The 144,179-nt window shown below is 44.4% G+C and overlaps 1 protein-coding gene across 1 annotated transcript; it reads left to right on the top strand.

Moving 5' to 3' along the window:
- The first annotated feature begins 56,089 nt into the window (after positions 1 to 56,089).
- Positions 56,090 to 118,944, top strand: lepr (leptin receptor). The gene is made up of 20 exons (XM_029648230.2): positions 56,090 to 56,364; positions 68,183 to 68,239; positions 68,937 to 68,989; positions 70,158 to 70,388; positions 71,457 to 71,586; positions 72,173 to 72,357; positions 79,346 to 79,503; positions 79,801 to 79,945; positions 86,548 to 86,826; positions 87,402 to 87,501; positions 93,102 to 93,322; positions 93,504 to 93,655; positions 96,130 to 96,283; positions 96,772 to 96,854; positions 97,145 to 97,358; positions 106,363 to 106,569; positions 109,929 to 110,012; positions 112,522 to 112,624; positions 113,630 to 113,705; positions 113,918 to 118,944. The coding sequence occupies exons 2-20, from the start codon at positions 68,229 to 68,231 to the stop codon at positions 114,755 to 114,757; spliced, it is 3,426 nt and encodes a 1,141-aa protein (XP_029504090.2). The 5' UTR covers positions 56,090 to 56,364; positions 68,183 to 68,228; the 3' UTR covers positions 114,758 to 118,944.
- Positions 118,945 to 144,179: the final 25,235 nt, after the last annotated feature.

The following is a 144,179-nucleotide window of genomic DNA, read 5'->3' as shown; positions in this document are numbered from 1 at the left end:
TAAGCTGGCACGTTTGCCATTCTGACCAACTGTAGGGGGGTTGTGTGTGTGTGTGTGAGCTGGCTTTCAGTCACCATTAAATCCCCCCCCCCATCCCCTCCTGGCATGCCAGTGTCAGTGCAGATGATTGGTGTGTATTCCTGTCCCTCTCTCCCAGAATAACTGTACGTTTTGCCCAGCGACCTGCGAGGAAGCAGGGATATGTTCAAAAACAGAACTAGACACATGTTGTATTACACACCTTTTAGGCCGTAAACAAAAACTTCCCAAACATCTCCTGCTCTGGGACATATCTTCCTTCACTCTCAGCTGGCTGTCCTGAATATCAATACTACTCAACATCTACCTTACTCTCCAGACTCGTCAAGCCTGTCTATTTGTCCACTGGCCGGACTGTGTGAAGACCCTGGCTCTGTGAAGACAGTGGCTCTGTGAAGATCCTGACTAAGCAGTTGGTGAGTAGCAAACCGAGGCCTCAGAATGTGCTATGTCATACGATTGTTTTTATTTTATTTGACATGGTTCTTTCTGAGACAAAATAGCACCTGCTTTAGTAACTAAGCTAGTACCTGCTGATTGGTTGATCCAGGGACAATATATACTGGACAAAAATATAAATGCAATATGCAACAATTTCAACAATTTTACTGAATTATAGTTCATTTAAGCAAATCAGTCAATTGAAAGAAATTCATTGGATCCTAATCTATGGATTTGACATAACTGGGCAGGGGCACAGCCAGGGGTGGGCCTGGAAGCCAGGCCCAGCCAATCAGAATGAGTTTTCCCCCACAAAAAGGTCTTTATTACAGACAGAAATACTCCTCAGTTTCATCAGCTGTCTGGGTGGCTGGTCTCAGATGATCCCTCAGGTGAAGAAGTCGTATGTGGAGGTCCTGGGTTGTCATGGTTACACGTGGTCTGCAGTTTGAATGACTTCTGGTAGAGAAATTAACAATAAATTCTCTGGCAACAGGTCTGGTGGACATTCCTTCAGTCAGCATGCCAATTGCACACTCCCTCAAAACTTGAGACATATGTGGCATTGTTTTCTGTGACAAAACTGCACATTTTAGACTTGTGAATATTTCATTAGAACAGTAGAAACAGGGAGGGAAAACCTCTCCACTGATACAGAAACAGAACAGCCGGGGTAAAGGTTGACAGTAAACAGGGGATAGAACACAGATTCATTAGGATGGCGGAACCATGAGACGGGCCAAATCAACCTGATACCTTGAAAGTGGTGGATAGGAAAAGAGAGAATACAGAGAGGAGAGAGAGAAGAAGTGGAGGAGAGGAAGAGAGAATACGGAGAGGAGAGAGAGAAGAAGTGGAGGAGAGGAAGAGAGAGAATACAGAGAGGAGAGAGAGAAGAAGTGGAGGAGAGGAAGAGAGAATACGGAGAGGAGAGAGAGAAGAAGTGGAGGAGAGGAAGAGAGAGAATACAGAGAGGAGAGAGAGAAGAAGTGGAGGAGAGGAAGAGAGAATACGGAGAGGAGAGAGAGAAGAAGTGGTGGATAGGAAAAGAGAGAATACGGAGAGAGAGAGAGAAGAAGTGGAGGAGAGGAAGAGAGAATACGAGAGGAGAGAGAGAAGAAGTGGAGGAGAGGAAGAGAGAGAATACGGAGAGGAGAGAGAGAAGAAGTGGAGGAGAGGAAGAGAGAGAATACAGAGAGGAGAGAGAGAAGAAGTGGAGGAGAGGAAGAGAGAATACGGAGAGGAGAGAGAGAAGAAGTGGAGGAGAGGAAGAGAGAATACGGAGAGGAGAGAGAGAAGAAGTGGAGGAGAGGAAGAGAGAATACGGAGATGAGAGAGAGAAGTGGAGGAGAGGAAGAGAGAATACGGAGAGGAGAGAGAGAAGAAGTGGAGGAGAGGAAGAGAGAATACGGAGAGGAGAGAGAGAAGAAGTGAAGAGGAAGAGAGAAAGAGAGAATGGAGGAGAGGAAGACGAGAGAGAGAGAGAGAAGAAGTGGAGGAGAGGAAGAGAGAATAGGAGAGGAGAGAGAGAGAGAGAAGAAGTGGAGGAGAGGAAGAGAGAATACAGAGAGGAGAGAGAGAAGAAGTGGAGGAGAGGAAGAGAGAGAATACAGAGAGAGAGAGAGAAGAAGTGGAGGAGAGGAAGAGAGAATACGGAGAGGAGAGAGAGAAGAAGTGGAGGAGAGGAAAGAGAGAATACGGAGAGGAGAGAGAGAAGAAGTGGAGGAGAGGAAGAGAGAATACGGAGAGAGAGAGAGAAGAAGTGGAGAGAGGAAGAGAGAATACGGAGAGAGAGAGAGAGAAGAAGTGGAGGAGAGGAAGAGAGAATACAGAGAGGAGAGAGAAGAAGTGGAGGAGAGGAAAGAGAGAATACGGAGAGGGAGAGAGAGAAGAAGTGGAGGAGAGGAAGAGAGAATACGGAGAGGAGAGAGAGAAGAAGTGGAGGAGAGGAAGAGAGAATATGGAGAGGAGAGAGAGAAGAAGTGGAGGAGAGGAAGAGAGAATACGGAGAGAGAGAGAGAAGTGGAGGAGAGGAAGAGAGAATACAGAGAGAGAGAGAGAAGAAGTGGAGGAGAGGAAGAGAGAATATGGAGAGGAGAGAGAGAAGAAGTGGAGGAGAGGAAGAGAGAATACGGAGAGAGAGAGAGAGAAGAAGTGGAGGAGAGGAAGAGAGAGAATACAGAGAGGGAGAGAGAGAAGAAGTGGAGGAGAGGAAGAGAGAATACAGAGAGGAGAGAGAGAAGAAGTGGAGGAGAGGAAGAGAGAATACAGAGAGAGAGAGAGAAGAAGTGGAGGAGAGGAAGAGAGAATACGGAGAGGGAGAGAGAGAAGAAGTGGAGGAGAGGAAGAGAGAGAGAATACAGAGAGAGAGAGAGAGAAGAAGTGGAGGAGAGGAAGAGAGAGAATACAGAGAGGAGAGAGAGAAGAAGTGGAGGAGAGGAAGAGAGAGAATACAGAGAGGAGAGAGAGAAGAAGTGGAGGAGAGGAAGAGAGAATACGGAGAGGAGAGAGAGAAGAAGTGGTGGATAGGAAAAGAGAGAATACGGAGAGGAGAGAGAGAAGAAGTGGAGGAGAGGAAGAGAGAATACGGAGAGGAGAGAGAGAAGAAGTGGAGGAGAGGAAGAGAGAATACAGAGAGGAGAGAGAGAAGAAGTGGAGGAGAGGAAGAGAGAGAATACAGAGAGGAGAGAGAGAAGAAGTGGAGGAGAGGAAAGAGAGAAGAAGAGAGGAGAGAGAGAAGAAGTGGAGGAGAGGAAAGAGAGAATACGGAGAGGAGAGAGAGAAGAAGTGGAGGAGAGGAAGAGAGAATACGGAGAGGAGAGAGAGAAGAAGTGGAGGAGAGGAAGAGAGAATACGGAGAGGAGAGAGAGAAGAAGTGGTGGATAGGAAAAGAGAGAATACGGAGAGGAGAGAGAAGAAGTGGAGGAGAGGAAGAGAGAATACGGAGAGGAGAGAGAGAAGAAGTGGAGGAGAGGAAGAGAGAATACGGAGAGGAGAGAGAGAAGAAGTGGAGGAGAGGAAGAGAGAGAATACAGAGAGGAGAGAGAGAAGAAGTGGAGGAGAGGAAGAGAGAGAATACAGAGAGGAGAGAGAGAAGAAGTGGAGGAGAGGAAGAGAGAATACGGAGAGGAGAGAGAGAAGAAGTGGAGGAGAGGAAAGAGAGAAGAGGAGAGAGAGAGAGAGAAGAAGTGGAGGAGAGGAAGAGAGAATACGGAGAGGGAGAGAGAAGAAGTGGAGGAGAGGAAGAGAGAATACGGAGAGGAGAGAGAGAAGAAGTGGAGGAGAGGAAGAGAGAGAATACGGAGAGGAGAGAGAGAAGAAGTGGAGGAGAGGAAGAGAGAATACGGAGAGGAGAGAGAGAAGAAGTGGAGGAGAGGAAGAGAGAATACAGAGAGGAGAGAGAGAAGAAGTGGAGGAGAGGAAGAGAGAATACGGAGAGGAGAGAGAGAAGAAGTGGAGGAGAGGAAGAGAGAATACGGAGAGGAGAGAGAGAAGAAGTGGAGGAGAGGAAGAGAGAGAATACAGAGCGGAGAGAGAGAAGAAGTGGAGGAGAGGAAGAGAGAATACGGAGAGGAGAGAGAGAAGAAGTGGAGGAGAGGAAGAGAGAATACGGAGAGGAGAGAGAGAAGAAGTGGAGGAGAGGAAGAGAGAATACAGAGAGGAGAGAGAGAAGAAGTGGAGGAGAGGAAAGAGAGAATACAGAGAGAGAGAGAGAGAAGAAGTGGAGGAGAGGAAGAGAGAATAGGGAGAGGAGAGAGAGAAGAAGTGGAGGAGAGGAAGAGAGAATACGGAGAGGAGAGAGAAGAAGTGGAGGAGAGGAAGAGAGAATACGGAGAGGAGAGAGAGAAGAAGTGGAGGAGAGGAAGAGAGAATACGGAGGAGAGAGAGAAGAAGTGGAGGAGAGGAAGAGAGAATACGGAGAGGAGAGAGAGAAGAAGTGGAGGAGAGGAAGAGAGAGAATACAGAGAGAGAGAGAGAAGAAGTGGAGGAGAGGAAGAGAGAGAATACAGAGAGGAGAGAGAAGAAGTGGAGGAAAGGAAGAGAGAGAGAATACGGGAGAGGAGAGAGAGAAGAAGTGGAGGAGAGGAAGAGAGAGAATACAGAGAGAAAGAGAGAGAGAAGAAGTGGAGGAGAGGAAGAGAGAATACGGAGAGGAGAGAGAAGAGGAAGAAGAATGGAGGAGAGGAAGAGAGAATACAGAGAGGAGAGAGAGAAGAAGTGGAGGAGAGGAAGAGAGAATGAGAGAGAGAGAGAAGAAGTGGAGAGAGGAAGAGAGAAGGAGAGAGAGAGAGAAGAAGTGGAGGAGAGGAAGAGAGAATACGGAGAGGAGAGAGAGAAGAAGTGGAGGAGAGGAAGAGAGAATACGGAGAGGAGAGAGAGAAGAAGTGGAGGAGAGGAAGAGAGAATACGGAGAGGAGAGAGAGAAGAAGTGGAGGAGAGGAAGAGAGAGAATACAGAGAGAGAGAGAGAAGAAGTGGAGGAGAGGAAGAGAGAATACAGAGAGAGAGAGAGAGAAGAAGTGGAGGAGAGGAAGAGAGAATACAGAGAGAGAGAGAGAAGAAGTGGAGGAGAGGAAGAAGAATGAGAGGAGAGAGAGAAGAAGTGGAGGAAGAGAGAGAATACGGAGAGGAGAGAGAGAAGAAGTGGAGGAGAGGAAGAGAGAATACGGAGAGGGAGAGAGAGAAGAAGTGGAGGAGAGGAAAGAGAGAATACGGAGAGAGGAGAGAGAAGAAGTGGAGGAGAGGAAGAGAGAATACGGAGAGGAGAGAGAGAAGAAGTGGAGGAGAGGAAGAGAGAATACAGAGAGAGAGAGAGAAGAAGTGGAGGAGAGGAAGAGAGAATACGGAGAGGAGAGAGAGAAGAAGTGGAGGAGAGGAAGAGAGAATAGTGGAGAGGAGAGAGAGAAGAAGTGGAGGAGAGGAAGAGAGAATAAGGAGAGAGAGAGAGAAAGGAGAGGAGGAGAGGAACTGGAAGAGAGAAGAGAAGAAGAGGGAGAGAGAATACAGAGAGGAGAGAGAGAAGAAGTGGAGGAGAGGAAGAGAGAATACGGAGAGAGAGAGAGAGAAGAAGTGGAGAGAGAGAGAGGAGAGAGAAGAAGTGGAGGGAGGAAGAGAGAATACGGAGAGGAGAGAGAAGAAGTACGGGAGAGAGAGAGAAGAGAGAATACAGAGAGGAGAGAGAGAAGAAGTGGAGGAGAGGAAGAGAGAAAGAGAGGAAGAAGAGAGAGGAGAATACAGAGAGGAGAGAGAGAAGTGGAGAAGGAAGAGAGAGGAGAGAGAGAAGAAGTGGAGGAGAGGAAGAGAGAATACAGAGAGGAGAGAGAGAAGTGGAAGTGGAGGAGAGGAAGAGAGAGAATAGTGGAGAGAGGAAGAGAGAGAGAAGAGAGAGTGAGAGGAAGAGAGAATACGGAGAGGAGAGAGAGAAGAAGTGGAGGAGAGGAAGAGAGAGAATACAGGAGAGAGAGAGAGAGAGAGAGAAGTGGAGGAGAGGAAGAGAGAGAATACAGAGAGAGAGAGAGAGAAGAAGTGGAGGAGAGGAAGAGAGAATACGGAGAGGAGAGAGAGAAGAAGTGGAGGAGAGGAAGAGAGAGAATAGAGGAGAGGAGAGAGAGAAGAAGTGGAGGAGAGGAAGAGAGATATACAGAGAGAGAGAGAGAAGAAGTGGAGGAGAGGAAGAGAGAGAATACAGAGAAGAGAGAAGAAGTGGAGGAGAGGAAGAGAGAATACGGAGAGGAGAGAGAGAGAAGGAGGAGAGGAAGAGAGAATACAGAGAGGAGAGAGAGAAGAAGTGGAGGAGAGGAAGAGAGAGAATACAGAGAGGAGAGAGAGAAGAAGTGGAGGAGAGGAAGAGAGAATACGGAGAGGAGAGAGAGAAGAAGTGGAGGAGAGGAAAGAGAGAATACAGAGAGAGAAGAAAGAGAGAGAGAGAGAGAGAGAGAGAGAGAGGAGAGGAAGAGAGAAGGAGAGAGAGGGAGAGAGAGAATAAGAGAGGAGAGAGAGGAGAGGAAGAGAGAGAGAATAGAGAGGAGAGAGAGAAGAAGTGGAGGGAGAAGAGAGAATACAGAGAGGAGAGAGAGAAGAAGTGGAGGAGAGGAAGAGAGAATACAGAGAGGAGAGAGAGAAGAAGTGGAGGAGAGAGAAGAGAGAGAATAGGAGAGAGAGAGAGAAGAAGTGGAGGAGAGGAAGAGAGAATACAGAGAGAGAAGAAGAGAGAGGAAGAGAGTGGAGGAGAGGAGAGAGAGAATAAGAGAGGAGAGAGAGAAGAAGTGGAGGAGAGGAGAGAGAGAATACGGAGAGGAGAGAGAGAAGAAGGAGAGGGAGAGAATACGGAGAGGAGAGAGAGAAGAAGTGGAGGAGAGAGAGAGAGAATACAGAGAGAGAGAGAGAAGAAGTGGAGGAGAGGAAGAGAGAATACAGAGAGGAGAGAGAGAAGAAGTGGAGGAGAGGAAGAGAGAGAATAGAGAGAGAAGAAGTGGAGGAGAGGAAGAGAGAATACGGAGAGGAGAGAGAGAAGAGTGGAGGGGAGAAGAGAGAGGAGAGGAAGAGAGAGAGAATACAGAGAGAGAGAAGAAAGTGGAGGAGAGGAAGAGAGAGAATACAGAGAGGAGAGAGAGAAGAAGTGGAGGAGAGGGAAGAGAGAGAATACGGAGAGAGAGAGAAGAAGTGGAGGAGAGGAAAGAGAGAATACGGAGAGGAGAGAGAGAAGAAGTGGAGGAGAGGAAGAGAGAGAGAGAGAGAAGAAGTGGAGGAGAGGAATAATGGAGAGGAAAGAGAGAGAGAGAAGTGGGGGAGAGAGAGAGAGAAGAAGTGGAGGAGAGGAAGAGAGAATACGGAGAGGAGAGAGAGAAGAAGTGGAGGAGAGGAAGAGAGAGAATACAGAGAGGAGAGAGAGAAGAAGTGGAGGAGAGGAAGAGAGAGAATACAGAGAGGAGAGAGAGAAGAAGTGGAGGAGAGGAAGAGAGAATACGGAGAGGAGAGAGAAGAAGTGGAGGAGAGGAAGAGAGAATACGGAGAGGAGAGAGAGAAGAAGTGGAGGAGAGGAAGAGAGAATACGGAGAGAGAGAGAGAGAAGTGGGAGGAGAGGGAAGAGAGAATACGGAGAGGAGAGAGAGAAGTGGAGGAGAGGAGAAAGAGAGAGAATACAGAGAGAGAGAGAGAAGAAGTGGAGGAGAGGAAGAGAGAGAATACAGAGAGGAGAGAGAGAAGAAGTGGAGGAGAGGAAGAGAGAATACGGAGAGGAGAGAGAGAAGAAGTGGAGGAGAGGAAGAGAGAGAATAGGAGAGAGGAGAGAAGGAGAGAGAGAAGAGAGAGAAGTGGAGGAGAGGAAGAGAGAGAATACAGAGAGAGGAGAGAGAGAGAAGAAGTGGAGGAGAGGAAGAGAGAATACAGAGAGGAGAGAGAGAAGAAGTGGAGGAGAGGAAGAGAGAATACAGAGAGGAGAGAGAGAAGAAGTGGAGGAGAGGAAGAGAGAATACGGAGAGGAGAGAGAGAAGAAGTGGAGGAGAGGAAGAGAGAGAATACATGAGAGAGGAGAGAGAGAAGAAGTGGAGGAGAGGAAGAGAGAATACGGAGAGGAGAGAGAAGAAGTGGAGGAGAGGAAGAGAGAGAGAGAGAGAGAGAAGAAGTGGAGGAGAGGAAGAGAGAATACGGAGAGAGAGAGAGAAGAAGTGGAGGAGAGGAAGAGAGAATACTGGAGGAGAGGAGAGAGAGAAGAAGTGGAGGAGAGGAAGAGAGAATACAGAGAGGAGAGAGAGAAGAAGTGGAGGAGAGGAAGAGAGAATACGGAGAGGAGAGAGAGAAGAAGTGGAGGAGAGGAAGAGAGAATACGGAGAGGGAGAGAGAGAAGAAGTGGAGGAGAGGAAGAGAGAGAATACAGAGAGAGGAGAGAGAAGAAGTGGAGAGAGGGAGAGAGAATACGGAGAGGAGAGAGAGAAGTGGAGGAGAGGAAGAGAGAGAATACAGAGAGGAGAGAGAGAAGAAGGAGGAGAGGAAGAGAGAATACGGAGAGAGAGAGAGAGAAGAAGTGGAGGAGAGGAAGAGAATACGGAGAGGAGAGAGAGAAGAAGTGGAGGAGAGGAAGAGAGAATACAGAGAGGAGAGAGAGAAGAAGTGGAGGAAAGGAAGAGAGAATACGGAGAGGAGAGAGAGAAGAAGTGGAGAGAGAAGAAGAATACGGAGAGGAGAGAGAAGAAGGAGAGAAAGAGAGAATACAGAGAGAGAGAGAGAAGAAGTGGAGGAGAGGAAGAGAGAATACGGAGAGGAGAGAGAGAAGTGGAGGAGAGGAAGAGAGAATACGGAGAGGAGAGAGAGAAGAAGTGGAGGAGAGGAAGAGAGAATACGGAGAGGAGAGAGAGAAGAAGTGGAGGAGAGGAAGAGAGAATACGGAGAGAGAGAGAGAAGAAGTGGAGGAGAGAAGAGAGAGAATACGGAGAGGAGAGAGAGAAGAAGTGGAGGAGAGGAAGAGAGAATACGGAGAGGAAAGAGAGAAGAAGTGGAGGAGAGGAAGAGAGAGAATACAGAGAGAGAGAGAGAGAAGAAGTGGAGGAGAGAGAAGAGAGAAGAAGAGGAGAGGAGAGAGAGAAGTGGAGGAGAGGAAGAGAGAGAATACAGAGAGGAGAGAGAAGAAGTGGAGGAGAGGAAGAGAGAATACGGGAGAGGGAGAGAGAGAAGAAGTGGAGGAGAGGAAGAGAGAATATGAGAGAGGAGAGAGAAGAAGTGGAGGAGAGGAAGAGAGAATACGGAGAGGAGAGAGAGAAGAAGTGGAGGAGAGGAAGAGAGAATACAGAGAGGAGAGAGAGAAGAAGTGGAGGAGAGGAAGAGAGAATACGGAGAGGAGAGAGAGAAGAAGTGGAGGAGAGGAAGAGAGAATACGGAGAGGAGAGAGAGAAGAAGTGGAGGAGAGGAAGAGAGAATACGGAGAGGAGAGAGAGAGAAGAAGTGGAGGAGAGGAAGAGAGAATACAGAGAGGAGAGAGAGAAGAAGTGGAGGAGAGGAAGAGAGAATACGGAGAGGAGAGAGAGAAGAAGTGGAGGAGAGGAAGAGAGAATACGGAGAGGAGAGAGAGAAGAAGTGGAGGAGAGGAAGAGAGAATACAGAGGAGAGGAGAGAGAGAAGAAGTGGAGGAGAGGAAGAGAGAGAATACAGAGAGAGAGAGAGAGAAGAAGTGGAGGAGAGGAAGAGAGAGAATACAGAGAGAGAGAGAGAGAAGAAGTGGAGGAGAGGAAGAGAGAGAATACGGAGAGAGGAGAGAGAGAAGAAGTGAGGAGAGGAAGAGAGAATACGGAGAGGAGAGAGAAGAGAGAGAGGAAGAGAGGTGAGAGAGAGAGAGGAAGTGGAGAGAGAATAGAATACAGGAGGAGAGAGAGAGAAGAAGTGGAGGAGAGGAAGTGGAGAATACGGAGAGGAGAGAGAGAAGAAGTGGAGGGGGGAGAGAGAGAATAGAGGAGAGAGAGAGAGAAGAAGAGAGGAGGAGAGAGAAGAGAGAATACGGAGAGGAGAGAGAGAAGAAGTGGAGGAGAGGAAGAGAGAGAATACGGAGAGAGAGAGAGAGAAGAAGTGGAGGAGAGGAAGAGAGAGAATACAGAGAGGGAGAGAGAGAAGAAGTGGAGGGAGGAGAGAGAATAGAGGAGGAGAGAGAGAAGAGTGGAGGAGAGAAAGAGAGAATACGGAGAGGAGAGAGAAGAAGTGGAGGGAGAAGAGAGAATAGAGAGAAGAGAGAGAGAAGAAGTGGAGGGAGGAGAGGAGAAAGAGAGAATAGTGGAGAGGAGAGAGAAGAAGTGAGGGAGAGGAGAGAGAATACGGAGAGGAGAGAGAGAAGAAGTGGAGGAGAGGAAGAGAGAATACAGAGAGGAGAGAGAGAAGAAGTGGAGGAGAGGAAGAGAGAATACAGAGGAGAGAGAGAAGAAGTGGAGGAGAGAAAGAGAGAGAATACAGAGAGAGAGAAGAAGTGGAGGAGAGGAAGAAGAATACGGAGAGGAAGAGAGAAGTGAGGAGAGGGAGAGAATAGAGAGGAGAAGAAGGTGGAGAAGAGAGAGAATACGGAGAGGAGAGAGAGAAGAAGTGGAGAGAAGAGAGAATACAGAGAGAAGAAGTGGAGGGGGAAGAGAGAATACAGAGAGGAAAGAGAGAAGAAGTGAGAGGAAGAGAGAATACGGGAGAGGAGAGAGATAGGAAGAAGTGGAGGAGAGGGAAGAGAGAATAGTGGAGAGGAGAGAGAGAAGAAGTGGAGGAGAGGAAAGAGAATACGAGAGGAGAGAGAAGAAGTGGAGGAGAGGAAGAGAGAATACAGAGAGGAGAGAGAAGAAGTGGAGGAGAGGAAGAGAGAATACGGAGAGGAAAGAGAGAAGAAGTGGAGGAGAGGAAGAGAGAGAATACGGAGAGGAGAGAGAGAAGAAGTGGAGGAGAGGAAGAGAGAATACGGAGAGGAGAGAGAGAAGAAGTGGAGGAGAGGAAGAGAGAGAATACAGAGAGGAGAGAGAGAAGAAGTGGAGGAGAGGAAGAGAGAATACGGAGAGGAGAGAGAGAAGAAGTGGAGGAGAGGAAGAGAGAGAATAGAGAGAGGAGAGAGAGAAGAAGTGGAGGAGAGGAAGAGAGAATACGGAGAGGAGAGAGAGAAGAAGTGGAGGAGAGGAAGAGAGAATACGGAGAGGAGAGAGAGAAGAAGTGGAGGAGAGGAAGAGAGAATACGGAGAGAGAGAAGAAGTGGAGGAGAGGAAGAGAGAATACAGAGAGGAGAGAGAGAAGAAGTGGAGGAGAGGAGAGAGAATAGAGAGAATAGAGAAGAGAGAGAGAGAGAGAATAGAGAGAGAGAGAGAGGAAGAGAGAAGAATACGGAGAGGAGAGAGAAGAAGTGGAGGAGAGGGAGAGAGAATACAGAGAGGAGAGAGAGAAGAAGTGGAGGAGAGGAAGAGAGAATACGAGAGAGGAGAGAGAGAAGAAGTGAGAGGAGAGAGAGAGAATACAGAGAGGAAAGAGAGAGAAGAAGTGGAGGAGGGAGAGAGAAAGTGAGAGGAGAGAGAGAAGAAGTGGAGGAGAGAGAAGAGAGAATACGGAGAGGAGAGAGAGAGGAGTGAGGAGAGAGAGAGAGAAGAAGAAGGATGAGAGGAGAGAGAGAAGAAGAAGAAGTGGGGGGAGAGAGAGGAGAGAGAGAGGATGTGGAGGAAGAGAATACGGGAGAGGAAAGAGAGAGAAGAGAGAGAGAGAGAGGAAGGAGAGAATACGGAGAGGAGGAGAGAGAAGAAGTGGAGGAGAGGAAGAGAGAATACAGAGAAGAGAGAAGAAGTGGAGGAGAGAGAAGAGAGAATAAGAGAAGGAGGAGAGAAGAAGAGAGGAAGAGAGAATACGGAGAGGAGAGAGAGAAGAAGTGGAGGGGGAGAGAGAGAATACGGAGAGGAGAGAGAAGAAGAGTGGAGGAGAGGAAGAGAGAATACGGAGAGGAGAGAAGAGAAGAATGGTGGAGGAGAGGAAGAGAGACGGAAGACAGAGGAGAGAGAGAAGAAGTGGAGGAGAGGAAGAGAGAATACGGAGAGAGAGAGAGAAAAGTGGAGGAGAGGAGAGAGAATACGGAGAGAGAATACAGAGGAAGAGAGAATACAGAAGAAGAGAGGAAGTGGAGGAGAGAAGAATACGGAGAGGGAGAGAGAGAAGAAGTGGAGGGAGAAGAGAGAATACGGAGAGGGAGAGAGAGAAGAAGTGGAGGAGAGGAAGAAGAGAGAATACGGAGAGGAGGAGAGAGAGAAGAAGTGGAGGAGAGGAGAGAGAGAATACAGAGAGGAAGAGAGAAGAAGTGGAGGAGAGGAAAGAGAGAATACGGAGAGGAGAGAGAAGAAGTGGAGAGAGGAAGAGAGAGGAGAGAGAAGTGGTGGAATAGGAAAAGAGAGAAAGGAGAGAGTGAAGAGAGGAGAGAGAATACAGAGAGGAGAGAAATAAGTGGAGGAGGAAGAGAGAATACGGAGGAGGAGAGAGAGAGGAGAGAGAGAAGAATAGGGAGAGAAGAGAGAATACAGAGAGGAGAGAGAGAAGAAGTGGAGAGGAGAGAGAGGGAGAGAGGAGAATACAGAGAAGTGGAGGAGAGAAGAGAGAAGTGAGAGAGGAGAGAGAGAAGTGGAGGAAGAGAGAATACAGAGAGGAGAAGAAGTGGAGGAGAGGAAGAGAGAATACGGAGAGAGAGAGAGAAGTGGAGGAGAGGAAGAGAGAGAGAATACAGAGAGGAAGAGAGAAGAAGTGGAGGAGAGGAAGAGAGAATACGAGAGAGGAGAGAGAGAAGAAGTGGAGGAGAGGAAGAGAGAATACAGAGAGGAGAGAGAGAAGAAGTGGAGGAGAGGAAGAGAAGAGAATACAGAGAGGAGAGAGAGAAGAAGTGGAGGAGAGGAAGAGAGAATACGGAGAGAGAGAGAGAGAAGAAGTGGAGGAGGAAGAGAAGAGAGAGAATACAGAAGTGGGAGAGAGAGAAAGAAGAGGAAGAGAGAAGAGAGGAGAATAAGAGAATACGGAGAGGAGAGAGAGAAGAAGTGGAGGAGAGGAAAGAGAGAATACGGAGAGGAGAGAGAGAAGAAGTGGAGGAGAGGAAGAGAGAATACAGAGGAGAGAGAGAGAAGAAGTGGAGGAGGAAGAGAGAATACAGAGAGGAGAGAAGAAGAAGTGGAGAGAGGAAGAGAGAATAACTGGAGGAGAGGAAGAGTGGAGGAGAGGAAGAGAAGAGAGAGAGAGAGAGAAGAAGTGGAGGAGAGGAGAGAGAATACGGAGGAGAGAGAGAAGAAGTGGAGGAGAGGAAGAGAGAGAATACAGAGAGGAGAAGAGGAAGAAGTGGAGGGAAGAGAGAATACGGAGAGGAGAGAGAGAAGAAGTGGAGAGGAGAGAAAGAAGAGGAGAATAGAGGAAGAGGAGAGGAAAGAGAGAAAAGTGGAGGAGAGGAAGAGAGAATAATGGAGAGGAGAGAGAGAGAAGAGGAGAGGAGGAGAGGAGAGAGAGAGAAGTGGGGAGAGAGAAGGAGAGAGAGAAGAGAGTGAAGAGTGGAGGAGAGAGAGAATACGAGAGGAGAGAGAGAAGAAGTGGAGGAGAGGAAGAGAGAGAATACGGAGAGAGAGAGAAGAGAAGAGTGGAGAGAGGAAGATGTGGAGAAGGAAGAGAGAATACGGAGAGAGAGAGAAGAAGTGGAGGAGAGGAGAGAGAATACAGAGAGGAAAGAGAGAAGAAGTGGGAGGAGAGGAAGAGAGAATACGGAGAGGAGAGAGAGAAGTGGAGGAGAGGAAGAGAATACGGAGAGAGAGAGAGAAGAAGTGGAGGAGAGGGAAGAGAGAATACAGAGAGGGAGAGAGAGAGAAGAAGTGGAGGAGAGGAAAGAGAGAATACGGAGTGAGAGAGAGAGAGAAGAAGAATGGAGGAGAAGAGGAAGAGAATACAGAGAGAGAGAGAGAGAAGAAGAAGGAGAGAGAGGAGAGAGAGAATGGAGAGGAGAGAGAGAAGAAGAAGAGGAGAGGAAGAGAGAATACGGAGAGGAAGAGAGAGAAGAAGTGGAGGAGAGGAAGAGAGAATACGGAGAGGAGAGAGAGAAGAAGTGGAGGAAGGAAGAGGAAGAGAGAATACAGAGAGAGGAGAGAGAAGAAGTGGAGGAGAGGAAGAGAGAGAATACGGAGAAGAGAGAGAGAAGAGGAGAGAGAAGAGAGAATACAGAGAGAGAGAGAGAAGTGGAGGAGAGGAAGAGAGAATACAGAGAGAGAGAGAGAAGAAGTGGAGGAAGAGAGAGAATACGGAGAGAGAGAGAGTGGGAGAGAGGAAGAGAGAATACGGAGGAGAGATAGAAGAAGTGGAGGAAAAGAGAGAATACGGAGAGGAGAGAGAGAAGAGAGGAGAGGAAGAGAGAATACAGAGAGGAGAGAGAAGAAGAGGAAAAGAGAGAATACAGAGAGAGAGAGAAGAAGTGGAGGAGGAGAGAGAGAATAGAGAGAGAGAGAGAAGATAGGAGGAAGAGAGAGAATACAGAGAGAGAGAGAGAAGAAGTGGAGGAGAGGAAGAGAGAATACGGAGAGAAGAGAGAGAAGAAGTGGAGGAGAGGAAGAGAGAATACAGAGAGAGAGAGAGAAGAAGTGGAGGAGAGGAAGAGAGAATACGGAGAGAGAGAGAGAGAAGTGGAGGAGAGAGAAGAGAGAGAGAAGACGGAGAGAGAGAGAGAGAAGAAGTGGAGAAGTGGAGGAAGAGAGAGAATACAGAGAGGAGAGAGAAGAAGTGGAGGAGAGGAAGAGAGAATACGGGAGAGGAGAGAGAAGAAGTGGAGGAGAGGAAGAGAGAGAATACAGAGAGGAAAGAGAGAAGAAGTGAGGGGGGAAGAGAGAATACGGAGAGGAGAGAGAGAAGAAGTGGAGGAGAGAGAAGAGAGAATACAGAGAGGAGAGAGAGAAGAAGTGGAGGAGAGGAAGAGAGAATACAGAGAGGAGAGAGAGAAGAAGTGGAGGAGAGGAAGAGAGAATACAGAGAGGAGAGAGAGAAGAAGGAGGGAGAGAGAGAGAATGGAGAGAGGAGAGAGAGAAGAAGTGGAGGAGAGGAAGAGAGAATACGGAGAGGAGAGAGAGAAGAAGTGGAGGAGAGGAAGAGAGAATACAGAGAGGAGAGAGAGAAGAAGTGGAGGAGAGGAAAGAGAGAATACGGAGAGGAGAGAGAGAAGAAGTGGAGAGAGGAAGAGAGAATACAGAGAGAGAGAGAGAAGAAGTGGAGGAAGAGGAAGAGAGAATACTGAGAGGAGAGAGAGAAGTGGAGGAGAGGAAGAGAGAATACAGGAGAGGAGAGAGAGAAGAAGTGGAGGAGAGGAAGAGAGAATACGGAGAGAGGAGAGAGAGAAGAAGTGGAGGAGAGGAAGAGAGAGAATACAGAGAGGAGAGAGAGAAGAAGTGGAGGAGAGGAAGAGAGAATATGGAGAGAGAGAGAGAAGAAGTGGAGGAGAGGGAGAGAGAAGGAAGAGAGAAGAAGTGGAGGAGGAGAGAATAGAGAGAGAAGAAGTGGAGGAGGAAGAGAGAATACAGTGGAGGAGAGAGAGAAGAAGTGGAGGAGAGGAAGAGAGAATAAGAGAGGAGAGAGAGAAGAAGTGGAGGAGAGGAAGAGAGAATACGGAGAGGAGAGAAGAGGAGAGGAAGGGAGGAGAGGAGAGAGAAGAGTGGAGGAGGAGAGAATAGAGAGAAGAAGGAGGAGAGGAAGAAAGAGAATACAGAGAGGAGAGAGAGAAGAAGTGGAGGAGAGGGAAGAGAGAATAGAGAGAGAGAGAGAAGAAGTGGAGGAGAGGAAGAGAGAATACAGAGAGAGAGAGAAGAAGTGGAGGAGAGGAAGAGAGAATACGGAGAGAGGAGAGAGAGAAGAAGTGGAGGAGAGAAGAGAGAATACAGAGAGGAGAGAGAAGAAGTGGAGGAGAGGAAGAGAGAATACGGAGAGGAGAGAGAGAAGAAGTGGAGGAGAGGAAGAGAGAGAATACAGAGAGGGAGAGAGAGAAGAAGTGGAGGAGAGGAAGAGAGAATACGGAGAGGAGAGAGAGAAGAAGTGGAGGAGAGGAAGAGAGAATACGGAGAGGAGAGAGAGAAGAAGTGGAGGAGAGGAAGAGAGAATACGGAGAGGAGAGAGAGAAGAAGTGGAGGAGAGGAAGAGAGAGAATACAGAGAGGAGAGAGAGAAGAAGTGGAGGAGAGGAAGAGAGAATACGGAGAGGAGAGAGAGAAGAAGTGGAGGAGAGGAAGAGAGAGAATACAGAGAGGAGAGAGAAGAAGTGGAGGAGAGGAAGAGAGAATACGGAGAGGAGAGAGAGAAGAAGTGGAGGAGAGGAAGAGAGAATACAGAGAGGAGAGAGAGAAGAAGTGGAGGAGAGGAAGAGAGAATACAGAGAGGAGAGAGAAGAAGTGGAGGAGAGGAAGAGAGAATACGGAGAGGAGAGAGAGAAGAAGTGGAGAGAGGAAGAGAGAATACGGAGAGGAGAGAGAAGAAGTGGGGAGAGGAAGAGAGAATACGGAGAGAGAGAGAGAAGAAGTGGAGGAGAGGAAGAGAGAATACAGAGAGAGAGAGAGAGAAGAAGTGGAGGAGAGGAAAGAGAGAATACAGAGAGGAGAGAGAGAGAAGAAGTGGAGGAGAGGAAGAGAGAATACGGAGAGGAGAGAGAGAAGAAGTGGAGGAGAGGAAGAGAGAATACGGAGAGGAGAGAGAGAAGAAGTGGAGGAGAGGAAGAGAGAATACGGAGAGGAGAGAGAGAAGAAGTGGAGGAGAGGAAAAGAGAGAATACGGAGAGGAGAGAGAGAAGAAGTGGAGGAGAGGGAAGAGAAGGAAGAGAGAAGAAGTGGAGGAGAGGAGAGAGAAAGAGAGGAGAGAGAGAAGAAGTGGAGGAGAGGAAGAGAGAATACGGAGAGGAGAGAGAGAAGAAGTGGAGGAGAGGAAAGAGAGAATACAGAGAGGAGAGAGAGAAGAAGTGGAGGAGAGGAAGAGAGAAGAGAGAGAGAGAAGAAGTGGAGGAGAGGAAGAGAGAGAATAGAGAGAGAGAGAGAGAGAAGAAGAGGAAGAGAGAGAATACAGAGAGGAGAGAGAGAAGAAGTGGAGGAGAGGAAGAGAGAATACGGAGAGGGAGAGAGAGAAGAAGTGGAGGAGAGGAAGAGAGAATAGGAGAGGAGAGAGAGTGGAAGAAGTGGAGGAGAGGAGAGAGAGAATACAGAGAGGAGAGAGAGAAGAAGTGGAGGAGAGGAAGAGAGAATACGGAGAGGAGAGAGAGAAGAAGTGGAGGAGAGGAAAGAGAGAATACAGAGAGGAGAGAGAGAAGAAGTGGAGGAGAGGAAGAGAGAATACGGAGAGGAGAGAGAGAAGAAGTGGAGGAGAGGAAGAGAGAGAATAGAGAGAGAGAGAGAGAAGAGGAGAGGAAGAGAGAATACGGAGAGGGAGAGAGAGTGGAGAGAGAAGAAGAGAGAGAATAGGGAGAGGAGAGAGAGAGAGAAGAAGTGGAGGAGAGGAAGAGAGAATACGGAGAGGAGAGAGAGAAGAGAGGAGAGAAGAAGAATGGAGAAGAGAGGAAGGAAGAGAGAGAATACAGAGAGGAGAGAGAGAAGAAGTGGAGGAGAGGAAGAGAGAATACGGAGAGGAGAGAGAGAAGAAGTGGAGGAGAGGAAGAGAGAGAATACAGAGAGGAGAGAGAGAAGAAGTGGAGGAGAGGAAGAGAGAATGGAGAGGAGAGAGAGAAGAAGTGGAGGAGAGGAAAGAGAGAATACAGAGAGGGAGAGAGAGAAGAAGTGGAGGAGAGGAAGAGAGAATACGGAGAGGAGAGAGAGAAGAAGTGGAGGAGAGGAAGAGAGAGAATAGAGAGAGGAGAGAGAAGAAGAGAGAGAGAAGAAGTGGAGGAGAGGAAGAGGAGAATACGGAGAGGAGAGAGAGAAGAAGTGGAGGAGAGGAAAGAGAGAATACGGAGAGGAGAGAGAGAAGAAGTGGAGGAGAGGAAGAGAGAATACGGAGAGGAGGAGAGAGAAGAAGTGGAGGAGAGGAAAGAGAGAATACGGAGAGGAGAGAAGAGAAGAAGTGGAGGAGAGGAAGAGAGAATACGGAGGAGAGAGAGAAGAAGTGGAGGAGAGGAAGAGAGAATACGGAGAGGAGAGAGAGAAGAAGTGGAGGAGAGGAAGAGAGAATACGGAGAGGAGAGAGAGAAGAAGTGGAGGAGAGGAAGAGAGAATACGGAGAGGAGAGAGAGAATGAGCAGATGAAAGAGAAGGAGGTATCAGTAGTGAAGAGAGAAACTGAAGAGAGAAATACTGGCAGGTAGAGTGAAATAGAGAATGAATCTGCTCCTTTGTTTTGACTTCAATTAATCAATAAGATGTCAACAAATCGATGTTGCTGCCTATGTTTGCAGTCATGTTTGCTAAACTCAGCTGACCTCCAACACTAGGGGGTACAGTCTAGGGCCAACACTGCAAACAAGTCCCCGGTAAGAGCTGTCTCAGTGGGCAGCTCATATGGGCAGCTATGTCCCAATTATCTCTCCATCCTATTGTTCTCACTTATTCACTTCCCTGCATTGATTTGAAAGGAAATGACTGGTATGAGAAATATGGTGGAAACCCCCACTAACACTTGCCTTTTCGATTTGTGGAAAGTAGTGAACGAGCGCAAACTTCAGGAGACAGGAGCTATACACACCCATAACCACTAGCAATTAGCACTGGAGCTCAACCCTCACCACCACCAGCCCCCAGCCCAGGGACTCACACCACCAGCCCAGGGACTCACCACTCATCACCTCCAGCCCAGGGACTCAACACTCATCACCACCAGCCCAGGGACTCAAAACTCAACACCACCATCCCAGGGACTCAACACTCATCACCACCAGCCCAGGGACTCAAAACTCAACACCGCCATCCCAGGGACTCAACACTCATCACCACCAGCCCCCAGCCCAGGGACTCAAAACTCAACACCACCAGCCCCCAGCCCAGGGACTCAAAACTCAACACCACCATCCCAGGGACTCAACACTCATCACCACTAGTCCCAGCCCAGGGTCTCAAGACTCATCACCATGGCATTAGCAACTAATGACAACTAAGGACCGTTAATGAAGTCATGGTCTCGGCATGTCCGTATGGTGTTGTTGTTACTGTGGCGGTCTGCCAGACACCACTGTTGTTGTTTTTGTTGATGCTCCGCAGAACTGGCCGATCACAAATTACAGGAAGACTCATGTTCATTTATTCTAATGGTCAATTAGTTGAATACTGAATCATGCAATATCCTCTGTCTGTCTTTCCCCCTTCCCTCTCCACCACTCTCTCCCTCAACCCCCCTATCCCTCCATCCATGTCTGTCTGTCTGTCTGTCTGTCTGTCTGTCTGTCTGTCTGTCTGTCTGTCTGTCTGTCTGTCTGTCTGTCTGTCTGTCTGTCTGTCTGTCTGTCTGTCTGTCTGTCTGTCTGTCTGTCTGTCTGTCTGTCTGTCTGTCTGTCTGTCTGTCTGTCTCGCTTGCTCTCTCTCTCTCCCTCCATCACACCCCTGCTCTGTGAGAGGACTTCAGCTTCAGTGTTAAGTCAGTACAGGTTGTTGAGAGGGTTTGGTAGTCATGAGGTTGCATTAATGATGCTCTACGGAGGGTAATGGCCACATTGCTAAGTACACCATAGCCATTTCAAATCAAATGTTATTTGTCACATGCTTTGTAAACAATAGGTGTAGAATAACAGTGAAATGCTTACTTACGGGCTTTTCCCAACAATGCATAGAGAAAGAAAAGAGAAATAGTAGAAATAATAGAAAAATAATAACACAAGGAATAAATACACTTATACAGGGAGTACCAGTACCGAATCCGTGTCACCAAAAACACTCACAAACCTTTGCAGATGCACAATCGAGAGCATCCTGTCGGGCTGTCTCACCGCCTGGTACGGCAACTGCTCCGCCCACAACCGTAAGGCTCACCAGAGGGTAGTGAGGTCTGCACAACACATCACCGGGTGCAAACTACCTGCCCTCCAGGACACCTACACCACCCGATGTCACAGGAAGGCCAAAAAGATCATCAAGGACAACATCCCCGCTAGAAGGCGAGGTCAGTACAGGTGCATCAAAGCGGGGACCGAGAGACTGAAAAACAGCTTCTATCTCAAGGCCATCTGACTGTTAAACAGCCATCACGAACATTGATGAAATCGATTTATCACTAGCCACTTTATATAATTCTTACATACCCTACATTACTCATCTCATATGTATATATTGTACTCCATACCATCTACTGCATCTTGCCTATGCCGTTCGGGCATCACTCATTCATATATTTTTATGTACATATTCGTATTCATTCCTTTACACTTGTGTGTATAAGGTAGTTGTTGTGAAATTGTTAGGTTATATTACTTGTTAGATATTACTGCATGGTCGGAACTAGAAGCACAAGCATTTCGCTACACTTGCATTAACATCTGCTAACCATGTGTATGTGACAAATACATTTGATTTGATTTGATGTGCAGGGGGGTACGAGGTAATTGAGGTAGATATGTGCAAGTTAAATAAATCAAATAAAAATAAACAGTAACAGCAGCGTATGTGATGAGTCAAAAGAGATTTGTGCAAAAAGGGTCAATGCAGATATTCCGGGTAGCGAATGGTTAACTATTTAACTATTTAGCAGTCTTATAGCTTTGGGTAGAAGCTGTTCAGGGTCCTGTTGGTTCCAGACATGGTGCATCGGTATCGCTTGTCGTGCAGTAGCAGAGTGAACAGTCTATAACTTGGGTGGCTGGAGTCTTTGACAATTTTTAAGGCCTTCCTCTGACACCGCCTGGTACAGAGGTTCTGGATGCCAGAGAGCTAGACCCCAGTGATGTACTGGGCCGTATGCACTACCCTCTGTAGTGCCTTGCGGTCGGATGCCAAACAGTTGCCATACCAAGTGGTGATGCAGCCAGTCAAGATGCTCTCAATGGTGCAGCTGTAGAATTGTTTGAGGATCTGGGGCCCATGCCAAATCTTTTCAGCCTCCTGAGGGGGAAGAGGTGTTGCCGTGCCCGCTTCATGACTGTGTTGATGTGTGTGGACCATGATAGTTCTTTAGTGATTTTAGGGACTACTACAGCCAACACCTGAGCCAGAAACCTGTACACCAAGGAAGACTGGCCAAAAGTGTATTTCTCTCTCTCTCTCTCTCTCTCTATCTATCTATCTCTATCTCTCTCTCTCTCTCTCACTGGCATGACACTTGGCATAAGTGCTCAATTGCCAGTAATGTATTTGTGTTTTTGCCTAGCAGTTTCCAATCTTTATTGTGTAGATAACCGATTTTGCTCTCATTGTCTGTTGTTCCCCCTTTCCCTGTGTTGTGTTCATTGTTCAAATCAAATTGTATTGTTCGTATACACATATTTAGGAGATGTTATTGCAGGTGTAGCTAAATGCTGGTGTTCCTAGCTCCAACAGTGCAGTAGTATCTAACAATTCACAACAATACATACAAATCTAAAAGTAAAATAATGGAATTAAGAAATATATAAATATTAGGACAGACATTGTCAGAGTAGCATAGATTAGAATACAGTAGAATACAGTATATACATATGAAAATAGTAAAACAGTATGTAAACATTATTAAAGTGACCAGTGTTCCATTATTAAAGTGACCAGTGTTCCATTATTAAAGTGGCCAGTGATTCCATGTCTATGTACATAGGGCAGCAGCCTCTAAGGTGCAGGGTTTAGTAACCAGGTGGTAGCCGGCTAGTGACAGTGACTAGGTTCAGGGCATGGTACTGGGTGGAGGCCGGCTAGTGACAGTGACTAGGTTCAGGGCATGGTACTGGGTGGAGGCCGGCTAGTGACAGTGACTAGGTTCAGGGCATGGTACTGGTTGGAGGCCGGCTAGTGACAGTGACTAGGTTCAGGGCATGGTACTGGGTAGAAGCCGGCTAGTGATGGTTATTTAACAGTCTGATGGCCTTGAGATTTTTCAGTCTCTCGATCCCAGCATTGATCCACCTGTACTGACTTCACCCTGCGGTTGCGGGTGGTGCAGTTGCGGTACCAGGCGGTGATACAGCCCGACAGGATTCTCTTAATGGTGCATCTGTAAAAGTGATTTTGTTTAAAGGGCCCTCATACTCAATCTATCACCATCAGAGGGAGAGTCGTGATGTGTCAAGCCATTTCTGCTGATTCTCTCACAGCTTTACTCTTGAGAGACAGATGGAGAGGGTCATAAAACAACAATCACATGACCATCTCTCACAGATACAATCTCTATTGATGCTTACTCATACAATCTCTCTCTAGGCTGTCAATTCAATGTCATTTCAAGTTAAGGGCTTTATTGGCATTTGAAACAGGTTTAATGCTAAGGCTCATTGGCAGTTTACAGTGATAATAAAAGTACTCTGGCAGATGCTGTACCTGAAGACATCCCTTCTCTATGACCTGAATGTTCATTCAGTAAATAATGATTGACAAAATGCAAACTATTAATTATAATTATGACATGAATGTTAGGCTAGTACCAACAAGGTAATAACATGTAAACATAATAATACATTTCAATGTTCTTCTGTGGCCTGAGGTGTTTCATTCATAAACCGCCACAGTTTAAATCTGAATATTTTTACTATCACCATCAATGATTCAAGATGATGATATGACTTAATCTCCTTCATTCACAAAATCCCTAGGCACATGCAACGTGTTGGTCCTACCACTAGCAGTTAACCCACTGTTCCCCGGGCGCCAAGGACGTGGATGTCGATTCAGACAGCCCCCCGCATCTCTCTGATTCAGAGGGGTTGGGTTAAATGAGGAAGACACATTTCAGTTGAATACATTCAGTTGTACAACTGACTGGGTATCCCCTTTCCCTTTCTCTCCTCTGTGCCTTTTCTCTATATTTTCCGATATGCCCCCCCTCCCTCTCTTTCCTTATCAACCCCCCCTCTCCTTATCTCTCTCTCTTTCCTTATCACTTCCGCCAGCTTCTCTCTCTCAATTCAATATCAATTTAAGGGGCTTTATTGGAATGGGAAACATATGTTTACATTGCTAAATCAAGTGAAATAGATAATAAACAAAAGTGAAATAAACAATACCAATTTAGCAGTAAACATTACACTCACAAAAGTTCCATTATGTCATATTATGTCTATATACAGTGTTGTAATGATGTGCAAATAGTTAAAGAACAAAAGGAGAAAATAAATAAACATAAATATACGTTGTATTTACAATGGTGTTTGTTCTTCACTGGTTGCCCTTTTCTTGTGGCAACAGGTCACAAATATTGCTGATGTGATGGCTCTGCATGCATTCTGCTCTGCATGCATTATTTGGTGTTCATTATTTAGTTATCGCTCTCTTTTCACTCTCTTTCCTAATCCCGCCCACCCCTCTCTCTCTCACCATTGAGAGCATCCTGACTGTCAACAAACATACTTTTACCACTGGACTTTACTGAAACTGTATGTGGTAGCTTCTGTTTGAGTATTTCAGCTCTGAAAATGGCCGAATACTCAGAGAGGGCATGTTAGCTTTCCTGCCCAGGAGTGTAATTTCCCCTCTGGGATGGATGGAAGACAAGATACAGACTACAGCAGTCAGTGGTCCTGATAATTCTCTACAAACCAAGCTATAATCTTATCCCCTCCCCTGCCTCTGTGGGTTTCAACGTCTTTCCTTTGTCTTTCACTGAGAAAGAGAAAACAATCCAATGTCAATGACAAAGAAACAATATTAGTGATCTTATTACTGTTTCCAAATGAGAGCAGTGTCATGGACACCAGTGATATTTTCTAAGTGCCCCAGTCATTACCTAAATGTGGTTTCTGGATGGTTACTCACTTGAGACAATGACACAGAGTGACGCACCAACTGGCTCCTTCATCTATCTCTCTCTTTCATTCAATTATTTCCTATTTTTCTCTCCTGGAGATGAGGGCCTTTAGGCCCATTCAGGCCCAGGCAATTAAGTCAATCTTTTTTGAAAATCTGTTATAGTTTTCAAAAACAAAATAACACACAAAACAATGAACATGACAGAGAAAGAAAGTGGATAGCAAGGAGGAACAACAGACAATGAGAGCAAAACCGAGTGTCTACACAGTAAAGATTGGCAACGGCTAGGCAAAAAACACCAAACACATTACTGGTAAATGAGCCCTGATGCCCTAATGCCGTGTCATGCAGTGCCTGTGCCATTGCCAACTCTTTGTGGCTTTCCACGTGAGGTGTAGGGCACTGCAAGCCCTGTGTGTGAGAACAAACCACGTCTTTTTGTCGTGGGTTTGACTTTATTACCCTTCTGTGCCAACTGACTTAACCCAGCACTAAAGAGCTCCATTAAATCTATTGGTAATGGCTGTCTCTGCTATCATGACTGAGATTTAATACACATTGGGGTTGTATGTGTGTGTGTGTGTGTGTGTGTGTGTGTGTGTGTGTGTGTGTGTGTGTGTGTGTGTGTGTGTGTGTGTGTGTTGTCTGAGGCTGTCTTTCAGTGGATTTATGTAGGAGAATGGCATTGTGACTAAGTTCAGGGCATGGTACTGGTTGGAGGCCGGCTAGTGATGGTTGTTTAACAGTCTGATGGCCTTGAGATAGAATCTGTTTTTCAGTCTCTCGATCCCAGCTTTGATGCACCTGTATTGACCTCGCCCTCTGGATGATAGCGGGGTGAACAGGCCGTGGATCGGGTGGTTGACGTCCTCGATGATCTTTTTGGCCTTCCTGTGGCATCGGGTGCTGTAGCTGTCCTGGAGCGCAAGCAGTGTGCCCCCAGTGACGCGTTGGGCAGACCGTCACTCCTTCTGAAGTACCCTGCGGTTGCGGGTGGTGCAGTTGCGGTACCAGGCGGTGATACAGACCGACAGGATTCTCTCAATGGTGCATCTGTAAAAGTTATTTTATATGTTATTATGTTTAAAGGGCCCTCATACTCAATCTATATGTCACGAATTCTACCGAAGTCGTTGCCTCTCCTTGTTCGGGCGGTGCTCGGTGGTCGACGTCACCCACCTTCTAGCCATCATTGATCCATTTTTCATTTTCCATTGGTTTTGTCTTGTCTTCCCACACACTTGTTTTCAATCCCATTCATTACCTATTGTGTATTTAACCCTCTGTTTCCCCTCATGTCTTTGTCAGAGATTGTTTTATGTCAAGTGTTTTATGTTGTATAGGTGCGCGACGGGTCCTCGTACCCATGTTCGTTTATGTCTGTACGTATTTAGTGTTTGGAGCATGTTAAGTGGACTTATATTAAAAGACTCCATTTACACTCCGTTTGACTCTCCTGCGTCTGACTTCCCTGCCACCTATACACACGACTCTGACAGAATCTCTGATCAAAAATATGAAGTCAGCAGGAGAAGACACTTCGCTCATGGAGGTGGAAGGACGTGTCCGGGAACAAGCGGAGGAGATTGACTGTTTGAGCGCCGTCATGGATGGCATTGTCCAGAATATGGATCGCTGGGCGAGACTGGGAGTAACTCCAGCACCTCCACCACCACAACCGCAATCTCCCTTGAGCGCTTTTCCCCCTCCTGAACCTAATAAGATCCATTTACCCCTACCCACGGGATACAACGGAGATACTGCCGGCTGCTAGGGTTTTCCTCTTAAACTGAACTTGTATCTGGCCACGGTCTCCCCAGTACCATCGGAACGTGAGTAGAGTTGCGCCCTCGTCTCATGCCTCACCGGGAAAGGCCTGGAGTGGGCCAGCGCTGTGTGTAGAGAGGAGGATGCGGCGTTGGACCATTTTGAGGAGTTCACCCGCCATTTCAGGACAGTATTCGACCACCCAACCGAAGGCAGAGCGGCGGGTGAGCGCCTCTACCATCTTAGGCAGGAGACGAGGAGTGCACAGGAGTTTGCTCTGGAGTTTAGGACCCTGGCTGCCGGCGCTGGATGGAGCGACAGGGCCCTGATAGACCATTACCGTTGTAGTCTACGCGAGGACGTCCGTCAGGAGCTGGCCTGTAGAGACACCACCCTCACCTTTGACCTGCTGGTGGACATGTCCATCAGGCTGGACAACATGCTGGCTACTTGTGGACGTCTACATCGGGGTCTGGTTGTTCCATCCTCCCGCACCCTCTCTCCAGAACCTATGGAATTGGGAGGGATGGTGCGCAGGGAGACCGGAGGGGGTTCCCGCTGGAGCACCATCTATGGTGCAGAGAGCACACTGCTGGTCGGTGCCGGGTTGGTTCCTCTGGGAATAGAGAAGGCAGGCTGGGCACTATGGCATCACCCCAGGTGAGTAGGCACCATTCTCATCCAGAGCCCTCTGTTGCACCAATGTTTGTCTCTGTCACTTTTCCTGATTTTTCCTGCATTACCAGTATAAGGCGCTAGTAGATTCAGGCACGGCTGGGAATTTCATTGATCAAAATTTAGTTCATAGTTTTGGGATCCCTATTGTTTCTGTGGATATGCCTTTCCCTATTCATGCCTTAGATAGTTGACCATTAGGGTCAGGGTTTATCAGGGAGGTAACCTCACCTTTGTGTATGATTACACAGGAGGGTCACAAGGAGAAGATTAGTATTTTCCTTATTGATTCTCCTGCGTATTCTGTGGTGCTAGGCCTACCCTGATTAGCTTGTCATAACCCCACTGTTTCTTGGCCACAGAGGGCTCTCACGGGGTGGTCGCGAGAGTGCTCAGGTAGGTGAGCGCATTCCCCCCGAATCTGTAAAAAGAAGGCGACTCAATTACCACCCCATCGACGGGGTGCGATAGATCTCCTGGTAGACGCTGCATATCCCAGGAGTCATGTGTATCCCCTGTCACAAGTGGAGACGGTGACAATGGAGACATATGTCTCTGAATCCCTGCGTCAGGGGTACATTCAGCCATCCATTTCACCCGTCTCTAAGAGCGTCTGCTAAATGACTTAAATGTAATGTAATGTAATGTCTTCGAGTTTCTTTTTTGTGAAAAAGAAGGATGGCGGTTTACGCCCGTGCATTGATTATCGAGGTCTAAATAAAATCACAGTGAAATATAGTTACCCGCTACCTCTGATAGATACGGGCACGGGGCACGCTTCTTCACAAAATTGGATCTCAGGAGTGCGTACAATCTGGTGCGTATTTGGAAGGGTAACGAGTGGAAGACGGCATTTAGCACCACCTCCGCGCCGACAGAGATGGCCGCCTCGCTTCGCGTTCCTAGGAAACTATGCAGTTTATTGTTTTTTTACGTGTTATTTCTTACATTGGTACCCCAGGTCATCTTAGGTTTCATTACATACAGTCGAGAAGAACTACTGAACATAAGAGCAGCGTCAACTCACCATCAGTACGACCAAGAATATGACTTTCGCGAAGCGGATCCTGTGTTCTGCCTTTCACCCAGGACAACGGAATGGATCCCAGCCGGCGACCCAAAAAAACGACTTCGTAAAAGGGGGAAACGAAGCGGTCTTCTGGTCAGACTCCGGAGACGGGCACATCGTGCACCACTCCCCAGCATTCTTCTCGCCAATGTCCAGTCTCTTGACAACAAGGTTGATGAAATCCGAGCAAGGGTAGCATTCCAGAGGGACATCAGAGACTGTAACGTTCTTTGCTTCACGGAAACATGGCTCACTGGAGAGACGCTATCGGAGTCGGTGCAGCCAGCTGGTTTCTCCACGCATCGCGCCGACAGAAACAAACATCTTTCTGGTAAGAAGAGGGGCGGGGGCGTATGCTTCATGGTTAACGTGACATGGTGTTATCATAACAACATACAGGAACTCAAGTCCTTCTGTTCACCTGATTTAGAATTCCTCGCAATCAAATGTCGACCGCATTATCTACCAAGGGAATTCTCTTCGATTATAATCACAGCCGTATATATTCCCCCCCAAGCAGATGACTCTGAACGAACTTTATTTGACTCTTTGCAAACTGGAATCCAGATATCCAGAGGCTGCATTCATTGTAGCTGGGGATTTTAACAAGGCTAATCTGAAAACAAGACTCCCTAAATTTTATCAGCATATCGATTGCGCAACCAGGGCTGGAAAAACCTTGGATCATTGCTATTCCAACTTCCGCGACGCATATAAGGCCCTGCCCCGCTCTCCTTTCGGAAAAGCTGACCACGACTCCATTTTGTTGATCCCTGCCTACAGACAGAAACTAAAACAAGAAGCTCCCGCGCTGAGGTCTGTTCAACGCTGGTCCGACCAATCTGATTCCACACTCCAAGACTGCTTCCATCACGTGGACTGGGATATGTTTCGTATTGCGTCAGACAACAACATTGACGAATACGCTGATTCGGTGAGCGAGTTCATTAGAACGTGCGTTGAAGATGTCGTTCCCATAGCAACGATTACAACATTCCCAAACCAGAAACCGTGGATTGATGGCAGCATTCGCGTGAAACTGAAAGCACGAACCACTGCTTTTAATCAGGGCAAGGTGACCGGAAAATGACCGAATACAAACAGTGTAACTATTCCTCCGCAAGGCAATCAAACAAGCTAAGCGTCAGTATAGAGACAAAGTAGAATCTCAATTCAACGGCTCAGACACAAGAGGTATGTGGCAGGGTCTACAGTCAATCATGGATTACAAAAAGAAAACCAGCCCCGTCACGGACCAGGATGTCTTGCTCCCAGGCAGACTAAATTACTTTTTTGCCCGCTTTGAGGACAATACAGTGCCACTGACACGGCCCGCAACTAAAACATGCGGACTCTCCTTCACTGCAGCCGATTTAAACGTGTCAACCCTCGCAAGGCTGCAGGCCCAGACGGCATCCCCAGCCGCGCCCTCAGAGCATGCGCAGACCAGCTGGCTGGTGTGTTTACGGACATATTCAATCAATCCCTATCCCAGTCTGTTGTTCCCACATGCTTCAAGAGGGCCACCATTGTTCCTGTTCCCAAGAAAGCTAAGGTAACTGAGCTAAACGACTACCGCCCCGTAGCACTCACTTCCGTCATCATGAAGTGCTTTGAGAGACTAGTCAAGGACCATATCTCCTCCACCCTACCTGACACCCTAGACCCACTCCAATTTGCTTACCGCCCAAATAGGTCCACAGACGATGCAATCTCAACCACACTGCACACTGCCCTAACCCATCTGGACAAGAGGAATACCTATGTGAGAATGCTGTTCATCGACTACAGCTCGGCATTTAACACCATAGTGCCCTCCAAGCTCGTCATCAAGCTCGAGACCCTGGGTCTCGACCCCGCCCTGTGCAACTGGGTACTGGACTTCCTGACGGGCCGCCCCCAGGTGGTGAGGGTAGGCAACAACATCTCCACCCTGCTGATCCTCAACACTGGGGCCCCACAAGGGTGCGTTCTGAGCCCTCTCCTGTACTCCCTGTTCACCCACGACTGCGTGGCCACGCACGCCTCCAACTCAATCATCAAGTTTGCGGACGACACAACAGTGGTAGGCTTGATTACCAACAACGACGAGACGGCCTACAGGGAGGAGGTGAGGGCCCTCGGAGTGTGGTGTCAGGAAAATAACCTCACACTCAACGTCAACAAAACTAAGGAGATGATTGTGGACTTCAGGAAACAGCAGAGGGAACACCCCCCTATCCACATCGATGGAACAGTAGTGGAGAGGGTAGTAAGTTTTAAGTTCCTCGGCGTACACATCACAGACAAACTGAATTGATCCACCCACACAGATAGCATCGTGAAGAAGGCGCAGCAGCGCCTCTTCAACCTCATTGAACCCTACCCTACATTATCCATCTCATATGTATACGTATATACTGTTCTCTATATAATCTACTGCATCTTTATGTAATACATGTATCACTAGCCACTTTAACTATGCCACTTTGTTTACATACTCATCTCATATGTATATACTGCACTCAATACCATCTACTGTATCTTGCCTATGCCGCTCTGTACCATCACTCATTCATATATCTTTATGTACATATTCTTTATCCCCTTACACTTGTGTCTATAAGGTAGTAGTTTTGGAATTGTTAGCTAGATTACTTGTTGGTTATTACTGCATTGTCGGAACTAGAAGCACAAGCATTTCGCTAAACTCGCATTAACATCTGCTAACCATGTGTATGTGACAAATAACATTAGATTTGATTTGATTTGATTTATGAGTACCTTGTCATGCCATATGGGTTGATGAATGCTCCATCAGTCTTCCAATCATTTGTAGATGAGATCTTCAGGGACCTGCATGGGCAAGGTGTAGTGGTGTATATCGATGATATTCTGTTGTACTCCGCTACACGCGCCGACCATGTGTCCCTGGTGCGCAGGGTGCTTGGTCGCCTGTTGGAGCATGATCTATATGTCAAGGCTGAGAAATGCTTGTTCTTCCAACAATCTCCTTCCTAGGGCATCGGATTTCCACTTCAGGAGTGGAAATGAAGAGCGACCGCATTGCAGCCGTGCGTAATTGGCCGACTCCAACCACGGTAAAGGAGGTGCAGCGTTTTTTAGGGTTTGCCAAATTACTACCAGAGGTTTATCCAGGGTTTTGATCAGGTTGCTGCACCCATTACCTCACTGCTAAAGGGGGACCCGGTGCGCTTGCAGTGGTCGGCTGAGGCGAACAGGGCTTTTGGACACCTGAAGACTGTTTACCTCGGTGCCTGTGTTGGCTCATCCGGATCCCTCTTTGCCATTCATAATGGAGTTGGACGCATCCGAAGCTGGGATAGGAGCAGTGCTCGGATAGGAGCAGTGCTCTCTCAGCGTTTGGGTACGCCACTGAAATTTCGCCCCTGTGATTTATTTTCGAAGAAGCTCAGCCCGGCAGAGCGAAACTATGATGTGGGGGACCGGGAGCTGTTAGCTGTCGTAAAAGCCTTGAAGGCGTGGAGGCATTGGCTTGAGGGGGCTAAACACCCTTTTCTCATCTGGACTGACCACCGCAATCAGAGTACATCCGGCAGGCGAAGAGACTGAATCCTCGCCAGGCAAGGTGGGCCATGGTTTCACTCATTTTGTGTTTACTCTTTCTTACAGACCAGGCTCCCAGAACGTTAAGGCAGACGCATTGTCTCGGCTGTATGACACAGAGGAGCAGTCCATGGATCCCACTCCCATACTCCCAGTTTCATGTTTGGTGGCGCCAGTAGTGTGGGAGCTGGAAGCGGACATTGAGCGGGCATCTCGTGCAGAGCCCTCTCCTCCTGAGTGTCCAGCTGGTCGTCTGTACGTTCCGTCTGCTGTCCGCGACCGATTGATCTATTGGGCCCACACGTCACCCTCCTCTGGTCATCCTGGGATAGGTTGGACAATGTGCTGTCTTGATGGGAGGTACTGGTGGCCCACTTTAGCTAAGGACGTGAGGATTTATGTTTCCCCCTGCTCGGTGTGCGCCCAGTGCAAGGCTCCTAGACACCCGCCCAGAGGTAAGCTACAACCTTTACCCGTTCCTCAACGGCCGTGGTCGCACCTGTTGGTGGATTTTTTGACTGATCTTCCACCTTCACAGGTTTACACCACGATCCTGGTCGTTGTGGATCGGTTTTCGAAGTCCTGCCCGATCTCCCTACGGCCTTACAAACGGCAGAGGCCCTATTTACACACGTTTTCCGGCACTATGGGGTGCCTGAGGATATAGTGTCTGAACGGGGTCCCCAGTTCACATCAAGGGTCTGGAAGGCGTTCATGGAACGTCTGGGGATCTCGGTTAGTCTTACCTCAGGTTTTCACCCCGAGAGTAATGGGCAGGTGGAGAGAGTTAACCAGGATGTGGGTAGGTTTCTGCGGTCTTATTGCCAGGACCGGCCGGGGGAGTGGGCGAAGTTCGTGCCCTGGGCAGAGATGGCCCAGAACTCGCTACGTCACTCCTCCACTAACCTTACTCCTTTTCAACGTGTATTAGGGTATCAGCCGGTTCTGGCTCCTTGGCATCAGAGTCAGACCGAGGCTCCTGCGGTGGACAATTGGTTTCGGCGCGCTGAGGAAACCTGGGAGGCAGCCCACGTCCACCTTCAGCGCGCCATAAGGCGCCAGAAAATTGGCGCAGACCATCGCTGCAGTGAGGCCCCGGTGTTCGCACTAGGGGACAGGGTCTGGCTCTCGACCCGAAACCTGCCTCTCCGCCTGCTCTGCCGGAAGCTTGGTCCATGGTTTGTGGGGCCGTTTAAAGTCCTGAGGAGAGTGAACGAGGTATGTTATAGATTACAACTGCCCACTAATTACCGTATTAACCCCTCGTTCCATGTGTCTCTCCTCAGGCCGGTGGTGGCTGGCCCGCTCCAGGAGGCTGAAGTGCGTAATGTTCCTCCGCCTCCTCTAGACATCGAGGGGCTCCCGGCGTACTCTGTTCGATCCATTTTGGATTTGAGACGTCGGCGAGGGGCCTTCAGTACCTCGTGGACTGGGAGGGGTACGGGCCGGAGGAGAGATGCTGGGTTCCGGTGGAGGACGTGTTAGATCCTTCCATGTTAAAAGAATTCACCGTCTCCATCCGGATCGCCCTGCACCTTGCCCTCCAGGTCGTCCCTGAGGCCGGTGTCGAGGCGTGTCAGGGGTGTGCTGTCAAGACTTCTGCCGAAGTCGTTGCCTCTCCTTGTTCGGGCGGTGCTCGGTGGTCGACGTCACCGGCCTTCTAGCCATCATTGAGCCATTTTTCATTTTCCATTGGTTTTGTCTTGTCTTCCCACACACCTGTTTTCCATCCTATTCATTACCTATTGTGTATGTAACCCTCTGTTTCCCCTCATGTCTTTGTCAGAGATTGTTTTATGTCAAGTGTTTTATGTTGTATAGGTGCGCGACGGGTCCTCGTACCCATGTTCGTTTATGTATGTACGTATTTAGTGTTTGGAGCATGTTAAGTGGACTTATATTAAAAGACTCCATTTACACTCCGTTTGACTCTCCTGCGCCTGACTTCCCTGCCACCTATACACACGACTCTGACACTATCACCATCAGAGGGAGAGTCGTGATGTGTCAAGCCATTTCTGCTGATTCTCTCACAGCTTTACTCTTGAGAGACAGATGGAGAGGGTCATAAAACAACAATCACATGATCGTCTCTCACAGTTACAATCTCTATTGATGCTTACTCATACAATCTCTCTCTAGGCTGTCAATTCAATGTCATTTCAAGTTAAGGGCTTTATTGGCATTTGAAACAGGTTTAATGCTAAGGCTCATTGGCAGTTTACAGTGATAATAAAAATACTCTGGCAGATGCTGTACCTGAAGACATCCCTTCTCTATGACCTGAATGTTCATTCAGTAAATAATGATTCACAAAACAAACTATTAATTATAATTACGACACGAATGTTAGGAGTGTAGATGACGTAAGATCAGATCTGGCATTGTCTCGACATACACACGCTGAGGCTTTCCTCACAGGGAGGGGAGAGAGAGGAGAGTGAGGGAAGAACATAAGAGGCCAAAGAGGGAATAGAGAGAGAGAGAGAGAGAGATAGAGAGATTGAGAGACGGAGTGGGAAAGAGAGACAGAGACAATGAAACAGAGCGAGAGAGCGACAGACACAGAGACACAGAGCGGTAGAAGAAAAGTATTGGAATCAATGTTCATTTTGTTTTCCTGAAATAAAATAAGTTACAAACAGCACCCCTTTGGGCAGAGCGTGAGAACATACTATTTGTCACGCCCTGACCTTAGAGAGCCTTTTTATGTCTCTATTTGATTTGGTCAGGGTGTGATTTGGGGTGGGCATTCTATGTTTTTGTTTTCTATGATTTTGTATTTCTATGTTTGGCCGGGTATGGTTCTCAATCAGGGACAGCTGTCTATCGTTGTCTCTGATTGGGAACCATACTTAGGTAGCCCTTTCCCTCCTTTCAGTGTGGGAAGTTAACTTTGTTTGTGGCACATAGCCCTTAAGCGTCACGGTTGTTTTTGTATTGTTTATTGTTTTTGTCGGCGTAATTTCTAATAAAAGGAAAATGTACGCTCACCACGCTGTGCTTTGGTCCTCGTCATTCGACGGCCGTGAAACTATTGGCTTCCTTGACATCCTCCCTTAGGCCTCTTCACTGCCCCCGACCGCATCACTCCCTCTGTCCCTCCCCCCTTCCTCTCTCAATTCAACTTCAATGTAAGGGCTTTATTGGCATGGGAAACATGTTTACATTGTCATAGCAAGTGAAATAGATAATAAACCAAAGTAAAAAACTATTAAAAATTAACAGTAAACATAACACTCACAAGATCCAAAAGATTGTAAAAATAGTTCAAGTACAAAAGGGAAAATAAATAAACATAAATATAGGTTGTATTTACGAATGGTGTTTGTTCATCACTGGTTGCCCTTTTCTTGTGGCAACAGGTCACAAATATTGCTGCTGTGGCATTTCACCCACTAGATATGGGATTTTATCAAAATTCGATTTGTTTTCGAATTCTTTGAGGGTCTGTGTAATCTGAGGGGAATATGTGTCTCTATGGTCATACAATTGGCAGGAGGTTAGGAAGTGCAGCTCAGTTTCCACCTCATTTTCTAAGCAGTGTGCACACAGACTGTCTTCTCTAGAGAGCCAGGTCTGCCTCTCTCAATCGCAAGGCTTTTAAAATGTTCGAATTTAACTAAAACAGTGAAGAACAAACTCTTACTCACAATGACAGACTCCACCGGCCAAACCCAGACGAGGCTGGGCCAATTGTGTGCCGCCCTATGGGACTCCCAATCACATCCGGTTGTGATACAGCCTGGAATCGAACCAGGGTGTCTGTAGTGACACCTCATGCACTGAGAAGGAGTGCCTAAGAGCGCTGCGCCACTCAGGAGCCCTACTCAGGAGGTTATGCTCACTGAGTCTGTACATAGTCAAAGATTTCCTTCATTTCAGTCACAGTGGTCAGGTATTCTGCCACTGTGCACTCTCTGTTTAGGGCCAAATGGCATTCTAGTTTGCTCTGTTTTTTTGTGTCAAAGTAATTATCTTTTTGTTTTCTCATGATTTTCTCTCTCTCTCTCTTTCTCTCTCTTTCTTTTTTTTGTTCTGTTATAGCCTGAATTTAAAATTGATTAAATTGAGAATTTTTGTCATTGGCCTACACACAATACCCCATAATGTCAAAGTGGAATTATGTTTTTTTGTGTGTTTTTTAAAATAATTAAAAATGAAAAGCTCTAATGTCTTGAGTCAGTAAGTATATCATCCCTTTGTTATAGCAAGCCTAAATAAGTTCAGGAGTAAAAATGTGCTAAACAATTCACATAATATGTTGCATGGACTCACTCTACGTGCAACAATAGTGATTAACATGCTTTTTTAATGATTACCTCATCTCTGTAAAACACACTTACAAATATCTTTAAGATCCCTCAGTCGAGCAGTGAATTTCAAAGACAGACTCAACCACAATAACCAGGGAGTGTTTCCAATGCCTCGCAAAGAGGGGCACTTATTGGTAGATGGGTAAAAAATTAATAAAAACCGACATGGAATATTCCTTTCAGCATTGTAAAGTTATTAATTACACTTTGGATGGTGTATCAATGCACCCAGTCACTACAAAGATATAGGTGTCCTTCCTAACCTAAGTTGCCAGAGAGGAAGGAAACCAATTAGGGATTTCAGCATGAGGCCAATGGTGACTTTAAAACAGTTACAGAGTTTAATGGCTGTGATAGGAGAACATTGTAGTTACCCCACAATTTTTTAAATGTTTATTTTACCTTTATTTAACCAGGCAAGTCAGTTAAGAACAAATTCTTCTTTTCAATGACGGCCTAGGAACAGTGGGTAAACTGCCTGTTCAGGGCAGAACGACAGATTTGTACCTTGTCAGCTTGGGGGTTTGAACTTGCAACCTTCCAGTTACTAGTCCAATACAAACCTAAATGACAGAGTGAAAATAAAGAAGCATGCATCCTGTTTGCAATAAGGCACTAAAGAACAACTGCAATGTGGCAAAGCAATTAACTTTATGTCCTGAATACAAAGCATGATGTTTGGGGCAAATCCAACACAACACACGGTGGTGGCTGCATCATGTTATGAGCATGTTATGAGTATTCTTGTCATCGCCAAGGACCAGGGAGTTTTTTAGGATGAAAAAAAAAAATGGAATAGAGCTAAGCACAGGCAAAATCCTAGAGTATAACTTGGTTCAGTCTGCTTGCCAAAAGACACTGGGAGACAAATTCTCCTTTCAGCAGGACAATAACCTGAGACACAAGGCCAAATATACACCGGAGTTGCTTACCAAGACAACAATGAATGTTCCTGAGTGGCCTGGTTACAGTTTTGACCTAAATCGCCTTGAAAATCTATGGCAAGACTTGAAAATGGCTGTCCAGCCAGTTTGATCAACAATCAACTTGACAGAGCTTGAATAATTTTTATTATAATAATGTGCAAATACTGTACAATCCAGGTGTGCAAAGAGACTTACCCAGAAAGACTCACAGCTGTAATCACTGCCAAAGGTGATTCTAACATGTATTGACTCAGGAGTGTGAATACTTATGTAAATTAGATATTTCTGTATTTAATTATTAATTACATTGGCAAAAATGTCTACAAACATGTTTTCACGTTGTCATTATGGGGAATTATTGTATGCAGATGGGTGAGAGAAAAATAAATGTAATCCATGTTGAATTCAGGCTGTAATACAACAACATGTAGAATAACTCAAGGGGTATGAATACTTTCTGAAGGCACTGTACATCTTTTCCTGTTTTATTTCACGGATAGAGACTTCCCAGCAAACATGTTCACCCTGGCACGATGTGGGCTAAAATATTGGCGCACTTTTTCTATTTATATATGACAATTTCATTCAATGCATACATTGCATAATTGTCAAGCCTTAAAGGTATTTAGGGAATGTGATACATTATATCAGAAAGACAACTAAGATGTTACTATCATTTAAAAACTAAAAAGAAAATGTAAGTGAAAGATAGCCATTGGTCTGAAGCCGACAAAGAAAGGAAATTCACATGAGCACCACAATGCCTACTCCACCCATGCTCTACCAAGGTTTGCCAGCATACAGCTTTGAACTACTACAGTTGTTACAGTTGAAGTCGCAAGTTTACAAACCCTTAGGTTGTAGTCATTAAATCTCGTTTTTCAACCACTCAACAAATTTCTTGTTAACAAACTATAGTTTGGCAAGTAGGTTAGGACATCTACTTTGTGCATGACACACAAGTAATTTTTCCAACAATTGTTTACAGAAAGATTATTTCACTTATAACTCGCTGTATCACAATTCCAGTGGGTCAGAAGTTTACAAACACTAAGTTGACTGTGCCTTTAAACAGCTTGGAAAATTCCAGAAAATGATGTAATGGATTTAGAAGCTTCTGATAGGCTAATTGACATAATTTGAGTCAATTGGGGGTGTACCTGTGGATGTATTTCAAGGCCTACCTTCAAACTTAGTGCCAAAACACCCATCATGGGAAAATCAAAAGAAATCAGCCAAGACCTCAGAAAAAAAATGCAGACCTCCACAAGTCTGGTTCATCCTTGGGAGCAATTTCCAAACACATGAAGGTACCACGTTCATCTGTACAAACAGTAGTACGCAAGTATTAACACCATGGGACCACACGGCCGTCATGCAGGTTTAAAGGTGTAAACTTCCGACTTCAACTTTATGTTGGTCTTTTGTACTTCAAACAATGTGTATGCAGCTCGCTTAGCTTTCAAAACTATCCATTTCCTTGGTTTGAATACCGGAAGGTGATTATGCAACATTATTATACAACATTGTGATACAGCGTAACACAGCAATACAAGTCAAGTAAAACAAATGGCAACAGAAATATTGCAGTTATTAGTATTTAAAAATATATATATATATATTAACAGCTGAAAAATCAGAACCCCATTTAAAGCCAATCTGGAGTAAACTGTTATTTTTTGTTGTTGTTGTAAGATGTATTTTAACAAGACAATTTAGCTCCTGGAAAATACACACATAGTGAACATGTAGCCTACCCATGAACTATTTACATAATGCACATTATTGTCACATTATGTGGCTCTGCGCCAGCAGAGGGCCTGTGCTACTTCTCCCCCTGACATCCTAGTCATCCACCTTGGTGGAAATCAATTGGGATACACCAAGGGGACAGCACTGGGTTAGGGTTTGGCCGGGGTAGGCCGTCATTATAAATAAGAAATTGCTCTGAACTGACAAGTTAAATAAAAAATAAAAATTTAGCTGGTGTACGCATTTCAGGGAATACAATCCACCAGCCGAAGGAGTGCATCTGACGGATGAGGGCAATTAATTGAGAGTCCAGTCTCCACCGTACTCTTCTCTGTAGTAGCAAGACAGAGAAGGGATCTCCGGGGCATTCCTGCATCTGGAAGAACCCCTCTTTATACTTATATTGTTAGTTTGGTATTAGTGAAGGACACTTGGTGCTAGCTACCTTGTTAACTACACAGAAGGCGGGATAGGTACAGTACCAGTCAAACATTTGGACACACCTACATTGTAGAATAATAGTGAAGACATCAAAACAATGAAGTACCACATGGAATCATGTAGTAAACAAACGTGTTAAACAAATTAAAACATTTTATATTTGAGATTCTTCAAAGTAGCCACCCTTTGCCTTGATGTCAGCTTCAAATCAAATCAAATTGTAATTGTCACATGCACATGGTTAGCAGATGTTCATGCGAGTGTAGTGAAATGCGTGTGCTTCTGGTTCCGACAGCTTTGCACACGCTTGGCATTATCTCAACCAGCTTCATGAGGAAGTCACCTAGAATGCATTTCAATTAACAGGTGTACCTTGTTAAAGGTTAATTTGTGGAATTTATTTCCTTCTTAATGCATTTGAGCCAATCACTTGTGCTGTGACAAGGTAGGGGTTGTATACAGAAGATGTCCCTATTTGGTAAAAGACCAAGTCCATATTATGGTAAGAATAGCTCAAATAAACAAAGAGAAATGACAGTCCATCATTACATTAAGAAATTAAGGTCTTAATGTGGAAAATTACAAGAACTTTGAAAGTTTCTTCAAATGCAGTCGCAAAAACCATCAAGCGCTATGATGAAACTGGCTGTCATGAGGACTGCCACAGGAAAGGAAGGCCCAGAGTTACCTCTGCTGCAGAGGATAAGTTTATTAGAGTTACCTGGCTCTCATTAGGACCGCCACAGGAAAGGAAGGCCCAGAGTTACCTAGAGTTCATTAGAGTTAACTGCACCTCAGATTGCAGCCCAAATAAATGCTTTATAGAGTTCAAGTAACATACACATCTCAACATCAACTGTTCAGAGGTGACTGCATGAATCAGGCCTTCATGGTCGATTTGCTGCAAAGAAACCACTACTAAAGGACACCAATAATAAGAAGAGACTTGCTGGGCCAAGAAACACAATCAATGGACATTAGACCGGTGGAAATCTGTCCTTTGGTCTGATTAGTCCAAATTTGAGATTTTTGGTTCCAACCGCCATGTCTTTGTGAGACGCAGAGTAGGTGAACGGATGATTTCGGGATGTGTGGTTCCCACCGTGAAGCAAGGAGGAGGAGGTGTGATGTGTGGGGGTACTTTCCTGGTGACACTGTCTGTGATTCATTTAGAATTCAAGGCACACATAACCAGCATGGCTACCACAGTATTCGGCGTCAATACACCATCCCATCTGGTTTGCGCTTAGTGGGACTATCATTTGTTTTTCAACAGGAAAATAATCCAACACACCTCTAGGCTGTGTAAGAAATATTTGACCAAGAAGGGGAGTGATGGAGTGCTCCATCAGATGACCTTGCCTCAACAATCACCCGACCTCAACCCAATTGAGATGGTTTGGGATGAGTTTGACCGCAGAGTGAAGGAAAAGCAGCCAACAAGTGCTCAGCATATGTGGGAACTCCTTCAAGACTGTTGGAAAAGCATTCTAGGTGAAGCTGTTTGAGAGAATGTCAAGAGTGTGCAAAGCTGTCATCAAGGCAAAGGGTGGCTACTTTAAAGTATCTACATTATATTTTGATTTGCTTTTGGTTATTACATGATTCCAAATGTGTTATTTCATAGTTTTGATGTCTTCACTATCATTCTACAATCTAGAAAATAGTACAAATAAAGAAAAACCCTTGAATGAGTAGGTGTGTCCAAACTTTTGACTGGTATTATAGATAGCTTGCTAACGATAGATAGGACACCGGTAGACAGTGTTCTTCGCCCCCGCCTGTAGGGCACTGTTTTCCCGCAGTTCTGTTAACGACGGCGAGGGCAGGTGTTTGGTAGGCATTAGGGAAGGGCACTGTGTGTTAGTTAGGAAGACCCGTGCACAGCCGTTGGGAGGCGGGAGCGACACCAGTAGCTTCAGTAGCTAAGATACAGGTAGACAGTGTCCTTCGCCCCCGAAAACTCAGATAATACTTTTATTTCCAATTTATTTTGACTGGTACCATTGGAAAGAAAACACTTTGAAGTTTGCAGAAATGTTAAAATAATGTAATAATGTAGGAGAATATAACACAATAGATATGGTAGGAGAAAATCCAAAGAAAACCAACCAGAATTCTTTTTTTTTTACAGACCATCCTCTTAGAAATGCAAGAGAAAGGTCATATTGAACATTAGCTCCCTGGATGCAATTCCTATGGCTTTCACAGGGTGTCAGCAGTCTATGTTCAATGTTTCAGGCTTGTAACTTCAAAAATGAATAAGAAATATCAGTTTTAGTAGAAGGACACAGTCTTGGAAATGTGTGTTTGCGCGCGCCATGAAGACATTACGCACCTGCTGAAATCGGTTTCCTATTGAACATACTTCTTTCCGTAAGAAATATTATAGTTTAATTACATTTGAGGGTATCTGAGGAGTAAATAGAAACAAATTTTGACTTGTTGAAACAAAGTTTAGGGGTAGATTTTCAGATTCCTTTCTCTGCAAGTTGAACAAGTGGATTACTCATATCGATGGCGCCAACTAAACAGACTTTTTGGAATATTAAGAAGGATTTTATCTAACAAAACGACACTACATGTTATAGCTGGGACCCTTTGGATGACAAATCAAATGAAGATTTTCATAAAAGAAAGTGAATATTTAATCGTTACATGTGAATGTATGAAACCTGTGCGCTCAAACAATCGCATGGCATGTTTTCGCTGTAATAGCTAATGTAAATCGGACAGTGCAGTTAGATTAACCAGAATTGAGTCTTTCAGCCGATATAAGATACTTATATGTACCTAAATGTTTAAAATCCATAATGTTTATGATTATTTATCTGAATTGCGTGCCCTCCAGTTTCACCGGAAGTTGTCTCGCTAACACGCATGAAGATGCTTGAGCAAACAACAATCCCTGTCCATTGCCACTCAAAAAAATACTCTTTAAAGAGCCACCTAATAACTGAAAATAACTACACTGTGCGTGAGCGGGCCGGTGTGTGTCAGGACTGGGGGGGGGGCAATTTCTCTACTTAAAATAGGATTTTGAACCTAACCCTAACCTCAACCCTAATCTTTACCACACTGCTAAACTTATGCCTAACCCTAACCTTAAATGAAGACCAAAAAGATATAAAACGATTAATTAATTCTTACGATACAGCCAATTGTTTATTGAGATCCCATGACGATGATGTTAACGCTTACATTACGAACCTTGTCATCAACGCATAATCTTGAGACTTTATTTAAATGGACAGTCTGGTGATGACAGGAAGCTTTTGTTATCGTTCATTCACTCAGTACTGATAGAAACATTTATTTATCTTAAACATCTAAAACAGTTGAGTTGAAAACAGTCACACAGCTAATCAAGATAGCAAGCATGGTGTTTTCTTTTTACTGCGCAAAGGTCGCCCAAGCAAGCATTGCCAATGATGTTGGTGTTGTTGACCCCCTGGCTACTTTTGACTTAATGGCGTCTTCAGGTTTTCGCGAATACAATGAAAAGTAACTTTATATTGTATTAATTAGTCAGAGCAAATGTGGATTATAATGCATTATAAAAATTGCATTGACAGAGGAAGGAATGTACTGAATCTATGCATAATGTTAGCTACATTGCTAAGCAAGCCAGATTGACTAGTGTATGGAGTAACGTTAGTTAACATTAGTTGAGCAATGCCCATTGTATGTATTGTACATTTGCAGCATGGCAGTTTCCCAAAGTTTGGTGTTGACTGTTAACTTTACTAGCTTTGCTTGTTGTGCCGTGCGCGATCCGTCCATACAGCTAACATTACAATCTTGTTGTCTTGTAGCTAGCTAACGTTACTGTCTGATGTTAGTTGGCTAGCTAATTGTCAATAGTAGCCAAGGACGTTTGTGATCTTATGTGCTTATTACACGCAAGTGTGAAGGTCAACAGTTTACACAGATGATTACAGTCGCATGAAAAACCTTCCATAGTAAAAAATAGCTAACTTCCTTTGCTTGTAGCTTGCCTCTCATCCGACTGGTGTTAGCTAGATACTACCACTGTTGCTGATCAACCAAAGTGCTTTAGTCCAGTTTTAAAACTCTGAGATTCGGCTGAAAGATGTTTGAATATTCAGAATGGGTTAGCATTGTCATTCATGGGCGGAAATGTGCACGTGAGGGCTATAAATGATCAATTTAATAATTCATTTTTGCATATACTGTACAAACATATTCAGTCCAAATTGATTCAGGTCTGATTTTCACCTTATGGATGCTGTAGCCTTGTTTAAATCTGACGTCCAGAATTTGAGCTTGGTTTGGGCAAAAAAATGTCTGACAACCCTAATGCTAATGACCCTGTCATAAATGTAACATTGAGCTTCAACCAATGTACTGTATATATTATTGTGGGGGCTATCGCCGCCACAATAATACATATCTTTTTACAAGAGAAACTGTTAAGCTTCCTATATGTTAATTATTTTTAAAGACTTCATCATTGGTAGTGTACAAGCCAGTGCTGGGTCGTCACTGGGGGCGGCAGGGTAGCCTAGTGGTTAGAGCGTTGGGCTAGTAACCGAAAGGTTGCAAGTTCGAATCCCAGAGCTGACAAGGTACAAATCTGTCGTTCTGCCCCTGAACAGGCAGTTAACCCACTGTTCCTAGGCCGTCATTGAAAATAAGAATTTGTTCTTAACTGACTTGCCTAGTAAAATAAAGGTAAATAAATTAATAATAATTACTACCACAATGTCAGAAGGCCCGCCTACTTGACGTATGCCGGTTCAGAAGGCCCACCTACCCGACTGATCAGAAATGTCATGTTCAAGTTTGAGGACCAAATACCAAAATAGATTAGGGAACAAGATTTGGCAACGTTATAAAAATGTGTTACATTAACCCAGATGCCTAACACAGACCTCCCAATAATCTCCACAGTTTTAATGCGAATAAAGTCATACCGTAAAATAAAAAATCACGACAGCTGTGATGGAAACAGGAAGTTTCAGTACAATTTTACAAATACTAACAGATTATTTGTTCGTTTGACATGATGTGATCTTTTTGTGTCTGTAAAATGTATTATGCGATTATGCGAGAAAAGGCGTTGAAAGTGCCTTTATTCACAAACATTGATATAACAACCATCATATCGAAGTAAACTTGGAGACATGCAATGACATGTTGTGTGGTCCTCCCACTATGACCCAGGAAACCATACAGTTTAAAAGGCCACAGATTAAATAAATGATGATTAACTTCACAGGGTTTTGAAAGTGCACTGTGATCTTGATGTTCCATTCCAATAAATATTGAGGGTCTTATTCTGGTGACATGATGATTGTTGCTTGACTGCCGTTTGAGTGTTGCAGTCATTTCATTCGCTGTAGTAGCTGACGTGTATGGTGTTGAGTCATCTGCATACATAGACACTCTGGCTTTACTCAAAGTCAGTGGCATGTCGTTACTAAAAATTGACAGGAGAAAGGGGCCTGAAAGGGGCCTGTTTATACCTGTAGGATAAACAGATGTATTCGGTGCAATTAGGGGTACATAAATTAAATGACTTACATTGTGTTTGCCAATTATGTACATTTGCTGGAGCATTATGAAGACTCATTGTCACAATGGTAGGGATTTAACTGAGCTGGTCTTGAATCATTTACCAGTCATAGTTTCAACGGAGCCTTGAAATGCGAGGACAGAGTCCAGGAGCCAAGATGATTTGGATGGATTCCGTCATTCCTGTAGAGTATCTTCTGTTTCCAGAAGGTGTCACAGTTATCAATAAGTGACTCCAGCAGAGCTACAGTCGTCTTTTAGCCAGATGTGTAATTCTAGCAGTCTGCTGAATCTTTCACACCCGCGGCCCAACGATGGTCCTAGATCTGAAATTATTGGGTGTTTTTTGGAGTCTTTTAATGCTAAAATCTGTTATTTTAAAATGTATTTTAAAATATTCTGAGCTAGCCCTCCTGATGTTGTTTGACCCCACATGGACTATGACAGTGTCAGCTCCCGGCATCTGTGGTAGAACAGTCAGAAGCAGCCTTGTTATGTCCTGTACTCGTGCTCCTGGGTAGCACAAGGTTCTTGCCTTGGGGACCGAGATGTTTCTCACCATAGAGCTGCCTATGATTACAGCTGGTGATGTTGAATGGGCCGGTCTCTCAGGCAGCCTCATGGTCTGGTGAGGCTGGGAGCTCTGAGGATCTGAACCCGAAGTAGAAGCCACAGGAGAGGGAGACAGAACCGAGGACGAAGATACAGGTACCTCCGGATCCGATCTTGATTGGCCAGGGCGTCAAAGCTGTTTCTGGTCTGTGCCAGTTCCGGGCTCAACATCTCCATGAAGACCCCTGTTGCCAGAGGACGCCGCTTTCGACTTCCACGGGGAGTGACGTACCTCCATGGCTGGTTGTTTGGGTCGAGCTTCGTTCTCCATGGAAGGAGGAGACCCCTTTGGGGATGGAACCCTGCCGAGCACCGGCCAGTCGGCTGTAGAGAGCCGACACGATGGCGAAACTTCCACCAGATCAGAGCGGCGTCCGGCTACTGGGGTGGTAGAAAAATAAAAAGTAGGTGGGCGTGGGTTCCCCAGTAGCTTATGTAGGTTTGCTACTTGCTTGCTAAGAGTAGCTTCTTCGCTCCTGTAGTCCTCCACAAACAAACAGTTGCTACATTGAAAGTCAGCTCAGTCTTCATTGTCCCGGAACAAAGCAAAGTAAACACAGCTCCTGCAATGCTGGAAATAGCGGCCTCCATTTGAGACCCCGAGCCAGGGAAGCAAGCTGGGCTTTCGCGTCTCTCCCCCTATACGGAATCTGGCAGGATCCCGGGACAGATAGAAACGTTATTATAATAGTAATATATCGTATTCTTGAGCTTCAATATGTGCACATCCTTTGGCAGGGAAAAAACTCTGTTGGGAGAGTAAAAGTCTCAGAGTCAATGGTGTTCTGTTTCAAATTGGGTGGCACAAAGACGTATGAATGAGACCAGGGGGAAAGACAGACGAAGAGAAACATGCTTCTGAAATGAACAAGAAAGCAGTATAATCAAAGACAGATCACAACTTAAATTTCATTTAAAAATGTTAAATTAATAACTAACAATGGAATGTTCCTCATATTGAAAATGGGTCTTTAAAGGGGCGTCCTAACTCTGTGGTCACTAAAGATCCCATGGCACTTATTGCAAGAGTATGTAATGATGAGTACCATTTTACGTGTATATCAAACTGTATTCCTTTCTGTGGCGGTCGGTGCCGTTTAAGATGTGAATCGAAATATTACACTATTACCCAATTGCTAACAAAAAACACACAAATAAAACTAAATCGCACAAATCCTATGTCACACAAATACACAAATAGAATAACACACTTATAAAGAAGAGAACCTGATTATTACACTATTGCACTTCAAACAAGAAACACACAAACTAAATTACACAAATAATTGCCTTACTAATTGCATTAGTACTGTACAAAGTTAGAGGTGCCTTATTTGATAGATTTCAGTGGGGAGACCTGCGGTCAACCTACCCCCGCCCCATCTTGTACTTCTGAGTGGGAGACCTTCCCAGGCAGTAGCCTGCCTAGCTCACAAACTAGAATCAAGGTGCCCACTCTGACAAGCTTAATTGACCCACAGTCCCACAAGGTGACATGATATTGACGTGACTCGCAAATGAGTGATAGAAAACCGATCGCGCAAATGTCACCATTCAGAATATAATTATTTTTGTGTGGGCACCCCATGCAGCCCCCGGCATTATGTCGCCTATGCCTAAATCCGCCATTGCATATTCCATTCACCCAGTTCATTGTAACATCGTTAGGTTTAGGCTACTACGGAATACTGGAATTTTCCCTATCCCCATCATGAGGTTGCTATAACCTAGCCTATGAATCAAAGTTTACAATGTAGGCGCACAGGTTGAGAGAAATTGGAGTAATCAAGGTGATAGACAGTGACACATTCAATACTGCCTTGCACACTGTTGCCTGCATCTAGCTGATCCATGGAGTAGTGATTAGTCCAGCAGTTGCGAAAGAGTTTCTTTTGGACAAATTCCGGTATGTTTATCCCCGTTTCATTCCGTTTCCTTACGTTTTTCAACAGAATTGGCAGAATGAATACACCCCTGATCACACGCAAACAGAGTTCACTTTCATAGCAGCCACATACAAACAGCATAATCACTTTGTTTGTTGTATCATTTCTTCTCGCATCTACGCGATCTCCTCCTGTCACCTTTTCCCTTGTGCACAATAAGTGAAGGGTGCCCAACACATCAGCTATCTGTGACCAGGTGAAAAGCTTTACTAGCCAAACCTTCATATCATAACCGCTAACCTCTACACACAGTCTACATCATTGTCACTATATTAGCTAACGCCATAATCAAAATAGCTACTAGAACCAACACGTTAGTAAACTGGCTACAATCATGCAGTGCAGTGTACAGTCAGCAAGCAATTTAGCAGTTACTCCAAAGGTCCCCGGTGACAAATTAATAAAACCAAAAGCTCACCTTGACTTGGAAGAGTTCAAGGGTTGGATAGCCAGCTAGCTAACTTAGCATCCCTCTGGTTGAGCTGGATGTTTGAGTAGGCTAAACTAGCTAGCTGCATTCACGAGCTAAGTGAAAGTGAAAACAATAAATTGAAATATAGATAGCTCTCGCTCTCTCTCTTGCTTCTCCTTAATTTTTGAATAAATTATTTTGTTAACTTTTAAACTTGTCTTTCTCTCTGTAGGTCAACTACTCATTTTATGCACTGCATTGCTAGATAGCTGTAGGTTATGATTTCAGTACTAGATTCATTCTCTGATCCTTTGATTGGGTGGACAACATGTCAGTTCATTCTGCATGAGCTCTGGTAGGTTGGAGGATGTCCTTCGAAAGCTGTCATAATTACTGTGTAAGTCTATGGGAGTGAGAACCATGAGCCTCCTAGATTTTGTATTTAAGTCAATGTACCCAGAGGAGGACGGAAAATCAGAGTGCTGTTGAGGCTACTGTAGACCTTCATTACAAAACAGTGTGTTTTAATCAATTATTTGGTGACATGAATATATTTAGTATTGTTTTTTCTTAAATGGATCACTTTTTTAATGTTTCACAATTTACATTTTCTTTTTTAATTCACTGAGGATGGTCTTCCCCTTTCTTCCTCTAAGGAGCCTCCACTGATTCCTATCATGTACAACTGTGATTAAAGGAACATGTACTGTATGAATAATGTATCTGGAACAAAATATCTGTTAACAAAAAAAAAAGTAATTATGTACTGTAAGTGGGGTTAGGGTGGTGAAATTCTGCAAGGCTATGTTAAGTTAGGCACTTACAATAGTACTTTATTTTGCACATAAATAAATTACTATGTAATTTTCATCTTAAATCAGTAAAAAATAAGCCAATAAAAAAATTGAAACGTCTGTGAAACTGTATGTTTTACTTGTGGATAAAAAATAGATACATCTAAACTCAAGATGTGTCCATTTGTTTGTGTACATGCCCTTTTAAAAACAATGCAGATACTGGAGTAAACCTATTTTGGCTAGACAAGTCACTATGATAAGCTTACAAGCTGAGTTGTAATAAGACATCCGATTAACACTTTGCATTTATAACGGTTGGTTTTACTATATCTAATAAATAACCAAGTCATTGATGATCACTAGATAAAAGAAATACGTGTTTTTCATCTGCCCCTGCAAGCCAGTCAGCATACGAGTCATCACGCTCCTTCATCTGATTGGTTGTTTCCCACAAACCGTAAGCCGGCGTGCTCATCATCACACTCTCATCTGATTGGTTGAGTACCCCTCTGTCCTGCATGGATGGATGAAAACATGGAAGCACACACACACACACACTAGCTGTCACGTTGGTATGAATGATTCGGGAGACAGGCGCAGGAATTAGTATTTTTTAAATTTGTATTATAACCAAATTACAGCGTGCCATGTAAAGGCACGGTGATGAAGACCAAACAAACACGTATACAAAACAGGGTTGAAACCCAAACAAAAGAGCGAGGAGTACCTTGAATAAATAACACAAGCGCACAATGATTATCACACGGGACGAGACCTGTAATCATCTGCACAATACACGTGGCACGAAAGCCAAAACAACATAGCATAGGTACTCACATGACCAACAGACATTGTAACAATAATCGACAGCCCAATGGAGAAACAAAGGGCACATTTCTACAAATACAATCAGTGGGAATAGGGACCAGGTGTGAGCAATGACACAGTTCCAGAGGGATCCTTGACACACACACGTTTAATTTGGGGGAGAACTTCTATCGGTAAGCAGCATTTTACATTTCCATGGAGGTGTTACTTTATGCAAATTAGTGAATAAGTCATAAATTAATAACTAGATCTTTACTGTATGTCCCAGACTGAACTGAAGGAACAAATATCATCTGATCCCCTCTGCAAGGCCAACTCAGCTGCATTCCAATTCTCTACCCTTTTTCCAGAAGTGTGTCCTCATTCACTCTCCCTCTTGCATTTAAAACCACTGCATTGGTGTATGGCTGGTGGAAGTTTCCAACAAATTCCTTACATTGTTCCTTTTTTCTTAATTTGAATCCATGAAGGGCAGTGTACTGTATGTGTGCAATCTTCTGGAAGATGTCCTGAGTTGTCCTTACGGATGGCATGTCCACTTTGCCTGGGAAATGAAACTCTTGCAGCTATGGGACACAGGGTTAATCATAGCAGGGGCCCTGGGCAAGGGTCCAGTGGAAACACTGTAGACTGAGGAGGATGCCTAACACAGACCTTCCACAAATATGTAAATATACAGACACTATTAATACCAACCCTGTTATTTACAGGAAAAAGCTGAACAAATTATATTTCCTTTCGTTATACAGTTTTAAAGGAAAATAAGTCACAAAGCGCTAAGGTTTAACCTAACCTTTTGTTAATAGAGGTGGGAGACACTTAGCTTGGCCTTCAGCCTTCATCCTCCACTGGGCCTTAATTGCACTCTTGTACAGTGCCATGCTTCAGTGCTAATACTCTGCAAGCTTCTGCTATCCTACCTCCGTAAAATCAGTTTTATAGTGAGCACCGTCTTCGGGGGCATCAAAGGTGAAAAGGCTATCCCAGTCAGGTTTGTCACCTGCCATAACATGATCTATTCTATTGCAACAAGACCTCACAAACTCGTGTCGACTCTTGACATTTGTCCAAGTGGTGCAAATGGCAAGTTGTGACATTAAAATGTGAGATTATGCAGCATGGCTTTGTCAGACATCAGAATTTTCTTCTGTCTGATTTTGGCCTATGTCAGCAGGGGTTAATTGGTTGAGTGTCTTGTCAAGGCCAAGAGCTGTCAGAACCTTCAGAAGAGGATCACTTTATTTACAAAATAAAAACAGCCAAATCTAGGATATGACCTGTGCTCTGTGGACTTCAAGCGGCGCTGTCGAGAGGAGGCATCGCAGGTGGCCAGAAACTAATCTCACATTTAACGGTTGTATGGCACCTTTCCCTACAGCTTTGCGGTTTGACGATTGTGTCTTTTGGACAAACATTGGTGAAATATAGCAGTGAGATGTGAGATCATGTTGTTGGGAGACGATGGTAAGCGAAGCCATACTGACTGCCAGGACAGAATTCATAGTCTCATGAAAGGATGCTCGGCCAGCTTTTGTTGGCCATCATCGATCACATCAGTAGGACAATCAATTTAGCCGACCGACGAGATAGATCCATCACCAGGGAAAGAGTTACAGCCCGGTTTGTGGATTTAACGGTGGACAAACTTCAGAATGCCAGCTAGGCTTCCCTGTGACGTAGACAGTAAATCTTCTGTTGTTCCTCGCACCTTGTAAAATAATCATCTTCTCCCTCAGGAAAATTCTGCTTCACTCCGTAGCTATGGCTATTCACTACTCAAGATAAGAGACGACACAGTCACTGCTATCTAGATAAATGAATTTGACATGAGCATATTCATTTGCTAAACAATAGCCGACAGTCGATTAATTAGATGGCGTTTCAAAGCGCAATAGCCTTCGTAGCCAGAGTCATATGAATGTGGCTCGTATCACATGCAACAACGTCATTAAATATTTCTACTGGTAGCAAGGATTCCCTACCGCCTAGTTTTCGTATTATTTCATATTCATATTATTTTCCCTTGCGATCCTATTATGCCACTCTAGACTACAGGTACCTATCCACAATGTATGTGTCTCTCCGTGTATGTTCCTGTATATAGGCGGTGGCTCGGCTACTGTTCTTTCTGCTCAGCACATCAAATGATGGAATCTGTTTATTAATTATTCATCGGTGTGCAGTGCACCATGTGACCACTTTCCTGGGAGCATGACATCATCGGAGGATGTCATTCTTACAAGAAGTGGGTTGATGCCTGGTGAGAGGAGAATAATGTCACCCCCATGAATGCATGTGTAAGTCTGGTGTCCTTTCTAGTTTACTGTAATGTAGCCTAATGTACTGTCTCACACATGTTCTTTGTCAAAGCCAACCGTGATTTTACCCATTGTGATTGTGTGAAGCCCACTGAGTGAACTATATTATGAATATAACGATTCATTGTAACATGGGCTAAAAATGATCTTAATGCTTTCTGGAAGGCAATCCCCACATCAGTTAATATCTCAGTGCAGAGTTGTGGTGTGAATACAGGGTAGTATAGGATTTGCAGGCTTTGTCTGCCTTTGGTATCTTCCTGCCCTTGATGGCCTACTTACACCCACACACTGCAGGCTGTGGAGATAGCTGCAGAAATTTATCACAGCTGCAATCCAGCACACCATGTGGAGGATAGGACTAGACAGGGGTCTGACAGGGAAGACCAATCAATGCAACCCACAAAATATAGCCTACATAAAACGATAATAGGGTGCCTCTACATATGACGCATCCTATACTCACAGGGCTTTCCATCTCATCACACAAGCATGCCTGCACACACACCCCCACCCTCAAAAGCAATAAAACTGCCCTTCTTTAGACTAGTTGAGTATATGGAGCATCAGCATTTGTGGGTACGATTACAGGCTCAAAATGGCCAGAAACAAATAATTTTCTTCTGAAACTCATCAGTCTATTCTTGTTCTGAGAAATGAAGGCTATTCCATGCGAGAAATTGCCAAGAAACTGAAGGTCTCGTACAACGCTGTGTACTACTCCCTTCACAGAACAGCGTAAAATGGATCTAACCAGAATAGAAAGAGGAATAGGAGGCCCCGGTGCACAACTGAGCAAGAGTACAAGTTCAAGAGGTGACTCTGGGATGCACTAGAGCAAGAGTACAAGAGGCGACTCTGGGATGCACAAGAGCAAGAGTACAAGAGGCGACTGGGATGCACAAGAGCAAGAGTACAAGAGGCGACTCTGGGATGCACAAGAGCAAGAGTACAAGAGGCGACTCTGGGACTCTGGGATGCACAAGAGCAAGAGTACAAGAGGCGACTCTGGGATGCACAAGAGCAAGAGTACAAGAGGCGACTCTGGGATGCACAAGAGCAAGAGTACAAGAGGCGACTCTGGGATGCACAAGAGCAAGAGTACAAGAGGCGACTCTGGGATGCAAGAGTACAAGAACTCTGGGATGCAAGAGTACAAGAGGCGACTCTGGGATGTACAAGAGCAAGAGTACAAGAGGCGACTCTGGGATGCACAAGAGCAAGAGTACAAGAGGCGACTCTGGGATGCACAAGAGCAAGAGTACAAGAGGCGACTCTGGGATGCACAAGAGCAAGAGTACAAGAGGCGACTCTGGGATGCACAAGAGCAAGAGTACAAGAGGCGACTCTGGGATGCACAAGAGCAAGAGTACAAGAGGCAACTCTGGGATGCACAAGAGCAAGAGTACAAGAGGCGACTCTGGGATGCACAAGAGCAAGAGTACAAGAGGCGACTCTGGGATGCACAAGAGCAAGAGTACAAGAGGCGACTCTGGGATGCACAAGAGCAAGATACAAGAGGCGACTCTGGGCACAAGAGCAAGAGTACAAGAGGCGACTCTGGGATGCACAAGAGCAAGAGTACAAGAGGCGACTCTGGGATGCACAAGATGCAAGAGCAAGAGTACAAGAGGCGACTCTGGGATGCACAAGAGCAAGAGTACAAGAGGCGACTCTGGGATGCACAAGAGCAAGAGTACAAGAGGCGACTCTGGGATGCACAAGAGCAAGAGTACAAGAGGCGACTCTGGGATGCTGGCCGGAGTTGCTAAAGGAAGAAAATATTAAGATTGGTTAAAGAACACAGACACTGGACCGAGGAACTCTGCCTACAAGGCCAGCATCCCGGAGTCGCCTCTTCACTGTTGACGTTGAGACTGGTGTTTTGCGGGTACTATTTAATGAAGCTGCCAGTTGAGGACTTTTGAGGCATCTGTTTATTACTTTATTTTTTTTAAACTGCATTGTTGGTTAGGACTTGTAAATCAGCATTTCACTGTAAGGTCTACCTGTTGCATTTGGCGCATGTGACATACAATTTGATTTCATTTGAAATTATCTTCACAAGTCAAACTTTACAATATAAACACATCTGCTTACTATAATAGAAGGAAAAAAGGTAGGTTTTGGTGAAGAGAGGTTTTGTTTCCTTTACATGCAAAACAGTCCACAGTTAGACAAGGACACGCTCCAGGTGTCAAACTGTGTTTCACTGATGAATCAGACTGTCATCTCTGTCAGGGAACAAACAACCTAAGAACAGTTACCCACCTCTGCTTTGGCTGTGTGCCTCTCATACAGAATCTAGTTTTAAGTTTTATTAGTCGTAGGTACAGGATACACATAGTATACACTGTCCAACAAAATGGGTACTTACATGTTCCTTCTCCACAATGCAACAACAATAAGAAATAATAAAAGATAAGAATAACAACATAAAGTAAATGGCTCAGTAGAATAAACATTTTAGCACAAGTATAATACAGGAAGGCACAATTTATAGTCCAATATTTACATGTGTTTTGGTGGGGATTGGGGTGTTTAAATGGTGCAGTATTTAGCAATCACCCAGGGAATCACCCAAGGAATTAGAGAGTAATTATCCCAGACCAAGTCTGTTTTTGACACCCAAATCTCAGTCCTTCGATTACATGCCTCTGGGAGTATTGCCTAACAACCTACTCTACGAAGCCACCGACGCAATGTGAGTCACAGCGTTGAACCAGTTCCAAACTGGGCGAGCTGGGGCTTGCATCACCGGGAGGAAATCCTGGTTGATTTCTTTAGAGACGCACAGATTATTCTAGAGGGCCTTCCAATACATGATTTATGCATGCCAGAATTGCTCAAATATGGCTATAAGAGTTTGTTTTCTCTTTAAAAAAATATTTTACATGCAATCTTTAACCAAAAACAAATGCAGTGGGGGCAAAAAAGTATTTAGTCAGCCACCAATTGTGCAAGTTCTCCCACTTAAAAAGATGAGAGAGGCCTGTAATTTTCATCATAGGTACACTTCAACTATGACAGACAAAATTAGAAATAAAAATCCAGAAAATCACATTGTAGGATTTTTTATGAATTTATTTGCAAATTATGGTGGAAAATAAGTATTTGGTCAATAACAAAAGTTTCTCAATACTTTGTTATATCCCCTTTTGTTGGCAATTACAGAGGTCAAACGATTTCTGTAAGTCTTCACAAGGTTTTCACACACTGTTGCTGGTATTTTGGCCCATTTCTCCATTCAGATCTCCTCTAGAGCAGTGACGTTTTGGGGCTGTTGCTGGGCAACATGGACTTTCAACTCCCTCCAAAGATTTTCTATGGGGTTGAGATCTGGAGACTGGCTAGGCCACTCCAGGACCTTGAAATGCTTCCTACGAAGCCACTCCTTCGTTGCCCGGGCGGTGTGTTTGGGATCATTGTCATGCTGAAAGACCCAGCCACGTTTCATCTTCAATGCCCTTGCTGATGGAAGGAGGTTTTCACTCCAAATCTCACGATACATGGCCCCATTCATTCTGTCCTTTACACTGATCAGTCGTCCTGGTCCCTTTGCAGAAAAACAGCCCAAAGCATGATGTTTCCACCCCCATGCTTCACAGTAGGTATGGTGTTCTTTGGATGCAACTCAGCATTCTTTGTCCTCCAAACACGACGAGTTGAGTTTTTACCAAAATGTTATATTTTGGTTTGATCTGACCATATGACATTCTCCCAATCTTCTTCTGTATTATCCAAATGCTCTCTAGCAAACTTCCGACGGGCCTGGACATGTACTGGCTTAAGCAGGGGGACACGTCTGGCACTGCAGGATTTGAGTCCCTGGCGGCGTAGTGTGTTACTGATGGTAGGCTTTGTTACTTTGGTCCCAGCTCTCTGCAGGTCATTCACTAGGTCCCCCCATGTGATTCTGGGATTTTTGCTCACCGTTCTTGTGATCATTTTGACCCCACGGGGTGAGATCTTGCGTGGAGCCCCAGATCGAGGGAGATTATCAGTGGTCTTGTATGTCTTCCATTTCCTAATAATAGCTCCCACAGTTGATTTATTCAAACCAAGATGCTTACCTATTGCAGATTCAGTCTTCCCAGCCTGGTGCAGGTCTACAATTTTGTTTCTGGTGTCCTTTGACAGCTCTTTGGTCTTGGCCATAGTGGAGTTTGGAGTGTGACTGTTTGAGGTTGTGGACAGGTGTCTTTTATACTGATAACAAGTTCAAACAGGTGCCATTAATACAGGTAACGAGTGGAGGACAGAGGAGCCTCTTAAAGAATAAGTTACAGGTCTGTGAGAGACAGAAATCTTGCTTGTTTGTAGGTGACCCAATACTTATTTTCCACCATAATTTGCAAATAAATTCATAAAAAATCCTACAATGTGATTTTCTGGATTTTATTTCTTCTCATTTTGTCTGTCATAGTTGAAGTGTACCTATGATGAAAATTACAGGCCTCTCTCATCTTTTTAAGTGGGAGAACTTGCACAATTGGTGGCTGAATAAATACTTTTTTGCCCCACTGTATATGCATATAAGCTATACAGCCTGGATGAAAAAAATAACAAATAAGAAGGCAAAAATATATATACATTAGTTGTTTTTTCACTTAAAGAAAAACATGCAGCAAACATATCTGGCCAGGTGACACACAGACAGCTGTGTCTGTATTTATACTGTATGTCGACTATGAGTTCACTCCTTTTTTCAACTTTAATAATTTCACATTGTCCTCCAAAGCAATGTCATGATCATTTTCCCATTATGAATATGTTATTATTAATGCCTCTGGGACTAAAGACAATTAATAAATACTTTTTTATTAGACTAATGAATAATTAAAGCTGCAATATATAACTTTTTGGGTGATCAATCAAATGTACATAGAAATGTGAAATATAGATCTGGTAGATATGTACTATGTAGCTATTTCTATGCTTCCCATTTCATTTTTGTGTATTTTACTTTTTGTACACCAGCTTCAAACAAGCTGAAAATACAATATTTTGTGTTGTGGAACATATATTTGACAGTGGTTTAGATGGTACAATGATTATCTACGCTAGACTTGCTTGTTTTGTCACATAAACTGAAATTTAAGCAACATTTTTGCAACCAGGAAATGGCAGAGCGATTTATGCATAGTGCATATTTATTTGTGCATTCTCAACCATGTTATATTGTGTTGGAGACATTTTTATTATAATTGTGTTTTTAATGGATATTAGAAAAGTGTTATTATTTGGTAGGCGGTAGTTCCCGTGACGATATTGTCTCATGCATAACCTACGCCACTCCCTTCTCCAAACCTAGCCGACCGCTAGTAAAGAGCGCAGTTCAGTTAGCTACATGTGGGGGAGAAGAGACAGCGCTGGGAAACATACTGGACTTCAATGACAAGGAACTTTTTCAGCATTCTGACATTGCTATAACAGTATGGTCTACAACAGTATCTTATGATCCGCACCTGAATTTGTGAAGGAATTAGGCAAACTATTGGCTAGCATATTGAGTCCTCAAAACTTCGGTATTTGTTGCATAGTAATTCACTGACTGGTAACTATCGGCTACTGGGAAATCGGCGACTTGGAGAGGAACCAAAAGATCAAGTAAGGCACAGTTAATTAAAGTTCTCTTCTAAATGTTTGAATTGTATCTTTACTATTTAGAGCAGTACGCGCTTTCAAGATAAGTGCAACATTCTAGAATATGTGTAGCCCATGTGTAATAACTCAAGGGGCAAATTTTTGTGGTATTTTATGGGGATTCCTGGAGTCCACATAAACTGACATGACTAAACAGAACATGAATAAACAAGAACAGCTCAAGCACAAAACGAAATGCATTTTAAAACGGCACACATAGTCGACATACAGTATAAATACAGACACAGCTGTCTGTGTGTCACCTGGCCAGATATGTTTGCAGCATGTCTTTCTTTCTAAGTGAAAAAACAACTAATGTGTATATATATATTTGCCTTATTTGTTATTTTTTTCATCCAGGCTGTATAGCTTATATGCATATATTTGTTTTTAGTTAAATATTGCAAGTAAAATAAAATAAAAATTAAAAAGAGAAAAAAAACTCTTATAGCCATATTTGAGCAATTCTGGCATGCATAAATAATGTATTGGAAGGCCCTCTAGAGTAATCTGTGCAACTGCGTCTCTAAAGAAATCAACCAGGATTTCCTCCCGGTGATGCAAGCCCCAGCGCGCCCAGTTTGGAACTGGTTCAACGCTGTGACTCACATTGCGTCGGTGGCTTCGTAGAGTAGGTTGTTAGGCAATAGTCCCAGAGGCATGCAATCGAAGGACTGAGATTTGTGTGTCAAAAACAGACTTCACACCTTTTTATAGGATAACGAATCTACATTGATGTTCAGGCTATGGATGAAATTCAGCAGGTTAGCGTTTTTCCTCATGCATCTTGCTCTGAAGGCAGCTCTGCATTTCCACGTCATTTCACCAACAACAATGAAATATCATGACGTTGAATCAACGTGGGAAAATGGTTGGATTTGAAGAAGGCATCAACATAAGGGAATTTCGTAGGTTAAAAGGGGACTTTTAATCTAAATCCAATAACATGGTAAAATTTGAAGTTGATTTCGCTTTTAATTCACTTTAGTTGACAACTCAACCAAATGTAAATCAAACCTAGATGTTGAACTGACATGTGGATGGTCACTAGCTGACTGCCACAAAGTTATACAATCGGATTAGAAACCTAACCCTAACCACACTGATAACCCAAATGCCTAACCCTAACCTTAAATAAAGACCGAAAAGCACCTTTTTGTATTCGTACATTTTTACAATATAGTACATTTTTAATTTGCAGCTGGCCTATCTAAGGGGAAAGTCGCTCAGTTCTGCTCGTGACAATGTGTCAACCTGCTGAAATTCAAGCGGTACTCAAAATGAGATGAGCGATTTGATTTGGCCACTGATCTATGTGAATACCCATTAGGTGCTTTATCAAATCTGGACCACATTTGTTTATCAAATCTTGATGGTTTTCCATTTGACTAGTGATTAACATTCATTTCTTTTCTGGTCATTTGAAATTTGTGATACGCCTACCACCATATGTTGTTATTGTCATTGGCAGAGTACAACTTGTTTTGATATGTGACCTAATGAATATGAGGCATGTGTGTACCAGCACGGGCTGTGATGGAGAGGATACACTTTTTTTCCTTCTTTTTTTTTCATTGAGGGCCCGATCATGCCCAATGCTTCCTTCTCATCATTATATTGATAGCAGTTTGATAACACACACACACACACACAGAGGTTGTTACATCACATTGAATAACACCTAGTCCAGTTGTTATTGCTCAGTGGCCTAACTCATCCCTATGGATTGTCTAGGAATAGGTCTCTCAGCTGCAGGTGGCCACTTGGCTGAGTAGCTGTCCATCCATGGTACTTTATTGTAACCTGGGATGTTATTGTTTTGAACAAGAGAACCAATGAATTAATGGATGCAGTCATTGATCTGTATTTGTTTGGAGTAATGCTTGCAAAGGGTAAGTTATTGATGTTTGGTGTGGGTATCAAGTTCCCAGACTAGGTAAAAACACTTTCTCATTACTGAGTGAGTCAAATAGGGCAGCAGGTAGCCTAGCTGTTAGAGCATTGGGCCAGTAAACGAAAGGTTGCTAGTTAGAATCCCAGAGCCATGAACATATTCATGGCTCAGTCATGTCCACTGTAGCTCATTATGAACTCAGAAAAAAAAGAAATGTCCCTTTTTCAGGACCATCTTTTTTAAAGAGAATTCATAAAAATCCAAATATCTTCATTGTAAAGGGTTTAAACACAGTTTCCCATGCTTGTTCAATGAACCATAAACAATTAATCATCATGCACCTACGGAATGGTCGTTAAGACACTAACAGCTTACAGACGGTAGGCACAGTTATGAAAACTTAGGACACTAAAGAGGCCTTTCTACTGACTCTGGAAAAACACCAAAAGAAAGATGCCCAGGGTCCCTGCTCATCTGCGTGAACGTGCCTTAGGAATGCTGCAAGGAGGCATGAGGACTGCAGATGTGGCCAGGGCAATAAATTGCAATGTCTGTACTGTGAGACGCCTAAGACAGAGCTACAGAAGGACAGGACGGGCAGCTGATCGTCCTCGCAGTGGCAGACCATGTGTAACAACACCTGCACAGGATCGGTACATTAAAAAATCACACCTGTGGGACAGGTACAGGATGGCAACAACTGCCCGAGTTACACCAGGAACACACAATCCCTCCATCAGTGCTCAGACTGTCTGCAATAGGCTGCGAGAGGCTGGACTGAGGGCTTGTAGGCCTGTTGTCTGGTGAGGACCTGCCTTACATCACCAACAACAACGTCGCCTATGGGCACAAACCCACTGTCGTTGGACCAGACAGGACTGGCAAAAGTGCTCTTCACTGACGAGTCACGGTTTTGTCTCACCAGGGATGATGGTCGGATTCGCGTTTATTGTCAAAGGAATGAGCATTACACCGAGGCCTGTACTCTGGAGCGGGATTGATTTGGAGGTGGAGGGTCCGTCATGGTCTGGGGTGGTGTGTCACAGCATCATCGGACTGTGCTTGTTGTCATTGCAGGCAATCTCAACGCTGTGCGTTACAGGGAAGACATCCTCCTCCCTCATGTGGTACACTTCCTGCAGGCTCATACTGACATGACCCTCCAGCATGACAATGCCACCAGCCATACTGCTTGTCCTGTGTGTGATTTCCTGCAAGACAGGAATATCAGTGTTCTGCCCCCCCCCTAGAAATGTCTGGGAACTTGCAGGTGCCTTGTTGGAAGAGTGGGGTAACATCTCGCAGCAAGAGCTGGCAAATCTGGTGCAGTCCATGAGGAGGCGATGCACTGCAGTACTTAATGCAGCTGGTGGCCACACCAGATACTGACTTACTTTTGATTTTGACCCCCCTTTGTTCAGGGACACATTATTCAATGTCTGATAGTCACATATCTGTGGAACTTGTTTAGAGTCTGTTGTTGAATATTGTTAAGTTGATACAAATATTGACACATGTTAAGTTTACTGAAATTAAACGCAGTTGACAGTGAGAGAACATTTCTTTTTTTGCTGAGTTTAGTAACATTGCTGCCTTTATTTTAACTGCCTTTGAGGAATCATTTTAAAGTTATATTATTCGTAATCATTACACTATTTGAGAAAAGTGTTTATCTGCCTATCCCCCCCATGTTTTCCAGGGTTGTTAGGTGCACCTGCACACAGCTGACCTTTGGTTTTGTCTATGGATGGAAGGGACTTTTCGTAGCTGGTTAGGAGAATTTAATGTTGCAGGTTAGGAGAATTAGGTTAAGGTTAGGAAAAGGGTTAGGGTTAGATAAAATGATCTCCTAACCTGCTACAAAAAGTAACTTCCGTCCATAGCTGTGTAACATATAGTCACAACCAGGAATGCTTGTTATGGTGGCTTTCCCCTGCTCAGATGTTGCATGCGTCAACCAATGGTTGCGTGCCTCTTCATCGACTGTGTCATCGACTGAAACATTGCTCCCTCGTCTGCCAATCGGCAAATCAGATCATGACTCCCTACTCCTGCTTGCTGTTTACAAGCATAAACTCAAAGGGGAAGTACCCGTGACTTGCTCTGTAGAGAAATGAGAATCCGAGATTATGCCACAAGACTGCTTTGCTAGCGCTGATTGGAATATGTTTAGAGAGTCCGCTGAGTCCGAGCTAAACACCTCCGTCACCGGCTTCATTAGAAACTGCGTCAGCGATATTGTCCCCACGGTGAGAGTTCGCTCCTTCCCCAATCAAAAGCCCTGGATTAACACAGAGGTTGGTGCTAAACTAAAGGAGAGGGCTACCTCACCCAGAGCTATCGTATACAACCCTGAGACTACAGTTGCGGACAAGAATAAGTACAATAATTCCAGCAACGACCTCCGCAGAGTTATCAAGCAGAGTTAACAAGCAAAAGGACACTATAGGAATAAGGTGGAATCATGTTACACAGGCTCTGACGCCTGCCGCATGTGGCAGGGGCTACAGACCATTACCGATTATGAAGAAGGACCCAGACAGATTTTATGCCCCTTTCATGACAACAACAACATCATCATCATGACGAGTTTGACGGCCGTCACCGACCAAGAGGATGAGCGATCTCGCTCTCCGAGGCAGACGCGAGAAAGGTCTTTAATCAGGCCAAAACCCGCAAGGCCGCGGGACCCGACGGTATTCCAGGTCGCGTTCTCAGAGCATACGCAGAATAGCTGGCATATTCAGTCAATTACAACCTCCTTGTCCCAGTCTGTAATCCCCACATGTTTTAAGATTACCACCATCATTCCTGTCCCCAAGAACTCTAAGGCTTCATGCCTACTTATATGACGACTTATAAGACCACTGACTTACAGTGGGGCAAAAAAGTATATAGTCAGCCACCAATTGTGCAAGTTCTCCCACTTAAAAAGATGAGAGGCCTGTGATTTTCATCATAGGTACACTTCAACTATGACAGACAAAATGAGAAAAAAAACCCCCAGAAAATCACATTGTAGGATTTTTAATGAATTTATTTGCAAATTATGGTGGAAAATAAGTATTTGGTCACCTACAAACAAGCAAGATTTCTGGCTCTCACAGACCTGTAACTTCTTCTTTAAGAGGCTCCTCTGTCCTCCACTCGTTACCTGTATTAATGGCACCTGTTTGAATGTGTTTTCCGCATAAAAGACACCTGTCCACAACCTCAAACAGTCACACTCCAAACTCCACTATGGCCAAGACCAAAGAGCTGTCAATGGACACCAGAAACAAAATTGTAGACCTGCACCAGGCTGGGAAGACTGAATCTGCAATAGGTAAGCAGCTTGGTTTGAAGAAATCAACTGTGGGAGCAATTATTAGGAAATGGAAGACATACAAGACCACTGATAACCAGGACGACTGATCCGGGTAAAGGAAAGAATGAATGGGGCCATGTATCATGAGATTTTGAGTGAAAACCTCCTTCCATCAGCAAGGGCATTGAAGATGAAACGTGGCTGGGTCTTTCAGCATGACAATGATCCCAAACACACCGCCCGGGCAACGAAGGAGTAGCTTCGTAAGAAGCATTTCAAGGTCCTGGAGTGGCCTAGCCAGTCTCCAGATCTCAACCCCATAGAAAATCTTTGGAGGGAGTTGAAAGTCCGTGTTGCCCAGCAACAGCCCCAAAACATCACTGCTCTAGAGGAGATCTGCATGGAAGAATGGGCTAAAATACCAGCAACAGTGTGTGAAAACCTTGTGAAGACTTACAGAAAACGTTTGACCTCTGTCATTGCCAACAAAGAGTATATAAACAAAGTATTGAGAGAACTTTTGTTATTGACCAAATACTTATTTTCCACCATAATTTGCAAATAAATTCATTAAAAATCCTACAATGTGATTTTCTGGATTTGTATTTCTCATTTTGTCTGTCATAGTTGAAGTGTACCTATGATGAAAATTACAGGCCTCTCTCATCTTTTTAAGTTGGAGAACTTGCACAGTTGGTGGCTGACTAAATACTTTTTGTCCCCACTGTATGTAATCACTGCCCTCACCCAATTAGATAAGAAGAATACTTACAGTACCAGTCAAAAGTTTGGACACACCTACTCAGAATGCCAATATTGTGCAAAGCTATCATTAAGGCAAAGGGTGGCAACTTTGCGGAATCTCAAGTCTTTCATAGTTTTGATGTCTTCACTATTCTACAATGTAGAAAATAGTAAAAATATAGAAAAACCCTGGAATGAGTAGGTGTCAACCTATGACTGGTACTGTGTGTGAGAATGCTGTTCATTAACTACAGCTCAGCGTTAAACACAATTGTCCCCTCCAAGCTTGTCACTAGGCTTAGGACTCTGGGTCTGAACACCTCCCTCCGCAACAGGATTCTGGACTTCCTGAAGGGCCGACCCCAGGTGGTGAGGGTATGCAACATCACCTATGCCACGCTGACCCTCAACATAAGGGCCCCACAGGGGGGTGTGCTTAGTCCTCTCCTGTACTCCCTGATCACTCACGACTGCGTGGCCACGCACGACTCCAACACCAAGTTTTCTCCCCAATTTCGTGATATCCAATTGGTAGTTACAGTCTTGTCTCATTGCTGCATCTCCTGTACGGACTCGGGAGAGGCGAAGGTCGAGAGCCAATGCGTCCTCCGAAACTCAACCAAGCCGCACTGCTTCTTGACACAATACCCACTTAATCCGGAAGCCAGAAGCATCAATGTGTCGGAGGAAACACCGTACATCTGGTGACCGTGTCAGCATGCACTGCGCCCGGTCCGCCACAGGAGTCGCTAGTGCACGATGGAACAAGGACATCCCTGCCGGCCAAACCCTCCCCTAAACCCAGACGACGCACCATGGGCCTCCCAGTCGTGGCCGGCTGCGACAGAGCCTGGGCTCGAACCCAGAATCTCTAGTGGCACAGCTAGCACTGCGATGCAGTGCCTTAGGCCTCACGAGTGGCGCAGTGGTCTAGCACCATCATCAAGTTTGGTAACAACATGGCATGGTAGGCCTGATCACCGGTGATGATAAGTCAGCCTACCGGGAGGAGGTCCGTGACCTGGAAGTGTGGTGCCAGAGCAACAACCTCTCCCTCAATGTCAGTCAGACCAAGGAGCCGATCGTGGACTACAGGAAATGGGGGGGGGGGGGGCACATCGACGGGGCTGTAGTGGAGCATGTAGAGAGCTTTAAGTTCCTCAGTGTCCAAATCACTTAAGACTTAAAATGGTCCAAACACATGCGCACAGTTGTGAAGAAGCCTCAGGAGGTTGAAAAAGTTGGACCCTCAAATCCAGCCCAGTACATCACTGGGGTTGAGCTCCCTGCCATCCAGGAAGTCTATATCTGTCACGCCCTGATCTGTTTCACCTGTTCCTGTGATTGTCTCTACCACCTCCAGGTGTTGCTTATTTTCCCCAGTGTATTTATCCCCGTGTTTCCTGTCTCTCTGTGCCAGTTCGTCTTGTTTTCCCCAGTGTATTTATCCCTGCGTTTCCTGTCTCCCTGTGCCAGTTCGTCTTGTTTTCCCCAGTGTATTTATCCCTGCGTTTCCTGTCTCCCTGTGCCAGTTCGTCTTGTTTTCCCCAGTGTATTTATCCCTGTGTTTCCTGTCTCTCTGTGCCAGTTCGTCTTGTTTTCCCCAGTGTATTTATCCCTGCGTTTCCTGTCTCCCTGTGCCAGTTCATCTTGTTTTCCCCAGTGTATTTATCCCTGTGTTTCCTGTCTCCCTGTGCCAGTTCGTCTTGTATGTTGTTTCCCGCCTGCCTGATCATCCTGCCTGCCCTGACCTTGATTCTGCCTGCCCTTCGGTACCTTTTGAACTGGTTTTGACCCTTTTGCCTGTCCACGATCATTCTCTTGCTTTACCCTTTTGGATTAATAAATATTGTAAGACTCCAACCATCTGCCTTATGTCATGATAATATCACGCGGTGTGGAAGGAAGGCCTGGAAAATCATTAGAATCCAAGCCATATAATTTTTTCTCTGCTTCCTCACGACAAGCGGTACCGGTGCATCGTCTTACCCCAACAGGCTCTTGAACAGCTTCTATCCCGAAGCAATACGACTGATAAATAGCTAACAAAATAGCTACATGGAGGGAGTTAACCTTGTATCTTTATTGACCTTTTTTAAATTTGAGTTTTGTACTGACACACACACACACTGCTCACTCACACATAATATGCACATACATTTATACTGACTACGCATACCCACTCACATGCAAGCTACTGTTACTCTGTTTATCTAGTTATCCTGTTGCCTAGTCCCCTTACATACAGTTGAAGTCGGAAGTTTACATACACCTTAGCCAAATAACTGTAAACTCAGTTTTTCACAATTCCTGACATTTAATCCTAGTAAACATTCCCAGTTTTAGGTCAGTTAGGATCACCCCTTTATTTTAATAATGTGAAATGTCAGAATAATAGTAGAGATGATTTATTTCAGCTTTTATTTCTTTCATCACGTTGCCAGTGGGTCAGAAGTTTACATACACTCAATTAGTATTTGGTAGCATTGCCTTTAAATAGTTTAACTTGGGTCAAACGTTTCAGTTAGCCTTGCACAAGCTTCCCACAATAAATTGGGTGAATTTTGGCCCATTCCTCCTGACAGAGCTGGTGTAACTGAGTCAGGTTGGTAGGCCTCCTTGCTCAAACACGCATTTTCAGTTCTGCCCACAAATTTTCTATGCGATTGAGGTCAGGGCTTTGTGATGGCCACTCCAATACCTTGACTTTGTTGTCCTTAAGCCATTTTGCCACAACTTTGGAAGTTCGCTTGGTGTCATTGTCCATTTGGAAGACCCATTTGCGACCATGTTTTAACTGATGTCTTGAGGTGTTGCTTCAATATATCCACATAATTTTACTTTCTCATGATGCCATCTATTTTGTGAAGTGCAGTCCCTCCTGCAGCAAAGCCCTCCCACAACATGATGCTGCCACCCTTGTGCTTCACGGTTGGGATGGTGTTTTTTTGCTTGCAAGCCTCCCCCTTTTTCCTCCAAACATAATGATGGTCATTATGGCCAAACAGTTGTATTTTTGTTTCATCAGACCAGAGGACATTTCTCCAAAAAGTATGATCTTTGTCCCCATGTGCAGTTGCAAACCGTTGTCTAGCTTTTTTAATGGCGGTTTTAGAGCAGTGGCTTCTTCCTTGCTGAGCGGCCTTTCATGATATGTCGATATAGGACTCGTTTTACTGTGGATATAGATACTTTTGTACCTGTTTCCTCCAGCATCTTCACAAGGTCCTTTGCTTTTGTTCTGGGATTGATTTGCACTTTTCGCACCAATGTACCTTCATCTCTAGGAGACAGAACGTGTCTCCTTCCTGAGCGGAATGACGGCTGCGTGGTCCCATGGTGTTTATACCTGTGTACTATTGTTTGTATAGATGAACATGGTACCTTCAGGCGTTTGGAAATTGCAACCAAGGATGAACCTGACTTGTGGAGGGCTACAATTGTTTTTGAGTTCTTGGCTGATTTTCTTTTGATTTTCCCATGATGTCAAGCAAAGAGGCACTGCGTTTGAAGGTAGGCCTTGAAATACATCCACAGGTACACCTCCAATTGACTCAAATTATGTCAATTAGCCTATCAGAATCTCCTCGAGCCATGACATCATTTTCTGGAATTTTCCAAGCTGTTTAAAGGCACAGTCAACTTAGTGTATGTAAACTTCTGACCCACTGGAATTGTGATACAGTGAAATAATCTGTCTGTAAACAATTGTTGAAAAAAATACTGTCATGCACAAAGTAGATGTCCTAACCGACTTGCCAAAACTATAGTTTGTTAACAAGAAATTTGTGGAGTGGTTGAAAAACAAGTTTTAATGACTCCGACCTAAATGTATGTAAACTTCCGACTTCAACTGTATGTACCTCCATTACTCCAGTATCCCTGCACATTGTAAATATGATACTGAACTGACCTTGTATACGTTATGCTTACTTACTTATTGTGTTCTTCATATTCTTCTTTTTTCTCGTGTTTTCTAGTATTACATTGTTATCACAGGATGTTGGTGGTACCTTGAATTGGGGAGATTGGGCTCTTGGTAATGGCTGGAGCGATATCAGTCGAATGGTATCAAATACATCACACGCGGTTTCCATTTGTTTGATGCCTTTCCAGTCGCTCCGTTCCGACCGTTATTTTGAGCCATCCTCCCCTCAGCAGCCTCCACTGATTTGTTATTGGTTACTGAATTGCTGGGTTTTGAATTTACAAGGAATGTATTTCACTGTACTTGGCCATGTGACATTAATTTGAAACTTGAAACCATGATTACCCTCTTTATGCAATAAATCCTGTAGGCCTATTGAAAATAATGTCATGTGCCTACCTATAACCTCCCCCATGGCTGTGAGACACAGTACCCTTCCACACTGGCATTAACGGAAACGTTATAAACTCAAATGGAAGATTCCTTTCCCTCAGACTATTGTTGTGGTAATTAATTGAAAGCAAATGTATTATTATCTGAATGGCAGAGGCAGCAGGGACCTGTCTGTCAGTCAGCTAAGTAGACATAGACTCTAGTCTTGTCGTTCTATTTCTATGTTGTCAGACACGTCAAGGCCTTGTCTTCAATATATGCAAATGAGCTGCTACTTCAAGGAGAGATCCGTTTATTAAAGAACGGACCAATATTAAATTTTTCAAGACTTGTGATAGTCAGAAATCCTCCAGTGAAATAATTTAATCGAAGATCCAGGGACTGAAAGGGAAATTAAATGAATATGTGTATGGTGGGTTACTATATATGGGGCTCTCAGAGCAATTTTGAAGAAATGGTCCCTGCTTGAATTTAATTTACCTTGGTAGTAGTTTATTTTTATATACATTAACATTTAGTAGTGGGAGATTGGGATCTGGATGGCAAGATGACTTGGGGAGCAGTTTCAATCGTTTCTTCAGAGTAGAGATGAAACATCTCTATCTACACTCTTAGAAAAAAGGGTTCCAAAACAGTTCTTCAGCTGTCCCCATAGGAAAACCCTTTTTCATTCCAGGTAGAACCATTTTGGGTTTCATGTAGAACCCTTTGTGAAAAAAGTTCTACCTGGATCCAAAAATAGTTCTTCATAGGGTTCTCCTATGGGGACAGCCGAATAATCTTTTTAGGTTCTAGATAGCACCCCCCGCCCCCCTTTGCCCTCAATTCGTTGGAGCATGGACTCTACAAGGTGTCGAAGAATTCCACAGGGATGTTGGCCCATGTTGACTCCAATGCTTGCATCAGTTGTCTCAAATTGGCCGTATGTCCTTTGAGTGGTGGGACCATTCTTGATGCACACGGGAAACTGTTGAGAGTGAAACTCGACAGGATTGCCATTCTTGACACAAACCGGTGTGCCTGGCACCTACTACCATACCCCGTTCTAAGGCAATTCAATCTTTTGTCTTGCCCATTCACCCTCTGAATGGCACACATACACAATCCATGTAGCCCAGTGGTTAGAGCTTTGGACTAGTAACTGAAAGGTTGCAAGTTCAAATCCCCAAGCTGACAAGGTACAAATCTGTCGTTCTGGCCCTGAACAGGCAGTTAACCCACTGTTCCTAGGCTGTCATTGAAAATAAGAATTTGTTCTTAACTGACTTGCCTAGTTAAATAAAGGTAAAATTAAAATAAAAAAATGTATCAACTGTCTTAAAAATCCTTCTTTAACCTGTCTCCTCCACTTCGTCTACACTGATTTACCAAGGGACATCAATAAGGGATCATAGCTTTCACCTGGTCAGTCTTTCATGGAAAGAGCAGGTGTTCATAATGTTTTGTACACATTGTATATCGTTGTTGTCTTCCTAACTGGTCCCTAAGGTTCTCTCTATCTCTGTTCCCTCCCCAGTGAGCGTTATCTCACTCACAGAGGCCATGTGCACCAACTCTCACTCATGAAGACAATGTAAGTATGATTGATGGTGGTGATCTTGAATGTGAAATGGAATGAATGTGGGATTGAACTTTAGCACGTGTGATTTAAAACGCAGGCAGGCACCATGCTTATACAGCATGTAATGTAGCTTAGTGTTTATTCTGTGTTAATGTTATTTACTGTACTGCCTATGTTGTCAAAGGAGGGTTGGGGTTGGACTATATAGTGGTTTATGATATGAATGCTATAGTCATAATGGAAATTTAAGTGTGAATGGGGAAGGGAATTGTACTTTTTGAAAAATTACTCAGCAATTGTACATTCAGAAGCTGACAAACCTTCGTACAGCTGCAGGCTCGTTAAACAGTACAGTATCATCCATTCTAATCTTCCATGAGGAAGTTTCTGTGGTGTAGAGATCAGTCAAGCCTGTGCCTGCAGATGAGCAGACAACACCCAGGCCATTACAGCAGAATACTGTGGTCATGGTGTGGTGACTATTACTAAAGGCTCTGACAAAGTTCAGTAAAACCCTCTGTTCTCCTGTCAAATGAGTTTTCAGTGTTGGATTGAGTTAAGATTGCATAGACTGTATGTGTTTTACATATCTTTCTCTCTTTATCTATGTTTCTAGCTCTCTACGGGTTCTCTCTTCATCTACTCGTACCTCTCTCTCGCTCCCTCTTTCACTCTCTCCCTCCTTCCCTCTCTTTCTCTTTCTCTGCAGGATCCTGTCTGCAATGTTGCCATTCCTGGTGCATATTGTCATCATCTCCCACAGTGAGTTGAGTTCCTTTCCAGTTAGTTCAGATTCTTCTATCTCACTGCATCCATCCACATTTACCTCCCATGTGACTCTGCCTGTAGTCACACAACTTCACTATCCCCAGGAAACCTTTCCTTTAGACTAAAATAATGAATAGCAAACATTTCAGCAGCAATGCCACATGTAATTACATCCGGCAGCAATTTTCTGGAACCTTCACGTGCCAGAACAGTACACTCATACGCATATATACAGAAACAAAGGTCATCTTCCCATACAATCACGCCCCTACTTACAATACAGTCCATTATTGGCAAAATAAAAAGGGCCATTGAGTGTTGCATTTCATTGGTGTGACACTGAGTGATCTAAATAGAAGGATGCCGGTCTCTGTGGTTAGCTGTCTTTGTAATGTTGGACATCATCCAATGTGTTTGGCAATAATCCTTCTACCACACAAGTGAAACACAGAATAGATCGTTCAACAGGGCATAATGTCTCCTGACCACAAAAATGGCCCATATTGAACCAAATAGACACACAAATATATTTCCCCCATGAAAAGTAGAAATGAAATTGGAACCGCACACATGATTGCTGCACCACATACCTTTTAATTCGGCTAGTTAGACAACAAATTGATCCTAGAAGTGGATCTTTGTCAGGTAAAGTAGCAATCCTTTGTGTGTGCATGTGGGCAAGCGTGTTTGTGTAATTGAGAACACTCCGTCTTTGGGAATCAGTATACAACAGATATCCCTTTTGTAATATCTATCCCAAGCCAGCATGCTATGGGGAGACTGGGAGGGTGGATGGACGACTAATAGGTGGAATGAACCATAGTCTTGTCAGTCACATTGTTTTACCTGGTTGACAAAGAAGCATGTACAGTATGAATCCTTGAGCTGGTAGAAGTCCTCTGGTATAGGCTGAGGTTACCAGAGTTCATTCTAGTAAAGGTAATACTTTTACCAACTTCATGAACATCTCTTGAAATCTTCACAATTCGGTCTGAAATTAATGTACTAATTGAATTCATATCAATGTCGTCTTTGAATACCATGCTGAGAATCAAACCCGCAACTATGGTATTACCAGCATCATTATACCCCAGCCACAACTTCTGTCCAGTGTTTGATGTAATTTCCTGTCAACCATGTTTACTTCCTGTTTTTGCCTCAGGTGCTGTGTTGGTGGAGCCTGTGGAAGTATCCCCCCATGGAGACCTTCTAGACCTCCCCTGGCAGACAGGGCTCTGCTGTTCCTCAACCCCAGCCCAACTTTACCACGGAGGAGAGGAAGAAGACAGGGGGTCTGCACCATCTGATACGGGGCACCCACACACCCTTCAGTGCCTCTTCAGGAACTTCACAAGCACACTAGGACCTCACCCAGAGACTGAACCCAGCAGAGGTAAGCGTCCTGCTCTGTTTTACTGACATGACATCACAGAAGGCTGGAAACAATGTGTTGGACATATTTACCACTCCATTGATTCTGCTCCAGTCATTACCACCAGCCCGTTCTCCCTAATTAAGGTGCCACCAACCTCCTGTGCATGATATTTACTGGGTGAGAGTTCTGTCTTACTACTGCCCTGGGACCATATTCACAAAGTAAGATGCTGACTGAGGATCAAATACCTTTTAAATCATAATGAAAAAGAGCAAGGAATTGATTCTAGATCAGCACTCCTATTCTGAGACAATTTGTATATACTGGCCTTGGACAGCTGGATAAATGTGTTTTCATTTCTCTGAATGGTGTGTAATAAAACAGCCTGTGACCACTTAACTGCACTGAGGAAGAGAACATTGAGGCTCATTCAATTGAATAGGGGCCAATTAACTGGAGTGATAAGATGGCCTCTGTGCACTTGAGTGTGGTGTTCTCCTCTGTTTGGAGGTGGAGGTGGAAGTGGGAGGTGGTAACACAAACTAAAGATCTGTGTGTGTGCATCCGTGAATATGTGAGGTTTTAACAACGGGAAGCAAAGGCTCAGGGTGAAGGATTTATTCATGAGATCGATAGCTTGGTGGTAGCCTCTGACGTGTGCTAGTGCTAATCGATGGATATTAGATGACGCTACAGCCGGTGGCTCTGGCATTTAAAGAGGGGACGTTTTGAAAACGGTCTCATGAATCGTTGACAATAACTGTGCAGAGGTAAAATGGTGTGAGTGGGTGTTATGTTTTCTTCTCCAATGACATGGTGATTCAGCTCAGGTAGACCTGAGGTCCTAAGTGTGAGTAAGAGGGGGAATGGATGATAAGCAATGACGTTGGCCAGATTCTAGGGCTTCTTTTTCAGAATATGTTCCAGGGCTTGCTATGACTGTCCTAATTAGTTGTGGTTGTGTGTGTGTGCGTGTGCGTGTGTGTGCGTGGGGTTGGTGAGTTCATATATTAGGGTTTACAGTGACCGAACAGACAGAGTATGTGCCTGTGTTGATGCTAATATGCTAAATGAACTTCTCTCCAGCCACCTGTTGGGACATCCTGTGCCGTGTTGATGAGACCTGGGATAATGTAATATGTGATCTAAAGCACCCAGCCACTTCCTCAGACACCTCCATTCCTGGGTCAGTGGCACTTAGCTTGCAGCACTTAACGTGAGTATCAAGTTCAATTCAACCTGCTGCTATTGTCTAGAGTCTGTCCTCTCCTCTCCCATCGTTTGTTATTCTTGTCTGGTGTTGGCTCAAAGATGTGCCTGAGGCAGTAAGAGCTCAGGTGGGGGTCTGAGGTGTATGTGTGTCCGTGCCTGTCTGTGCATGCAATGTGACTGGCAGAGCGTATGGAGCAGGCTGAGACTGTGATAATTGGCCTTTTGGCCCATCGCATTAAATATTTTGCAAATAATTAGGCAAAATATCACACTAGTGTTTTTACTTGTTGTTTTCATTACTTTCATGTGGATTGCACCTAGCCTGGTCCTAGATGTTTGTGATCCTTTCAAACATGGCATGACAAGGAGTTGATAGCACAAACAGATCTGGGACCAGGCTAGGTTGCAACCTGACCTGTGCTTAGTCTATGATTAGCACACTACACTAGCCTCTTATATTTACTGAATGAAAGTACATTTATTTAAGCTGGGTTTTCGACTAGGACACAGGGCTAAACGTGGTACATATGGAGGGAAGCAGTCCATGTCCTCATCTGGCGAAGTGTATAAATGTCTCTTGTCTATTTCAGAACACTGCCTAACATTGAGGTTAACTCCACACATGGGACTGACTGTGTGGGAGAGGATTCCATCACCTGTTCTATTGCTCTCCATGTGGTCAGCAGTATCGTCGTGGTGACAGCCAATGTGTCCAACACCACAGCAGGTCCCCTGGTGATGCTCAGCGTCCCTCCAAGGACGTCTCAGCGTCTCTGTAAGGAGTGTGAATGTACCTGATCTCCCTCTCAACCTCTCTTCTGAAGATGTTAGAGGATGTCAATTGCTTTAATGGCTTATCTATCCTGTCTTCATATTCTGATGGATATCACTTAACATTTACCAAGTACCAGCGTGCTGCCTGGCGAGCTGGCACTGTTATTATGTAGGCTAGCGGTATCTAGGGAGCCATTTCTACCATGAGGAAACTGGGGAGTTATTTGTTTAGACTTAAAGACCACATACACACCTGTACAGTATAGTGAGTGTAATGGGCAGCTTCAGTAGGTCTGATACCAGCTGCCCTTTGGGACTTCCAGGCAGGCCAAGATTACTGTTTACTCTGGTCCCAGGAACCATGGTGATGAGCTGGAGATCTCTCCACTGATGGGAAACGCATACCTTGTTTGCTCAATCTAAGCTCTTTGCGGCCTTGTTGGTCAATGGAACATTGGTTTGATGCAAGTAGAAATTGTGCAAATATTGAGTTTTAAAAACCTTAAATTAATTGAAGTGTCATTTCATTTAGATCACATGGAACATTATTATAAGTCAGGCTTTTTTATTATGAATAAAGACTTCCTAAAGGGCCAAAACTCAGTGTTTTGACATGCTCTGTACATCCTCTGACTTCTAGGAAGATTTTAGCACACTTGGTCACCTCCCTGACCAAGGCCCTTCTCCCCCGATTGCTCAGTTTAGCCGGGTGGCCAGCACGAGGAAGAGTCTTGGTGGTCCCAAACTTCTACCATTTAATAATGGAGGCCACTGTGTTCTTGGTTATCTTAAATGCTGCAGAATTTGTATTTTTTTCCTTCCCCAGATCTGTGCTTCAACACAATTCTATCTCTGAGCTCTATAGACAATTCCTTTGACCTCATGGCTTAATTTTTGCTCTGACATGCGCACCGTCAACCGAGAAAGGTTGCCGACTCCTCATGTAGCCTATTACCGGCAACTTCAAGAGAGTAATGGCAGAATCTGCGAAAGCTAGCAGGAGCGGGAGGAAAATAATTGGGTCAGGTTTTTTTCTTCTGGTTATCTAGATCTCTGGCACCCTCTTGAGACGTTTGTCTTACTTCATCAAACCATAAGCTCAATGCATATAGTTGATTTTTATTCAAACACATAGGGTGTATCTCTATATGGAAAAATAGGTCGAAAAATGGTCGAAAGAACAGATGACTTTCGGTTGACTAAGATATTTTTTTTGTCGGGGACAGCCCTATAATTATCACACTTTTCTGTTTTATAAGATGGGTTATAAATAACGCCCCTGTCAAGTCAATCACTGGTAAACACGAACCTCAAAATGAACAAAGCAGTTTAAATACCAGGAAGATGCATCTCACTGTCAAATACAGTAATATATGTTAAAATTCCAGGAAGAAATTGCGAAAGGGTGTCTTCTACTCTGCCTTGGTACTGGGTTGCATTTTCAGTTATTTGAATTCAATTGAGGTATTGTTACGCCCGTCGTTGAATGAATGAGACCAAAGCGCAGCACGGAAAGTGTTCATGATATTTAATGCTGAAACCCCGGCAAAACAACAAAATATACAAGAACGTAAAGTTCTGCAGGGCTATACAGCTACTGTGCAAAAACAAGATCCCACAAACTCAGGTGGAAAACAGGCTGCCTGAGTATGATTCCCAATCAGAGAACGATAGACAGCTGCCTCAGGATTGGGAACCATACCTGGCCAACAAAGAAATAGAAAACTAGAATGCCCACCCAAATCACACCCTGACCTAATCAAATTGAGAAATAAACAGGCTCTCTAAGGTCAGGGCGTGACAGGTATTGATTTTCCTGACATGAGGAGCCTAGCCTTATTGATCGGTATTCAGTAAGAAGCCAATGGACCACTAAAGTCGAGATGCTGTCTTTCACATAGACGTTATTATATCATGTTCATACACCACTGAGCCTGTCATGTCATCTTATATACGTTTCTGCTCATTTCATCATTTGGCTGCTCTGTATGAAGCCTGTTTGAGTCTATAACCAATGCAGTTATTAGGGACAATCACTGTGTCACCAATGGCTGTTACAGTACTGTATGTGCCTGAGACTATTGTCTCTGCAGTGTAGAAATACAGATATCACTTGTTTGTTACTGAGAATGTTCCTGCGCTGGAAATGCAGATGAGCTTGATGAAAACCTGCACAAACACACGGTTATATACTGAACAAAAATAGAAACGTAACATGCAACCATTTTTAGATTTTCCTGAGTTACAGTTCATATATAGAAATCAGTCAATTGAAATAAAATCATTAGGCCCTAATCTATTGATTTCACATGACAGATACCTTTTAAAAAAAAGGTAGGGGCCTGTATCAGAAAACCAGTCAGTATCTGGTGTGACCACCATTTTCCTCTTGCAGTGCAGCACATCTCTTTTGTATAGAGTTGATCAGGCTGTTTGTGGCCTGTAGAATGTTGTCCCACTCCTCTTTAATGGCTGTGCGAAGTTGCTGGATCTTGGCAGGAACTGGAACATGCTGTCGTGCACGTCGATCCAGAGCATCGCAATGGGAGACAATTGGAGATTATGCAGGCCATGGTAGAACTGGGAGATGTTCATCTTCCTGGAATTGCGTGCAGATCCTTGCTAAAATGAGCGGTGCATTATCATGCTGAAACATGAGGTGATGGCGGCGGATGAATGACACAGCAAAGGGCCTCAGGATCTCGTCACGGTATCTCTGGGCATTTAAATTGCCATCGATAAAATGCACTCGTGTTCGTTGTCTGTAGCTTATGCCTGCCTGTAACCTAACCCCACCACCACTATGGGGCACTCTTTTCACAACGTTGACATCAGTAAACCGCTCGCCCACATGACACCGACATACGTGGTCTGCGGTTGTGAGGATGGTTGGACATACTCCCAAATTCTCTAAATCCAAATCAAATCAAATTTTATTTTGTCACATACACATGGTTAGCAGATGTTAATGCGAGTGTAGCGAAATGCTTGTGCTTCTAGTTCCGACAATGCAGTAATAACCAACAAGTAATCTAACTAACAATTCCTAAACTACTGTCTTATACACAGTGTAAGGGGATAAAGAATATGTACATAAGGATATATGAATGAGTGATGGTACAGAGCAGCATAGGCAAGATACAGTAGATGGTATCGAGTACAGTATATACATATGAGATGAGTATGTAAACAAAGTGGCATAGTTAAAGTGGCTAGTGATACATGTATTACATAAGGATGCAGTCGATGATATAGAGTACAGTATATACGTATGCATATGAGATGAATAATGTAGGGTAAGTAACATTATATAAGGTAGCATTGTTTAAAGTGGCTAGTGATATATTTACATCATTTCCCATCAATTCCCATTATTAAAGTGGCTGGAGTTGAGTCAGTGTCAGTGTGTTGGCAGCAGCCACTCAATGTTAGTGGTGGCTGTTTAACAGTCTGATGGCCTTGAGATAGAAGCTGTTTTTCAGTCTCTCGGTCCCAGCTTTGATGCACCTGTACTGACCTCGCCTTCTGGATGATAGCGGGGTGAACAGGCAGTGGCTCGGGTGGTTGATGTCCTTGATGATCTTTATGGCCTTCCTGTAACATCGGGTGGTGTAGGTGTCCTGGAGGGCAGGTAGTTTGCCCCCGGTGATGCATTGTGCAGACCTCACTACCCTCTGGAGAGCCTTACGGTTGAGGGCGGAGCAGTTGCCGTACCAGGCGGTGATACAGCCCGCCAGGATGCTCTCGATTGTGCATCTGTAGAAGTTTGTGAGTGCTTTTGGTGACAAGCCGAATTTCTTCAGCCTCCTGAGGTTGAAGAGGCGCTGCTGCGCCTTCTTCACGATGCTGTCTGTGTGAGTGGACCAATTCAGTTTGTCTGTGATGTGTATGCCGCGGAACTTAAAACTTGCTACCCTCTCCACTACTGTTCCATCGATGTGGATAGGGGGGTGTTCCCTCTGCTGTTTCCTGAAGTCCACAATCATCTCCTTAGTTTTGTTGACGTTGAGTGTGAGGTTATTTTCCTGACACCACACTCCGAGGGCCCTCAGGAAGGGGGGCGGCCCATCAGGAAGTCCAGTACCCAGTTGCACAGGGCGGGAACGAGACCCAGGGTCTCGAGCTTGATGACGAGCTTGGAGGGTACTATGGTGTTGAATGCCGAGCTGTAGTCGATGAACAGCATTCTCACATAGGTATTCCTCTTGTCCAGATGGGTTAGGGCAGTGTGCAGTGTGGTTGAGATTGCATCGTCTGTGGACCTATTTGGGCGGTAAGCAAATTGGAGTGGGTCTAGGGTGTCAGGTAGGGTGGAGGTGATATGGTCCTTGACTAGTCTCTCAAAGCACTTCATGATGACGGAAGTGAGTGCTACGGGGCGGTAGTCGTTTAGCTCAGTTACCTTAGCTTTCTTGGGAACAGGAACAATGGTGGCCCTCTTGAAGCATGTGGGAACAGCAGACTGGTATAGGGATTGATTGAATATGTCCGTAAACACACCGGCCAGCTGGTCTGCGCATGCTCTGAGGGCGCGGCTGGGGATGCCGTCTGGGCCTGCAGCCTTGCGAGGGTTAACACGTTTAAATGTCTTACTCACCTCGGCTGCAGTGAAGGAGAGACCGCATGTTTTCGTTGCAGGCCGTGTCAGTGGCACTGTATTGTCCTCAAAGCGGGCAAAAAAGTTATTTAGTCTGCCTGGGAGCAAGACATCCTGGTCCGTGACTGGGCTGGATTTCTTCCTGTAGTCCGTGATTGACTGTAGACCCTGCCACATGCCTCTTGTGTCTGAGCCGTTGAATTGAGATTCTACTTTGTCTCTGTACTGACGCTTAGCTTGTTTGATAGCCTTGCGGAGGGAATAGCTGCACTGTTTGTATTCGGTCATGTTACCAGACACCTTGCCCTGATTAAAAGCAGTGGTTCGCGCTTTCAGTTTCACGAGAATGCTGCCATCAATCCACGGTTTCTGGTTAGGGAATGTTTTAATCGTTGCTATGGGAATGACATCTTCAATGCACGTTCTAATGAACTCGCACACCGAATCAGCGTATTCGTCAATGTTGTTATCTGACGCAATACGAAACATATCCCAGTCCACGTGATGGAAGCAGTCTTGGAGTGTGGAGTCAGCTTGGTCGGACCAGCGTTGGACAGACCTCAGCGTGGGAGCCTCTTGTTTTAGTTTCTGTCTGTAGGCAGGGATCAACAAAATGGAGTCGTGGTCAGCTTTTCCGAAAGGGGGGCGGGGCAGGGCCTTATATGCGTCGCGGAAGTTAGAGTAACAATGATCCAAGGTTTTTCCACCCCTGGTTGCGCAATCGATATGCTGATAAAATTTAGGGAGTCTTGTTTTCAGATTAGCCTTGTTAAAATCCCCAGCTACAATGAATGCAGCCTCCGGATAAATGGTTTCCAGTTTGCAAAGAGTTAAATAAAGTTTGTTCAGAGCCATCGATGTGTCTGCTTGGGGGGGGATATATACGGCTGTGATTATAATCGAAGAGAATTCTCTTGGTAGATAATGCGGTCTACATTTGATTGTGAGGAATTCTAAATCAGGTGAACAGAAGGATTTGAGTTCCTGTATGTTTCTTTCATCACACCATGTCTCGTTAGCCATAAGGCATACGCCCCCGCCCCTCTTCTTACCAGAAAGGTGTTTGTTTCTGTTGGCGCGATGCGTGGAGAAACCCGTTGGCTGCACCGCTTCGGATAGCGTCTCTCCAGTGAGCCATGTTTCCGTGAAGCAGAGAACGTTACAGTCTGATGTCCCTCTGGAATGCTACCCTTGCTCGGATTTCATCAACCTTGTTGTCAAGAGACTGGACATTGGCAAGAAGAATGCTAGGGAGTGGTGCACGGTGTGCCCGTCTCCGGAGTCTGACCAGAAGAGCGCCTCGTTTCCCTCTTTTTCGGAGTCGTTTTTTTGGGTTGCTGCATGCGATCCATTCCGTTGTCCTGTTTGTAAGGCAGAACACAGGATCCGCGTCGCGAAAAACATATTCTTAGTCGTACTGATGGTGAGTTGACGCTGATCTTATATTCAGTAGTTCTTCTCGACTGTATGTAATGAAACCTAAGATGACCTGGGGTACTAATGTAAGAAATAACACGTAAAAAAACAAAAAACTGCATAGTTTCCTAGGAAAATGACATTGGAGGCAGCTTATGGTAGAGAAATTAACATTCACTTCTCTGGCAACAGCTCTGGTGGACATTCCTACAGGCAGCATGCCAATTGCACGTTCCCTCAACTTGAGACCTCTGGAATTATGTTGTGTGATAAACTGCACAGTTTAGGGTGGCCTTTTATTGTCCCCAGGTGCACCTGTTTAATGATCATACTGTTTAATCCCACCTGTCAATTGGATGAATTATCTTGGCAAAGGAGAAATGCTCACTAACAGGGATATAAACAAATGTGTGCATGAAATTTGAGTGAAATAAGCTTTTTGTCCATATGGAACATTTCTGTGATCTTTTATTTCAGCTCATGAAACTAGGACTAACACTTTACATGTTGCGTTTATATTTTAGTTCAGTGTATTAACAGTATTGCACTTTTCATGTAGCCTACTTTTGTCCAGCTAATAGCCTAACCACCGATCAAGCAACATTACGGACTAAACTTTCAAATCATGTTGTTACAAAATACTGGTCAAATTAAGATCCGACATTGGGTGCCATTATGACAATTATTAATAATTTATTTTGTTTACCTTTTATTTAACTAGGCAAGTCAGTTAAGAACAAATTCTAGGCTACCTGCCACCCCCTCTCTAACCACTTGCCTACCTGCCTCTAACCACTAAGCTACCTGCCACCCCCTCTCTAACCACTAAGCAACCTGCCACCCCCCCTCTAACCATTAGGCTACCTGCCTCTAACCACTAGGCAACCTGCTGCCCATAATGACGACGATAATGGTGTTTCATAAGTTTGGAAGATGGTGATGATGAAGATGATTATGATTTTCTTGTGTTGTACAGGGAAACCAAGCCCACCACTGAACCTAACACACACTCAGACCACAGAGGGAGAGTTGATTCTGAGCTGGAGTGACCCACAGCCCCATGCCAGCCCTGTCCAACTGAGCTATGAGGTCCGATACAATACCTCTCAAAGTACCTCTCACCCCAACTGGCTGGTAAGAACACACTGGCCTCTAAGCAAACACAACATCTAAGTACAGGTCTTAAAGAAAATAAAGCTAAAGCCAATAATAATTCAACAGAGAACAAGAGCAAACACCTAGAGGATGTTGAAGAGTCTTAATGCCACTCATGGTTTTAGATGTAGATATCATTTTCAGTTATGTTCTCAGTCATCACAATGCCATTTTGTATTTGTGTCAAATTGTCAATCCATGTTGACACTGCATTTTGCAGATGGAGTAACTTCTGTATGACATGTTGTGTTTCTCTCCCCTATTCCTCTGTTCCAGCACGTGGATGTGTCTGGAGCCCAGTGGTTGTCTCTGACTGGACTGAGGCCTGGTCTGCAATACACTCTCCAGATCCGGTCTCACCACCCTGCTCTGCCTCACCTGTGGAGTGACTGGAGCCAGCAATATCGTATCCGTCTGGAAAGTGAGACCTCTCTCTCTCTGTTTGCACAGAAACATACACATCATAAACACACAGTTAACTTATCATACTCCCTTGACCTCTGCCTTGCCCTACTTCCACACATTAAATATACAGTCAGATAAAGTCCCCTCACATACTGTATACCTGTACAATAAAACCTCTGGTTACACAGCAATGTACACATATGCTTTAGTTATGTGCAGTTTGCCAATGATTCGTTCTTTTTGAACAACTCTTTTTACTCATCTTTTACTCATCTTCTTACTCATGATTTGTTTTTCTGAGTAACTCGTTCATTTTAGTCGTTCGTTTGGCCTGCTGGCCGACATGAATTCTAGTGCAGGATTAATAAGTGCTCCTCCGGTGACTCCGGAGACGTGCTCCGATCAACGACTGTCTGTCATGCGCGCAGGCAAAATAGATCATGCTGCAGGCAGCATAGAGAAGAAAAATATGTTTAAATTAGAACTGATCGTTGAACAGTTCGATTGGGTAATGCTTAATGGTTGTGTTTTTGTTTTCTTATTATTGGGACCTACTGGCTTATTATAAGTTTATGGAATTTAACATCATGCTGTGTGTGACTGCTGTCTTTCCATCAGCCCTATGCAGTGGTGTAGTGGTGCCTGGAGAAGCGGGTATATTCTAATTTTGCCTAAAAGTTCCCAAACGGCCTGCCCAGCGAAGGAAAGGCACCCGGTGTGAAAAATACTGTTTTCCTATGGAAAAACACTTTAGCTGGATGTGAAACTGCATGACTAAAACCTTATCTTAGATTAGTTCAGAAGTAATTCTGGCTCTGTTCCTATGGTGGCTCATGTGGGACAAGCTTCAGTAACTGCCACATTGAACCACACCCCCAAGACTGAAATCAGTTTTTTTCACAATGAGCAACAGAGAAAGGAGAAGCTATTTTCCTAGCACACTGTCACAAATCATCTGTGGTTGATAGATTTTGCCCACACAAACACACACATATGGGGAGACTGGTCTGTACCTGCTGCATACTACACTGTTAGAGACTCGAGGATTCATAGATATGCATTGCATTTCCATGCAGTCAATACTGTATACATTGGGTAACTTAGCAAACATATTTGGGTAATTGGGTAACTTAGCAAACCTATTTGGTTTGGAACCCCTGGATGAGGAGACTGGGATGGGTCTAACTGCTGCATACTGTACTGTTAGAGACGAGATGATTCAGAAATATGCATTACATACACTTGCAGCCGATACAGTATACATTGGGTAACTTGGCCAACATATTTGTTTTGGAAATTGTGAAGTTGTCTTAGGTTGTCAGATGTAATGTCAAATATGGGGACATGATCAAGGTGGCAATTAGGGAGCTGGATGGATTAATAAAGACTATTAGATTCGGAATATGAAGGTGGGGATTGTATTATTATTATTATTATCTTCATCAAAATAATTTTAGTCTAGTTGATCTCGCTCTCTCACTCTCACGCTCACTCACATATTTAATTTTGACATATTTAATTTAAGCACTTTATTCATTTTTATTGTTGATTATCTACTTCACTTGCTTTAACATTACCAAGATAAACAATACAAATGACAGTAAACTTTACACTCACAGAATTTCCAAAAGAATAAAGACATTTCAAATGTGATATTATGTCTATATACAGTGTTGTAAAGATGTGCAAATAGTTCAAGTACAAAAGGGAAAATAAATAAATATGGGTTGTATTTACAATGGTGTTTGTTCTTCACTAGTTGCCCTTTTCTTGTGGCAACAGGTCACACATCTTGCTGCTGTGATGCCACACTGTGGAATTTCACCCAGTAGATATGAGAGTTTATTAGCTTATTCTTCCCTTTGTCTCTCTCACCCTCTCTCTCCCTCCCTGCCCCTCTTCTCATCTATCTCTCTCTCTGTCCCTCTCTCCCTCTCTCTGTGATGACTACATCATGCAGAGAGTTGGTTTTCGAAGATTGTCTGTTTATGTCCAACCGCTCCTCCTATAGCTTTACTGCAGAGCTGTAGATTAATCAGTCAGCCCTCGCTGACTCACATGATGAAGGCTCTTCATAAAGGACAAAGACACAGAATGAAAGATGGGGACCACTGAGGGATTCTGCCCCAGTGTAGAAGTGATTATTGAAAACACACACAGAATGAAAGATGGGGACCACTGAGGGATTCTGCCCCAGTGTAGAAGTGATTATTGAAAACACACACAGAATGAAAGATGGGGACCACTGAGGGATTCTGCCCCAGTGTAGAAGTGATTATTGAAAACACACACAGAATGAAAGATGGGGACCACTGAGGGATTCTGCCCCAGTGTAGAAGTGATTATTGAAAACACACACAGAATGAAAGATGGGGACCACTGAGGGATTCTGCCCCAGTGTAGAAGTGATTATTGAAAACACACACGGAAGAGCCAGGACCATGGAAATATACAGTTGAAGGCAGAAGTTTACATACACTTAGCTTGGAGACATTTAAAACTCGTTTTTCAACCACTACACACATTTCTTGTTAACAAACTATAGTTTTGGCAAGTCTGTTAGGACATCTACTTCATGCATGACACAAGTCATTTTACCAACAATTGTTTACAGACAGATTATTTGATTTATAATTCACTATCACAATTCCAGCGGGTCAGAAGTTTACAAACACTCAGTTGACTGTGCCTTTTAAACAGCTTGGAAAATTCCAGAAAATTATGTCATGGCTTTAGAAGCTTCTGATAGGCTAATTGACATCATTTGAGTGGATGCATTTTCTGTGGATGTATTTCAAGGCCTAGCTTCAAACTTTTTGCTTGACGTTATGGAAAATCAAAAGGACTCAGCCAAGACCTCAGGAAAAAATTGTAGGCCTCCACAAGTCTGGTTCATCATTGGGAGCAATTTCCAAACGCCTGAAGGTACCACGTTCATTTGTAAAAACAATAGTAGGCAAGTATAACCACCATTCGATCACGCAGCCGTCATACCGCTCAGGAAGGAGACGCGTTCTATCTCCTAGAGATGAACATACTTTGGTGCAAAAAGTGCAAATCAATCCCAGAACAAAAGAAAAGTACCTTGTGAAGATGCTGGAGGAAACAGGTACAAAAGTATCTATATCCACAGTAAAACAAGGCCTATATCGACATAACCTGAAAGGCCGCTTAGCAAGGAAGAAGCAACTGCTCCAAAACCGCCATTTAAAAAAAGCCAGACTACGGTTTGCAACTGCACATGGGGACAAAGATCGTACTTTTTGGAGAAATGTATTCTGGTCTGATGAAAACAAAATATAACTGTTTGGCCATAATGAGCATTGTTATGTTTGGAGGAAAACGGGGGAGGCTTGTAAGCCGAAGAACAGCATCCCAACCGTGAAGCACGGGGGTGGCCGCATCATGTTGTGGGGGTGCTTTGCTGCAGGAGGGACTGGTTCACTTCACAAATGATGGCATCATGTGAGAGGAAAATTACGTGGATATATTGAAGCAACATCTCAAGACATCAGTCAGGAAGTTAAAGCTTGGTCGCAAATGGGTCTTCCAAATGGACAATGACCCCAAGTATACTTCCAAAGTTGTGGCAAAATGGCTTAAAGACAAAGTCAAGGTATTGGAGTGGCCATCACAATGCCCTGACCTCAATCCGATATAAAATTTGTGGGCATAACTGAAAAAGAGAATGGGAGCAAGGAGGCCTACAAACCTGACTCAGTTACAGCAGCTCTGTCAGAAGGAATGTGCCAAAAGCTTGTGGAAGGCTACCCGAAATGTTTGACACAAGTCAAACAATTTAAAGGCAATGCTAACAAATACTAATTGAGTGCATGTAACCTTCTTACCCACTGGGAACTTGATGAAAGAAATAAAAGCTTAAATAAATCTTTCTCTCTACTATTATTCTGACATTTCACATTCTTAAAAACAAGTAGTGATCATGACTGACCTACGACAGGGAATTTTTAATAAGATTAAACGTCAGGAATTGTGAAACTGAGTTTAAATGTATTTGGCTAAGGTGTATGTAAACTTCCGACTTCAACTGTAATGATATTTATATTGGTCAAGACAAACATATACAGACACACACGTACACACACGCAGAGCCTGGAGAGGCTCCAGGATGTTTTCCCTCACACACTCGCTCCTTTCTTTCATGTCCTCTCTTTATTACACTTGAGAGGTCTCATTGCTAAGAGCAAGATCATTACATGCAACTAATCACATAGGCTGTGGCCCTTTTAGCTGTCAGTCAATAGATTTGATTTTGTGTACCTCCATAAACAAACAGAAAATAACTTTTAAACTGGAAGAGTGTACAAAGCTGTCATTAAGGCAAAGGGTGGCTATTTGAAGAATCTCATATGTTTTGATGGGTTTAACACTTTTTTGGTTACAACATGACTCCTTATGTGTTATTTCATAGTTTTGATGTCTTCACTATTATTCAATAGTTAAAATTTTACAATGTAGAAAATAGTCTAAAACACTTGAATGAGTAGTTCTGAAAGTTTTGACCACTAGTGAACATATGAGATGAGTAATGCAAAATATGTAAACATTATTAAATTGACTAGTGTTCCATTTATTAAAGTGGCCAGTGATTTCAAGTCTATGTATGTAGGCAGCAGCCTCTAATGTGCTAGTGATGGTTATTTAACAGTCTGGTGGCCTTGAGATAGATGCTTTTCAGTCTCTCTGTCCCAGCTTTGATGCACCTCTACTTCTGGATGATAGCGGGGTGAACATGCAGTGAGTTTGTCCTTGTTGATGTTTTTGGCCTTCCTGTAACATCGGGTGCTGTAGGTGTCCTGGAGGCTAGGTAGTTTGCCCCCAGTGATGCGTTGGGCAGACCGCACCACCCTCTGGAGAGCCTTGTGGTTGTGGGCGGTGCAGTTGCCATACCAGGCGGTGATACAGCCCGACAGGATGCTCTCAATTGTGCATCGGTTAGCTTTTGTGAGGGTTTTAGGTGCCAAGCTACATTTCTTCAGCCTCCTGAGGTCGAACAGGCACTGTTGTGTGCCTTCTTTACCACGATCTCTGTGTGTTTGGACCATTTCAGTTTGACAGTGATGTGTACGCTGAGAAATGTGAAGCTTTCCACCTTGTCCACTGTGGTCCCGTTGATGTGGATAGGGGGGGTGCTCCCTCTGCTGTTTCCTGAAGTCCACGATCATCTCCTTTGTTTTGTTGACGTTGAGTGAGAGGTTATTTTCCTGGCACCACACTCCCAGAGCCCTCACTTCCTCTCTGTAGGCTGTCTCGTCATTGTTGGTAATCAAGCCTACTTCTGTTGTGTCGTCTGCGAACTTGATGATTTGAGTAGGAGGCGTGCTTGACTACGCAGTCATGGGAGTACATGCGGCGTCAAGACCCAGGGCCTCAAGCTTAATGATGAGCTTGGAGGGTACTATGGCGTTGAATGCTGAGATATAGTCAATGAACAGCATTCTTACGTATGTATTCATCTTGTGCAGATGGGATAGGGCAGTGTGATGGCGATTGCATCGTCTGCGGACCTATTGGGGCGGTAAGCAAATTGAAGTGGGTCTAGGGCAACAGGTAAGGTAGAGGTGATATGATCCTTGACTAGTCTCTCAAAGCACTTCATGATGACAGAAGTGAGTGCTACGGGGTGATAGTCATTCATTTCAGATACCTTTGCTTTCTTGGGTACAGGAACATTGGTGGCCATCTTGAAGCATGTGGGGACAGCAGAGTGGGATAGGGAGAGATTGAATAGGTCTGTAAACACACCAGCCAGCTGGTCTGTGAATGCTCTGAGGACGAGGCTATGGATGCCGTCTGGGCCAGCAGATTTGCAAGGGTTTACACACTTTTAAATGTCTTACTCATGTCGGCCACAGAGAAGGAGAGCCCACAGTCCTTGGTAGCGGGCCGCGTCGGTGGTGCTGTGTTATCCTCAAAGTGGGCGAAGAAGGTGTTTAGTTTGTCTGGAAGCAAGACGTTGGTGTCCACCACGTGGCTGGTTTTCCTTTTGTAGTCCGTGATTGTCTGTAGACCCTGCCATATATGGGGAGGCAGGGTATCCTAATGGTTAGAGTGTTGTACTAGTAACCGGAAGGTTGCAAGTTCAAGTCCCCGAGCTGACAATGTACAAATCTGTTGTTCTGCCCTTGAACAGGCAATTAACCCACTGTTCCTAGGCCGTCATTGAAAATAAGAATTTGTTCTTAACCTCTCTGCGCACGGAACCCGGTAGCAGGCTGAAATTCAACAACATATGGTGATCGCTACATAAATAGTCATATTAAACATTCATGAAAATACAAGTGTCTCACATGTTTAGTTTAAGATTCTTGGTAATTGCTGCAATATAGCCTGTTCAAAACTTCTGTGAAGGTTTAAACTAGTTTGCAAGTGTTTTGTTTAATTCTGTTGAGTCATTTTCTTTGGCCAAATTAAGTTCCAACTGTAATGTTGTGTTTACTGCGATAACTTCCACCTCGGATTTTCCCTATAAACAATGGCTTGACTTACTTTTGACATTACCCTAATAAAGTTTAGAAAAGTTTGAAGGTTTTATGTGATGTGGATATTAGCCTGTTGTACAGTTTTTCTGACTGAGTTCACTTTGCTTTGTTTCAGATGTGACATATCTCCCTGAGAGAGTGGTGGCCAGCTTTGGAGACAGCGTGACCGTCTATTGCGTGTGCAATGACCTCCGGGTGAACGCCAGCACCGTGGTCTGGATTCTGAACTCCCGTGACCGCCTTCCTAAGAGTCAGTACACTGCAGTCAACGACCGTGTCAGTAAGATAACGGTTCGACCATCGGAGCAGAGACTGTCTGACACCCTGCATTGCTGCCAGCCTTTTGGGGAGACGTATAGCTGTAACTACCACTACTCAACGATCTACATTAAAGGTGTGCTGGGATGGATGGTTGTTAACATTTGGATTGGGTTAGAGTTAGACATCAGGGAAAAAAATATGTATTTATTCATTTCGTATTTTTACCCCACTTTCTCCCAAATTTCGTGGTATCCAATTGTTAGTTACTATCTTGTCTCATCGCTACAACTCCCGTACGGGCTCGGGAGAGACGAGGGTCGAAAGCCATGCATCCTCCGAAACAAAACCCAACCAAGCCGCACTGCTTCTTAACACAGCACGCATCCAACCCGGAAGCCAGCCGCACCAATGTGTCGGAGGAAACACTGTGCACCTGGCTACCTGCTTAGCGTGCACTGCACCCAGCGATGAGACAAGGATATCCCTTTTTGCCGGTAGGATATCCCTACCGGCCAAACCCTCCCTAACCTGGACGACGCTAGGCCAATTGTGCGTCGCCCCACAGACCTCCCGGTCGCGGCCGGCTGCGACAGAGCCTGGGCGCAAACCCAGAGTCTCTGGTGGCACTGCGATGCGGTGCCCTAGACCACTGCGCCACCCGGGAGGCCTGTAAATGTATTTATTTGATGTAGATTATGTGTGTTTTAGATCCGGTCATTGATATCAGCTGTGTGACCAGTGGGGATCTGGACAGTATGACCTGTAGGTGGAACAACCTACCTATAGGTGGAATCAACTTCATGTCCAGGTAAACACTACTTACAGCATTTGTACAACCTACACAAACACCTGTAAAACCTACACATACACCTGTAAAACCTACACAAACACCTGTAAAACCTACACATACACCTGTAAAACCTACACAAACACCTGTAAAACCTACACATACACCTGTACACATATAGTTAAAGTGACTATTGGTTATCTTATGATTAAGATCAGTCTATTAGAGCATTTGAAATACTGGAGGATCTTACATTTGGCTCTTTGTTAGATGTATTGTACATAAATCGCTCTGCCATTTCCTGGTTGCTACAATTTTAATGGTTTTAGCTTACTAAACAATGTGTATATATAATGAATTAGCTAAACAATTAACCATAATCCAAACCCATACAATACTACTAGCGCTACAAACGGATTGTCATAGCTAGCCACCATGCAATAGCGCACATAGAACAGATCTACTGTTTCTAACACGGAACCCAAACCGGCTGACCGTGCGCCATTGTGCATAAAAGTATTTTGTCCCCCCACACCAAATGCGATCCTGACATGTAGGTTAAAATATCTTAACAAACTCTGAACCATTTACATTAATTCGGGGACAGGTCGAAAGCATTAAACCTTTATGGCACGCGACGTGAGCGGTGTAGTCAGCCTGTTAGACTGGCTTTCAATGAGAGTGACAGATCTATAAGTCACATTTCTATGAAATTCTGTGAATTTGAGGTCGCCCAAAAAGTTTACATATGACACCTTTTCACTGTCACTGCTTGGTGTCTGATATATTCCTAAGAAATATGGGATGCGAGTTGGTTCAGGATCATAGAACAATACAGAACAGATTTAACCCCCTCAAGTGCAGCCTGGTGTCTAAGTGTAACATAGTAAATGTAAATCCGGGACACTGAAATTAGTATGATATGTGACCGACCACCTCCATTCGGTTTTATGTGCTAAATAGAGTGAGTAAGGTAGTGTAGTAAACAACCAACGATTTCAAAACTAAAAGTGGGGAAGGTAGTAGCCTATAATAAAGAATAACTACAGTTAAAAATACACTATCTAGTCCTTGGCCTATATACTATTCTGACTTTGGTGCAGGTCTCGTTGTTATTCACATTACCATCTCTGGTAAACACACCCCATATCAAATGAAATCTATGTGTGTGTCACATGCACAGGATACAGAAGGTGTAAATGGTACTGTGAAATGGTTACTTGCATATTTACATAGTAGCAATACAATTATTTTATACATATTTTCTAATTCTTAGATGATGCTTACCTAGACACGCATGTTGATGGGTCATGTTAAAGAAATGCTTTTGAGCTAGCTAAACAATTAACCATAATCCCAACTCATACAATACTACAAACACTACAAAATGATTGTCATAGCTAGCCACCATGCACGAAATACTGTTGTATGAATCTGCAGGTAGCTAAAGCTAACCAACTATGTTCAATGTTAGCTAGCTATCTAACATTAGGTATTTCTGGCCAAAAAAGACACATTTTGATAAGTATCAAATGCCTCCTGTGAAGTAGTGACGTGACCATATGCCTAGCGTCCTGAAACTGGTCACGTACAGTACCAGTCAAAAGTTTGGACACCTACTCATTCAAGGGTTTTTCTTAATTTTTTACTATTTTCTACATTGTCGAATACTAGTGAAAACATCAAAACTATGAAATAGCACATATGGAGTCATGTAGTAACCCAAAAAGTGTTAAACAAATCCAAATATATTTGAGATTCTTCAAAGTAGCCACCCTTTGCCTTGATGACAGCTTTACACACTCTTGCCATTCTCTCAAACAGCTTCACCTGGAATGCTTTTCCGACAGTCTTGGAGTTCCCACATATGCTGAGCACTTGTTGGCTGCTTTTCCTTCCCTCAGCGCTCCAACTCATCCCATACCATCTGAACTGGGTTGAGGTTGGTGATTGTGGAGGCCAGGTCATCTGATGCAGCACTCCATCACTCTCCTTCTTGGTCAAATAGCCCTTACACAGCCTGGAGGTGTGTTGGGTCATCGTCCTGTTGAAAAAAATGATAGTCCCATTAAGTGCAAACGGGATGGTATATCGCTGCAGAATGCTGTGGTAAGCATACTGGTTAAGTGTGCCTTAAATTCTAAATAAATCAGTGTCCCCAGCAAAGCACCATCACACGTTCCTCCTCCATGCTTCACGGTGGGAACCACACCTGCGGAGATCATCCGTTCACCTACTCTGTGTCTCACAAAGACATGCCAGTTGGAACCAAAAATCTCAAATTTGGACTCCTCAGACCAAAGGACAGATTTCCCCCGGTCTAATATCCATTGCTCGTGTTTCTTGGGCCAAGCAAGTCTCTTCTTGTAAGGGTTTTCTTCTGGTGAAAGAGAGGCGGACCAAAATGCAGCGTGGTGGTTATTCATGTTTTTAATAAAGACAACTATACATGAACAGACTAAACAAAACAAGAAAAGTGAAAACCTAAACAGTCCTATCTGGTGCAAACACAGAGACAGGAACAATCACCCACAAAACCCAACACAAAACAGGCTACCTAAATATGGTTCCCAATCAGAGACAATGACTAACACCTGCCTCTGAGAACCATATCAGGCCAAACATAGAAATAGACAAACCAGACACACAACATAGAATGCCCACCCAGCTCACGTCCTGACCAACACTAAAACAAGGAAAACACATACGAACGATGGTCAGAACGTGACAGAACCCCCCCCCCAAGGTGCGGACTCCGAACGCACAACCTAAACCTATAGGGGAGGGTCTGGGTGGGCATCTGTCCGCGGTGGCGGCTCTGGCGCTGGACGTGGACCCCACTCCATAATTGTCTTAGGCCACCTCCTTAGCGTCCCTTGATTGGCGACCCTCGCCGCTAACCTTGGCCTAGGAAACCTAACAACGGGCCCCACTGGACTGAGGGGCAGCGCCGGACTGAGGTAGCTCGGGACTGAGGGGAAGCTCGGGACTGAGGGGAAGCTCGGGACTGAGGGGAAGCTCGGGACTGAGGGGAAGCTCGGGACTGAGAGGAAGCTCAGGCAGGTTGATGGATCTACCAGATCCTGGCTGGCTGGTGGTTCCGGCAGATCCTGGCTGACTGGCAGATCCTGGCTGACTGGCGGATCCTGGCTGACTGACGGCTCTGGCGGATCCTGGCTGACTGGCGGATCCTGGCTGACTGGCGGATCCTGGCTGACTGGCGGATCCTGGCTGACTGGCAGTTCTGGCGGATCCTGGCTGACTGGCGGATCCTGGCTGACTGGCGGATCCTGGCGGATCCTGGCTGACTGGTGGATCCTGGCAGACTGGCGGATCCTGGCAGATTCTGGCTGACTGGCGGATCTAACTGATCCTGGCAGACTGGCGGCGCTGGGCAGACTGGCGGCCTGATGCGTGGTGCTGGCACTGGTGGTACTGGGCGGAGGACACGCACAGGAAGCCTGGTGCGGGGAGCTGCCATCGGAGGGCTGGTGTGTGGAGGTGGCACTGGATGGACCGGACCGTGAAGGCGTACTGGAGATCTTGAGAGCAGGGCTGGCACCAACCGCCCTGGCTGGATCTTCAGTCTAGCCCGGCAGATGTGAGGAGCTGAGATGTAGCGTACCGGGCTAAGCACGCGTACTGGGGACACTGTGCGTTCCACCGCATAGCACAGTGCCTGACCAGTACCACGCCCGCCACGGTTAGCACTGCTAGGCGCACTGTAGCGCTGAGCTGGCACAGGACGTGCAAGGCTAGGGAGGTGCACAGGAGGCCTGGTGCGTGAGGCTGGCACCATCTTCACCAGCCGACTAGCACGCACCTCAGGACGAGTATGGAGAGCTGACCCAGGTGTCATCAAATCCTCAACACGCTCCGTCTGGCGAATTCCGTGTCTCATGCACCAACATAGCAACTCCCTCATATCTCTCTCCTCCAATCTCCCCATTAACTCCTTCACCGTCTCTGCTTCGCTCACCTCCAACACCGGCTCTGGTATCCTCCTTGGCTCCTTACGATAAACAGGGGGAGTTGGCTCAGGTCTGACTCCTGACTCTGCCACACTCTCCCTGTGCCCCCCACCCAATAATTTTTTGGGGCTGACTCTCGGGCTTCCGTCCGCGCCGCCGTGCTTGCTTCGCCAACCTCATTCTCCTGTAACCTTCCGCACACTGCTCCATCGAATCCCAGGCGGGCTCCGGCACTCTCCCTGGGTCGACCGCCCAACTGTCTATTTTCTCCCAAGTAGTATAGTCCATATTCTTGCCGTCCAAACCGTCCTCCCATGTCCATTCCTCTTTTTGCTGCTGTTGCCCGTTACCACGCCGCTTGGTCCTGTTGTGGTGGGTGATTCTGTAAGGGTTTTCTTCTGGTGAAAGAGAGGCGGACCAAAATGCAGCGTGGTGGTTATTCATGTTTTTAATAAAGACAACTATACATGAACAGACTAAACAAAACAAGAAAAGTGAAAACCTAAACAGTCCTATCTGGTGAAAACACAGAGACAGGAACAATCACCCACAAAACCCAACACAAAACAGGCTACCTAAATATGGTTCCCAATCAGAGACCATGACTAACACCTGCCTCTGATTGAGAACCACATCAGGCCAAACATAGAAATAGACAAACCAGACACACAACAGAATGCCCACCCAGCTCACGTCCTGACCAACACTAAAACCAGGAAAACACATACGAACGATGGTCAGAACGTGACACTTCTTCTTATTGGTGTCCTTTAGTAGTGGTTTCTTTGCAGCAATTCAACCATGAAGGCCTGATTCACGCAGTGTGGTATGGTTCATGAGACAGCAGGTTACTTAAGGTCCTTGGTCAGGGGGGATGGGGGGTGTATAAGGTGAATGTCTAGCAACCCAAAGGTTGCGTGTTTGAATATCATCACGGTCAACTTTAGCAACTACTTACAGTACTACTTTTGAGCTAAACGTGAACTTTCATGTGCCTTAATAACAAACTTGTATGCCATCTGTAAATATGAATACAATTGTTCAATTATGAGCCTAGTTGGTTTAGCCACAGAAAAAGTGAGCAACCTTCCTGCTAACCATGATTAGCTGAGATAATGAGTGGCTGGACATGCCGAGAGATGAGTTCGGATTGGTCTGCCACATTCTGTCTATTTGAGCTGGTTAGCATGTGTAGGTAATCCTGTCTAACACTGCTTTAAAAATATATATATTGCTTAGTAGAACTGCATAAGTGTTGCTCTCCATTTCCTGGAGGACTGAGTTTTGAAATCAGTGGGATGGATGGATGGAGTATGATATCTAAAGAGATGTAATCCAGAGACAGGTGTTTTCTCCATCTTTAAACTAAGGACAACCATGGCATCTGTGACAGGGCTAGGCCCACCTAAATGGAGGGAGACAGATTTACGTTTACTATGTTACATCAACCCTTGAGTCCAGGTTGTCAAGCAAAATGTAAATGACTGTGTGTGTGATAATTTGTGAATTATTGCCGTGATTTCAAAACTCAGTGTAGAAGTTTACTTGTTGCATACCATTGACTATGACATGGTTCATACATACCCAGAAGTGGTAAAGGTGTTTTCACCCTGACGTTCTTTGTGTGTGTGTGTCCGTTAAATTCTCCAGGGTGGCCGACCTGTCCTGTGACGTCATGGAGGAGGCGGAGAGGGTGGGTGTGCCAGTGGGTGTGGTCAGGCAGGCGAAGTGTGAGTCCAGCGGCTATAGGGGAGTGAAGAGCTGCAATCTGCAGCCAATAAGAGTGACTTCCTGCTACAAGCTGTGGATGGAGGCCAAGACGGACAACAGCACGAGGTCACATCCTGTCTACATCACACCTATGGATCACGGTGAGTTAGGACCAGTATAGGAGTTCTGGTCTTGTTAGATTTATTTTCTTACATGTTGTGGCTTTTTTAAACCTACTGCACCAGCATGTGTTAATAATATATAGTTTATATTTTTAAAACATGTATAGCTTTTAGTCTGCTTGACCAGGCTACATAATGACTGTCCTCTCCCTTCCTCTAGTGAAGCCCCATCCTCCCTCAGGCCTTGAGGCAGTGAGCATGCCCAGTGGGGTCCTAAAGCTGGCGTGGGTGCCCCCAGAACTGCCCATCTATGATATGCAGTACCAGGTCCGCTATGCCCTCTCAACTGGCAGGGCCCATCCATTCTGGCAGGTTCGTAGGGCTCTGGTCAAAGTGGTGCACTATGTAGGGATCTTCAACTAGATTCAGCCGGGGGCCGCCGATTTATTCTTCAACGGATGGTCAGGGTGCCAGAACATAATTACAAATCATTTGTGGACTGCAAATTGACCGCAAGAAGCCCAAACAGATATAATATTTGACTAGAACATAATAATTTCAAACCTGGTTTACATTAGTATACGATTACATATATCTCTCTATTATGTGTGGGAATAATTTTGCAACAGATATTTCCAATATTAAAATCAGTTGGAGCTGATTTGCTGGTGTTTTTACAGTATTTTATGTCAAGAGAATGTTTTATATCTAACTTTTTGTTTTGCTCAGAAAATCTGGGAGGCGAAATAAAATCACTGGCGGGCCAAATTCGGCCAGTGGGCCGCTAGTTGGGAACCCTGAATAGGGGGCCATATCGGATGCGGCCTTGAGCTCATCTAGCTCCAACCGCCTGGCCATGAGCATCAGCTGGTCTCTATTTTCTATCTCTGATCTAGGAGTGGCATTATTTGCCCTAAAATACATGGCATTTACTGGTAGAGGAACACTGACTTGGTGGCATGAAGCAGAATACGTAATTTTAATAAAACCTTTGATTAACACTTTTGGTGGGCAGATGAACATATTTTTAATTTTGAAAATTCCCACTATCTCTGGGCACATGGATATTTTGGATATCTTTTCTCCATTCAAAATGTTCCCTCTCTTGCTGGGTCACATAACATTCATATCTTTTAAGACATACAGTATACACTATATATACAAAAGTATATGGACAACACTTAAAATGAGTGGATTCGACTATATCAGCCATACCCGTTGCTGACAAGTGTATAAAATTCAGCACACAACCATGCAGTCTCCATAGACAAACATTGGCAGTAGAATGGCTTTACTGAAGGGCTCAGTGACTTTCAATGTAGCATCATCTTTCCAACAAGTCAAATCGACAACTTTCTGCCCTGCTAGAGCTGCCACGGTCATCTGTAAGTGCTGTTATTGTGAAGTAAAAACATCTAGGAGCAACAACGGCTCAGTCGCGAAGTGGTAGGCCACACAAGCTCACAGAACAGGACCGCCGAGTGCTGAAGCACATAGCGTGTAAAAATCTGTCCTAGGTTGCAACACTACCGAGTTCCAAACTGCCTCTGGAAGCAACGTCAGCACAAGAACTGTTTGTCGGGAGCTTCATGAAATGGGTTTCCATGGCCGAGCAGCCACACACAAGCATAAGATCACCAAGCGTAATGCCAAGCGTCAGATGGAGTGGTGTAAAGCTCGCGGACATTGGACTCTGGCGCAGTGGAAACATGTTCTCTGGAGTGATAAATCATTCTTCACCATCTGGCAGTCCGACAGACAAATCTGGGTTTGGAGGATGCCAGGAGAATGCTACCTGCCCCAATGCATAGTGTCAAATGTCACGTTTGGTAGAGGAGGAATATTAGTCTGGGGCTGATTTTCATGGTTCAGGCCCCTTATTTCCAGTGAAGGGAAAGCGTCTAGTGGAACTCCTTCCCAGAAGAGTGGAGGCTGTTATGGCAGCAAAGGGGGGACCAACTCCATATTAATACTCATGGTTTTGGAATCAGATGTTCGAAGAGCATGTCTCCACATAACTTTGGTCATGTAGTGTATTTTCCCAAAATCCAGTTGCTTATGAGTTAATGGATAAATATTTATTTATTTTGAAGCTATCATTGAAAAAGAAATGATTTGCTGTAAATATGTGAGTTAATTGAGATCTGTTCCACAGGTCCTAGCTCTGCAGACTGAGTCGTGGGCTGAGGTCCTTGAACCAGATGTGTGTGTGTGTGTACACATGTGATTGAGTTAATTGAGATCTGTTCCACAGGTCCTAGCTCTGCAGACTGAGTCGTGGGCTGAGGTCCTTGAACCAGATGTGTGTGTGTGTGTACACATGTGATTGAGTTAATTGAGATCTGTTCCACAGGTCCTAGCTCTGCAGACGGAGTCGTGGGCTGAGGTCCTTGAACCAGATGTGTGTGTGTGTGTACACATGTGATTGAGTTAATTGAGATCTGTTCCACAGGTCCTAGCTCTGCAGACTGAGTCGTGGGCTGAGGTCCTTGAACCAGATGTGTGTGTGTGTGTACACATGTGATTGATTTAATTGAGATCTGTTCCACAGGTCCTAGCTCTGCAGACTGAGTCGTGGGCTGAGGTCCTTGAACCAGATGTGTGTGTGTGTACACATGTGATTGAGTTAATTGAGATCTGTTCCACAGGTCCTAGCTCTGCAGACTGAGTCGTGGGCTGAGGTCCTTGAACCAGATGTGTGTGTGTGTGTACACATGTGATTGAGTTAATTGAGATCTGTTCCACAGGTCCTAGCTCTGCAGACTGAGTCGTGGGCTGAGGTCCTTGAACCAGATGTGTGTGTGTGTGTACACATGTGATTGAGTTAATTGAGATCTGTTCCACAGGTCCTAGCTCTGCAGACTGAGTCGTGGGCTGAGGTCCTTGAACCAGATGTGTGTGGGGTGTACAATGTGCAGGTCCGCTGTATGCACATCAACGGCTCCGGGACCTGGAGTGACTGGAGTCACTTGCTCTACACCAGCACTCACAACAGCAGAGGTACATTATTGTACTGGATGACTTCCTCATCACTTCATGCATGTCATTTCACTTTTATTTATACAGGTTAGTGTCATTGTCATAAAAAAGAAATAAAAAGATCCAGAAACATCTTTTTGTGATTTCACTTGTTTTTGAGAAACCTACCCCAACCAGCGATTCGCTTCCTCATCCTCGTTGTACAGTACGGGGGTCCGAATAAACATGAACAAATGCTCCAAAAACACCCAAATATGTCCTTATTGAACTTAAAACTTTCTCAGTATAGCGATGTAGGTCTTTAGAACTTTATCTGCAACGTTATATTCCATTTTGTGCGACTCGAGCCGTTTCCCCTATCCAGCTGTTCCACTTTTCATGTAGCCTGCTGCCAATGGAAAATAACCTTCTGATAGAAAATTCAAGCCTCAGTCATACAGTAGGTGTGTGTGTGTGTGTGTGTGTACACACACACACACAGCTGTAACATCTATATTCTGTTCTCTCAGCTCCTGACCAGGGTCCTGATTTCTGGCGAGTGTTTCAGGAGGATCCAGCAAGTACGCAGACGAACGTCACTCTTCTCTTCGAGGTACAGTCCATAGCCTTCAGAGGACACATTACATGTTTCATAGTATGTGGTTTAAATGTCAACATCAGAGAGAGTTAGATTAATTGAACAGGTATACGAAGGTGCATCCTCTCCTTTCACTACATCGTTGTTCTTAGTTTATTCTGAAAATACTAGATGAGTCTGTGCAATACAGCAGTACTCAGTTACCTATCTCAGATCAGAGAATATAAGGAAGTAGCACATTGGATAAAATATCCTCATTTACAGTCCTTGATAGTCTCAACTCTTCCCTCTCCTCTTCCCCATAGCATTCCCCCATTGTGGAGCCAACCTACTGTGTGGAGGAACTTGTAGTACAGCACCAGGGCTCTGGGGGCACTGTTACTGAGGAGAGAATAGGCCTGGTGTCATCCTATAGCTTTGAGTGGAGAGGGGAGGTCCACTCTGTGACGGTCAAGGCTCAGAACAGCCAGGGCTCTTCCACTAGGAACACCCACATGACCCTGGATAGACACCCCAAACGTAAGTCGCTGCTGAAAAATACTTTGTATAGGGCTGAAGGATTGTTATACCCAGTACACAGATTACTAGCAGTCAAAAAAGTTTGCGTTCAGAAACAAATATCTGGGAAGAAAGAGAATGTTATTTGAAAACTGCTTGTTTGTTTTCCCAATTTAAATAACATATTTAGTTGGTGTTCTTGCTTCATGTCATAGTCAGTTGAAATACTATGTTTCTGACTTCGTGGTCATCAGTGAGAGATAACAGGCATGTTGGTCTCAACTGGGCATGCTCACTGCCTCAAGACCAGAGTGGGGTGTGGCTTCACTAGAGAGGGAGAGGAGAGGAAGGGTGAGAACAGCAGCAGGTAGCCTGGAGGTTAAAAACTTTGGACCGGTTTACCGAATGGTCGCTGGCTGGGTACGAGTGTCTGCTAAATTACTCAAATATAAATGATTAGGCATGTTGATGTCAGTTAAAAGCCTGCGAGTGGATAAAAAACCATTATCTCTGGCTTGGTATGTTCTCTACCAAGGTCTAATAATTATTATAATGGACTTGGAATTCATTGTAAAATGGAGCTCTTCTCGGCACACGTCTTTGTGACACACCGGGATGTTTGTTGTGTGTTTTCATCTGTTATTCATATTTTCATGAATAGCTAGTTGGCTGAGAGGAAACCATTAACTGTGATGCTGGTACTGTTATTATTAGTAAAATAGGTACTGGTCTCTCAACTTGGATGGGCCAAAAAAATGAAATATGATGTTCAGTTTATTTTCTAGTCAAGGACAGGAGGGGAACACTCTTTGTTTTGCTAATTCCCAGCAGCCTACCCTTTTAGGAATCCCTCACTCCTCATAGGAAGAAAGAAGACGCACAATTTCTGAGGACAATTTTTATTTTGGATAGTATCAAGAATACATGAATGTTGTGCGTGCATCGAAATGTAAGTTGCGGGGGGGGTTTATTGGGTTTCTTTTTACATGTTGTGTAGTAATGGGTAATAACCACAAATGACTCAGTAACTATGATCAATGTGGAACTATATGTTCTATAGTACAGCTATTACACTTCTGTTTGGCATATCATTTATAGTATGTAGCATTATGCCCCGTTACCATAAGTGTCACTGTTGTATTGGTAAACATAGTTTTTCATATACACATGCTACCGCTGCGCTTTCCATAGTGGCCTTTGTTAGAGTGGTTGTTGCGAGCTTCTAGAACCTTCCCAGACAGGTTATGGAGCTCCCGCATGTGCAGAGTAATTCATGACCCTGTGGTACTGGGGCAGATACGATAAGATAAGCATTGCAGATTCTCGCACCAGCCCGGAGCATAGCAGCGGGAAGTAGTTTGGGGATGACGTTCAGCTAAACCTAGGGCAAAGATTTTTATAACTAAACCAAGATAGACCACAGCCTGTCGTTTCCAATGGGAACAGATGAGTCATAGTGGGCAGAACAAGTAAGGAAGTGGGCAGAGCCAAGCACGAGCTAGCGAGATCCTATTGGGCCGTTCTAGCAGACATCTGCATATTTCCGTCAGGGAACGCCTACTCTGTGAAATGCGCGTGTGCAATAACTCAATTCAACTTTGCACTCCTAAACAATATGATTTCTTAACTTTTGCAAAGGCAAAAGTCTACAAAACTTTGTCCACTCTGTTCATAACAAATTTCCTGTTTTGGAAACAGAACTGTATTGAGATTCATCTATGAGAAAAATTTAGTTCCCTCTGCCCGCCACTGGGCTTCCTCTCATTACCATATCTTAACTGACTTGCCTAGTTAAATAAAGGTAAAATGTAAAAAAATATATTTAAAAAATATATATATTTGGTAGTGAGTGGAAATGCCAAGCGGATGCTTAATATTTCTACATCCAGTGAAATATCCGTCTCATTGTTCTATCTGTGCCTGGGGTATGGCAAAGTGGAGTGTGTAGAAATACATCCACCAGTTGAAACTCATTTATACTTCGACACAATTTTAAAACTCTAAAATGCTATTTGGAGAACAGCAAAAACAAACGTGGGATGGCAAAAGGACAATCAAACTTGTGAACATTATCCCTAGCTGTGTATTGCCGCTGTGTATTGCCGCTGTGTATTGCCGCTGTGTATTGCCGCTGTGTATTGCCGCTGTGTATTGCCGCTGTGTATTGCCGCTGTGTATTGCTGCTGTCCATGTTATTTGTTGTCTGTAGCTTGTGAGATTTGGAAACACTTTGTTGCTTTTTGTGCTGCTGCCCTGTCTGCGTGCTACGTGTTGCTCTTCCTATGTTGCTCTGCATGTGCTCACTGCTCATTGTTTGTCTGTATTGTAATTGTTTTGAATAACCCGCCCAGGGACAGCGCTTGAAAATTACCGGCTGTCTAAAACCGGCACTTTTACTGAAACATTGATTAATGTTCACTATCCCTGTAAAAGAAACTCAAACAAAAATGTCCCTTAGACGCTATCACCTCAGCATTAGGTTTATATTAGGTTAAAAGGTCTGTGGAATGGCGTCCACAATGTACTACTCAACCTCCTCATACAGTGCATTCGGAAAGTATTCAGACCCCTAGACTTTTTCCACATTTTGTTACGTTACATCCTTATTCTAAAACAAATTCATTTATTTTTTCCCTCAATCTACACACAATACCCTATAATAACATCACAATACCCTATAATGACAAACAAAAACAGATTTTTAGAAATGTTTGCAAATTGATAAAACAAAATAAAAAAACAATATTACAATTACGTAAGTATTCAGATACTTTGCTAAAGCACCTTTGGCAGCGATTACAGCCTTGTCATCCTTGGTATGACACTACAAGCTTGACACACCTATATTTGTAAAGTTTCTCCCATTCTTATCTGCAGATCCTCTCAAGCTCTGTCAGGTTGGATGGAGAGCGTCGCTGTACAGCTATTTTCAGGTCTCTCCAGAGATGTTCGATCGGGTTCAAGTCCGGGCTCTGGCTGGGCCACTCAAGAACATTCAGAGACTTGTCCCGAAGCCACCCCTACATTGTCTTGGCTGTGTGCTTAGGTTCATTGTCCTGTTGGAAGGTGAACCTTCGCCCCAAGTCTGTGGTCCTGAGCGCACTGGTGCAGGTTTTCATCAAGGATCTCTATGTACTTTGTTCACCGTTCGTCTTTCCCTCACTCCTGACTAGTCTCCCAGTCCCTTCCGCTGATAAACATCCCCACAGCATGATGCTGCCACTACCATACTTCACCATAGGGATGGTGGAAGTTTCTTCCAGAGCTGACACTTGGCATTCAGGCCAAAGACTTCAATCTTGGTTTCATCAGACCAGAAAATCTAGTTTCTCATGGTGCGAGAGTCTCATGGTCTGAAAGTCCTTCTGTCTAGTGTCTTCCGTCTTGCCACTCTACCATAAAGGCCTGATAGATAGAGGGCTGTAGAGATGTCCTTCTGAAAGGGTCTCCCATCTCCCCAAATGAACTCTAGAGCTCTGTCAGAGTGACCATCGGGTTCTTGGTCACCTCCCTGACCAAGGTCCTTCTTCCCCAATTGCTCAGTTTGGCTGGACGGCCAGCTCTAGGAAGAGTGTTGGTGTTTCCAAACTTGGAGGCCACTGTGTTCTTGGGGACCTTCAATTCTGCAGAAATGTTTTGGTACCCTTCCCCAGATCTGTGCCTCGACACAATCCTCTCTCTGAGCTCTACGGACAATTCCTTCGGCCTCATGGCTTGGTTTTTTCTCTGACATGCACTGTCAACTGTTACATAGAAAGGTGTGTGCAATTCCAAATCGTGTCCAATCAATTGAATTTACCATAGGTAGACTCCAATAAGTTTTCGAGTCTCATAGCAAAGGGTCTGAATACTTAAGGTATTCAGGTATTTCTGTTATTTATTTTGAATACATTTGCGCAAAAAAAATAATCATAGAAAAATCTGCTTCCGCTTTGCCATTATGGGGTATTGTGTGTAGATTGATGAGGATTTGTTTTAGGTTGTAACGTTTAAAAACAAAAAGTGAGAAATACTTTCCGAATGCACATAGGCTACATTGACTCATTTAGCCTACTTGTGGAACAGTGCATCCAACATGAAATAGATGCATAATACATGCTATCAAGGCATGTAAAAGGCCCAGTGCACTACTTTTATTCATATCTTTCAGGGCATGCTGCAGGACCCTCAGCACCCCTACTCCCTGTGGCTATGGGCCAGAGAGGGAGGGTGACATGAATCTTTCTTGTCAGTGTCAGTAATTGGTTTCTCTCTCTACGACAAGATGTTTATCGTTTAGGTTATTGTTTATTCTGCTATGTTTATAGCCTTGTTTATATCGGTGTTATATTAGTGTAATATTATGCTATTCGTTCATGTGTATATAGTCTAATTATGACACTTTACTGATACTTTTATGTTGTGCATGTTCTTGCGTTATAGAAACACAATTCATTCTGAATTGTATTATTCCACCAAGGTCCGTTCCCAGTCAAGATCCATAGTATATAAATGAAGTGTGTTTATACAATGGGTGGGTCTAATCCTGAATGCTGATTGGTTAAAATCACATTCCAGCTGGTGTTAATTTCACAAGGTACCACCTGCTAAATCTTGATCTCCACTGTAAAAAGCATTTAGACATTATCTCCCATCTCTTTTAGACTAGCATTTGGTTTTCAACAGCAGAGATTTGTATAAACTTTGCTGTATGTCTCTCAGACCTTTTTCGATATTGAATTGGGATCTTCACCGTCCCATGTAAAGCAGCAAATTGAGCTGGTTGTCATAGCAACGCATACTTTTTTCAGTTGACTGGCTAAATCGATACTTTGTTGCGAAAAACTAAAATGGATGAGTGGAACATTTATTTTTATCTTTTGGCGGCATGCCAATGGATGAATGGGGAAAAGAGATGGTAATAATCCCCAGGCATGCAGATTTGGGGGATACTGCATTGTTAAGAATACAAACTGGGCTGTGCGTTGCTTCAAGGGTTGACTTGCAGAGAATTAAACATTTACATTTACATTTAAGTCATTTAGCAGACGCTCTTATCCAGAGCGACTTACAAATTGGTGCGTTCACCTTAAGACATCCAGTGGAACAGCCACTTTACAATAGTGCATCTAAATCTTTTAAGGGGGGTGAGAAGGATTACTTTATCCTATCCTAGGTATTCCTGAAAGAGGTGGGGTTTCAGGTGTCTCCGGAAGGTGGTGATTGACTCCGCTGTCCTGGCGTCGTGAGGGAGTTTGTTCCACCATTGGGGGGCCAGAGCAGCGAACAGTTTTGACTGGGCTGCGCGGGAACTGTACTTCCTCAGTGGTAGGGAGGCGAGCAGGCCAGAGGTGGATGAACGCAGTGCCCTTGTTTGGGTGTAGAGCCTGATCAGAGCCTGGAGGTACTGAGGTGCCGTTCCCCTCACAGCTCCGTAGGCAAGCACCATGGTCTTGTAGCGGATGCGAGCTTCAACTGGAAGCCAGTGGAGAGAGCGGAGGAGCGGGAACAATTAAACAATTGTTGACTTCAAAACTGTGTCATGACGTTGGCCTGGGGGTAGGTTTATGACAGTCATAAATTCCTCTTTCCCCCTTTTTCCTCTCTCTACCCTACTGATGTTACATTTGCAAACCCCTTGGTTAACATAGAGATTCAGGGAACATCAGATGGTGGGGGGAAATGAACTATATTCTGGTAATCCGACCAATTGAACATATGCGGTGGTACTTAATGAATATGATGTCAGTTCGGTTGTCATCTGAGACATTCACATCAATGATAAGATGACATAAACTCTACAGTGGAAAGTCTACACATCAGAGTTATCAGATTCACATGGAATTGTTGTTCAATTTAAATGTTTGAATATTAAATTATTCGTGATGGGATGAAATGTGATTTTAGCTTCTAAAATGTGAGATTTGGGTTTTCATAAGGTAGGGCTCTGCTCAATCAGTGGCCCGCCCCTGTGAAGGGACATGGGCTATAAAACTTTTCAAACACGCCCTCCTCTCCCTTCCTATATAAAGCCTTGACGACAATATAACCTCCTGTTCCGAGGGTGTGAGGACGACGGTCCGATGTCAGAATGGTTCAGATAATAACTACAGAACGAAGCCAACATCAGCGTGAGCTTTGGTTGAGAATGGTATGAACTTTGTACTCTTATTCACTACAGAAGTGATACTTCCTAGCCGTTGAGTTAGCAACAGCAGCTGCAAGCGCAGGTTAGGAAGGAACAGACAGAGTATCCCGTCTACCACACAACGACATTACTACAACGTATCCAATTTCCCAGCAGAGACGTACTTCAAAGGACTCGGTTGGGCAACATGGCCTTCCATCTCCCACCAACCTACCGAAGCGCAGCTCAGAGTAAATATTGCGTTTTCCTTTTCCAAATGGGCGGTAATTTAGAATGCATAAGATACTGTATTTACGATAGCACAGCTTCGCCCTATCTTCACCAGTCTTCCCGCTCTTTCACTCAAACCCAGCCCTTTTCTTTTGTGTAACCAGCTGTCATATCTGTTCCGCCCGCTAGGGACGTTTTCCTTTATGACGTAATTTGTAATCAAGTTATGATTTAATTATGTGTATGTGTAATTCTGTGTGATTAGTTAGGTATTTAGTAAATAAATAATTAAACCCAATTTTGTATTGCTGATTCAACTTGTTAGCCAGGGTTCGGGCAGTTAAAATAATTTACAACTTTCAGATGAGACTGAATTAAGATGACGATTAATATTGACTGCTATTGATGTAAAATATTACTAGGTCTTCAAGAGTTTATTCAGAAGATAACAGCTCTATAAATATTATTTTGTGGTGCCCCGACTCTCTAGTTAATTACATTTACATGATTAGCTCAATCAGGTAATATCAATTACGGAGAAATTATTTTATAGAATAGCATGTCATATCACTTAATCTGACATAGCCAAAGACACGACAACTGTCACTAAGGAAGAGTTTAACATCCTTCTCCAACATATGTAGGAAATGGGAAGGGGGAGCAATACAGCATATGTAGCTACCTGGCACTCCGTAGTGAGCTCAAGCGGTTTCTAAATGATCCACCCACTGGTCGCAGCTGGTGCCATATGAAGGACACCGAATTTACCACCTCTAATCATGTATTTCTGGGCAACATCAAACAGCTAAGGCGGCAAGGAAAATATATCACAAACAGCCACCGATGAGGACAATGGCCAAAGCTCCAAAACTCCCAGGCTCTGAATCCTGGTACACCAAGGGGTCTGGTCCAGAAAGTGTACTTCAACCTCCAGTTACATCTGGTTACGAAGAGGAAAAGAGGGGAACAGACAACTAAAGCCCAACTCATTCCTCGTAAAAACAGACGAGAACGGTCTAAGGTATGTTGTTCATAGCCTGTTTGTGTTTTTTTTTACAAGTTGCACTCGTAATTAGGCAACAATATTAAAACAATGCATTCTCTCTCACTCAGACACGCCACTCTCGCATATAACAAGGCCACAAAGAATCATTTGCACCCAAGGGAGAGGGGCAGGGAGTCCAAGAGGGGATTCATGTTTGAGCAGCCAGGGCAATATCTATCGAAATGCCCGGAGAACGCCCTTGCATTTTATCTCCACCCAAGGAGAGTAGAGTGTATCGGGGACTCGATCTGGTACATGTCAGAGCCGATGGGCGTGAAGTATCTGGCAGCACTTTTACCCCAGATCTGTAGGGCAGCTGGAACAACTTCATACACTAATCACAGCATCAGGTCAACGACAGTCCAGAAACTGGCCAATGCTCGTTTAGAAGCGAGGGAGATTGTCAGTGAGTGGACATGGGTGCGAAGGTTCGCTCCATAGCTACTAGTGTCAGTCACTAACCGACAGTAAACTCTGGAGCAACATCCTGGCCGAAAACAAAGTGAACACTGCAGCACCATCAACACCTTAAAGGCTGAAGCAAGGCAGCAGAAGTAGTAGCACGGACTGAGATGGATATTTCAACCAATGCACAATCCAGGAGAATGTACAGATAAATGGTACATACAATCAGTAGCTATAGCTATGTCAGCTGGGGTGGGTAACAAAGAGAATGTATGGTTTCATTTATTAAAATCAGCTGAAATGAATGTCATAGATTCTTTCTATTGTCTGAACAGTGTCCTGATGAGAGAACATTTTCTCTGCCAGGCAAAGTCGTGCATCATAAGATCATTGTTATGGATGTATCCAAATAAATCAAACTAGAAAACAGCTTAAACAAATGCAAATGCTGCTACTTTGCTGTTAGTCTGGCTGCACTTTTTGACGTGACTGTAAATTAGCCGTAGTTGGCTAGCAAGCAAGGGATTAGAACATTGCCAGTCAGTATGGCAATGGAGCATTTAGAACGAACTGGTTTGCGTCTATAGCTACAGAACAAAAAGGCTGGGTCACGTCCATAGATACAGAACAAAAGAATGAACGACTGGGTCGCGTCTCTAGATTTGTGTCGGGACGATATCTTGTGGAATGATGAAATACTACAAATGAATTAATAAAAATAATGTTTTTAATGAAAATATGTAGATCATTATTTGGATAAAAGTGATAATGTCCTCAAAGCCGGTGGTTGGAGGATATATTGGCATGTGAGTTGTTAGGCCCGAGAAAGTCGTGGGCTGGCAAACCGTGCCAATATATCCTCCAACCACCGGCTTTGAGGACATTTATCCCTCTTCCTTAGTGACAGTTACACTTAAGTGTGTGTGTGTGTGTGTGTGTTTGTGTGTGTGTGTGTGTGTGTTGATGATGAAGAGAAAAAGGAAATTAAAACCCAGAAAGGAGAAGTATCGGCATTGTTCCTACTGAACATCCAGTAGAGGATCAGAACTCAAATCACAGTCATCATAAGTGTACTAGCGGGTGAGGGCATTCACAGCCGACCGCTCAGACGCGTGAGGGCATGCAAGCCAACCGTTTTTTCATGAAGAGAAAATATAAACTTCATTTTTATTTCTCTCTCTCGTCCTTTCCTTCCCCCACTTTCTCTCGTCCTCCCTTTTCTGCCCCTCCCTCTCCAGGTCAGTGTGTGCGTTCGTTCAGTGCGTCCCGTGTGAACAGTAGTTGTGTGGTCCTGTTGTGGTCTCTGCAGCCCAACAGCAGTGTACCGTGGTCCCTGGTCGTAGAGTGGTCGGGTCAGAACCACCAGGACAGGCCGGACCAGACCCCAGAGAGCAGGGAGAGGTGGACCAGGTTTCCCCCTACTGACAAGCTCCTCTACCTATATGGTATGTACATTTACTTCCTGTTGTACCTTGCCGTCTCATTTCCCCTCTCATTCTTTCTTTCTCTCTCTCCCTTTCATTCTCTTTCTTTAACAAATTGAAGGCCAAAAATGTACGGCTCCTCTCGGACCAGGCACAAATCCCTGTCATTCGCATAAAGAGGAGACGGCGATACAGCGGGTGCAGATCAGGGTGCTTTGTGAGAATTTGTCGACTACTGGATAATCCTCCTTTACCATCCGTCCTACTGGCGAACGTGCAATCACTGGAGAATAAACTGGTAGAGATCTGTTCGAGACCATCTTACCAGCTGGACATTAGAACTGTAATATATTATGTTTCACCGAGTCGTGTTTGAACGAGGAAATTGATAATATACAGTTGTTTTCCGTGCATCAGCAAGATAACAGCTACCTCCGGTAAGATGAGGGGTGGTGGTCTGTGTCCTGTTGTCAACAACAGCTCATGCGCAATCTCTAATATTAAGGAAGTTTCGGTTTTGTATGTCTGAGGTAGAGTACCCCATGATAAACTATTTACCAAGAGAGTTTCCATCAATATTTACCACTACAAACCGATGCAGGCACTAAGACCACACTCAACACTCAACACACTCAACATACGGCCATAAGCAATATAGAGTATGCACACCCAGAAGCGATGCTCCTAGTGGCCGGAGACTTTAATGCAGGGAAACTTATCTGTTTTACCTCATTTTTACCAGCATGTCACATGTGCAACCAGAGGATAAACTCTGGTCCAACTTTGCTTCACAAAAAGAGAAGCATACAAAGCTCTCCCTCACCCTCCATTTGACAAATCTGACCATAATTCTATCCTCCTGATTCCTGCTTACAAGCAAAAACTAAAGCAGGAAGTACCAATAACTCTCTCAATACGGAAGTGGTCTGATGATATGGATGCTAAGCTACAGGACTGTTTTGCTACTACAGAATGTGTTCCGGGATTCATCCGATGGCATTAAGGAGTATACCACATCAGTCACTGGCTTCATCAATAAATGCATCGATAACATCATTCCTAAAGTGACCGTACATATCCCTACCAGAAGCTGGGGATTACAGGCAACATCTGCACTGACCTAAAGGCTAGAGGTGCCGCTTTCAAGGAGCTAGACAAGAAAATCCCTAATAAGAAATTGCCCTGTGCCCTCCGACGAACCATCAAACAGGCAAAGCGTCAATACATAACTAAGATCGAATCCTACTTTACCGGCTCTGACGCTCATCGGATGTGGCAGGGCTTGCAAACTACTACGGATTAGAAAGGGAAACCCAGCCGTGAGCAGCCCAGTGACTCAAGCCTACCAGACGAGCTAAATGCCTTCTATGCTCGCTTCAAGGCAAGCCCCACTAAACCATGCATGAGAGCACCAGCTGTTCCGGATGACTGTGTGATCACACTCTCCGTAGCCGATGTGAGCAAGACCTTTAAACAGGTCAACATTCAGACAGATTACTAGGATGCATACTCAGAGCATGTGCTGACCAACTGGCAAGTGTCTTCACTGACATTTTCAACCTTTCCCTGACCGAGTTTGTAATACCTACATTTTCAAGCAGACCACCATAGTCCCGGTTCCCAAGATCCCCAAGGTAGCCTGTCTACATGACTACTGACCCGTAGCACTCACGTCTGTAGCCATGAAGTGCTTTGAAAGGCTTGTCATAGCACACATCAACACCATCATCCCAGGAACCCTAGACCCACTACAATATGCATACCGCCCCAACAGATCCACAGATGATGCCAACTCTATTGTACTCCACACTGCCCTTTCCCACCTGGACAAAATAAACACCTATGTGAGAATGCCGTTCGTTCACTACAGGTCAGTGTTCAACACCATTGTGCCCACAAAACTCATCACTAAGCTAAGGACCCTGCAACTAAACACCTCCCTCTGCAACTGGATTCTGGACTTCCTGACGGGCCTCCCCCCGGTGGTAAGGGTAGGCAACAAAACATTTGCCACTCTGATCCTCAACGTGGGAGCCCTCGGGTGCGTTCTTAGCTTTTTTATTCCATGTGTAACTCTGTTGTTGTTTGTGTTGCACTGCGTTGCTTTATCTTGGCCAGGTCGCAGTTGTAAATGAACACTTGTTCTCAACTAGCCTACCTGGTTAAATAAAGGTGAAATAAAATTTAAAATAGTCCCCTCTTGTACTCCCTATTCACCCATGACTGCATGGCCAAACACGACTCCAACACCATCATTGAGTTTGCTGACAACCCAACGGTGGTAGGCCTGAACACCAACAACAACGAGACAGCCTATAGGGAGGAGGTCAGAGACCTGGCAGTGTGGTGCCAGGACAACAACCTCTCCCTCAATGTAAGCAAGACAAAAGAGCTGATTGTGGACAACAGGAAAAGTGGGGCTGAGCATACCCCCATTCACTTCAAGTTCCTTTGCGTCCACATCACTAACAAACTATCAAGGTCCAAACGCACCAATACAGTCGTGAAGAGGGCATGAAAATGCCTATTCCCCCTCAGGAGACTGAAAAGATTTGACATGGGACCTCAGATCCTCAAAAGTTCTACAGCTGCACCATGGAGAGCATCCTGACTGGTTGCATCACCACTTGGTATGGAAACTGCTTGACATCTGACCACAAGGTGCTACAGAGGGTAGTGCGTACGGTGCAGTATATCACTGCGGCCAAGCTTTCTGCCATCCAGGACCTCTATACCAGGTGGTGTCAGAGGAAGGCCCTACAAATGTTAAGACACCAGCCACCCTAGTCATAGACTGTTCTCTCTACTACCGCACAGCAAGCGGTTCCAGAGCACCAAGTCTAGGTCCAAGAGTGGCACTTCAAGTCTAGGTCAAACTGTGGCACTTCGATTCGTTTGGAGTTCCAGTTTGAGAGGTTGTTGGCTGTGAGCTTCTGGCGCCCTCTAGTGAGTTTTTATAGACATGGTTGAATCTGTTCTAAACTGCCTCTCTTTACTCTGTTACTATATATGGTTCAATCTATTCTAATCTGAGCCTCTGTTCTCTGTGACTATATAGTTCAGTCTATTCTAATCTGAACCTCTGTTCTCTATGACTATATGGTTCAGTCTATTCTAATCTGAGCCTCTGTTCTCTGTGACTATATGGTTCAGTCTATTCTAATCTGAGCCTCTGTTCTCTGTGACTATATGGTTCAATCTGTTTTAATCTGAACCTCTGTTCTCTGTGACTAAATGGTTCAATCTGTTTTAATCTGAGCCTCTGTTCTCTGTGACTATATGGTTCAGTCTATTCTAATCTGAGCCTCTGTTCTCTGTGACTATATGGTTCAATCTGTTTTAATCTGCACCGCTCTCTGTCCTCTGACTATATTTCCCAGGTCATTTCTATGACACTGATGAGTACGAGTTTATTTTGTATCCAGTGTTCGCGGATGGAGAAGGAGAGCCAGTGTATACTAAAGGTAAGCCCTCCCTCAAGATAGGAACATACAATACAACAGGCCAAAAATGTGTCTCAATGGCCGCATTTACACTGGTAGCCCAATTTGGATCTTTTGACCAATTTGGATCTTTTGACCAATCAGATCTTTCTACAATAATTGGACAAATGATCAAAATTGGGCTGACTGTGTAAACGCAGCCTATGTATTTGACATATGAGTATGGATTGTGTTTATTTTGTATATTAAAGTACTGAAATGCATGCATCTATAATGTAAGTCATATGTTAAATTTAGTGCCAATTCTAGTAGAGTGTTTTAACACAGTTCCTCTAAGGTTATGTATTGGCATCAAATCAAATGTTATTAGTCACATGCACCGAATACAACAGGTTACTTATGAGCCTCTAAACCACAATGCAGTTTAAACAAAATACGAGTGAGAATAAGAAATAAAAGTAACAAGTAATTAAAGAGCAGCAGTAAAATAACAATAGCGAGACTATACACAGGGGGGTACCGGTACAGAGTCCATGTGCGGGGGCACTGGTTAGTTGAGGTAATATGTACATGTAGGTAGAGTTATTAAAGTGACTATGCATAGATGATAACAGAGAGTAGCAGCGGTATAAAAGAGGGGGGGCAATGCAAATAGTCTGGGTAGCCATTTGATTAGATGTTCAGGAGTCATGGCTTGAGGTGGAAGCTGTTTAGAAGCCTCTTGGACCTAGAATTGGCGCTCCGGTACCGCTTGCCGTGCGGTAGCAGAGAGAACCGTCTACGACTAGGGTGGCTGGAGTCTTTGACAATTTTTAGGGTCTTCCTTCATATGCCAGGTCCTGGATGGCAGGAAGCTTGGCCCCAGTGATGTGCTGGGCCTTATGCACTACCCTCTGTAGTGCCTTGCGGTCGAATGCGAGCAGGCGCCTGGTGATGTAACCAGTCTAGATGCTCTCGATGGTGCAGCTGTAGAACCTTTTGAGGATCTGAGGATCCATCTTTTCAGTCTCCTGAGGGGGAATAGGTTTTGTCGATCCTGCTTCACGACTCATGGTGTGCTTGGACCATGTTAGTTTGTGGGTGATGTGGACACCAAGGAACTTGAAGCTCTCAACCTGGTCCACTACAGCCCCGTTGATGAGAATGGGGGGGGGGGGGGCATGCTCGGTCCTCTTTTTCCTATAATCCACAATCATCTCCTTTGTCTTGATCATGTTGAGGGAGAGGTTGTTGTCCTGGCACCACACGGCCAGGTCTCTGACCACCTCCCTATACGCTGTCTTGTCGGTGATCAGGCCTACTACTGTTGTGTCATCGGCAAACTTAATGATGGTGTTGGACTCGTGCCTGGCCATGCAGTCATGAGTGAAAAGGGAGTACAGGAGGGGACTGAGCACGCACCCCTGAATTGAGGATCAGAATGGCGGATGTGTTCTTACCTACCCTCACCACCTGGGGGCGGCCCGCCAGGAAGTCCAGAATCCAGTTGCAGAGGGAGGTGTTTAGTCCTTAGCCCTTGTCTAGGGTTTCTGGGATAATAGTGTTAATGTGAGCCATGACCAGCCTTTCAAAGCACTTCATGGCTACAGACGTGAGTGCTACGTGTCGGTAGTCATTTAGGCAGGGTACATTAGTGTTCTTGGGCACAGGGACTCTGGTGGTCTGCTTAAAATATGTTGGTATTACAGACTCAGACAGGGAGAGGTTGAAAATGTCAGTGAAGACACCTGCCAGTTTGTCAGCGCATGCTCGCAGTACACATCCTGGTAATCCGTCTGGCCCTGCGGCCTTGTGAATGTTGACCTGTCTAAAGGTCTTACTCACATCAGCTGCGGAGAGCGTGATCACAGTCTTCCGGAACAGCTGGTGCTCTTATGCATGTTTCAGTGTTATTTGCCTCGAAGCGAGCACAGAAGTACTTTAGCTCGTCTGGTTGGCTTGTGTCACTGGGCAGCTCTCGTGCTTCCCTTTGTAGTCTGTAATAGTTTGCAAGCCCTGCCACATCCAACGAGTGTCAGAGCTGGTGTAGTACGATTCGATCTTAGTCCTGTGTTGACACTTTGCCTGTTTAATGGTTCGCTGTAGATTTCATTTTCCAAAGATTGCACGTTTGCTATCAGAATGGAAGGCAGTGGGGGTTTATTAGATTGGCTACGAATTCTCAGAAGGCAGCCCGCCCTCTAGCCCCTTTTTCTCCACCTTCTCTTCACACAAATGACGGGGATCTGGGCCTGTTCCCGGCAAGCAGTATATCATTCACATCGGACTCATTAAAGGAAAAAAAATATTCTGCCAGTCCGTGGTGAGTAATCGCAGTTCTGATGCCCAGAAGTTATTTTCGGTCATAAGAGACGGTAAGCAGCAACATTCTGTACAAAATAAGTTGAAAAACAAGTTCCAAACAACGCAAAGAAATGAACACAAAAAAAATTGGTTGATCTCTGGTGCCATCTTGTCAATAGGAATATGATCCAATGTGGATTGATTGATTGACTGATAGACTTACACAGGGTGTTGTCCTGTCCTCCAGTCTTTAGGGGGAGTGATGCTGGGCCTGCTGCCTACATGCTTCTGATGATCATCGCCTTCCTCTCCATTGTCCTCTTTGTCACCCTGGTCATATCCCAAAACCAGTAAGATTATATTTCACATCATTATTTAATATCATTTAAAGTTTCATCATTTGACAATGAACTGTCTTTTGCTCAGTTGTAGACATTCAATAGCAGTGTTGCATTCTGTTCTATACCAGTGGTGTGTTCTGTTCTATACCAGTGGTGTGGTCTGTTCTATACCAGTGGTGTGTTCTGTTCTATACCAGTGGTGTGTTCTGTTCTATACCAGTGGTGTGTTCTGTTCTATACCAGTGGTGTGTTCTGTTCTATACCAGTGGTGTGTTCTGTTCTATACCAGTGGTGTGTTCTATACCAGTGGTGTGGTCTGTTCTATACCAGTGGTGTGTTCTGTTCTATACCAGTGGTGTGTTCTATACCAGTGGTATGTTCTATACCAGTGGTGTGTTCTGTTCTATACCAGTGGTGTGTTCTATACCAGTGGTGTGTTCTATACCAGTGGTGTGTTCTATACCAGTGGTGTGTTCTGTTCTATACCAGTGGTGTGTTCTGTTCTATACCAGTGGTGTGTTCTGTTCTATACCAGTGTTCTGTTCTATACCAGTGGTGTGTTCTGTTCTATACCAGTGGTGTATTTACAGAAAGTACTTTTGGACTGTGTCTGACATTAGAAAGAGAGGATCAATGTTTTTTGCCTCTGTGCAGGTGGTTAAGACTAAAATGGTGATTCCAGGTAGTTATTGATCTGAGGAACACAGTCAGACACATTGATTAGGAATGGAATTTGATTATACGTGACATTTCAACAATGTACAGAATGTCCTCAGGGCTCAATTACTATGGTGATTGGCTGAATGTGTTCTGAGAACGAGGGAGAAAGGGGGTGAGAGTGAGTGAGTGAGGCGCTCACTTCACATACACATGCTGCCCTCAGTCCTAGCTACACCGAAGCACACATCCGTACACAAACACACTACGCTTTGTAAATGTATATGAGTGAGAGTGTTGGATTGGAGACAAAGGCTCCATACCTTGTTGTTAAATTCTATTCTGTCTGAATCCCAGCATGAAGAAGTTTATGTGGAAAGATGTTCCCAACCCCAACAACTGTTCTTGGGCTCAGGGGATTGACTTCGGGAAGGTGAGGTGTACAGGAATCCTACTCCACACACACTTAGCCATGAAAACACACTTAAAGATATAGCAGGCTACTAAAACAGTGAGAGACCATAGAGACCAAAAAATGCATGTGCTGTGTAGGACAGCTTGCGACAGTATTGAAAAAGTAATATCTAATCAATAGGCTTGTTCACCTTGCTGTAGTCCTAACTCTCCTCCTATCTTCTTGTCCAGGCTGACACTATGGAGCAGTTGTTCCGCCACCCAGAGGGCCTACCAGCCTGGCCACTACTCCTCGTCTCAGAGACCATCTCCCAGGCCACCATCATGGAGAAGACTGGGCCCCCTACGTCAGGCTCAGACAAGGATCTGATCCCAGCCTCCTCCCCAGCTCTCTGTGTGGACTCAGAGGTGCCTGGGCTCCCAGAGGAGGAGGAGGAGAGCCTCCAACTCCCAGATCTCCCCAGGAGTTTGGAGAGCTCAGCCCAGCCGTCAGTGACCTACGCCACAGTGCTTCTCTCTGACAACCCCCACCACCTCTACAAGCAAGAGGGCAGCCTCAGCAGTTCCAGCGACGAGGGCAACTTCTCAGGCAACAACTCCGACATCTCGGGCTCCTTCCCCGGAGGCCTGTGGGAGCTGGAGATCTCCCATTCCGGAGTCGGAGAGTCGGACCTGGACCCACGGCGTTCCTGCTCTTACAACTCTGTCGAGGAGTTTTCCGAGACTTCAGAGCAGGAGGATGAGGCCCTGGGAGGAGAGAGGGATGGGGGGATAGAGGTAATTAAGGAGAAGGACCTGTATTACCTGGGGATGGACTGTCAGGAGGAGAGTGAGGAGGAGGAGGAGGAGGAAGACACAAGGGCTATGCTTTTCAAAGAGGTGATGGTTCTGGGGAGAGGGGGCTCGTCCGTTGAGTCCATCCCTTTGCTCGGGAGTCAGGACTCTATGTTTAGTGAGTACAGTGACGAGGGGTCGGTGGTAGGGATGAGGAGTGTCCCCCTCTACCTCCCCCAGTTCAGAACTGCTCCCTCCAGTCCACTCAAAGCACAGGACAGCGCCCACCAGCTGTAAGAGCTGATAGTGCTTCATGTACTGATTCAGTCTGATGCTGCTGTTTAGTCCCTCAGGAGGGAGAGAACTCAGGAGAGACACAGACAATGACCTGTGGCTGGTGTTCAGTCAGTGATAGGCTCATCTATCTGTGGAGGGCATTTACAGAACCTTAGCTGTTTTTAGATGGCACACTATTCCCAGTATAGTACACTTAGATCCCTATGGGCCCTGGGCAAAAGTTGTGCACTTATATTGGACATTTAGAATATGGGGAAAAGGCGTCCAAGGGTGCGAGGCATCCTAGATGCTAAGCCTCTGCCCACTTTCTAAGTAATAGGATGCCATTTTATAAGCACATTCTCTCCGTCTACAGTGCTACTGTTCAGTCCACAGGAAGCCAGCTCTGTCACATCTCGGAGAGAGGAGAGCAGAGGGGTGGAGGCTCCTTCATTCAGTGCTGCACACTTTCAGGAACTATTATGCTGGGATGAATTTAATTTCAAAAAATAGAAAAAAGGAAAATAAAGGCCTATCTCCTGAAAAGGTCTATTTTCTTTCCGATGGCTGCTCTGAGCTCGATAGACTGTACAGCATAAACACATGATGGGATGGTGTCTCAAAGCAGGTGTTATTGAATGGTTGGACTCTGGTGGATGTTGGATTTGGATGCTTTTGGAACACTTATTGTAACAGTTGTGGAGAATTGCCTTTTAGATCTGCATTTGCATTGACTGAGCCCTCAAAAAAATATATATATATTTTCTTCGTTGTATATGTACTGTATTTGAAACTTCTTTACGATATGTAAAGATGTGCCATCTAGTTTCATTGCGTGCCTTTTTCTATTGAAAAAGCTGTTGCTACTGTAGGTGTATACATGATAAAAGAATGTACATTTTGACACCAATGAAAAAAATGAAAAATACCAGAGTGATATGTAATCCTTGTCAAGATCTTGTGTCGTTTTCGTGGTCACAATAAAATCTTTATTGCCACGACTGTTGACTCATTAAGAAATGGTTGAGTTGAAGGTGGTCCATGCTGAGAAAGATCCCATCTAAAGGTGTTTTCTCTTTCACCATTACCGAGGCCATCAGTCACTCAGACAGGTTCGGGTTGCAGACAGACAGTACTGGGAGACCCATGAGCTGCCACCGTGAACCATTATTTTGTGCTATATATCGACTTGGTTTTCTTGAGGGTGGGAGAATACAGTTGCTGTCTGCTGTGACACAGATTACATACTGAGTTTCTGCCTGCTGTGACACAGATTACATACTGAGTTTCTGCCTGCTGTGACACAGATTACATACTGAGTTTCTGCCTGCTGTGACACAGATTACATACTGAGTTCCTGCCTGCTGTGACACAGATTACATACTGAGTTCCTGCCTGCTGTGACACAGATTACATACTGAGTTTCTGCCTGCTGTGACACAGATTACATACTGAGTTCCTGCCTGCTGTGACACAGATTACATACTGAGTTCCTGCCTGCTGTGACAGATTACATACTGAGTTTCTGCCTGCTGTGACACAGATTACATACTGAGTTCCTGCCTGCTGTGACACAGATTACATACTGAGTTCCTGCCTGCTGTGACACAGATTACATACTGAGTTCCTGCCTGCTGTGACAGATTACATACTGAGTTCCTGCCTGCTGTGACACAGATTACATACTGAGTTTCTGCCTGCTGTGACACAGATTACATGCTGAGTTCCTGCCTGCTGTGACACAGATTACATACTGAGTTCCTGCCTGCTGTGACACAGATTACATACTGAGTTCCTGCCTGCTGTGACACAGATTACATACTGAGTTTCTGCCTGCTGTGACACAGATTACATGCTGAGTTCCTGCCTGCTGTGACACAGATTACATATTGAGTTGCTGCCTGCTGTGATACAGATTAGTCATGTCGCTAGGAAGGGACCTGGGTTAATTAAGCATGGCTTCACAGCAGAAGACAACCTTATTTACCATTGAGAACATAAAGATCACAGCTGCTCTCACCTCGCTGGAGGTAGGCTATAAGCCAAACAACCACACCCACCTGGTCCATTAATACATGTTCCTGGTTGTCCCATTCAGAATGGTCAGAATTTAGATGAAAGTAGAACAAGAATAGCCTGGTCCCAAACCTGTTTGCTATCGTTCCAACTACTTAGCATGATGCAACCAACAGATTGATACCCAGGCTAGAAGAAGACCGCTCATATATAGAATGTGCTGAAACATCATAGATTGGCATGGACATCATGTGAGAAACTGACATACTGTATCTATATTCTGAAAGGGTTTGGGAATGGCGGAAAATGTGATCCCATGGGATAATATAAGAAATCAGAAGTGGGATATTTGCATAATTTGTAATTGAGAGCAGGGTTTCTTAAACTATGTTTTGGGAGCCGAAGTGTGCCCTGAGCATGTGAGAGGTGGGTCGGGTTATGAGTAAACATTTATGTTTCTTAATTAGGGTCGTGTGGAGACGGTACATTTCTCATTTGAGTCTCGAGGTGAAAAAGCTTAAGAACCTCTGGGTTAGTATTATTTCCAGTGTACTGTAGCAGAACTACCAGGAGAGGGTGCTCTATCAACATCTTACTGTAACATCTCCTCTTAGTGTTTGATTTGGCTGTAACCATGCTGGGGGGGGGGAGCATAGAGCAGCCTAGGCTGGTGACTAGACTTAATTGTGTTTTCGCTGGTGACCAGCCTTTGTTGTGCTTTCGCTGGTGACCAGCCTTTGTTGTGCTTTCGCTGGTGACCAGCCTTTGTTGTGCTTTTGCTGGTGACCAGCCGTTGTCGTGTTTTCGCTGGTGTGTCTTCGCTGGTGACCAGCCTTCATTGTGTTTTCGCAGGCCTTTGTTATGTTTTCGCTGGTGACCAGCCTCTGTTGCGTTTTTTTGCTGGTGACCAGCCTCTGTTGCGTTTTTCGCTGGTGACCAGCCTCTGTTGCGTTTTTTTGCTGGTGACCAGCCTCTGTTGCGTTTTTTTGCTGGTGACCAGCCTCTGTTGCGTTTTTCGCTGGTGACCAGCCTCTGTTGCGTTTTTCGCTGGTGACCAGCCTCTGTTGCGTTTTTCGCTGGTGACCAGCCTCTTGTTGTATTTTCGCTCTTGGGTTTTCACTGGGGGCCAGCCATTGTTGTGTTTTCGTTGTTTACACTTGTGGCTAGCCTTTTGTGTTTTTGCTGGTGACCAGCCTCTGTTGCGTTTTCGCTGGTGACCAGCCTCTGTTGTATTTTCGCTCTTGGGTTTTCACTGGGGGCCAGCCATTGTTGTGTTTTCGTTGTTTACACTTGTGGCTAGCCTTTTGTGTTTTTGCTGGTGACCAGCCTCTGTTGCGTTTTTCGCTGGTGACCAGTCTCTGTTGCGTTTTCGCTGGTGACCAGCCACTGTTGTGTTTTCCCGGTTGCGTTTTCGCTGGTGGCCAGCCTTTGTTGCGTTTTTGTTGGTGACCAGCCTTTGTTGTATTTTCGCTCTTGTGTTTTCGCTAGTGGCCAGCCATTGTTGTGTTTTTTCATTGTTTACACTTGTGGCTAGCCTTTTCTGTTTTCGCTGGTGGCCAGACTGTTGTGTTTTCTCTGGTGGCCAGACTTTGTTGTGTTTTCGCTGGTGGCCAGACTGTTGTGTTTTCTCTGGTGGCCAGACTTTGTTGTGTTTTCGCTGGTGGCCAGACTGTTGTGTTTTCTCTGGTGGCCAGACTTTGTTGTGTTTTCGCTGGTGGCCAGACTGTTGTGTTTTCTCTGGTGGCCAGACTTTGTTGTGTTTTCGCTGGTGGCCAAACATGGTTGCGTTTTTGCAGGTGGCCAGCCTTGTTTGAATTTTGCAGGTGGCCAGCCTTCGCTGTGTTTTGGACACACAAACTAGTCACCAGCATACCAATATATGCTGGTTACCTGCAAAACCAGCATCAAGTCACATTATGCAGGCCTTCAAAGTGATATCTGATTCCAATTGCAATCCACCCTAACTGGGGATATGTGAATATTATAACTTTAATTCACCCACAATCTGCATTCACAATGACTGCCAGGGTTAGAAAGATTAATACATTAGACTACATAAAATATCCAAATTAGAACAACCATTTCAGTAACGGATGCAATAAGTCCAACTAACAGATTTCATTTGTTTTGAAAAAATCTATTCTATGTATCTTTGTGTAGCATGAAAGGTGAAATAAATACAATTGTGTAAATGTCTAGTAGTTGTCTTGATTTCTTTTAAAGCCTTGGATAGCCTCCAGACACTATAAACAGGGTACCTGTGGGGCAACAATTGCTTTGCAATATGTTCAAGATTTCTTTCAAAAAGGAAGTCAATATACCAATTGAATAAACTAGATATCCTAAATAGTGTTGTGTTTGCATTGGCTCCAATAGGTTATGCAGCACTAACATGGTCAGCCAGGAATTCCTGGAAGTGAGGATGGGGGAAGAGTACAGCGGTGTAAAGTACTTAAGTTGTACTTTCAAGTAGTTTTGGGGGCGGTGGGTATCTGTACTTTACTATTTATATTTGACTTATTTTTACTTCACTACATTCCTTAATAAAATAATGTACTTTTTACTCCATACATTTTCCATGACACCCAAAACTACTCATTACATATTGAATGCTTAGCAGGACAGGAAAATGGTCCATTCACACTTATCAAGAGAACATCCCTGGTCATCCCTACTGCCTCTGATCTGGAGGACTCAGTAAACAGAGAACATCCCTGGTCATCCCTACTGCCTCTGATCTGGAGGACTCACTAAACAGAGAACATCCCTGGTCATCCCTACTGCCTCTGATCTGGAGGACTCAGTAAACAGAGAACATCCCTGGTCATCCCTACTGCCTCTGATCTGGAGGACTCAGTAAACAGAGAACATCCCTGGTCCTCCCTACTGCCTCTGATCTGGAGGACTCACTAAACAGAGAACATCCCTGGTCCTCCCTACTGCCTCTGATCTGGAGGACTCACTAAACAGAGAACATCCCTGGTCATCCCTACTGCCTCTGATCTGGTGGACTCAGTAAACAGAGAACATCCCTGGTCATCCCCACTGCCTCTGATCTGGTGGACTCAGTAAACAGAGAACATCCCTGGTCATCCCTACTGCCTCTGATCTGGAGGACTCACTAAACAGAGAACATCCCTGGTCATCCCTACTGCCTCTGATCTGGTGGACTCAGTAAACAGAGAACATCCCTGGTCATCCCTACTGCCTCTGATCTGGTGGACTCAGTAAACACACATGCTTTGTTTGTAAATGATGTCTGGGTGTTGGGGTGTGCTCCTGGATATCCATACATTTAAAAAATATATTAAAAAATGGTGCCATCTGATTTGCGTAATACAAATAATTTGAAATTATTTATACTTTTACTTTTGACACTTAAGTGTATTTTGGAAATTACAGTGGGGCAAGAAAGTATTTAGTCAGCCACCAATTGTGCAAGTTCATTGTAATTTATTTGCAAATTATGGTGGAAAATAAGTATTTGGTCAATAACAAAAGTTTATCTCAATACTTGTTATATGCCCTTTGTTGGCAATGACAGAGGTCAAACACGGTTGCTGGTATTTTGGCCCATTCCTCCATGCAGATCTCCTCTAGAGCAGTGATGTTTTGGGGCTGTTGCTGGGCAACACGGACTTTCAACTCCCTCCAAAGATTTTCTATGGGGTTGAGATCTGGAGACTGGCTAGGCCACTCCAGGACCTTGAAATGCTTCTTACGAAGCCACTCCTTCGTTGCCCGGGCGGTGTGTTTGGGATCATTGTCATGCTCAAAGACTTTTCCACGTTTCATCTTCAATGCCCTTGCTGATGGTAGGCTTTGTTACTTTGGTCCCAGCTTTCTGCAGGTCATTCACTAGGCCCCCCCGTGTGGTTCTGGGATTTTTGCTCACCGTTCTTGTGATCATTTTGAACCCACGGGGTGAGATCTTGCGTGGAGCCCCAGATCGAGGGAGATTATCAGTGGTCTTGTATGTCTTCCATTTCCTAATAATTGCTCCCACAGTTGATTTCTTCAAACCAAGCTGCTTACCTATTGCAGATTCAGTCTTCCCAGCCTGGTGCAGGTCTACAATTTTGTTTCTGGTGTCCTTTGACAGCTCTTTGGTCTTGGCCATAGTGGAGTTTGGAGGGTGACTGTTTGAGGTTGTGGACAGGTGTCTTTTTATACTGATAACAAGTTCAAACAGGTGCCGTTAATACAGGTAACGAGTGGAGGACAGAGGAGCCTCTTAAAGAAGAAGTTACAGGTCTGTGAGAGCCAGAAATCTTGCTTGTTTGTAGGTGACCAAATACTTATTTTCCACCATAATTTGCAAATAAATTCATAAAAAATCCTACAATGTGATTTTCTGGATTTTTTTTCTCATTTTGTCTGTCATAGTTGAAGTGTACCTATGATGAAAATTACAGGCCTCTATCATCTTTTTAAGTGGGAGAACTTGCACAATTGGTGGCTGACTCTATACTTTTTTGCCCCACTGTACATGTACATTTGATATGTAAGTATATTTAAAACTAAATCATTTTTGACTTTTACTCAAGTAGTATTTTACTGGGTGACTTTCATTTTTATTTTAGTCTTTTTCTATTAAGGCATCTTTACTTTTGACAATTGTGTACTTTTCCACCACTGGGAGAGTGACTGATCAATTGTTTCATCCAGGAGAGAGGTTTCATCTGAGCAGGGGTTCAACATCATTCCTGAAGTAAAATAGAAAAAAGGAATGATTAAAAAATGTAATGAATCCAGCACAGGTCTACACAATACAGTGCATTTGGAAAGTATTCAGACCCCTTGACTTTTTCCACGTTTTGTTACGTTACAGCCGTATTCTAAAATTGATTAAATTGTTTTTTTTCCCTAATCAATTGACACACAATACCCCATAATGACGAAGCAAAAACAGGTTTAGAAAATTTTGCAAATGTATATTACATATACATAACTATTCTGACCATTCCAGGTGAAGCTGGTTAAGAGAATGCCAAAGTGTGCAAAGCTGTCATCAAGGCAAAGAGTGGCGACTTTGAAGAATCAAAAATCCAAAATACATTTAAACACTTTTGGTTACTACATGATATGTGTTTTCATAGTTTTGATGTCTTCACTGTTATTCTACAATGTAGAAAATAGTTAAAAATAAAGAAAAACCCTTGATTGAGTAGGTGTGTCCAAACCTTTGACTGGTACTGTATTTCTGTTGCTTTTGTATTGTTTTTGGAAACAGTTGTTTGTGGGACCAATATATTGGATATGCCTTGGCTAAACTTTCAGGCACCTTGGAGAGGTTGAAAAAACACTTGGACATCCCCTGTATGTCCTCCGACACCACCGCATGTTTCAGAGAGGTTGGTGTTGTACCAATTTAGTTTTTATAGTGAATAAAACTTTTAGGCACATCCAGTGTGCAAAAACTGTGCAATTACCACGCTCTGACACTGGAGATGTTGAAAGGACACTTGAATGTACCCTGGATTCCCCATAACACCACCTCAATGTTTGAGTGAGGTTAATATGGTAGAAATTGTTTTTTTAATACTGAACAAATAAGAGTTAGGGATTGCAAATATGTAATAGCACTAGAATGATCTAATTTACAGACATATGCCACTTGTTTCCAAGGGACACTTGGAAACATCCCGTGACCACGCCTGACACCACTTCCTAAAACATCTACCCATTTCCAGTTGTTAGGTCTAACAATCCCATTTTTTTCTGATATTGTTCACATGTTGTGGAAGCCATCTTGTGTGTTTCCAGCTCTAGTCATCAATAACTTGTCAATGAAAGGTAACTTTTGTGTGTGCTTGATCTTGTGTATTCTAAACTATCGTCGGATCATTTCCTCATCTCCCAGATGTTTTCTTTCCAAATGTTCCATGTCAGAATCATGTATTACACACGAATAGCACTTACTTTGAAGTGTGTCTATTTAGGTGGAAATCGACATTTTGCCATTATAAGTCACGTAATAAATTGCATAGACTCACTGTGTGCAATAATAGTGTTTAACTTTATTTTTTATGCCTACATCTCTGTGCCACACACATACAATTATCTGGTTCCTCAGTCAAGCAGTGAATTTCCAACACAGATTCAACCAAAAAGACCAGGGAGGTGTTCCAATGACTCACAAACAAGGGCACCTACAGTATTGGTAGATGGCCAAAAAACAACAGAGCAGACATTGAATATCCCTTTGAGCATGGTGAAGTTATTAATTACACTTTGAATGGTGTATCAATACACCCAGTCACTACAACGATACAGGTGTCTTTCCAAACTCAGTTGCTGGAAAGGAAGGAAAGCACTCAGGGATTTCACAGTGAGGCCAAAGGTGACTTTAAACCAGTTATAGAGTTTAATGGCTGTGATAGCATAAAATTGAGGAGGGATGAACATTGTAGTTACTGCACAACACTAACCTAGTTGACAGAGTGAAAAGGAAGCCTGTACAAAATAAAAAATATTCCAAAACATGCATCCTGTTTGCAGAAAGGCACTAAAGTAACACTACAAAAAAGGTGGCAAAGCAATTAACTTTTGTTCTGAATACAGTGTTATGTTTGGGGCAAATCCAATCCAACACTATTACTGAGTACCACTCTCCATATTTTCAAGCACAGTGGTGGTTGCATCACTTAACAAAGACGGCGCCGATAGAGATGGCAGCTTCTCTTCTAGTCCTTAGGAAACTGTGCAGTATTTTGTTTTTTTATGTATTATTTCTTACATTGTTAGCCCAGAAAACCTTAAGCGTTATTACATACAGCCGGGAATAACTATTTGATATCAAAGAGACTTACCAGCTCTACGACCAGGAATACGACTTTCCCAAAGAGGATCCTTCATCTGCACCTCCTAGAGCATTCGAACTGATGCCAGAGGCCGACCCAAAACAACGCTGCCGGAGGACAGGGTGCCGGAGCGGTCTTCTAATAAGGCTTTGGTTATGCACACACCACCCACCGCTTCAGAGTATATTACTCGCTAATGTCCAGTCCCTAATTAACAAAGTTGACGAAATTAGGACAAGAGTTGCTTTCCAAAGAGATATCCGGGATTTTAACATACTCTGTTCCACAGAAACATGGCTAGCTTGGGACATGCTGTCAGAGTCAGTACAGTCAACGGGATTTTCAGTGCATCGCACCGACAGGAATAAACATCTCTCCGGTAAGAAGAAGGGCGGAGGTGTATGTTTCATGATCAACGACTCATGGTGTTTTTAATAACCTTTAACTAGGTAGGTCAGTTGAGAACAAGTTCTCATTTACAACTGTGACCTGGCCAAGATAAAGCAAAGCAGTGAGATACAAACAACAACACAGAGTTACACATGGAATAAACAAACGTACAGTCAAAACACAATAGAAAAGTCTACATACATTGTGTGCAAATGAGGTAAGATTAGGGAGGTAAGGCAATAAATAGGCCGTATTGGTGAAGTATTTACAATTTAGAAATTAAACACTGTGCAAGTAGAAATACTGGGGTGCAAAGGAGAGAAAAAATAACATGGGGATGAGGTAGTTGGATGGGTTATTTACAGGTGGGCTATGTACAGGTGCAATGACCTGTAAGCTGCTCTGACAGCTGATGCTTAAAGTTAGTGAGGGAGATATGAGTCTCCAGCTTCAGTGATTTTTGCCATTCTTTTCAGTCATTGGCAGCAGAGAACTGGAAGGAAAGGCAGCCAAAGCAGGAATTGGACTTGGGGGTGACCAATGAAATATACCTGCTGGAGCGCGTGCTACGGGTGCTGCTATGGTGACCAGTGAGCTGAGATAAGGCAGGGCTTTACCTAGCAAAGACTTATAGATGACCTGGAGCCAGTGGGTTTGGCGACAAATATGAAGTGAGGGCCATCCAACGAGAGCATACAGGTGGCAGTGGTGGATAGTATATGGGGCTTTGCTGACAAAACAGTGATAGACTGCATCCAATTTGCTGAGTAGAGTGTTGGAGGCCGTTTTGTAAATGACATCGCTGAAGTCAAGGCTCGGTAGGATAGTCAATTTTACAAGGGTATGTTTGGCAGCATGGGTGAAGGATGCTTTGTTTTTGCGTAATAGGAAGCCGATTCTAAATGTAATTTTGGATTGGAGATGCTTAATGTGAGTCTGGAAGGAGAGTTTACAGTCTAACCAGACACCTAGGTATTTGTAGTTGTCCATGTATTCTAAGTCAGAACCATCCAGAGTAGTGATGCTAGAAGGGAGGGCAGGTGCGGGCAGCGATCGGTTGAAGATCATGCATTTAGTTTTACTTGCATTTAAGAGCAGTTGGAGGCAACGGAAGGAGAGTTGTATGGCATTGAAGCTCGTCTGGAGGTTAGTTAACACAGTGTTCAAAGAAGGGCCAGAAGTATACAGAATGGTGTCGTCTGCGTAGAGGTGGATCAGAGAATCACCAGCAGCAAGAGCGACATCATTGATGTATACAGAGAAAAGAGTCGGCCTGAGAATTGAACCCTATGGCACCCCCATAGAGACTGCCAGAGGTCCGGACAACAGGCCCTCTGATTTGACACACCGAACTCTGTCTGAGAAGTAGTTGGTGAAACAGGCGAGGCAGTCATTTGAGAAACCAAGGCTGTTGAGTCTGTCAATAAGAATGTGGTGATTGACAGAGTCGAAAGCCTTGGCCAGGTCGATGAATACGGCTGCACAGTATTGTCTTTTATCGATGGCGGTTATGATATCATTTAGGACCTTGAGCGTGGCTGAGGTGCACCCATGACCAGCTCGGAAACCAGATTGCATAGGGGAGAAGGTACGGTGGGTTTCGAAATGGTCGGTGATCTGTTTGTTAACTTGGCTTTCGAATACCTTAGAAAGGCAGGGTAGGATTAATATAGGTCTGTAACAGTTTGGTCCTAGAGTGTCTCCCCCTTTGAAGAGGATGACTGCGGCAGCTTTCCATTCTTTGGGGATCTCAGACGATATGAAAGAGAGTTTGAACAGGCTAGTAGTAGGGGTTGCAAAATTTCGGCAGATAATTTTAGAAAGAGAGGGTCCAGATTGTCTAGCCTAGCTGATTTGTAAGGGGCCAGATTTTGCAGCTATCTGGATTTGGGTGAAAGAGAAATGGGGAGGCTTGGGCAAGTTGCTGCAGGGGGTGCAGAGCTGTTGACCAGGGTAGGGGTAGCCAGGTGGAAAGCATGGCCAGCCGTAGAGAAATGGGGAGGCTTGGGCAAGTTGCTGCAGGGGGTGCAGAGCTGTTGACCAGGGTAGGGGTAGCCAGGTGGAAAGCATGGCCAGCCGTAGAGAAATGGGGAGGCTTGGGCAAGTTGCTGCAGGGGGTGCAGAGCTGTTGACCAGGGTAGGGGTAGCTAGGTGGAAAGCATGGCCAGCCGTAGAGAAATGGGGAGGCTTGGGCAAGTTGCTGCAGGGGGTGCAGAGCTGTTGACCAGGGTAGGGGTAGCCAGGTGGAAAGCATGGCCAGCCGTAGAGAAATGGGGAGGCTTGGGCAAGTTGCTGCAGGGGGTACAGAGCTGTTGACCGGGGTAGGGGTAGCCAGGTGGAAAGCATGGCCAGCCGTAGAGAAATGGGGAGGCTTGGGCAAGTTGCTGCAGGGGGTGCAGAGCTGTTGATCGGGGTAGGGGTAGCTAGGTGGAAAGCATGGCCAGCCGTAGAGAAATGGGGAGGCTTGGGCAAGTTGCTGCAGGGGGTACAGAGCTGTTGACCGGGGTAGGGGTAGCCAGGTGGAAAGCATGGCCAGCCGTAGAGAAATGGGGAGGCTTGGGCAAGTTGCTGCAGGGGGTGCAGAGCTGTTGACCAGGGTAGGGGTAGCCAGGTGGAAAGCATGGCCAGCCGTAGAGAAATGCTTATTGAAATGATCAATTAGAACTTTTTGGAGTTTGTGCTACAGGATGCAAATTTCTGTTTTAAAAAGCTAGCCTTTGCTTTTCTAACTGCCGGTGTATATTGGTTCCTAACTTCCCTGAAAAGTTGTATATCGCGGGGGCTATTCAATGCTAATGCAGTCCGCCACAGGATGTTTTTGTGCTGGTCAAGGGCAGTCAGGTCTGGATTGAACCAAGGGCTATATCTGTTCCTGGTTCTACATTTTTTGAATGGGACAATTGTAATTGTAACAACGTACAGGAACTCAAGTCCTTTTGTTCACCTGACCTAGAATTTCTCACAATCAATTGCCAACCGTATTATCTCCCAAGAGAGCTCTTCTCCGTTATTGTCACAGCCGTTAATATCCCCCCGCAAGCGGATACCAAGACGGCCATCAAGGAACTTCATTGGACTTTGTGCAAACTGGAAACCATATATCCTGATACTTTTTTTATTGTAGCTGGGGATTTTAACAAAGCTCATTTGTGAACAAGGCAACCTAAATTCTATCAGCTTATCGATTGCAGTACATGAGCGAGTAACACGCTCGACCATTGCTACTCTAACTTCTGCGATGCATACAAGGCCCTCCCCCGCCCTCCTTTTGGCAAATCTGACCATGACTCCGTCTTGTTGCTCCCCTCCTAAAGGCAGAAACTAAAACAGGAAACGTCTATACTTAGGTCTATCCAACGCTGGTCTTACCAATCGGATTCCACACTTTAAAATTGCTTCGATCACGTGGACTGGGATATGTTCCGGGTAGCCTCAGATAACAACATAAGCTGACTCGGTGAGTGAGTTTATTAGGAAGTATATAGGAGATGTTGTACCCACTGTGACTATTAAAACTTTCCCTAGCCAGTAACCGTGGATTTATGGCAGGATTTGCACAAAACTGAAAGCACGTACCACCGCATTTAATCATGACAAGGCAACTGGGAATATGGCCAAATACAAACAGTGTAGAATTCCATCCGTAAGGCAATCAAACATCAAACTGTCAGTATCCAACAGCTCAAACATGAGATGTATGAGGCAGGGTCTACAGATAATCACGGATTACAAAAAGAAAACCAGCCCAGTCACGGGCATCGACGTCTTGCTTCCAGACAAATTAAATATATTTTTGCGAGCTTTGAGAACAATACAGTGCCACTGACGCAAACCGCTACCAAAGACTGTGGGCTCTCCTTCTCCATGGCGAATGTGAGTGAAACATTTAAAAAGTGTTAACCCCCGCAAGGCTGCCGGCCCAGCTGGCTGCTGAGTTTTTACGGACATATTCAATCAATCCCTATCCCCGTCTGCTGTCCCCACATGCTGCAACATGGCAACCATTGTTCCTGTTCCCAAGAAAGCTAAGGTAACTTAACTAAATAGCTATCGCCCCCGTAGCACTCACTTCAATCATCATGAAGTGCTTTTAGAGACTAGTCAAGGATCAAATCAACTCCACCATACCTGTCACCTTAGATCCACTTAAATTTGCTTACCATCCCAATAGGTCCACAGACGATGCAATCACCATCACACTGCACACTGCCCTATCCCATCTGGACAAGAGGAATACCTATGTAAGAATGCTGTTCGTTTACAGCTCAGCGTTAAACACCATAGTACCCTCCAAACGTATCATTAACCTCTCTTGGGTAGGGAGCAGTATTTTCACGTCCGGATGCAAAGCGTGCTCTAAGTGGTACTGAGGCACAGAAGATTTGGATAAAGAAAACTCAAGTTTCTAAAACTGTAAAACAAATAATGTCTGTGAGTATAACAGAACTGATATGGCAGGCGAAAACGAGAGGACAACCCCCCCCAAAAAAAGAAATTCAAACTACCACTATTTTCAATGGCTGTCACTTTTATTAAAAGGCAAAGTCCTCCCACATTGCAGTTCCTAGGGCCTCCACTAGATGTCAACAGTCTTTAGAAAGAGTTTCAGGCTGGTTTTTGGAAAAATGACCCAGAAATTGTAGTTTATCTAAGTGGCTCCCATTTTGGCTGTAGTGTTTCCAAGCGCGTGAATGAGAACACGTTCTTTGGTATTTTTCTCCAGTAAAGACAATAACTATTCTCTGTCTTAAATTTTAGCATTTATTTACGTATTAGGGTACCTAAGGTTTGATTATAAACATTGTTTGACTTGTTTGGAAAAGTGTATTCGTAACATTTGGGATTCATTTTGTATGCATTTTGATGGAGGGACACTGGGTGGATTACTGACTGAAGCGCGCCAGCTAAACTGAGTTTTTATGGATATAAAGAAGAACATTATCGAACAAAAGGATAATTTGTGATGTAACTGGAAACTTATGGAGTGCCAACAGAAGAAGATCATCAAAGGTAAGGCATTTATTATATCACTATTTCTGACTTTCATGTCGCACCTGCCTGGTTGAAATATGTTTTTTATGGTTTTGTATGCGGCGTGCTGTCCTCAGATACATTGCATGGTGTGCTTTTGCCGTAAAGCCTTTTTAAAATCTGACACAGCGGCTGGATTAACAAGAAGTTAAGCTTTATTTTGATGTACTACACTTGTGATTTTATGAAAGTTAAATGTTTATAATTCTGTAGTTTGAATTTTGCGCTCTGCAATTTCACCGGATGTTGGCCAGGTGGGACGCTACCGTACAACCTGCCTATAAGAAGTTAAGCTTGAGTCCCTGGGTCTTGACCCTTCCCTGTGCAACTGGGTCCTGGACTTCCTGATGGGCCGCCTCCAGGTGGTGAATGTAGGAAACTTCTCCACTCCGCTGATACTCAACACTGGGGCCCCACGAGGGTGCGTTCTCAGCCCCCTCCTGTACTCCCTGTTCACCCACGACTACATGGCCATGCACGCCTCCAACTCAAACATCAAGTTTGCAAATGACACAACAGTGGTAGGCTTGATTACCAACAGCGACGAGACAGCCTACAGGGAGGAGGTGAGGGCCCTCGGAGTGTGGTGTCAGGAAAACAACCTCTCACTCAATGTCTGCAAAACAATAGAGATGATCGTGGAAACAGCAAAGGGGGCACCCCCCTATCCACATCGACGGAACAGCAGTGGAAGGTGAAATGGTCCACGCACACAGACAGTGTGGTGAAGAAGGCGCAGCAGCGCTTGTCACTGAAAACCCTCACTAACTTCTACAGATATCCTGTCGGCAACTGCACCGCCCACAACCGCAGGGCTCTCCAGAGGGTAGTGAGGTCTGCACAACGCATCACCGGGGGCCAACTACCTGCCCTTTAGGACACCTACTACACCCAATGTTACAGGAAGGCAAAAAAGATCATCAAGGACAACAACCACCCGAGTCACTGCCTGTTTGCCCTGCTTCCATCCAGAAGGCGAGGTCAGTACAGGTGCATCAAAGCTGGCACAGAGAGATTGAAAAACAGCTTCTATCTAAAGGCCATCAGATTGTTGCCACAGAGAGGCGGCTGCCTACCTACAGACTTGATATCATTGGCCACTTTAATAAACGGAACACTATTCACTTTAATAATGGCACTTTAAGAATGTGTACATATCTCACATTACTTATCTCATATGTACAGTATATACTGTATACTACACTATCTATTGCATCTTAGCTCTGTCACTGCTCATCCATATATTTTATATTTATATATTCTTATCCCATTCCTTTACTAGATTGTGTGTATTAGGATTTGTTGTGGAATTTGTTAGATATTACCTGTTCGATATCACTGTACTGTCGGAACTAGAAGCATCAGTATTTCGCTACACTCACAATAACATCTGCTAACCATGTGTATGTGACCAATGTAATTTGATTTGATTTGATCATGTTATGGGTGTGCTTGTAATCGTTAAGGACTGGAGAGTTTTTCAGGAAAAAAGTAAAGGAATGGAGCTAAGCACCAGACACTGGGAGATGAATTCACCTTTCAACAGGACTATAACCTAAAACACAAGGCCAAAGCTCGTGCTATGCCAGTGACCGAGAGGTCTGCAAAACCAAGCTTCTCATTATCATGAAAAACTAAACTAATCCAATCTATTGCACCTGTTACTGAAATGGTTGCTCTAGTTTACATGGTATATGTCGTCTCATTCATTCATCTTTCTAACTTTGCATTTCTGACTGAAATAGTTCGAAATGACTATGTTTAAATTACAGCCTCGCGAAAGAGGTGCTAATGAACATTGTTCAGTGCCTCTGTGTTCAGTTTCTTCAAAATGTAATGGTATTGTGAGCTTCCGTCGTTTCCCAGTCGATGTAGAGCTCAGAAAAAGGTGGTTGTTGGCAGTACGTTGTGACAACTTCACTGTCACCAAACACACAAAGGTGTGTAGCACACATTTCGTCAAAAGTGACTGTTGAGGGAAAAATTGCTCTCTCTCTGGGTGAGCTAGGGTGGACTGGACTGGGTTAGTCTCTGGGATAGGTAGGGCCAAATAGTCTGGTGTAGTCTCTCTCTGTGGGTAAGGTAGGGCATACTGGGTATAGGGTAGAAAGGGCTAAGCTTCCCTCTCTCAAATTCAGATTGCTTTATTGGCATGAAATACAACCTATGTGTTGTGATAATTGCTCTATAACCTATTAGTTCATATGCCTTGCCACCATGATATACTCTTTAAAAATGAGGGGTTCAACAAGGGTTCCTCGAAGAACCTTAGGGTTCTTGGCACTGAAAATGGCCCCCAACGGGTTCTTCCAAGAACCCCATAGGAGGTGACGTTCATCGAAGAACCTCCTTAATTGGTGGGTGTTCTTGCAGGAACCTTTCTGCCCAACTGAAACATTTTGATTTCAGAGGACAGCTGGTGCAGGCACTTAACTGAACATTTTGATTTCAGAGGACAGCTGGTGAAGGCACTTAACTGAACATTTTGATTTCAGAGGACAGCTGGTGCAGGCACTTAACTGAACATTTTGATTTCAGAGGACAGCTGGTGCAGGCACAAGACTAGGGCTGAATACTGCCCCCTTTGGAGGAAGTGCGTGCCCATAGTAAACAGATTTTTTTTTTCTTTCAAAATTGCTAATATATGCATATAATAATAATAATTGAATAGATAACACTCTAAAGTTTCTAAAACCGTTTAAATTACGTCTGTATGTAAAGCAGAACTCTCAGGGCAGCCTTTCTCCCAAACTCTCTCTTGTCAACAGAAAAGTTGGGCCAACTTTGACGTCATCGCCCCCACCCTTCCCAACCAGCTACGGATCTGGGAACAGTTTGTATGTGTTCAGCGCGATGTCTGCTTTCAAATGGGGCGTTCATTGTGAAAATCTCGTGCGCCCTAGTCTTTTGGCGGGCTAAAACGTTCGGGTCACGCGAAAATACATGCACTCTATTGCGCGCGGCTGATTTGGGGCGCTTTCTTTTTCCCTGAAACACCAATTGATGTCGGTTTGTCTGTTCGTGCTGTTCGTCTAAAACACATATGTCAGAGTCAAGGCCCGCGGGCCACATCCGGCCCGCAAGAAGGTTTTTTACGGCCCCTGGGATGATCTTGATTTATTATTAGAACCGGCCCGCAGCAAGCCGGCAGCCCGCAGATCTTTTACACGCACCAATACTACATTTCCCACAATGCAAAGGTGACGCACCGAGCAGTAGGCTGCTTCATTTCAATATTTATTGGCACAGCAGTCGTCAGCATCACAGTAAAATTAACTTTCAGATACCCATCAAAAATGGCAAAACGGAAGGTGGATACTGAGAACCGGGGGTTTCAAACAAGGTGGGAGTCGGAGTATATGTTCACGAAGGTAGCTGGAAAACCTGTGTGTCTTCTGTGTGGAGAAAGTGTGGCGGTACTGAAAGAGTATAATCTGAGACGACATTATGAAACGAAACACGCGGACAAAAACAAGAATATGGACATGGAACAAAGGCTACAAAAGGCAGAGGAATTAAAACGAGGCCTCAAATCTCGACAGGCTCTGTTCAAAAAAGCCAAATCACAAGGCCAGGCTGCTGTCAAGGCCAGTTTTATTTTGGCAGAAGAGATCGCTAAATCAGCCCGGCCATTTACGGAGGGGGATTTCATCAAAAACTGCATGATTAAAGTTTGTGACGAAGTTTGCCCAGAAAAAAGGCAACTCTTTTTAAATGTGAGTCTGAGCAGAAACACCATTGCCGAGAGAGTAGACCAGTTGTCCATCAATCTAAAAGAGCAGCTTGTGAAAAAGGGAAAAGATTTTATTGCATATTCCTTGGCTGTGGATGAGAGCACCGACATTTCTGACATTGCCCAGTTGTCAATTTTCATCCGCGGAGTGGATTCCAACCTAAGCGTGACAGAGGAGTTTTTGGCTTTACGTCCTATGCATGGCACAACTACGGGGCATGATTTGTATGAAGAGGTGTCAAGATGTGTAAATGAGATGGAGCTGCCTTGGGAAAAACTCGTGGGTTTGACAACCGACGGAGCACCTGCGATGTGTGGACACAGGAGCGGACTGGTGGCGAAGATACGGAAAAGATGCAAGAGGAAAACGCGACAGGTGAGCTGACAGCTTATCATTGTATCATACACCAGGAAGCGTTGTGCGGTAAAGCCTTGAAAATGGAGCATGTAATGAGCATCATCACGCGCACAGTTAACTTTATCAGAGCCAAAGGTTTGAATCACCGCCAGTTCAAGGCATTTCTGACGGAGTTAGAAACGGAGCATGGTGATTTGCCTTATCACACAGAGGTGCGATGGCTAAGCCAGGGAAAGGTGCTTCAAAGATGTTTCGAGCTTCGTGAGGAGATTTGTCTGTTCTTGGACAGCAAAGGGAAAGACACAACACAACTCCGAGACGAAATGTTTCTGTGTGAAATGGCTTTTCTGTGTGACATTACGAGTCATCTGAATGCAATAAACTTGCAGCTGCAGGGTCGGGATCGTGTCATCTCTGATATGTACAGTACAGTGAAGGCATTTAAAACCAAACTGACTCTGTGAGAGACGCAGATGCGGAAAGAAAATTTGAGCCACTTTCCCAGCTGCCAGACCATGAAAGAGAAGCTCTCTACCAGTGCGTTCCCGAGCACACAGTTGGCTGATAAAATAGGTATGCTTGCCGCTGACTTTCGACGCCGATTTGCTGACTTTGAAGCACAAAAAGCAGGTTGGAACTGCTCGGTAACCCATTTGCTGTTGACGTGGAAAGCTCACCACCAAACCTCCAAATGGAGTTGATTGACCTCCAATGCAATGATGCACTGAGGGCAAAATATGCGGCAGTGGGTGCTGCGGAGTTCGCCCGTTTCCTCCCCGGCACAATGCCCCAGCTGCGCATCCAGGCTGCTCAAACGTTGTCTATGTTTGGCAGCACATACCTGTGTGAACAACTGTTTTCTTTGATGAACCTGAACAAAACATCACACAGAAGTCGACTTACTGCTGAACACCTCCACTCAATTCTGAGGATTTCTTCAGCTCAGAGCCTTACCCCGAACATTGATGAACTTGTGGAAAAGATGGGACACCACCAAGTATCACCCTCAACCTCAAACAAGTGAACATTACTGTGCAATCACATATTTAGAGTTTTTACTCAGTTCAAGTTTAAAAGTTAAAATTTAATATTTGTTTTCACTGCATGTTACTTCTCCTTAAACAAAGTGTTGTTTTTGATTAATAGATTTTTGCACTTTATTTTTTTGTATTTCAATCCAATTATATTTTAAAAATATTTCAGTTGAGTGGATGATAGAAAATTGCTATTATTGTTTTTTCTTTGAAGTAAATTTAGCCCACTTTTGCTAAAATAGAAAATATAGTCTACTGATGGTGCCTTGAATACCGGTTTCTTTCATTTAATGTTCATGTTATGGGGATATTTATATAAAGGAAATTTGTCTTTTGTGTCTGTTGAAAATTAAAGATTACTGACAGAGCCATAAGAAAATATTGCTTTATTTATCTGATCATATTGTAATATATTTGTTAGGTTTTCAGTAGGTTCAATTAGGTTCACTAGACTATATGCGTCATTTAAAAATTTTTCAATGAACATTCGAACAGTCCGGCCCTCGTCTTGTAGCTGATTTTTTTATTTGGCCCTCCGTCCATTTGACTTTGACACCCCTGGTCTAAAACATCCTAAAGCTTGATTCTGCACTTAGTTTGACCAGTTTAGTCGACATATAATATGTAATTTTGAAGTTTTGATGCGCAAGAGTGCGGGACCAGAAGTCATTTTGGGTGCATTTCAGCTGAAGCTATTAGCATATGCTAATACAGAGACACACAACTTGAAACCAAACGATGTATTGGGTAAGTATGCCTCCTTCCACGTCTTCTGATCGAAGAACATCAAAGGTAAGGGAATATTTATGTGGTTATTTTGGGTTTCTGTGGACTTCAAACGTAGAGGAGACATACTGCTAATATCTGAGCACCGTCTCATATTATAGCCTAGTGAACGAATTCTGTAACGTTAAAAATAAATGTAACACAGCGGTTGCATTAAGAAGAAGTGTATCTTTGTAACTATATGTAGAACATGTATATTTAGTAATGTTTATTGCTTGTTATCTGACGTTATCTGTCGGAGCTATCATAATTTCTCCGGACATTTGAGTAGCATTTTTTGAAAATGTCGTCATTGTAAACAGAGATTTATCGATATAAATGGCATATTATTGAAAAAAACATAAATGTACTGTGTAACATGTCCGATTACTGTCATCTGATGAAGATTTTCAAAAGGTTAGTGAATTATTTTTCTTTTAATCCTGCGTTTGTGATTGCATCTATTGTTTGACAAAATGGCTGTATATCGGCTGTGTCTTTGGTGGTGGTTTGACATAAATATGTGCTATGTTTTTGCCGTAAAACATTTTAGAAATCTGACTTGCTGGGTAGATGAACAAGGTGTTTATCTTTCATTTGAGCTATTGGACTTGTTAATGTGTGGAGGTTAAATATTTCTAAGAATATTTTTTGCATTTTGCGTTATGGTAATGAGCTTGAGACTGTAGTCACGATCCCGGATCCGGGATGGCTCGCCGCAGAGGACAGCTGGTGCAGGCACTTAACTGAACATTTTGATTTCAGAGGACAGCTGGTGCAGGCACTTAACTGAACATTTTGATTTCAGAGGACAGCTGGTGCAGGCACTTAACTGAACATTTTGATTTCAGAGGACAGCTGGTGCAGGCACTTAACTGAACATTTTGATTTCAGAGGACAGCTGGTGAAGGCACTTAACTGAACATTTTGATTTCAGAGGACAGCTGGTGCAGGCACTTAACTGAACATTTTGATTTCAGAGGACAGCTGGTGCAGGCACTTAACTGAACATTTTGATTTCAGAGGACAGCTGGTGCAGGCACTTAACTGAACATTTTTAAGATCTCCTCAATTTAAGGTTTGTCCCTTATATGATCTAAATGTATATTATTTTGTGATGATACCATCTATCTGTTCATATTTGTGCAAATCTTTCTTAAACAGAAAATGGACACAATTCAATGGATATCAATCAACAAAGAGGTAAGAATATGTTGGGCTATAAGAATATGTTAAAGGCTGGCTGTATTGGGTGCAGATGACTGAACTACTCAATGTTGTGTCTGTGTCTGCAGGTATACAGACGAGGAGGCATGCAAAAGGCATGTGAATTAGTATTGGTATATTATGCAGATCACATTTACCATCCTCCTCCCTTCCCTTGTCAATTAATATCCCATAGGCCTCTACATTGTGGACAAGGTATGTGTATGAAAACCATTATCAAAACTGTTTTTTTCATTAACATTCAATACAAAACCAAGGTATGAATACTGTTGTGTGCATGTTTTGTTAATCATCTGTATAAATACTATTTTTGGGATTCACAGACTTCCCTACAGCTCTGATGAATATAACAGGAAACCTGTTTGAACACCTTGCACTGCAAAATCATTCTGGCTATGGACACGGAGAACATCAAGACATTAACATCAACACGCCAGATGATATATCCATTGGACCTGGGGCTCTACTGCGAGTTTATCTCATATTCAAAAAAATGTATTCTACTTTGCCACTAAAATCATAATAAACACTGACAGTTAAAATATAGTGTTATTGTTGTAATGCACATTATTATTATTATTAATAATAGGGGGGTAGTTCAAACATTAACCCCAAAAATTATTCCAAAGGTTCTTTGAGGATCCATTAAAAGGGGTTATTTGAAGAACTTATAGGGGTTCCTCCACAGTTTAAATTTGAAGAACCCCTAAAGGAAACTCCAGGAACCTTTTCTTTTTAGAGTGTCCAGGCCTAAGACTGAGACAATAAGAAGACCGTAGCGGAGAGCAACCTCACAAAGGATATTGAATGTAACAAACAGTTACATGACCTACAGCATGGTCAAGAAAAATTCATATTTCCAAAATTTTAGGACAACTAAACAACTATTGATTTAGAACCAATGAGAGTTACTGCAAGTTGCACACAAAAAAGGAGTTTCCTCCACTATTCCAGCACCATTTCAACTTTAACATTTCAACATCATCAAATCACCTCTGCTTAGTCTAATACAGTGACAACTAAAAGGTACCAAAAACTATTTAGTCCAATCAGTGTACGCTAAATATGATGTGGCTGTCCATGGTTCTGATGTGTGTGTGTGTACAGTATACGTTCGTGCAAGTATAAAAACACGTTGACTCACCCTACTTGTAGAGAAACGCCAATGCCATCCTCCTCTCTTTCATGTCGAGGAAACGGTCAATGACTGTCATATAGTACATGCTTTTAGTTTTTGTTCTTCAAGGCTACCTGGCTCAAATGCTTGCTCGCTAGCCTAACTTCCTTTCATGGGCAACGTTAGCTAGTTACATTAGCCTTCTACATCTAACTAAATATTGAACTTCCATCCTCCGTCCAGGGGCACAATGTATTTTATGGTTGGATCCGAATTGCCGTTATAATCATTGGCCAGTACAGATAATTAATTAAAACCACAAGTCCAAATATCTATCTCCATCCATGGCTAATTTAGTAAAGGGACAATTCTAGCTAGCTAGACAGCCACCGGAGGACAACAACACAACGAGATTCAACAATTCAAATGGTTTCTATCAATGATGTGTTTCTCTGTGATAGGAGTGAAGCCAAATCCAAACTGGCTTCCCTTGACACTTGTTTTTGGTGTGCCAGGACCATTCACAGGTGAGCTCACTCAGTTTAGCTCAACGCTGATTGGCTATTTATTTATACTTTTTTATCAAGGGAGGCCAAATGCTCGCTGGCTTCCCTTGCATTCAATGCTAAGGCGGCAACAGCGTCATACTCTTTTTTTACCAGACAGCATCAGATAGATGGCCTACACATACATAGAGAGAGGGGCGCTGTTTTGCTCGCTTGGATGCTTTTCTCAGGTGAGATACATTCAGCCTCTTGCAAATTGAAGGAAAATCATGAAAACACAGAGAGACGAAAGATACGTTATTTTTTTTGGGGGGGGATCCTGGCTTCCCTTGACATGCATAAATATATACGCCACTGGTGTGTATATGCGGCGTGTGTGTGTGTATGCAGCATTTGTGTGTGTGTATGCAGTGTGTGTGTGTTGTGCCCATCTTCACTCTGTGACCAGAAACAGATGGACGTCTTAATCTTTCCCATCATCCTCTCCATCCAACTCCTATCAAAGTATTAAGCGTCCTTGAGGTTTGAGCCAGTGAGTTTTAAAGCCACGTTGATTGAGCCTGGAAGATTGCCAGAGCTACTTCTACACTGCTCTTGAAGCTCAATGTGACAGAGTGTGTGTGTGCGTGCGTGCGTGTGTGTGTATCCGTGCTTGTGTGCATGCTTATGCCTATGTCTGTGTGCGTGTACTTCCAAGTGTGTGTGCATAATTACACATAAAAGAGGGATGAGCGAATGAAAGGCAGGTTGTGCTTCACTGACAGTTAGCCTCATTAAAGCAGATCCCCTATTCATTAACTGGCCTTGTTGAGGTGAATACAGTTCATCTATATTCAACAGACAGCGCGTGAGAGTGAATGGATAGTTAGAGACAGCTCAATGACCCAGTAATGACTCCCGCAGAGATGGTGATTACCTGACTGGAGTTTTGGAGTGACAGAGGGGAGAGGGAGAGAGGGATGAGAGGGAGATAGGGAGAAGAGAGGGGGAAAATAGTGAATGGGAGATGGCGAGGGGGAGGGAGAAGAGAGGGGGAAAAGAGTGAATGGGAGATGGCGAGGGGAGGGAGAAGAGAGGGGGAAGAGAGTGAAAGGGTGATGGCGAGGGGGGTAGGGAGAGGACAAGAATAGGTGAGAGGAGAGAGATGGGGAGGATAGAAAGAAGGATGGAGAGATGGGAGATGTTGAGCGAGAAGTATAGAGAGATGGGGAGGAGAAAGAGAAGGACGGAGAGATGAGAGAAGGTGAGAGAGGATGGAGAGATGGGAGAGGGAGAGAGAAGGATGGAGAGATAGGAAAAGGTGAGAGAGAAGGATGGAGGGATGGGAGAAGGTGAGAGAGAAGGTTGGAGAGATGGGAAGGAGAGTGAGAGAGAGAGAGAGAAGGATGGAGAGATGGGAGAAGGTGAGAGAGAAAGATGCCACGCCCGATGGAGGACAAAGCTAACTCCTTCACGACATTCACTGGCAAGCACATCCAGGCCCACGATCTGCCACACACAGACATAGAGTAGCTGGACGAGCTGTACGTATTTGTAGACTTTGAGGCGCTTGCGGATCCAGCAAAAGTAGATGGCACCATACTGCGCACCCTGGTCCTAATCAAGGGGCAGCTCCCCGAGATGAAGGGCACAGGCCTGCCCAACTATGTACTTCTAGATGCCAAGGTAGAGAGATTCACCACCAACACATGTTGGACCGGAGCAGGAGCACCAAAGGCATGCTGATCCTGGATGGCCACCACGGACACGTGTCTACAGATTTCCTGACCCCCGTTGGTGCAGCTGTCACCCTGCCGGCCGTGGTCCCCGCCGGCTGCACCTTACACCTCCAGCCCCTGGAGATGTGCCTGTGGCCCGTACTGCAGAGCGTCTTGCTGGCCCGCTGGGCTCGGCTGGCTGCTGATATCGGGGCAGCAGGGGCCACACAAAAAATCTAGTACAGCTGCTAGTGGCCTGGTTAGTGTAGGCCCTAGCCTACTTGGAGGAATAGCCCAATCTGCTGCAACAGTCCTTCAACCTTACTGACTTGGTCCCTGGGCAGCAGGATCAGGAAATTACCAAAATCCTTTCAGAGACCCAGTTAGAGCTGATGGGTACTCTCAGAGAGGCACTGCTAGGTCCTGAGCTGGAGCAGGAAGACAGCAGGGACACAGAGGAAATGGAGGCTGAAAAAGAGACGGTAGATGAAGAGCAAGAGGCTGAAGAAGAGAGGTTAGATGAGGCGCAAGAGGTTAAAGAAGAGCAGGAAAGTGGAGAAGGAAAGTCAGATGAGAATCACAAGGCAGCTATAGAAATGGACACAGACACAACAGAGGATAACATCTCGGAAAAGGGAGAGGAAGAGATGGAGCAGCTGCCAGAGTGCCAGGAGACTGGAGATTCCCATGAGGAAGATACAACCATGTCTCCCCCCTCTTAGTCCTGCCTTTTCACAAACTCTGAGTTGAATACTGCTCTTCCATGCTACACAAGAACATCTGTCATGTTGCCTTAGGCCACACAGCCGGTGGAGCCTCCCTTCAAATGGTCACAGACGGTTACAGTGCATACTGTGACAGTACAACAGTACTGTTTACAATAAATGTTGTGATATGAGTAAACAACCACATTCTTTTTCTGTATCAGTCAATAGATTGTAGTATTGTGGAAGGTGTAGTATCTGTGATCTACATCTGTTTATATTAGTAACAGTCAGTATCTGGTGTGGCCACCAGCTGCATTAAGTACTGCAGTGCATCTCCTCCTCATGGACTGCACCAGATTTGCCAGTTCTTGCTGTGAGATGTTACCCCACTCTTCCACCAAGGGGGAATGGCCCTAGCCCTCACCCTCCGATCCAACAGGTCCCAGACATGCTCAAGGGGATTGAGATCTGGGCTCTTCGCTGGCCATGGCAGAACACTGACATTCCTGTCTTGCAGGAAATCAAGCACAGAATGAGCAGTATGGCTGGTGGCATTGTCATGCTGGAGGGTCATGTCAGGATGAGCCTGCAGGAATTGTACAACATGAGGGAGGAGGATGTCTTCCCTGTAACGCACAGCGTTGAGATTGCCTACAATGACAACAAGCTCAGTCCGATGATGCTGTGACACACCACCCCAGACCATGACGGACCCTCCACCCCCAAATCGATACCACTCCAGAGTACAGGCCTCGGTGTAACGCTCATTCCTTTGATGATAACGCGAATCCGATCATCACCCCTGGTGAGACAAAACCGTGACTTGTCAGAGAAGAGCACTTTTTGCCAGTCCTGTCTGGTCCAGCGACGGTGGGTTTGTACCCATAGGCGATGTTGTTGCCGGTGATGTCTGGTGAGGGCCTATCTTACAACAGGCCTACAAGCCCTCAGTCCAGCCTCTCTTAGCCTATTGCGGACAGTCTGAGCACTGATGGAGGGATTGTGCGTTCCTTGTGTTAATTGGGCAGTTGTTGTTGCCATCCTGTACCTGTCCTGCAGGTGTGATGTTGGGATGTACCGATCCTGTGCAGGTGTTGTTACACATCGTCTGCCACTGCGAGGACGATCAGCTGTCCATCCTGTCTCCCTGTAGCATTGTCTTCGGCATCTCACAGTACAGACATTGCAATGTTTTGCCCTGGCCACATCTGCAGTCCTCATGCCTCCTTGCAGCATGCCTAAGGCACGTTGGTTTTTCAGGCCTCTTTAGTGTCTGTCGTGACGCTGTATTGGTTAATGTGACGACTGATGCTCATCGAATGATTACAAGTTTCTAATTACGTGATTAAATGAATCAAGCAATTATTAACTCATTAACCTGGAGCACCATGGGAAAACTAGTTTTTATTGAGTTTCTATTTCCCAAATTACCTCAGAGAATATCAGAATATCGATTTTACAACAGCCGCTAATTAACCAGTTTCCTCCATCAGTCTCATAATCTGAGCGTCGTCGTATAGCCCTTAAATCTGCACGGACCCGGGTCCCACTAATGAATTCGTACCACACCAATCTTAATTTAATAGTTATTTACTAAAAAGCTAAAATGATGATGAAAGATACACATAGACAAAACACATTATAAAGGCTATTGATTAGAACTTAGTATAACGGGCCAACACACTATGGCGCGTGTTACCCACAATGGGGATTTCAAAAGAGAGAGAAAAAAAGAAGTACCCAAGAGAAACATACATTTGGGTGAATTTGTCAGCTATGCTAGCTAGCCCTAGCCTTGCCTCAAACTGCCGCTCTTATGGGTCAGAATATAATGATGTAATTACGTGGGGGGTGATCTCCGGGGATTCTCTGTGTGGACTGTTCTGCTGGTCGATGACGCACTTCTCCTGCGCACCTCCCTGCTCGTCCTCCCGGTGTCAGTGTCCCTTTGTGGCTTAGGAGTCTGTTACTTCACCCCTTTCTCTGGAAGGGGTCTTCTGATGACAGACAGCTCTGTAGCTCAGAGCTCACAGCATAGGAATGAAACCCTTTAGAAACCACGATTCGATGGGAGATGGAGGCTAGGTGGTTGGACTTGAATTCACCTTCTTAGACACAGCTACTCATCCGTAGCTCGGGTAGAAAAGGATTTCTTTGTCCTCAAACTTGCGTTGTGTTCTGGGTTGATTGACTTTTTCAGATCCTGCTGCAGCTGGGGTCACATAGTCCTATTGTAAATTCTATACTCACGGGTTTTATACCCTTGGTTTTATACCCTAGGGCAATTCTCTGGGCGTACCAAGTTAATGAGGTAAGGGCTAGATTTTTCTCAAATCCCATTTTAGACAACTAACTTAACATTTCATCTTCCCCAAAACATTCCCTTTGATTTGGACATTTTCCACACAACGTACAATGTATAAACATCACACATATACTAGGAAAACTCTTCTTTATTATGTTTTCGTAATAACTGTTGGGGTTGAGAGATAACCTGACCTGATCAAGACAGTCATGACATGTCCTAAGTTTTCATAACTGTGACATTAAGTGCCTACAGTCTGTAAGCTGTTAGTGTCTTAATGACCATTCCACAGGTGCATGTTCATTAATTGTTGATGGTTCATTGAACAAGCATGGGAAACAGTTTATCCCCCTTTCAATGAAGATCTGTGAAGTTATTTGGATTTTTACGAATTGTCTTTGAAAGACAGGGTCCTGAAAAAGGGACATTTTTTTTGTTGTTGCTGAGTTTAGTACCTGTGCCTCCCATAGTCTGTTCTGGACTTGGGGACTGGGAAGAGACATCTTGTGACATGTCTTGCTGGGTATGTATGGCTGTCCGAGCTGTGTGCCAGTAGTTTAGACCGACGGCTTGGTGCATTCAACATGTCAATACCTCTCATAAATAAAAGTAGTGATGAAGTCAATCTCTCCTCCACTTTCAGCCAGGAGAGATTGGCATTCATATTATTAATATTAGCTCTCTGTGTACGTCCAAGAGCCAGCCGTGCTGCCCTGTTCTGAGCCAATTGCAATTTTCCTAAGTTATTTTTTGAGGCACCTGACCACATGACTGAATAGTAGTCAAGGTGCAACAAAACTAGGGCCTGTAGGACCAGCCTTGTTGATAGTGTTGTTCAGTAGGCAGAACATTGCTTTATTATAGACAGACTTCTCCCCATCTTAGCTACTACTGCATCAATATGTTTTGACCATGACAGTTTATAATCTAGTGTTACTCCAAGCAGTTTAGTCATCTTAACCTGCTCAATTTCCACGTTATTTATTACAATATTTAGTTGAGGTTTAGGGTTTGGTGAGTGTTTTGTTCCAAATGCAATGCATTCCATTAAATAGTACCCGCAAAACACCAGTCTCAACGTCAACAGTGAAGAGGCAACTCTGGGATGCTGGCCTTCTAGGCAGGGTTCCTCTGTCCAGTGTCTGTGTTATTTTGCCCATCTTAATATTTTATTTTTATTGGCCAGTCTGAGATATGTCTTTTTCTTTGCAACTCTGCCTAGAAGGCCAGCATCCTAGAGTATACTCTTCACTGTAAACATTGAGACTGGTGTTTTGTGGATACTATTTAATGAAGCTGCCAGTTGAGGACTTGTGAGGCGTCTGTTTCTCAAACTAGACACTCTAATGTACTTGTCCTCCCGCTCAGTTGTGCACCGGGGCCTCCCACTCCTCTTTCTATTCTAGTTAGAGACAGTTTGCGCTGTTCTGTGAAGGGAATAGTACACAGCTTTGTGCGAGATCTTCAGATTCTTGGCAATTTCTCGCGTGGAATAGCCTTCATTTCTCAGAACAAGAATAGACTGACGAGTTTCAGATGAAAGTTCTTTGTTTCTGGCCATTTTGAGCCTGTAATTAAACCCACAAATGCTGATGCTCCAGATACTCAACTAGTCTAAAGAAGGCCAGTTTAATTGCTTCTTTAATCAGCACAACCATTTTCAGCTGTTCTAACATAATTGAAAAAGGGTTTTCTAATGATCAGTTAGCCTTTTAAAATGATAAACTTGGATTAGCTGACACAATGTGCCATTG

Source organism: Oncorhynchus nerka, linkage group LG24 (assembly GCF_034236695.1).
Source record: "Oncorhynchus nerka isolate Pitt River linkage group LG24, Oner_Uvic_2.0, whole genome shotgun sequence".
Taxonomy (NCBI): domain Eukaryota; kingdom Metazoa; phylum Chordata; class Actinopteri; order Salmoniformes; family Salmonidae; genus Oncorhynchus; species Oncorhynchus nerka.
The sequence above is the reverse complement of the archived record's forward strand: the minus strand, read 5'-3'. Positions and strand labels throughout refer to the sequence as shown.

Coding starts and splice junctions, on each gene's coding strand:
- lepr (XM_029648230.2), top strand. Junction 87,502..93,101: donor GGAATCAACTTCATGTCCAG/GTAAACACTACT, acceptor TAAATTCTCCAG/GGTGGCCGACCTGTCCTGTG. Junction 97,359..106,362: donor CCTGGATAGACACCCCAAAC/GTAAGTCGCTGC, acceptor CTCCCTCTCCAG/GTCAGTGTGTGCGTTCGTTC.